The following is a 121952-nucleotide window of genomic DNA, read 5'->3' on the forward strand; positions in this document are numbered from 1 at the left end:
AGTTGCACCCTCTCAATCGCAACATGCAACGTCTACTAACACGCCAATCGAACACGCATTTGAGTCTACAAGAGCAATACGTGCCATATTTAGCGCAACGAGAACCTCTCAAGCCAAAAAAAAACTCACGGGATAAGCCGGACGCAAAAGCCGCTCCCAATGAGTTTTTGGGCAATACTGCCTTGCTAACGATTAGCTTGCACATCGTCACCCTGGCCAGGTGTACAATTTTAAACGCGCTCCGCATGGGTGCAGTGGTGAAATAATCCACAAACTTTACTTTGTAAAGATTGAAAGCCGAGTCCATACTCGCAAGCGCTCCGCATGGGTGCAGTGGTAAAATAATCCACATCCTTACTTTGATAAGGATTTATAAGCCGAGCCGAGACTCGTAAAAAACTAGCAGATAGCAGAGTGAATAAGCCGAAGACCCCGACTCGCAAACTCTTGCAACTCTTGCTGCACCGACAGGGTAAGCCGGTCACAATACCTAACTAGTACAACAAGTCCGTCTTGTCTACTCTCAGCGTTACGGGGAATAACATATCCAGGGTAAGCCAGGAGACGTCCTGCACTGCAAGATATGCCCCGCAACGACAAAATCATTAAAAAAATCAAAAGCAATTTCATCATAGTTAAGATAACAAAAATCAGCAATAATCAACCTTTGCGCGAAAATCCTCAATAAAAGTACGAATAACCAAGTTCATAAAGCAACGGTGTTCGCAATACAAAAAAAAAGGAAAGCAATACGAAGACGCATCACTCTCGAGCAGTCTTGTCGGCACCTCTGGTAGCAAACTCCAGGAAGGGCTCGAGATCATCTTCATACCATGGCTTCGCATCTAGGCGCAACTGCGGAGATCATCTTCACGACATGACTTCACTTCTAGGCGCTATCTTAAAAATCATCTAACCATTTTCGTATGCGCGCTTAGACACCACGACTTCCCGTATGCTCTTAGCCACGTCGAGCCAAATCATCGCGCCGTTTTGTATGCACTCCACGATAACGCACACGCCACAACCGCTCAAAACGTGGACTTCCATGACAAGTGCGAAACCTCCAGCCTCTTACGCGCCACCGTATCAAACAGCTCTACGCCTCGTATCGAGCAGCTCTTCGCCTCATATCAAGCAGTTCTTCGCCTCGTACCAAGTCGCTTCACGCTCCGTATCAAGCTCCACGCCTCGTATCATGTTGCTTCACGCTTTGTATCAAGCCGCTCAACGCCAATACTCGTCACAAGCTCAAAAAATCTAAGGCTCCTACGAGAACAGACAACGAGACGAGGCGCCAAGACCGGCATGCCTTTGGATTCCATCGCGCTGAGACCGGCACGCCTTCGGACTATGTCCACCACCTCTCTATCGCGCCAAAGCCTTGAATGTTTCACAAGTTTCCAATTCAACAAGCCATCGCGCAACGATCATAATCACGGCGAGACCTCTGTATCTTTAACCATCTTCACACCGTGTGACCATGGCGCCACAGGATCCGATCGACGGATACGGCTACGCATAGAACCCTCAAAACTACCGTTCAAAATCCATTACATCTAGGAAAACGTGCATAACGCACTATTCATCCCGGAACCTTCGGGAAGGTCTTCGAGCTCTTAGAATCTTCTGTTCCTTCAACAAGGCAGACCTAGAGACGCAGAATTGTACCCGACGAGCTCAAGCAAGCCATCACTCATCGGACTAGGGGGACCATTGTGGGATATGGGGTTCGCCCCCAATATTCTAGGAGGCCCAAACAGAAGATTCTCAAGAAGTTTAGGGCCTAAAGACATGGATCTGGCCCATCTGGCCGCATGGGCAAAATCGTCATTTCGCAGAGCAGACAGAAGGAACCCTAATTCACTGGCCCACTATAAATACCAGATGTTTTGGTCAGAGCGGATCACGTTTTTTGGGACAATTAGAGAGAGAAGAGCAATAATTTTCGTATTAACTCCGCTTAGCTATTTGATTGTCATTTCCTGTAAACCCTTCACTTCAATTCTATGTTAATAAAAGGACTAGTTCCGATTTATCCCAAATAAGATTCGTATTATTTATATTGTAGATTTCATACATCAACGACATATTGATAATTGAGTTCTTGCACTCAAAAACACATATGTTCTTTCATTAATTATTAATGAGTTGTGACCAACCAAACATCTTGGCCTTGTGATCGAGCATGAGAAAAAGATATATAAATGTGTGTATTCCACATTACCTTTTTAATTTGGTGTATAAATATTCCACAGTTCTCTCCCTTATTAGTTACATTCCCTTTTATTTTCCATTACCATTAACCTGACACCTAAAGATTGATTTAGAATGAGCATGAATGTGATTATAATCCCGAGAGTATAGTTTGTGGATTTTTTTTTTTTTTTTGATTTTTTTGTAAAAGAGAAAGAACTATTTAATTTTGTTGTTTTCTATATTTGAAAATACACAATCTTGGTCACGCTTAAATTGTAAGAACACGAGCTCGTGGTCTAAGAACTCAGAGAACTTGCAGTTTTGCTTTAAGTTATGTCAAGAAAACTGGTACCGCTTATTGACAGCTGCTGGAGAGAAGAGCCGGCTCAAAAACCAACCTTTGCTAAAATAATAGATTTCCTTAAGGAATGGAGCGTAGTACTTTCTCTGTTTCTATTTGAGTAAAAATAAAACATAGATTAAGGAATAAGGGTGCATTGGCGTGATCTAACTTGTGGTGACAGCCTGAAGAAGAGAAGCGTCGTGATGATGAGAGGCGTCGTCAGAATATCTGTCTCGAGGAAGAGCGTCTGAAGATGGAGATTCAGCAGACTGAGGAGCGTGTCGCAGGAGACAGACGTTCGTTGTACACCCTCGACTTTCGCATCAGGCCACGCTGGTTTGGCTGCATGATAGTAACTCCAACGGTGCTACGTCACGCATGTTTATAGAATCATTGAAGTTTCCACAAGTTAAATGGAGTCCAACCGCCCCAGCACGTGGTGCTCTTAACCAATGTAATATTGGTTGAGATTTTATTTTACTCCTTTAAATTATTTCTGCCAATGGTTAATATAATTCGTTTTTGAATCAGGTTCGATAAATATGACCAGTAACACACAGGCTTAGAGGACTCAGAAGCACATGTGGCAGAGCTTCTAAAAGCTGAACTAGAACACGGTAAAATAGTAGTCTATTAATTAATTATTTTACTTTTATTGTGCAACCTAAGTACGGTATAACCTCCATAAATTAATACATTTTAAATTAATAAATTTTTCCAATCTCAAATTGGGTCAATGTAAAAATAATAATATAATTTGATAAAATAATAAAATAATAAATTTTGCAAATTCTATATAAACATATGGTTCCATTAATACCATAAATTAATAATGATATAAATTTTTATATATATACTCTATCTAAGAAAATTTAATAAAATAGAATTTTAGGGGTGTTTGACTATTCTTGATTTGCATTTTTGTTGGAATTCAATTCTAACTATTTTTATTTCATCAAAAACTTATGGTGTTGTCTTCTCAAATCACATATAAAAATTGTAAATAAATTCTATTAATAAAAAGAAATGTTATTGTTGGAACTCATCTCTAATATTTTTTTATCATTTTTTAAAAGAAATTTCTCAAAACCATGAAAAAAAATCTCTTTATAAATTAATATTTTATCTATTTATCGATAACTTAAAACATTTATAAATTAACAGAATTTCATTATCTAAATCTTATTAAATTCTTGAGGTTTTACTGTAGTATTAATTAACATAATAATATTCATGGTTTTTCATACAGTTATAATGGAGTAGGTGGGGTAGGCATCGGTTCAAAATTGGCTCTCTACTTTGCCACGAGAAGGGTGCTCCGATTTTACGACATTAAGCTGGCGATGGCAATATGGATCTATCATATACCTCCTTTTGAGAGTCAGAGGTATGGTAGTCATCTATTTTGAAATGAAAATAGTATTAACTATTAACTGTAGTTGTACTCAAAGTTATAGTTGTACTAAAAGCTTACTTCTAAGGAGGAGTTGTTTGACATCATCAGTACTACTGATGGAGCGTCAGCTCGTGCTGCAACACTGTCCATCTTACTTGCAAAGCCTTTGCATTGTAATTTATAACTGTTTCTTTTCTAAAATGCTTCAAGAATCCATCTCTAATTTCATTTTTGTGTCACAGATTACTCAAAACAGAGAACTGTTGAATATCGGGCCTCCCTTGTCAATGCAGGATATTTGGATACAGTTTTAGAAGACTTGGCATGGTATAAATAGAATGTGTTTGACTTTTCATATAAATAGAATAGTACAGTAGCTTGTGTTTTCGTGATGTGAGATTGTGTTTTCCTGATTTTGTCTTTGCAGGGACTGCTATGTAAGTGAGGATACTGAATCTCTGGTCACAAGATTGTTAAGAAAGAAACTTCCACAGGTTGTATGAATTTCTGGTCACAAGTTGGTTAAAAGAGAAACTTCCACACGTTGTATGACAGTCTATATGCTTTGTTGCTGTTTGAGTTTATTTTTAATACAATTCGGATTTTCTTCTTAGTTATATATTACATGAGACACGTTTTGAAGTCTTGTATAAAAAGAGAATTAAATTGTCAAAATTGTATAAATGATACTGGCAGTTTAACCCTTTAATTTGGATCAAAAACTTCACTCGCAAACATAATTACTCTTAAAAGAAAGAGAGACTCACGGTGGTTGCAGATTTATATGGCTATAAGCACACTCAGAGAGTCACAAAAAGAAAAATTGGGAAAATATACAACCTAAATTTTTTTTGTGAATTAACCTTGCAATTAAAGCATTGTCCATATAGTAAAGAAATAAGGATATTAAAAAGACTTTTTAATATTAATACACATGAATCCTACAACAACAACAACATTGTGTTCTCGACATGATCATGAATCGCAAGTACGGTAACAGCATAACGATTCTTCCTGGTTACTTTCTCCGGCCTAGTACCTTGGATTTCAACTCTTCTAAAGAAGTTTCGATTCATGTCATAGTAGTAAACATACAAGGTTTCATGAAAGAAGTACGTATTCTGAGTCGCGAAGATCTCACCAGCAGGGGTGACACCTGAGAATCCAGTGAAAGCACCTTTTAAACAACCCAATGGGTTATCTGGCAAGTCGAAAGTAACCTTGAACCATTCTTGTTTCCGAGCACTCTCCATAACCCATATACATATCTCGTCTTTGCCGGAATAAATGCATCCTAACTTCCCTTTGTGGTTTAAAAGAGTTCGACAACTTGCAATGGCACACGACAATGCTTTTAACATTGGCTCTGGAGCCAAGACATGATAGAATCTTTCGGACCTGATGTCGAAACTGAGCAATACAGTTTCACCACAGTCCAAAGTCCTCCGAATGTCATCAGTTTAAGCACAGTTGGCCTTTTTTCGTAATCCTAGTTGCTCCGTAATAGATAGTCCCGTGGATGCAAACCCCGTCGACGCTTGGAAGGAGTTTCTCATCATCAATGCCTTTGATTCTCCTCCAAGATTGTTGACTCCGTCCCAATGTGAAAACATGAAAAGTCTGCGTAAACTCTCGGACATCAAAAACTATGGACATAACTTTGTATTGATCCATGACAGCGTCGTATCCAAAGTGACAGACACATCGCCGGAACTCTGTCACCGGGTCTTCGATCACGGGTAGACGAAGGGATTGTCTCGTGGTAGGGTTGTATATCGTAAACAACTGATAAGAAGTCGAATAACAACAGATCAAGCCTCTGACGTACTGATACTCGAAAAAAGTGCAGCCGGGTGATGCAAAGATTGATACCGCGTCTTTGATGCTCTCAGAGAAAGTAGACGAGAGTGTGAAGAAAGGTTCAGGCACACAATGGTGGAAGACGAACAGGGGAGGCTGCTGCTGCTGAGCTAATAAAGATCGAGCCACGATCGCCTCGATAAAGTCTCTACGGCTGCTGATAATGGTTGACCATTCCTTCGAGACGCACCGAAACCTTACAAGTGACTTTGAAGGGAGTTTCTTGAGGATCTCAACAATCAGATCCAGAGATAGTTGGCTAGCTGCCCATCTTTCTTCGTTTCTTTTTTCCATGACCTCTGTTTTTCTCCTTCTTTTGTAACGACTAAACATGTTTATAAAAACAAACACACAAAATACAAAAACCGATCTGTGAAATTATAGATTTTCTTATTAAAAAAAAAAAAAATCAAAAGAAACAGTGAATTGGTGGGGAGAAGATATAGAGATAGTATGTCTGTGTCTGTGTTTTCTCACTGCCTCCCTCCCTCCCTTTTCTAAACAAACAAAGAAAAAGAAGATAGGGGAGGAGGTGTGAGAGAGAGATACCAAACAACGGCCAAAGAAAAATAAACAAAATATTTATTTATATATCATCGTGATAGGGACTTCTGTACTTTAGGTTTTGTATTGCTATTACTATTTTGACGTTGTAATTGTTTACTTTTTCGTCAGCTGTCAGCAAAATGTGAACTTGTTATTTATTAGATCTTCTTCTTCTGAAAGCTATTGCCTATATATATCGTGTGACTTTAAGATTTCATGACTCAAATAGGTTTAACAAAACCTTTATGAAGAAATTAGTGACGTGGTGCACACAAAAAAAAAAAAAAAGAAAAAAAAAAAAGAAGATTAGTGACGTCCAAAGTCCAAACCGAATTTTCAGCAAGTCCCCGAAAAATAATGAAAATGGAATATATTCATATTCGTATATTTCCTTTATATTGGCTCTAGACCTTGGACTGTACCCATTGTATAGTAAATAGACAAAAATATATTTCATCGATCGATTCTTATTTATAGAAAAAAAAAAACAAGACTGCACAACTTGCATTGTCATGGTATTGTTGTCGGAATAATTAGTGGAAGAGGCGAATAAATTCAACACGTGCGGTGGACGAAGAGAAGTAGCGAAGGTGAAATTTTTTGTGCGAGTGTGACTAAACGTTGAACCGTTGTAGTAGCGGTGAGCTGAGACGAAGACAAAACGAGGTGTGGTGGCTAGAAGTTTTCAAAATGGCAGCTATATAACCTAATTCTTATGTTTAAGCGTGGAACATAATGAAAACATTAACTTGAATCGACAGCCGACACGCTAACTTAGAAATTACTGCTTAACAAATGTAATAGTGTTAAATGGACCTTAAATCACATTTTCTTATTTCATTAACTGATCGTAGTTTTAATAAACATCCGTTCAATCTTTTAATTGCTGGACTAAAGATATAACTACACATTAATATATATATATGAAAGAATTAATCAGATAATAAGAGATACTCCGTGCTTTAAGCACGGGTCAACATTTTAAAAAAAAATCTAATATAATAATAATAATTATTGTTATATTTTTTAAAAAAATTATTTTATTTGAGATAATATTTATTTTAATTGTTATGTAAATCTATTTTTCTTTTTGAATACTAATTATTTTAGAATATTATAGTATATTATTTTTTGATGTATATTACAGTTTTATATTGTTTGTTTGTTGTATTTGCATCATTATTTTGTGAAATATGAAGTATTAGTTTTAATATTATAATTGTGAACAAAGAAAAATTATTAATTTATCATCTATATAAATTTAGTTTTACCAACCGGCCAATGTAGAAATTAAAACACACATTTTCTAGATTGATTAATATATATTCGTTTTAAAAAATTCAAATCACAACATATGCAGAAAAAATTCTGCATTTTACTAATCATAAGTATTATATGAAAATTCCAAACAATTTGTAAATAAAAGAAAATAAAGATGATAGGAGAATCATAATTTGAAATCTTAACAAAATTTTCGAAATTTAGTTATTAAAAATAATTATATTGTGTACTTGGATATAAAATCTTAGTTTTTGAAATTATGATTGGTTTCTATTTTTAAAAAATATATTTAGTAATTTTCGTCCATAATTTATGAGAGAGAGAGAGAAAATATATTTTTTTTATTTTTCTAGATTTATTTATATTTGATCTGTCAGCATTTTTTATTTTTAAATTAATTATCTTTATTTAATTAATTAACTTAGCTTAATTAACTTTTTCTAATGGCAATTGAATATAATTTTTATACATTTTAAGATTAGTTTCATCTTTGTACCTCCCATTTAATATAGAAGGATACTCCAAAAGTTGGTTTATTTCTAGTATCTAAAAATTTTTAAAAAATTGCTCAGATATTTAGTGCTCTAGGTGTAATTACAATTTACCCATTGGGTTAATTTTTTATTTTTAATTTCGAAAATATTAAAAAAATACACATCAGAAAACGATTCCACGTTATTATTATTATTAGGGATAATTGGCAAAAACATACATTTTTGAAACTTAATTTGAAAATCCATACATTCACTATTTACAATTAGAAAAACCCATCTAATTAAACCACTGTTCAGCTATTTCTACAGCCTTTTTTTGCCATTCAAAATCCTATTTAATTACATCTCATGCCATTACTTCTCTTTTCTCTCTTGTTCTTGATTTTTTCAAATAATTGTTAATATAATATTTTTTAGAAAACTTCTTAGATACAAAAAAATTTTATATTTTTTCTTTACAATTTGATATGAATTTTGTTTAATATTTTTTTAATATATTATATACATCTTTGTATCTGTACACTTTTTTAAATGTACAGATGTTTATACACTTTATTAAGTGTACAAATGTACTTTTTACAAAACCATTGCAGTACAGACATTTGAAATCCTAAAAATTAAACAAATTACATCTGTACATTTATTATGTGTACAGACATTTGTACATTTAATAATGTGTACAGACATCTGTACATTTAATAATGTGTACGGATACAAAATTTGTAAAAAATATTTAATATTATGAAATAAAATCATCAAACAAAATGCATATCAAATTATAAAGAAAAAAACATAGATTTTTTGTACGGATACAAATATTGTTGGATAGTTTGAATCTATTAATAAGTTGGAAGGTTTAAACCGTACTCAAATATTGTTGGACGTTTTAAATCTATCCAACATGCTGGATGGTTTAAACCGTACTCAAATATTGTTGGACAGTGTGAATCTATCTAACATGTTGGATGGTTTGAACCGTACACAAATATTGTTAGACGAGTTTAATCTATCAAATATGTTGGATGGCTTAAACCGTACACAAATATTATTGGACAGCATGGTGGATGGTTTGAACTGTACACAAATATTGATGGATGGTTTAAATCTATCCAACATGCTGAATGATTTAAACCGTACACAAATACATTATAGATATTTTGAATAAAATTATATTTGAAATCATTATAACAAAATGCATATCAAATTATAAAGAAAAATACATAGTTTTTTTGTATGTAGAAAAATTTTGGAAACAAAAGATATATTAATAAATAATTGAATAATTAGGAAAAGGGGATTGTAATGAAAAGAAAAATAAATAAAAATATTAATATATATAGAAAGAGAAAGAAACATAAAACAAAAAAAAACAAGACATCCAAAAAAATCAAGATCCCACCCATTTTCTTTCTTGCCTCTCTCTTCTTTCTTCTCTCTCCTCTTTCTTCCCCAAATAAATCGATGGAGGGCTTTTAAGTAAAAATGGTCAAATACCCCTCATCCACATAAATTTCTATCTCTTATCACTTCTATCTCTTAACACCCACTTTTTGTTATTGTAAATAGTGACTGTATCAAACCCACAATTAAGTTTCATAAATGTACTAAAACCCCAACAAACCATTATTATTATTATTATTATTATTATTATTATTATTATTATTATTATTATTATTTTTATTTTTTTATTATTATTATTTTTTTTGAATTACTAAGAGGTTCCGGACCTAGATCCGTACATCCACTCAGGCCAGGGACCAGAACATTTTATATGATTCCACGTTATTATTGACAATGAATGTCTGATTTATATTATTTCACGGCTGAGTTGTAATATTTAAGGGAAAACGAAAGGTCTCGTAGATTCATGTGACGGCTGAGTTATAATGCTTGGTGGCTGACTTATAACAATAAATAAGCTGAAAGTGAACGTCTGATTTATATTACTTCACGGCTGAGTTATAATACTTAAGGAAAACCGAAAGGTCTCATAGATTCATATGAAGGCTGAGTTAAAATGTTTTGTGGCTGACTTATAACAACAAAATAAAAGTAAACAGCTGAATTTTATTACTCGATGGCTGAGTTATAAATACTTAAGGGAAACAAAAGGTCTCTTAGATTCATATGATGGCTGACTCAGCCGGGCAGAGTTATAATGCTTCGTGTCTGACTTATTAGCCATTTCATCCTTCCTCGCGTTCAATCCGTAATCATCGAGAACAAGCTTCACAAACTTGTCGTGCGTTGTTTCCGCATCTATATGCACAACTCTACACCCTCTATCATCAGTGTTAAATACATATTTGTGTTTCTTTACCCAATTACCATATACCACAATTACCGGAACTGGATCCATGAAAGAAAATGAAGAAGAATGAGGAAAATTAATAAGAATGAGGAAAATTAAGAAGTGAAGAACAACGTGAAGAAGAAGGTAAAGAAAAAGGTGAAGAAGAAGGTAAAGAACTTCACTTTTGAACCAGGTGAAGAAGATGGAAGTAAAAAAACGACATTTCGTATTTCCGGAGAAGATGATGACATGGAATGCTGATATGGATGATGCGTCCGAAGTGGAAAGTCAGCCACCAAACAAACATGTAAATCAGCCTAATTAAATCAGCCATCAAACAAGATTATAACTCAGCTGCAACATGAATAACATTACAATAATTAAAAGCAAAAAAATGACTGCCAAATTCAGCCGCTTAATCAACTGAAAATATGTAACTCTGCCGTATCGTTTAATAAGTCAGCCGTAACTGTATAATATTCTAGTAACTAATCTTTTGCTACTAAGTCAGCCGTAAAATGGCCGAACTGTACGATAAGTCAGCTTATCACGGCTGAGTTATAGTTTTTAACCATAACTCAACCGTAACTACATCTCATAAGTTAGTCGGTTTTCACAACTCAGCCAGCCAGAAAAAGTTAATTTAGTCGTGTCGTAGTGATAACTCAGCCAAAATTTGGACAACTCAACCATCGGGTGAAAACTCAGCCGTAAGGACGACTGAGTTATATAGCATAACTCAGCCAAATTTCAATAAGTCAGCCGTAACGCTTGCCTGAGTTATGCCCTAAGTCAGCCGTCCAGTCTTACTCAAAACCCGCAACATCCCTATAACTCAGCTGTCATTACCTCTGTAACGCGTTACGGCTGAGTTATTTAATACACGTCAACGATTTTTGACGTGGCAATGACATTTTTCTAATTATGTTTTTTCCTGTAACATAAAACAAAGACACGCTGGGTATTTTGAAAATACCTGAAATATTCTAGTAATAAAAAAAGATTTGTAGATTCTGGTAATATTACCTAAAATGTATAACATCTGAGTAAATCTCCCTATATATATATATATATATATAATGATTATTTTGTAATTTATCACGTTAATCTAATAATATACATAATATATGTATATATTTAGTCTTTATCTCGTTATAATTAGGTGTAACTCATTATTTAATTGTTATTAGTATATGTCTATGTAACATGTTATTATTTATTTTTAGCTTATGACATTAAAAAGAAATTAGTTTTTGACTCTCAAAACAGATTATTAAAATATCCCCTATATATTAAAAGAAAAGCATTCTGGAGAAAAAGCTGAAATGTCGTTGCCAGAAAGCTTCATAGCCAATTTAGTATTCACCTTTAGTATTCCATAAAATTACATAAAACTGTCACTGTTATATATATATATATATATATTTTTTTTTTGTCAACTACCATTGCTATTCAATTTATTTATATACAAAATATTTTGTACCTATAAATTCTAAAATTGGTAAATATTATTCAAAATTTGATAAATATTACCCCTATATATTTTCAAAATTAAATTAATTTCACTATGAATTGTAATATAATAATATAATTATATTATGAGATGTAAAAAATATATATATATATTTAAAATTATATTTTCAGAAATATAAATAATATTACCTTTCTAATAATTTTATAAAGCTCTAATGGTGAAAGAATCCAAGATCATTTGAAACTGGCTCAATGTTTATTCTTTTGCTAAAAAAAATAACTATATTTGTCCAAAAGAATATATGATCACCAATTGAAATGACATGAATATATACTTTAATTTGGATAACTATGTAGTTAAACATTATATATAAATAAATTGTTATAGTGTTTTTACAGAAATCTTAAAATTTAGAAAATCCAGTCCAGTAAAAAAGAAAACAAGTAATAATATTATACCAATAGCTGAGATATATAAGGATCTAATGACCAATTAAAATTTACTAAATCTAGTGATATACAAACTAAAACCAATTATATAAGGGATTTAATGACCAATTATATAGTCTTCCCCTTCACGAAACAATTTTGTAATTTTATTTCTCCATCAATTACGGACACATATATTACTTAAAAAACTGAAAATATCCAAATTTATAGAATTCTCCTTAATAAAATATATTACTTAAAAAACTGAAAATATCCAAATTTATAGAATTCTCCTTAATAAAATACCTTCTTGTATCTCCTATATAAAATACTTTATATCCCATTTTATTATTTTCCCTTCTCTTACTATATTATATACATTAAATTGTCATTAGTATAACTAAGAAATATTTCATTCAATAATTGAAGAAAATGTATATTGCCAAACTAACCTACTTTCCATATTAGGAAGAAAAAAAGATTAAACAACAGATTTATTATATTTTAGGAAATCGTTCGAATTAGTTCCATAATAATCAGGTTATGAGAATTTTGTTTGGGTATATTCATGTATGACAAAATACGGGACGAGAATTTTGAGAACAAACATTCAAGCAGAACATATGAGGACATACTATTTATTCATGTGAATTAAGAGGAATAGTGTTTTTTCCGGTCAAAAAAATTTAAACGTTACAATCAGACATATTAGACGGGTTTGATCGCTTGACAATTATATTTTTTTAAAAATTATGCAAAAATAACTCCGCACGCACGTGCGGATCCAAACCTAGTATAGATATTAAGAAGAACTCAAAATCTTATATAAATTCTTATACTATTTTTTCTAAACACATTTGTAACTTCACAATAATATTCACAATAATATTCACATTATAATTAAAATTTATATTTATACATTAAACTCTACTAGTATAGACTAAATCAAATATACAAAATAATCATAATGTACATATGAAATACCGAATTTACAATTTTCATTATACTACTGTACACCAAATATTTCGATTGGTTAGGCTTAGAACTTTTGAAATAATTGCTTATGGAAAGTTTTAGAATATTTAATTGTGTTTTAATTGTTTAACACGATTAATTGTTTTGATCCCATTAACTTATCAAAACGGGTAAAAAGTAAAAGAGAGAACACAATACATACGACCAAGTTAAAGCATAACACAATATTATCAAGCTTCTTTTTACAGTACATCAACAACATGTTCTTTTCCATTTTATTTTTTCATATTTGCATAAAAATATACAGTTATGAACTTATGACTATTATCTATCGCAAGTTTAAGGCAATAGAGCTTCAACCTCCGTGAGCATAAAAAACTCTCCGAGGAGACTTTCCCAACCAAACTTTCCGACGTAGCTTCGCAGGCTCGCCGGCTTCTGGATCCAATTGTTCCCTCTTTTGTTCAGCTTATTTCTGGCCCCTTTTGTTTGTCTTTTTTCAAGTTGTTTCCCTAATTTTTCCTCATTTTTAACTCTTATCAAACTCTAATAAAAGTTTCTCCCGATTCAAACCAAGACCCTCGCATGCTCCCGCCGATCTTCACTCATCGGAGAGTCTCTCTTCGCAAAACTCGGGAAGCAAATTTAATCATCCCTCTCTATGGCAATCTATCGTGAATCTAGGATTTTCTCCAGTGGACTTAGATTTCATCGTCGAACAAAATCGAAGGAACTGGTTGTTCCCGCCGCTCTGTTACTCACCGGAGATGCTTCCTGCACCGCAAACTTCTCTGTTATTTCTGGGCAACCATTACAATTTCTTCTCATCTTGGCAATCGGTTCTAAAGCTAGGATTTTCCACAGTGGACCTAGTCACTGCTTGGCCCCGCCGATCTCTCACTCATCGGAGAAATCCCCTGCACCGCAGCTATCTCCGCAAAACTCAGGCGGCTAATAGAACCAACTTCCATAGCGTCTCTCTCTTGGGAACCTAGGGCTTTCCCTAGTGGACTTAGGTTTCAAGAAAGGCCCATTAGCCCAAAAACGAATTAAATCCATATGCTCTTCTTGAGATGGGGAAATTAGCAAGCCCAAGTCCTCTTTCTCATTGTCCATGTTTTGCCATTGTCAAGCTTTGTTGCTCTACCCTCTACTCAATGGTCGAAGAACCCATTGGAGAAAGGTAACAACAATGTTGTTATGGCTATTCATTCATCTTGTTCGGATCCTGGCTTTAGTTGATTCTAGGAGATTGAAATTTGTTTTTAAAAGCATACGAGTATATGGTTTTTGCTCCTCGTACGGTTCTAGCAAAAGTGGTATGCGTGATTTTGAACGTCTTATGTTCAATAACGGCTACCAATCAAGCTGGTAATCTGATGATTTCAAGCGTCGTCTCCCAACCACCTCTTTCACATGCATCCAAGCTTCTATTATGACTTCTAAGAATGATCCAAATCTTATGCTTTGGTTGTTAAAGCAATCCTTATCTGACTACAACAACATAGTCACCCGATTCCTTGTTGTGCTGTTACTGTGGGTACCTATCGCCCCGATGGACATCGACACACAGAATCTCTTCTCAACATCACAATGTCTAATGACCATGACCACTAATCTGTCCTTTGAATCTCTCGAGGATGGCCTCTCGATTTTCCATGATCTCACATGTGCCTTTAGGCTTCCAAGCTTTTGGTTCATAGCTCTCTTGGATCCAAAATCGATGACATTTGTTTACTACTTTTGGCATTGGGGATTGTCTTTTATTGTAATGTCTCAAACTTTGGTATTTTGCTTCTTCTCTGTACTGGCACTGGTTTTCTATTTTGAATGAATGAAGGCAAATGTTTGACAAAAAAAAAAAAAAAGAGCTTCAACCTCCAATGGTATTAGTGTAAAGCCCACCCTATACCAAGCCTTTTGCACACTTTAACTCCATGTGCCTATGTACACAAAAAGTTGATAATTAAGACTTTATTAGAGATTTAACTTTGGGCCATTCTAAAAAATGCTCATTTTTCCATGCCCCTTTTTAAAAATAACTTCCATTTTGACCATTTATAAAACTATCCCTCTTTATGTATAAAATGACCAAATTACCTTTTTTGAGTGACAGCAATAATGTACAGTCATCAAAATCGAAAAAACTTCCCGTCAAAAATTATTTTTTTCTGCCAAAATCGAAAAAATTTCCTGCCAAATTTTTTGAAATTTATACATTATAAAAACATTGTAAACGCTTTTAAAAACCTTGTAAAAGCATTTACAAGGTGTTTAAAAACCTTTTAAACGCTTTTAAAAACCTGGTAAAAACGTTTACAAGGTGTTTAAAAAACTTTTTAAAAACGTTTTGAAAACTTTTTAAAAACCTTATAAAAACCATGTAAAAGCGTTTACAAGGGTGTTTAAAAACCTTGTAAAAGTGTTTATAAGATGTTTAAAAAACCTTTTAAAAACCTTTTAAATCGTTTTAAAACTCTTTTAAAAATCTTGTAAAAGCGTTTACAAAATGTTTATAAGGTTTTTATAAGGTAGAATTTTGGCGAGAAAATTTTTGGCGGGAAATTTTTTTTGTCGAATCGAGAAACTTTTTTCGAAATTTTTTTGGCGGGAAAATATGTCGGAAATTTTTTTGGCGGGAAAATTTTGTTTTTCTTTTTATTGATTAAAATATTTTCATTTAAGAGTAAAATGATCATTAAAAATTAAAAGAGGACAAAAATAAAAATGGCCAAAAAATGGGGTATTTTTAAAAAGGAGTATATCAAAAAGTGTATTTTTAACAAATTCTCTTTAACTTTTTCCTTTTAAGTAAAGGAAAAAATAGAAAATTTAATAAGATTAAGCTGTCTTTAGAAGAAGGATAATTCATGAAAAGATTACACATCACGATAGGTAATACAGCTGGATAATATTTATAACATTTTTTATTACAAGGGTCGGCTCAGGGTCCTCCATTTCTATATGGAAAGATCCCTGGGTTCCGGCTCAATTCCCAAGACCAATTTTAAGTAACGGTCCTTTTAAGGACCCAAATCTCTGTTTGACTCATCTCATTGATCGTCAAACGAATTCTTGGCGGAGGGACCTGCTCATTGAGCATTTTGATCCTGTGGATGTTGCTTTGATTGAGGCTATACCTCTTAATAGTCGTTTGAGGGCAGATTATTTGGGTTGGCACTTTACAAAAACTGTGAAATATACGGTTCAATCTGGGTATGAGACGGCACGGTTAGAAGTTCAAGGTACTTTTTTTTTTTTGTAAAAGGTTAAGTTTTCTACCAATTTTCGTTTGTGACAGAAGTTTACAGAGAAATACAGGTAGCAGAAAAAGACCAAAAACCTACAATGCAAAAAGAAAACGGAACAGCAACAAGCAAGCACACACAACAAAGCACAGTAAGATGAGACGAAAGAAACCACCATAGAGAAAGACAAATGCAGAGCGCAACATGAACTTGAAATTGCCGCGACCATACGCAATCAAGGCAGTCTTCAAACCTAGTACCTACAGCTTTCTCGATCACGAAAACGCTCGAAAATTGTAGTTAAAAACCACAGACCTAAACCACCATTGATCAATCAAGTGACAACACTAGCGGCTTGGGAAATGCTCATCAGAATCCAATGTTGTTGCTAGCACGAGAGATGAATAAGTCGGCTCCACCTTACTCACAACATCAGACTCCCCTACACACTTCCCCCAGGGGAGACAAAAGCTAAAACCAAAGTGGCCGAGCAAATCATCTTTCACGGTTTCAAACACCATGTCTCATTAACTCCTCCCCACTTTGCCAAAGTCGCAGCCTGAACAAAAACACAACAAACAACAAACAGCTACACACAAGGCAACATAAACTGAGCCACCAACAGAGCCACATCAAAGCCTCAAATGGATCCGCTATGAAACCTCCACAACACCACCGCCGCAGCCACTCTGAACAGCTACTGAGAGACTCCCCACCATGAAGCTCCGCACCAGAAATTTGCCAACACGAAGAGCCGTAGGAGAGAGATAAAATCGATCCATCCAGACCAAAATCATGCCGGGAAAACCTAAGTCGAAGGCTAAAAGAAGAAGATCTGGTGTCTTCTACAAGCTCCATCACATCCTCTTTTCCTGCCGATGACAACACAAAATCAGATCTAAGATCTCTCCGCCTCGAACTCAGCTCTTTGCCGCGAAAGTAGAAGAACCAAAAGAGAAAAGAGAAACAGGGGAAGAAAGGAGAAGGGAGACCGGCGTCGGTGCTGTGGAAGCCACCGGACGCCGGTCACCGGCGGGTTCAATTTTTTTTTGGGGCGGCTAGGGCGAACAAAATCGTGGAGAAAGAAGAGAGAGTGATTTGGTTTGTTAATTAGCTACTTTTACGTAAGCCAGGGTACTTTTACGTAAGTTCAGGGTACTTTTCAGGCTCTTGGATCTGGTCCAGAGATTACTCCTCTTCTTGCTAAGGTTTGGCAGGTTCAATGTCCACCGAAAATAAAACATTTCATGTGGCAAGTTTTAAGGGGTAGTATCTCGGTTTCGGCAAATTTGAGGCGTCGGGGGGTGAATTGTGATGCCAGTTGTACAAGGTGTGGGGCGGATGAGGAGGATATCAATCATGCAATTTTTTTGTGTCCGCCTGCCCGCCAGGTCTGGGCTTTAGCTCATGTATCGGTGGGTCTGCATCTTTTCCCGACTGCATCAGTATACTTAAATGTGGATCACTTTTTGGGTCCTACTAACCCAGGTTCAAAGGTTGCGACTTTTCCTTGGTTGATGTGGTACATCTGGAAAGCCAGGAATGTGCATGTTTTTGAGAATTAGGTGGAGTGCCCAGATGAGGTTGTCCGAGTGGTGGAAGGAGAGGCGACTACCTTGCATGAGGCTCAGCTGGACGGCGAGACGGAGGATTTGGCTTCACTGCCTATAGGACAAATTTTGGGGAATCGCGGACCTATAGCTCCTTTTCTTCCTCCGGTTTTTACAGGGTTTAGATGTTATGTTGACGGTTCTTAGAAAGAGACGGCTGTTTTTGCAGGTCCAAGATAGTTTTGTACATCGTTACAAGGACTACCACCAGTGCTTGGAGCTACCAATTACGGGAGAAGTTTCAAATTCAATACCGAAATAATTTAGCTAATTATTTTTATTTTTAACATCAAATTAAAAAACAAAAATAATAAATTTAGATAATTAATTACTCCACCAACTGGACCAAGTCATAACGAAGAGATAAAAAAAAAGGTCTTGGAAATAAAAGCGCGCCAAGGGGAGCAAAAGAGAACAAAAACCCTAATTTCGCCGACGAGGAAAAAACCATGCCGGAGCTACCGGAGGTAGAGGCGGCGAGGAGAGCAATAGAGGAAAATTGTCTTGGAAAGAAGATAAAGCGAGTGATCATCGCCGACGACACCAAAGTGATCGATGGAATCTCGCCGTCCGATTTCCAAAACTCAATCCTCGGCAAAACCATCGTCTCTGCTCGCCGAAAGGGCAAAAACCTCTGGCTCGAGTTAGATTCCCCGCCATTCCCTTCTTTCCAATTCGGTAATTACAAATTTAGGGTTTTACCCTCTTCCGTTCTACTATCTTAAAGTTCAGGACTTTTGATGGAATCAACTCACATCAGAATTGAACATTTGACTAAAGGGAGTGAAAGTGTTAAGCTTTATTGTAATTTAGAACTTAGATTGGTTTTGGTTCTGTGAGTGATCTTTAGGTATCTATCTATATTCAGGGTGTTACTTTTCCATTTTATCTAAAATTCAGGACATTTGATGGAGTCAATGTACATCAAAATCGGACATTTGTTAAAATTCAGGACTGTTTAGAGTTCAATGCTAAATCTTTTTGCTTTGATTCTTTAAAAAGAAGTGAAAGTGTTTGGCTTTATTGTTTCTTAAAACGTACATTTGGTTTTGATTTTGTTTGTTTGTGTGTTCTTCCAGGTATGGCTGGTGCTATTTATATCAAAGGCGTTGCAGTTACTAAGTATAAGAGGTGAGGTTTAGGGAGTCTTTGAAGTTCTTATTACATTTTCTTTGTTAATTATAATAAGATTCATTGGATGAGATTGATATGTATTACAATGCTTGTTTAGGTCTGCTGTAAAGGACTCAGAGGAGTGGCCATCTAAGTACTCAAAGTTCTTCGTCGAGGTTGAGAAATTTATAGTTTTCCTTTAACTGATCACGAACCTGAAAAATGTGCTTTAATCACAATGGATTATGATTTTCTGTACAGCTTGATGATGGTCTGGAGCTTTCATTTACTGATAAGAGGAGATTTGCCAAAGTTCGACTTCTAGCAAATGTATAAATGCTTAGATCTTGAGTTATTTTGCTTTAGTATAAGCTTCACTGCAGATACTTAGTGATTGTTTAATTGATGTATGCTTGCAGCCAACTTCTGTGCGTCCGATATCAGAGCTTGGGCCTGATGCATTATTGGAGCCTATGACAGTTGAGGAATTTGCTGAAAGCTTTGCTAAAAAGAAAATAACCATAAAACCTCTACTACTTGATCAGGTTCAGAGTTTAAATGCAGTTTTCCTTTTACTTTTATGTATCTGTGTAGATCTTTCTTGTCCTAAACACTTATCACAACAATTAAAAGTTGGCTATTATGACATTTTAAAGCCTGCGGTTGAAATGATCTTCTTTTATATTGCAAAGTTTATATTAGAGTTGTGTTCCTCTCTTTTATATAAAAGTTCTCATTTACAGGATTATGTATCTCTTCCATTTTGCAGGGTTTTATTTCAGGTATTGGGAATTGGATCGCTGATGAAGTGCTGTACCAAGTAAGTAAGCTTTACACTCTTACACTTGAAATGAAGTAAAGCATCTCTGTAACCACACATTTGATTCACAAAGTATCCACTTTTGATCTCAACTCTGTACATTTGATGACGGAAGAAACTGTTTACATGCTGTGCGAGTAATTCTAATAGTCTTTGTTTTTCTCAGGCCAGAATCCACCCGTTGCAGACTGCTTCTAGCCTCTCCAAAGAGCAATGTGAAGCTTTGCACACATCCATCAAAGAGGTAACTCTTAAAACATTACCTACAAAACATGGGATTGACAAAGGCTCTGTTATTATGCATGATGCATTGCGTATTGGGGGATTTAGAAAGAAAGAAAAAAATCCGCATTTGTAGGTCATTCAACATGCGGTTCAAGTCAGTGCTGATAGCAAAGAGTTTCCTGTTGAATGGTTATTTCATTTTCGGTGGGGGAAAAAACCAGGGAAAGTTAATGGTAAGCTTTTCCGACCCATCTTTCTATAATCTTGATGAAGGGAAAATGGGTTCTTGCAGGTGATAGAAAAAGCTGTGGAAGTTGATGCAGACAGTAGTCAGTTTCCTAGTAACTGGATTTTTCATGATAGGGAAAAGAAGCCAGGAAAGGCCTTCGTTGATGGTTCGAATCCCCGATTTCACACTCAAAACTCTTTATCTACCTGCAACAGTTCATAAAGATTTCTGATCCGTTGGTCTTCAACCTCCAACTGCAGTTGATAATCCCCATGATATGAGAGTGAATTGTCATTTGTTCGATTTATGTAAGTTGGCAATGAAGTCTGTTTTGGTTATTGCAGGGAAGAAGATTGATTTCATCACTGCTGGTGGAAGGGTAAGTATATCTCGGTATTGTTAGTTGTTGTTCTTTGTGTCTGATTGATTTGTTTAGTAAACTGAAGAAATATTTTGTGTTTGGTTCTTATTTTTGTAGACAACAGCTTATGTTCCAGAGCTGCAGAAACTTTCTGGGAAAGACGCAGAGAAAGCAGCCAAGGTTAGACCGGGTAAACGATGTGTGAAATCCAAAGAAGATGAACAAGAATCTGAGAAAGAAGATGAAAGTGCTAAACCGAAGAAAGGACAGAAACCAAGGGGTGTTCGTGGTAAGAAGCCTGCACCGAAGAAAAAAACAGAAGATAGTGACGAGGAGGACGATGATGCTGATGCTGATGGTGGAGATGATAGCGAGGCTGAAGAGAAAATTGTGAAAACGAGAGGTCGTGGTACGAAGCCTGCGTTGAAGAGGAAACCTGAAGAGAAACCTACTAGCCAAGTTGGTAAGAAGCCAAAGGGAAGAAAAAGTTGAGAGAACCGAGTGAATCCAAGATGTTTTTTGGTGTGGGCAGCTAACACTTTTCCCATTTTTTTGTAAGAAAGTATGTTGGTAATGTGGGATGCCTATAAGGCTTTGTGATGCTCCTATTGCTAGTTGTATTTGGCTGTTACGAGGCTTTGTGATTACCTTTTTCCTTGGTTTGCTGGATTTAAAAGTCAGAAAAATGCTCGGAGGGCAGCAACTACTTTCTCTGGCCTGTATACAAAGTTAAAAATTCAGAAAGATTCAGAAAAACCAAAGCAGAGCAGAGCAGTATTGTGTATTCTCATACCAGTCTTCTTGAGGTAAATGCCCAGAACCTTCAATGAGCCGAAGCTTGACATTTTCGGGATTCTGTTTCTCAAATTCCTCTGCTATAGACTGAGGTAGGTATTTATCAGCTATCCCCCAAGCCACAAGAATGGGTTTATTCCAGCTGCAAAGGAACCAAATCTCAGCAAAAGTACCAAGCTTATCTGTAGCAGTGGGAATTTGAAAAAGGTTAAAATGCACATACCTGCCTGATGAAAACCCATTTGCAATTTGACTCAAGGTGTCTCCAAAGTTGATCTTTTTCGCCGTCTCGAGCAAGGCTGCAAAGGAACCATCATAATAAGAAACTAGAGTAACGTGTATCATGCTCCATTCATTAAACTTGGTTTAGAGACGTACCAAACCCAGGTCCTCCGCTTGACAAATATGGTAGACGATAGACATCAGCTTTCTCATTCTTCAGGACGTACCTATCAAAAAAGATATAGGATAATAAGACAATTGTCCGGTTAAAGCCTCTATCAATATCATTTTGAAGCTGAGGTAAGACAATAGCCAGTATCCATATCTTTTTCTCTAGAATCGAAAGAATTAGATAACTATATAAATTCCACATGAGTATAAGTTAATTTGATACATACGGGCTACCTCCTTCAATGAACCGCTCAGCCAAGATAGCGTTTTGGCAAGTGAATTCACCAAAGAGGGGAATCCTGTATCAGAAAACAAAATGACACACAAGTATGTTGTGAGTTGTGGATGCATTGTATGTACCATTAGATAAGCCAAGAGATATGAACAGATAAGCAAGGCTGATGCTTCCACAAAAGGTTTACACGCAATTAGAGTGGTCAAATATGGCAAAAGAGTTGGCACCTCAGCTGCTTAAATAATCCAGGAACTGGGGATGAAACAGTCAGTGGACTATTAAGAATCGCAAGTTTCTCAACCTTGCTAAAGTTTTTCAATGCCCATGTTAAACCATATGAACCTACAAGAAACCCCTTGGGAGGCCACAACAAATGCAGACATAAGATATATGTTCAGTCTTGATGAACTGTTAAAATATGATGCAGAGATGATGGGATCAGTACAAACATCCGAACCTGAACAACAAGAAAGAAAGGAGACTTGACCTCTAGTACTTCCAGCAGTTTATCAAACGCCTCATGGTACTCTTTTTCTGAAAAGATTGAAAACTTATTAGAAACAAAAGAACCAATGCATTATATACTGACTGATTTCGTAATTCACAAATCAACAAACCTGTGTAATTAAAGCCATATCCTGGCTGTGGCTTGTCACTGAATCCAAATCCTATCCAGTCAGGTGCATAGCAATGAAATCCAGCATTTGACATCTATTACAGACAGAAAGATCCTTAAAAGATTCAGATACAAACTCAAAACCACATATAGACACATGATTCAGTTGCAAGTTTAGCACCTCAGACATGACAGTCCGGTAACTAAAAGACTGAGTTGGAGCTCCGTGAAGAAATACAACGGTTCCTCGACGACTCTCCTTTGATCCTACCCGAAACAAAAAGAAGAATGACGACTAATCAGTGATCATTCAACATACTTGATGAAGCGAAGATGGAAAACACAGTAACTAATGTTTTTATTTTACCAGTCTCTCTCACAAACCATCTAAGCTTCCCAGATCTGATAGTTGAACCATACTCCTTTCCTTTATCTTCAGTCCTCTTTAAAACCCACATCAAAACAGCTTAAATGTATCAAAAACAAGAATCATAATTTGAACTTCAAGAACTCAACTACAGTTCAAGATTGAACTGAGAAGGTTCTGTGAAACTTACGTATAGCATTTGACCGACGTTACCATCTTCCGCCGGAGACTCCGGTAGCTGAATTGCGCTCCGGCTAGACGGGTTGTCAGTAACGAAACCAAACGGGTTGAAAGAGGACGGATCCTCGTCATCGCCACCACCGCTGTTTCCATTATCCGGCGTCGCGTTGACGACGGAGAAGCGGAGTTTCGAAGGCGTAGCAACAGTGATTCTAGAGGCGGTTGGTTTTGTGGCGACGGTGGAGGAGAAGGAGAATGTGTGGAGCAGAGGAAGAGGAGAGAGCAGAGACATTTTTTTTTTTTTGCTTTTTCGATTGGTCCAAAGTAAAAAAGCGTTAAGTTTCCTCTATTTATATATCCGCCCAAACAAGGAATAAACATAATATTTACTTGTGAATTGTGATGTAATCTCACAATTGAGGGTAAATTGTTACAGAAATGCCAGTTAGATCGATTATAATATTCAAAGACGAATTATAGGTAAATAAACATATACTGTAATGTTTGCATATACTGTCGACAGATTGAGTCTTTTGGCCATTACTTTGTGATATAATACGGTTTGATTTCGGGTTCTAATATTTAAAAAATTGCAAATTATTAAATAGAAAACATTTGATTTCGGGTTCTAATTAGTTGAGTGCAGTAGATTGTCTAATCAATTTGAATTTTTAGCTTACTTTACAAATTTCATTCTAAAATCGGTCTCAAATTGTACATAATAATGATGCAGCATATAGAAACTTAGTTTTAGCAAATTATATTGAACACCAAAATCCAATTAGCAAAAAACAAAAAAAAAAAAAAAAAAAAAAAAACACTACAGGTTAACAATGATAAGAGTAAAAGACGGTTTACGGCTTTTTGGGGACTTGGTCTTCCGGGTTCGGTGTGGGTTTAGGGTTGCCACTGACCTTATCAGAGCTACAAGGTCTAGAAGCATCAGAGCTAGGGGGTGGACATTTAACTCTCCTATCTCTCGCAGCTTTCTTCGACTTGGCACAATCAGCAGGAGCCAGTGTACCGAATTGTATACTTCGCACACACTTTTCTTCAGGATATGAGTACCTCTCAAGAAAATTCCTTGTTTCATCTTCTGTAAAGGATCCAAACAAAATTATCTGCCATGCATGAAACAAACAAAAAAAAAGGATATCATCAAGTGTCTCGGATATGTACATATTGGCCTATATAAATAAACATGACTACAACAATATCGAAAAACTCGATCAAACACTTATAATAAAAGACAATAACACCATAAAACTAATTAAATCACCTATATGGCTATATATATGTATATATATTCTTTGGTTAGCTCAATGCAATTAACAATATTGTTCGAGACATTGAGAATCAAACCTTAAGGTAGCAAAAAAAAAGAAGCCAACAACATACGAAGTAACTCTCAAGACAGACGAAACAAACAACAAACCTTCTTATCACTCATATTTAGCCCCTTTAGCAAATACTACAACGCAACGGAGAAAAAATTGAAGAGAGAGAGCTTTTGGGAACTGCTGAGAAATAAATAGGGCTTAGGGTTATTCTTTTATGCTTTCGCTCTTTCGTCAACGCGTCTTTACTATTTATAACATCTCGGTTCGATTGGCCGAACTCATGATGGACTTCGTACGTTAAAGCCCAAATGAGCCCTTTAATTATTATTTTTATAAAAGGGGTACATTATTATGTGTCGGTGTCACTCTCCACTGTTGTTGAGTTCGTGAGCCGCCGTTGCCGGTACGTTGTTGAGTTCGTGAGCCGCCGTTGCCGGTACGTTGTTGTTCTCGGATCCGTGAGCTAAGGAGAAAGAGATCACCGAGGGAAGAATGAACCTAAGAAGGTCTTAACAACCGGAGCCACCAGTCGTCACCACCAGAGTCACCGCTCATTGCCTTCGTTCATGGCATTCTTAAGTATGATTATTTAAGAATTAAGACACGATAATGTGATGATATACATGGTTTGAAGATTATTGAGTTGATGCCTAATAACGATACTTGATGACGGGATGAGTGATGATGTTTGATGATAGGTATGAAAGTGATGTTTGGTGATAAAGTTACAAGATAATGTTATGTGTGATAATTTTTTAGTTTTTAAGAGGATCATTATAGGGACTGGCACAAAGAACTTTTATGGTGGATTGATCCTGGAAAAATGTCCAGGGTCAACCAGTTTAGTGGATGTTAGAAAGGATCTTGCACTTTAGTAACTACGTGAAAATATATCACACATCTAGTGAGAGGGTATGGAGCGAAGTACAATATGAAGCATTAGACCAGTTAGAGCATGATTTTCTAGATCACTGTCAGGGAGCGAAGGTTGTTAGGGAGTAAGAGTTTGAGTTCAACTATTTCAACTTTCAAGAGGTTCACAAAGAAAGAGCCCAAGGAAGTCCATGTTTTATATTGATGATTTTCGCAGGTTTCTTAGAGATATGGCAATATGGTTTAGCTTGTGGAGAAGTTCATGCTTTATATTGTTTAAGGAGGAAACCAAGAACCTCAAGAATGCTCTACACCGGGTAGAGAAAGGCATGTATGTATGTGTAGGAAAAAACTCATTATGGAGAGAGGTTATTAATTTGGTTTTGAACAAATATTAGCCGTAGTAATAATCAATCCGGCCGGTTTAATATGATATATGGTTCTTGATTGTGGTGCAAAGACTTACCTAACTATACGATCAAACCACCCAACTTATCACAATTTTATCTGCTTTGGTGTCGACGTTAGAGTGTAATATTTAGGATCAAATATCTCATGATGTTAAATTTCTATACAACTATGAACTATCTTTTGTTAGAAAATGTATTTATGGGGAAATATCTCAATGTTTATCTTTTTTTCCCCGTATTGTATATGATACAAAAGGTATATACCATCCCACGAACGGCAAATATAAACTCCCTATGGATGTTATAAAACGACAATGTTTGATTCGAGCTTAGGGTAGACTGACAATTTAAAAAGTCTGGGTCTTTTTTGATATATAATAAAAAATAGAGGGTTTGATGTGCAAGTACGAAGAAACGACAGCGTTTAGTAGCACGTGCTTTGAATCTGTGAAAACCCTAAGGTGTGTGTATCAATGTTGGTGAAAATGCTAGAGTCACCAGTCGAGCCCTCAAAAGACCTTCACCGTCAGAAGAAGAAGCTAAACTACCTAAACCGACTTATAAAAAGGTCAATACCCGCGCTTAAAAATCACCATCCCGGGTCGGATCTTCCGTGCAGAACCCGATCCGGATCCATCCCGTACCGATCAGTTTCACGACTCTGCTCCGGCAGTTGAATAAAGCCAAGTGCTTTTCAAAAAAAATTGAGGTAGGAAGAGGAACCAAATCACCAATGGAGAGAAGTGAACCCGTCGATGAAGATGTATGTGATTTCGCTCTCAAGCTCAAGCTTTTAGAATTTTTGGGGTTTGTGATGATCTTGCATTTGATTTCACTAGGGTTGAGTATGATTTTTGTTAAATGGGTTCACTAGTTTGATACCATAGTTGGTGATGATAAAGTTTATAGCTTTTTCACATTGGGGTTGCAAAGTTTGTGTGTTTTAATCATCATCATTAGATGATGTATTGTGTTACAGGTGCAGGCATCTGAGTATCTACAGAACGACGAGATTCTTGAAAGAGATGATCCAATGTCAGATGGTGGATGCACTTTACGGATAGGTGATGATGATGAAGCTTTAGTTTGTAGTAGTGATCATGAGATTGATGTTGGATTTTGTCAAAACCAAGAGAGAAAGAGCGTGGATAATGCGACCACCGGAGAGTTTGATGAACAGAGCGGTTTACTTGTTGAGAGAAAAGAATTCGAAGCCCCTTTGGTTGGGATGGAGTTTGAGTCTTATGATGATGCTTATAACTACTATAACTGTTATGCTACTGAAGTTGGATTTAGAGTAAGAGTGAAGAATTCGTGGTTTAAGCGGCGTAGTAAAGAGAAGTATGGTGCGGTGCTTTGCTGTAGTAGTCAAGGTTTCAAGAGGATTAACGATGTGAATCGTGTTAGAAAGGAAACTCGAACTGGTTGCCCTGCAATGATTAGAATGAGGCAGGTGGATTCTACGAGGTGGCGGGTACTTGAAGTTACACTTGATCATAACCATTTGCTCGGTTCCAAGTTGTATAAATCTGTTAAAAGGAATGGGACCAAGAGGAAATGTGTATCTAGCCCTGTCTCAGATGCTAAGACGATTAAGCTTTACCGGGCACGTGTGATGGATACTGTGGACAACGTGAACCCAAGTTTGACTCTTAAGAAACAGTTTCAGAACTCCGCTGGTTCACCCGATTTGCTGAACCTTAAGAAAGGAGACTCTGCAGCAATCTACAACTACTTTTGCCGTATGCAATTGACAAATCCAACTTTTTTTTACCTGATGGATGTGAACGATAAAGGTCAACTAAGGAATGTGTTTTGGGCAGATGCTTTCTCTAAAGTTTCTTGCAGTTACTTTGGCGATGTCATCTTCATCGACAATTCTTATATATCCGGAAAGTTCGAGATTCCACTGGTGACATTTACCGGAGTGAATCACCATGGGAAAACTACATTGCTTAGTTGTGGTCTTCTTGCTGGAGAGACAATGGAATCTTACCATTGGTTGCTCAAAGTATGGCTCAGTGTCATGAAGTGTTCTCCTCAAACCATTGTCACAGACAGATGCAAGCCTTTAGAAGCTGCGATCTCTCAAGTGTTCCCAGGATCTCATCACCGATTCAGTCTGACACATATAATGAGGAAAATTCCCGAGAAGTTAGGAGGGTTGCATAACTATGATGGCGTGAGGAAGGCATTAACGAAAGCAGTTTACGAAACCTTAAAAGTTGTTGAGTTTGAAGCAGCTTGGGGGTTCTTGGTTCACAATTTTGGGATTGTCGACAACGAATGGCTCCGTTCCTTGTATGAAGAGCGAGTTAAATGGGCTCCGGTTTATCTCAAAGACACGTTTTTTGCAGGAATAGCCGCAGCTCATCCTGGAGAAACCCTGAATCCATTTTTCGAGAGGTATGTTCACAAGCAAACACCGTTGAAAGAGTTTCTTGATAAGTACGAGCTAGCTCTTCAGAAGAAGCACAAGGAAGAAACTCTCAGCGACGTAGAGTCTCTCAACTCAAACACAGCCGAGCTTAAAACAAAGTGTTCCTTCGAGACTCAGCTTTCAAGAGTCTACACGAGAAACATGTTCAAGAAATTCCAAGTAGAGGTAGAAGAAATGTACTCATGTTTCAGCACAACACAGCTTCACGTAGATGGACCTTTGGTTATCTTCCTTGTGAAAGAACGTGTCCAAGGCGAATCCAACAGAAGAGAAATCCGAGATTTCGAGGTTCTGTACAACAGATCAGTTGGTGAAGTACGGTGCATTTGTAGCTGCTTCAACTTCTACGGATACTTATGCAGACATGCTCTCTGTGTTCTCAATTTCAATGGCGTTGAAGAAATACCTTTGCGTTATATTCTACCGCGGTGGAGAAAAGACTACAAAAGAATCCACTTCGCCGGTAATGGCTTGACCGGTTTCGTCGACGGTACAGACCGAAATCAATGGTTTGATCAGTTGTATAAAAACGCTCTTCAGGTAGTTGAAGAAGGAGCGGTTTCTTTGGATCATTATAAAGTAGCAATGCAAGCTCTTCAACAGTCTTTGGACAAAGTTCATAGTGTAGAGGAAAGACAATAGTAGCCTTTTGTAAAACTATATATTTGTATATAAAACACAAAAAATCTTATTTTTATTTTTGTTTGCTCTAAATAAGAGCTTTTTTCACTTAAAATGTATATTATTAGATAAAGAGTTATGTTGTGCAGCTCTAAATAAGAGCTGTAGTAACAAAAGATGATCATTTCAGATTGGTAAAAAGTTATGATCATTTCAATTGCTATCTTGGCAACTGCAAATACACTAGTGAAAAAGTAAAATTCTTAGTGTATGTACAAAACAAATTGTGATTTCCCATTTTATCCCTATGAGGCCTTTGAACATGTGTGCTTAATATGACCATAATGGGCTTTTCACACCCAATGGCAAAAGAAAAAATCTGACGATTCCCTCTTTCTCCTTCATCTTTCAGAGTTTGTTTTGGCGCAAAAATCAGAAATTTTTCGTCGCCGGTGAGTTCGTAGTTCCTAAAATTCTCTGAATCTGTCAATATTACAACTGATGTTCATGGATTTGTGATACAGATTTTTTTAATTCTTCACCGCAGCTAACAGTTTCCTTCATTCAGGCGACCGCATCGATACAATACAACCCTCCAGGTTTGGGGAAACTCCGATTACAATTTAGTTTTAACCTAAATTTGGATAATCTCGTATCTGTTTAATTGAATCTGGGCTTGTGTTTTTGAAGAATCGCTTAATTTTCCAGAACCTATTGCGTTTGTGCTAAAATCGCTCCGCATCGTATTGTTGCTTGTAACAGTGAAATGAAGTTTAAGGCGTTTATGACTGAGAATGGTGTGAGTCTCTTAGAGAAGAGGTTTCTTCCAGCATTTGACAAAATGGGGAAGACCTGTCATCTTCTTCTCACTAAAGAACACTTGTTCTTCCTTCATAACCTTCTCAATGGTGATGGAGTCCAATGCATTGCTCAGTTTCGCAAAGATGTTCTCTTTGATGATTACCGTATATCGAGTCAGAACGAGGACCGTATTGCTTTCTCCTTGGATGTTGCTCTTTTGTATAGAGCGGTGAAGAGCAGTGTTAGCATTTGTACTGAGTTCAGTGGTGGGTTAGCTTCTAATAGATTGCAGATCAAATTGGTGAAGAAGCTTCCTCCTAACTGTACACAGCCGATGCCGTTTCTCACTTTTGAGACTAAAGGATACAAGTCTGCTGTTATTCAAGATGTTCCGATTTCGAAACCGCTGTCTCGGTCTCAAGTTATCGAGCTTCAGACTGCGCTTGACTCGGCTCAAGACTTGCCTCCGACTCTTGTTCAGGTACAAGATCCGAATCAGCTTCAGAACTTTGTGGATCATATGAGACATGTTGGGGATGTTCTTAATGTCACGATAAGCAAGCACGGTGATCTGCAAGTGCAAATCTCGACGACTTTGATTAGGCTTGGCACTGAGTTCCAGAGGCTTTCGGTTATTGGCGAGAAAACTCAAGCTCCTGTTGAGGATAGGAACTTAAGTGCTCAGGCTCGTTCAGAGAGAGCTATTGCTAGAGGTGATGCTCAGTCTGTGCAAGTGAGTGTAAAGCACTTCTCGAAGAGTCTTCAGTATCACTTGACCAAACCAGATTCTGCTTTCTATGGGATTGCTCCTCAAGGTGCTTGCTTGACAGTGATCTTCCAGTTCTTGGTTCCGGGAACCCGTCAAACCGATAAATCAATCAGTTTGCATTGCCGTCTTCCTGTGCTGGATCCAGGGTCCAACTGAATCTTCTTCATCAAAGGTTAACTCAGGGCTCATAATATATATGATCATATGTTTTTTATCAGAAATACTTTTTCTCATTAAGACCATATATGTACCACTCTACACTCTCTTACAACCTCTCAAGCATCAATGATCAAACTCAGAATCTTAAAACTGAAAAAACACAATTAAAAAAAAACAACTTAGCTTTTCTAAAAACAAGCACAGCCCACTCTAAAAAAGCAAACACAACCAAAAACAGATTCTCACAAGATATAAATAAAGAATATGTGAAATCGAATGACAGAGATTTTTATCTATTCTTGTTCTTGTTACTGATGATCTCTCTCTTCTGCAGTGATCTCTGAGCTTTCATCTAAAAGTTCCCCTACATTGTTTCCATTGAAGAGTGGATTAGCTTCATGTTGAGACATTTTCTCCTTTGTTTCATTCATCAGCATCTCCACAACTTCAGACATTGTTGGTCTCTTCTCTGGCTCCCTCTGAGCACAAATAAGCCCAATCAAAACTACCCTTTTCAGCTCGTCTTCCTCATACTTCCCATTCAGCCTTTGATCCACAATTTCACCAAACTTTTTTTCGTAAACCAAAGGTAAAACCCATTCGGTAATACCCTGTTTTGTTGTTAAGCTTGCCCTTTCAATAGGTCTCTTACCAGTCACAAGCTCCAGCAAAACAACACCAAAACTATACACATCTCCCATGTCTGATTCTTGTCCTGATTCGATACATTCTGGTGAGAGATACCCAATGTTATTACCCTTGGTGATTTTGTTACCTCCATTTCCTGCATCATCAGGCATCATCTTACCATATCCGAAATCTGTAACCCGAGCTTCAAATTCAGAGTCTAGCAGCACATTGCTTGCTCTCACATCTCCATGGACTATTCGAGGTGTGGCAAAATGGTGCAAGTAGCTGTACAAATACACAAAAAAAAAAAGCAAAAATCATTCAACAGTAGATACTTCCACTCTATATGAACTACAGTAGATACTTCCACTCTATATGAACTATCTTGATCCTGAAGAGGACTTACGCGATAGCCTGAGCAGAGGTTACAGCAATATTCATCCGCCTGGTCCAATCAAGAAGCGAATCAGATGAATGCTGACCATGAAGATGAGAGACCAGGCTCAAATTTGGCATGTAGTCATACACAATGAGTCTTTCTTGTCCTTCAGCACAGTAACCTCTTACACTCAATAGATTCTTGTGGCGGATACGGGCAAGAATCTCGACTTCTACAGCAAAAGTTATCTCTTCTCTACTACTCCATGCCTTCAATCTCTTGACTGCAATCTACAAACAACAACAACAACAAAACACATTACAATATGAAGATCAAAGAGACCAAAATCTACACATTGTGATTCTACTAACTCAAAACAGTTATACACACTAATTCGATACAATGCTGACCCGGAAAAGAACAGATATATCATTACTTGAGAACATAACAGATTTCTATATATCAAGTAAGTCATAGATATATCATTACTTGAGATCCATCCCATAGCTGACCCCAATAGACACTGCCAAATCGACCTTCACCGAGCTTGTTATCGTAATTAAAACTGTTTGTGGCTGCGTGAAGCTCCTTGAGTGAAAAAATCCTCCATGATGGCTCCGTTTTCACCTTCTTCTTCCTGTGTAATTTGTGACATCGAAACAAACACACCTTAGTTTCTTCTCAGGTCTATCAAATCCGAATCTTTAGCTTATCCAACAGTAGATTACAGTTCGAAAAATCCAAACTTTACACCAAATACCAAATTTTGAACATTAAATAGACTCCTCCTAGATTCAAGAGAACTCGAGAGAAATGATATAAATCACATAAACCCTAACCAAAACGGATAAAACCAAGAACAGATTTTTGAAGAACACAACAATTAGATAAAACCCATAAAGCCAAATCAAAGTTGAAATCAAGAGAAAAACTCATACGTACCGATCAAATCCCTTTCCACAGCAAAAGCAACTAAACAATTGCATCTTTGAAACAACCCACAAGCAAAAAAAAAAAAGTGATCTTTTTCGTTTCTACACTCTTCTTCGTTACTGCAAAGAGGACAGAGAAGAGAAGAGTAAAGGTAACGCCTTTTTTCAATCCTGGAGAATGTAACAGCAAAGCAAAAAAAAAAAAAAAACAGAAACCTCTTTGGTGCTTAATGAGAGAGAGAGAGAGAGAGAGAATTCGATTTTACTTCTTGAAGAAGAGAAACATTTTTTTCTTAGAATATTCTTCGCCACTTTTTGAATGTGGGTTGTGTGTTTGTTTAGCTGTTTTAATTTGAAAATTTATACACTTTATAAAGAATCACATTATAATATTAGTGGGAATGATTGTGCATATCCACACATATAGTATTTATATAGTAATAGATTTAAAAGGTATTATTCTATGTATTATATTTTTGAATTTTTAAGCTTTCCTTCATGTCCTGTTGTTGATGACTCATGACAACTAATCAAAATTTCTTAAATTTGAATCTTGGTTCTTGCAAATTTTTTTTGTAGAAACAAAAGTTCATATATTAGATTTTTTCATGGTGTGTGAAGATCTCTTTGGGGATATATTTGTTAAAGATCAGATAAAATCTAATTAAACATAAGGAAAAATCTCTATTTGTTTTTTTTTTTTTTTTATGTTTTGGTCACCATAAATCTCTATTTGGTTAGATTGTTAAATAGTCAGTGTGGTCAGAAATAAAATGTTAGCTTTATATCATAAACTGCCATTTCTAACTTTCTACCAGCCTTTAACCAAAAGAGGTCCAACTAATCATGTGCTGGTTGATTCATTAACCCAGTTTTGAATAAGATTTACCTAAATCCAGTTATTTCTTTTTCATATCATCAATAATCACAACCACTGTTTTAAATATATTATCTATCTATCTACAGAAATTGAATATTTGGGAAATTTTGGATTAGAGAAGCCAATCAAAAAGGGTATGCTGAAGCCCAACCAAGTTTAATGGCCCATTTAATGCCACAAATTCAAACATAAGAACCGCTGCCGTTTTACCCATTTGGCTGAATCACGCACAAACCCAATACACATCTACATCTTCTTCTAGCCATCTACACTGAAACCAGCATTCAGAAAACAATGATCCAAGAGCGTTTTGATCTCAATACAAAGTTACTTTAGTTTCATCACCAGCATGATAGCAAATGTAGAGCAATCTCGATAGCTCCTCCGACCGAGAGATATCGCAAAAGAATTTGTTTCCTTTTCATGTGAAGGAAGAAGAGCAAAATCTAGTTTCTAGTATAAACTGTAATGTTTGTTACAAGAAAGAATCATACTTGGTAGTAGTATATTATATATACACACACATCAATCATCACCACACCAAACTATCTAATACTACTTGAATCTCGAACCCTTCTTTCCTTTACCACTTCCTCTATCTCTTCCTTGTAATGCTGAAGCCCAGAAGAAGAGAGAGATCCAAATTAGTACTGCAGTAAAGATCTTTACACGATCTTGAATCATCGACGCTACTCCCACAAGACCTATACAAAGAAATAAAAGAAAAATTCTTTTTAAAGTCAATGAAACAAGATGTGACACCAAACCACAACTGTGAATCCAACTGATTGTTATAAAGACTTAAAGACCAAACATTCACAAGTTGTAAAAGGAGAAGTTTTCTAAATCTTTGTAATGCTTCCTTAACATAAACGGTCACAACACAAAGATCAAAACTTTAGGCATAAACCCTAATCGATCTTGGGTAATTCGATGTTTTCTGTATCTAAGAATCAATACCAGCAAGAAACTATTCCCAATTCGAATTCTGTAATGCAATTTCATCGAATTCGAATGATTGAAAAAACAAGAATTAGCAGTAAACAAAATCAAGAACTCAGAGTTGAAACATAGTAAGAAGGGAAAGACAAACTTGTGGGCTCAGTCGTGTTTTTAGGCGGAGGTGGGTCGGGACTAGGCGGCGTTGGAGGGCCGAGAGGAGCGACGGCGATGCGTCTTACGCGGACGGGAGTGGCGACGAAGAAAAGGGTCTGGGTCTGAGGATGAAGCCGAGACAACGGAGACGGTGAAAAGCACGACTGAGATGGAAGAGAGAGGCTTTGACGGAAGCGATGAAGGTAAAGGTTGGAGCTTGGACTTGTGTTGGAAAACGCTGTCGCCATTTTTCTTCTTCACAAGATAGTTTTGGACCTTGCAGTCCGTTTTCTTCTTTATTTTATTTTATTCATTTTTTATTGTTTTTTTTAAAATTAATAATAACTGGTAATCAAATGTATTGTTTTTTCCTTCTTTCTTATCATTAACATTACAAAATTTTGTAAAATGTGGTATTTTACACAAAGCAATATTTTCTACTATTTTCCTAAACATATTCAAATATTATAGTTTATTTCAAATAAGATTATTTTTTCTGAAAAAGAAACTGAACAATACACTAAAATACTGTATTTATTAATAACATATAATTTAATGCGTAACAAAATGGAAAATGGAATATGTAGAACATGACTACATGTATAGCATACAAAATGAGCAAAAAAAAAACAAATCACTAATACTGTGCATTACAGATATGGACTTCTTGTGTTTATATTTTTGGCTATATTTTGCGTACAGTAATTACGAAATTAGCATACAAATAGCAAATCAAACACCCAAACAATACAGCATTCCTTGCTTGTTCATTTGGTCTATCATATTGTATCATCACTTTTGGCTTCTTTCTTTTGCACAGATCAATTACTGTAAATAGCAATTTATTCCATTCGCATTACAAACATAAAACGAGTACAACATTCTTGGCTTATTCCACCAAAAGAACCAAACACAACACTCGTACCACTTAGGCTCTTACTCAACAGATATCTCCTGAACATCTTTCTTTGGCTTCTCCGTCCTAGGAATCACAACATTGAGCACACCGTTCTTGAGCTCTGCTTTGATCTCCTCAACCTTAGCATCATCAGGCAACGACAAGCTCGTGTTGTAGTAACCATAACTCTTTGAAGACCAGTACTCGTCTTCTTCAGGTGAGCCTTTTTCCTCTTCCGCCTTGTGTTCTCCTTTAATCACCAAGACTCCATCATCTACCGTGATCTTCACGTCATCTTTGGTTAGCCCTGGAACATCGTATCTGAGTTTGTAACAGTCGTCTTGCTCTTTCACTTGACCCATTAGTTGGGATGTTCTAATGTTGAAGTTGTCGAAAATTCTGTTTATGTTCTCTGTTGCTTGCATCAGAGCGTTTCCTAGACTTGGAGTGAAAAACTCTGTTTTCAAGCAAAATGAGAGAGAAGTTAATTAAGTTGATGTGACTTATGCAACGAAAATGTAAAATAATCCAAAATTTCCTGTTATATATATATATACAAAAAATCTTGGATCGTTTTAACGAATATCTAAATATCCAAAATTTCAAAAGTCAAGATTTGCAACGGTTCCTCTTGAATTTTTCAGAATATAATTGTAATGTGATGAAGAACTCTTATCATTTTATAATTTTGATAATCAATCTAAAAACAGAACAAAAATAAAAGTAGTGATAATTTTGCTAAAAATGTATTTCAATGATAAAAAAAACTAAAATGAAATTATTCGTGCTTCTGATAATTATATAGATCAAAGAAATACAAACGTACCATTTAGGGCAGGAGCGAAGTAGCCATGATCGTCAGTGTTACGCAAGAGACTTTTGCGGCCACGTCTCCGGGGGGTATTGCGTTGAGGAGATTTCTTCTCGGACACACTCACTTGTGTGTTCTTCTTTTCTTCTAGTTGTTCACCAGTAGTCGAAGTAGCCATGTATCTGTTTAGCTTCACTGGATTATGTCGATTACTGGCCATACCCCTTTCACAAGATTGACCAATCAGACTAGGAGACAATTTTTGTTGAAGGTTTCTCAAAGCTAGACGAGCTAGAGCCATTGTTAATTTGCAAATCGATATTTTTCTTGATTCTTTTTTTTGTTTTCTTGTTATCTTTGGGTTTGAAAGAAAAAGCCAAGAATTGATGGATTTATAAGGATGGGATTAGGGTTTATGGTAATTGTTTCTGAGAGGTGCTAGAAGTTTCGAAGAGATTCTGGGTTTATTTCACTATGGAACCTAAACCCGAGTAGGTTCTTGTTTCTTCTAGTTCTACAACATTTTTCTGGATAATCACAAGATTCTTTTCTTTTCAATTTTTTTTTCTTTCTTAAATGGAATTTATAAATAAAGATGATGAATAATCGTGACACAAGACCAAACCACCTTGAGCTAGCAAATTCTTAGAAAGATCAAACATCATTTTCGTTTATTCTTGAAATTCTTCTTTAATTTTTAATTATTTTTTAATCGAATTTACAACATATAAACTAGAGACTTTAATTTTGTCACCGTGTATAAAATTTGAATTTCCAAACAACTGTGGCCACTCTATTGTCAGACATTCAATACATAGTTGTAAACGGTACACTGGAACAAATATTAGATTATCAAAATTCAATTGTTTTTCAGTTTGATTTATAAAAAAAAATGTTCTTTCTAAGGCAACTTTGACGTCAAATCTCTCGTTTTACAATTTGTCTAACCAATTTACCTATTATTAATTTATTACAGTCATAAGTAGATATAACTCGTTTTGATCCTCTAAATTTTCAATACCCTCAGAAACGAGAAATAAAATAACCCGTTTGATAATGGTAAAAGCTTGCTGTCATATTGATAAAAAAGCTATTATATAACAACAGGATGAAATGAAAAATAATAGTGCAAAGGCATGAACCATGCTTAAGGTTTTGCAACTAGAATCTACTTTGTTTTTCTACTTTAAAAAAAAAACCGTTTATAATCTTTTCTAAAAATCAAAAATGGGACCGTTTACGACATAAAAAGCCATGTGTCCAAAGCATTGTCGAATTATTTAGCTTTTGGACCGACCTTATCCATCTTTGGACCGTTGTTGGCTTATTATAGTGGCCTCTCACTCAGTGTTTCTTTGTTTTCTTCTCCTTTATATTAAGCACGGATCAACATTTAAAAAAAATATATAATATAATAATAATTATTATTGTTATATTTTTTATAAAAAAATTATTATTGTTTGAGATAATATTTTCTAATTGTTCTATAAATTTATATATATCTTTTTTAATACTAATTATTTTATAATATTATAGTATTTTATTTTTTGATATATATTACAATTTTATAATATTTATTTGTTGTTTTTGCATCAATATTTTGTGAAATATGAAATAGTAATTTTAATATTATAATTGTGACCAAATATAATTTATTAATTTATCAACTATATAAGTTTAATTTTACCAACCCGCCAATGTGAAAATTAAAACAAACATTTTTCCATAGATTGAGTAATATATTTTTTACCGTAAAAAAAAGAGTAATATATCTTCGTTTTAAAAAATTCAAATCACACAGAAATTTTTTTGCATATTTATTAATCATAAGTATTATATGAAAATTCCAAACAATTTGTAAATAAATAAAAGAAAGATGATAGGAGGATCATAATTTGAAATCTTAATAAAATCTTCGAACTCTAGTTATTAAAAATAATTTTATTGTATACTTGGATATAAAATCTTAATTTTGAAATTCTGATTGGTTCATATTTTTTAAATATTTAGTAATTTTCGTCCATAATTTTATTAGAGAGAGAAAATAATTTTTTTTAACTAATAATTATCTGTATTTTGAAAAAAATCTTAGCTGTTATTTTAATTTTTTTTCAACCACAAATTAGTTTTGATTTTTGAATAGATTTTTTTTTGTTTTCTAGATTTTTTTCATCTCTGAGGGTTTTCTGTTTTTTTTAATTAATTATATTTATTTAATTAATTAATTAATTAATTTTAATTAAAATTTTCAAATGGCAATTAAATGTAATTTTTTATACATTTAAAGTTAGTTTTATATTTGTACTTCCTAATTAATATAATAGGATTAAACAAATATAAGAGTAATGGTAAGTTAGGTTACACTTAGTGGGTAAGCTTCTTGTGAGAAAATAAATAAAATTAGACTACTACTAGTATCTTTCTTTTTCTCCGGTTAATGTTAAACTAGTTTTAAACAGAGACTATGGTCCTGATTGGTTTTAATGGTTTTACATATTTATCAAGGCCTGGGCGTTCGGATATCGGATTGGATTCGGTTCGGATTTTTCGGATTTTGGATTTTTGGGTATTGACTCTAACATCCATTCGGGTATTTATAAATTTCGGATCGGTTTCGGTTCGGAGGTGGATTTTGGATCGGTTCGGATATGATTGTGGATAACCAAAATTAAATCAAAAATCATTGGACCATGTTTTTATTCTAATATTTTTTAATCTTATTGTACCCAAATAACCATACTAATAGAGTATTAAAACAAAAAAAGATATAAATTAAGTAAATGACAAGATTCTCATGGAACCATACAAATACATAAAGGATATGAGGCATATCAATCGGAATATTAAACTATGTCTTATATGTTCGGTTATGTTCGGATATCTATTGGATATCGGTTCGGATCATATAATATCCGATATCCAAAATAATGAAAACTAAGAACCGATCGGTTATTTTCTTAATATTGGTTCGGTTTTAATCCGCATATTTCGGTTTGAATACAGTTCGGATTTTCGGATTCGGATTTTATGCTCATGCCTATATTTATCTATAATACTTGAACATTTTAATCTAAACAAGAACTATTTTTAGACACGAACATTATATTTTTGGTGAAACGTCACGTGGTTTTGGCGGTTAGCAATTTGGACCGCCGGTTTGTTCCAGTTCACCATACACTGACATGTGGAGACAGAGCCGATGCTGACAATTAGTGGGCCGCAAGCCCCAAAAAAATTAGGCAAAAAAGAAGTAAAAATAGGTGATACCGAGCTTCAAACCCATGACCTCATCAGCAATATTTACACCTTTTCCCAACTGAGTTAAAGGAAATTTTAGAAAATTTAGGGCCAAAATATTACTTATCCCAAAAACGGCCGCAAGCACATGCTTGGCTTGGTTGGCATCAACGCCGGCTCTGTGTGGAGACTGATGTTAGAAATCGTTTTTGGTCAAAATTTGGCTAATTTGATCATAGTAAGATAATTCGTATATTAACAACTGATGAATGATGATATATACTTATACATATAGTCGTGTACTTTTTCTTCCTGATATTTTTAAGAAACCGTCAAATTTTGAAAAGAATACGAACCATCGATCATTCACATGTCTCATGTGTGTTATCTTATGAAGACTAAAGTTATATCATTGATCGATATATTACTTATGAGTCGTCGGTCGAATATTCGGAATATACACAATCATGCTTGCAGTTACACTGTTCTTCACTTTATGCAAAAGATTTGAGAGATAAACTAACATACTAATAATGTAAACACTTTATTGAATTAATCTATGTTTTAAAACATTTCACGACAAAAAGAAACAGTTGTTGCTATTTCTGTTTCAGATAAATATTTTGGATTCTAAGCTAAAATTTTAAAATATTTATGATGGTTCCACAAACATAAATCATCTGTCTCCAACACAATAACTCAAATCTGACAGCATCAAACCAACATTTATTTAACCGGTCGAACTACTAACAATTCATTTTTTTTTCTTCTAATAAATACCTCCCTAACTAATCTAAACATTAGTATTTTCACACATGTTAAGAAAATATATTAGAATATATAAGTAAATTAGTGATTAACATTTTTCTGTAATTCGAAATTGATAGTATGGCATTATCTTTCTTAAAGTCTACTGTTCTTTATTACTATTAGTCTATTAACTAATAAAATTCTTTTAAATTTTCTTAACCCTTAAAACCAGTTGATTAATAAAATATTTTTTCTTAATCCTTAAAACCAGTTGATTAATAAATAATAACATATATCCCTTTACTTTTGACTCTTTCAACATATATAAATCTGGATTTTTGTTTGATATTGGTAAATAATCGAATGTTTTTTACCCTCTCCTTTGTCGTTAAAAACTCTATTTCAAATGTAAATCACCTAAATCATTACATGGCTGATTTTTCTACTAGAAAAATTACATACAAGAATCATCCGAAAAGCTAATAATTTAGGTGAAATCACAATAATTATAATTATGGCTAAATCACAATAATTATACTTACATTTTTTTTTTGTTGGGGTAAAAAAGTAAAAGAAAAAAAAGGGGGCTCAATAGGAGCACTGAACACGATGAGCTCTGTCCCTGAGAATCCCATTGTACAAAGCTATCCGATTAGCAGGCATGTCGTTTCTACAAACCGAAACGGGTTTCTCCGGTTTAATCATCTGTTCCGGTACAATTCTCTTAAGATGTTGCTCCATCTTCTTACGATACTCTTCACCGTTACCTTTCGGCTCTCTCACATTCTCTGCAAATTTCACTTTCTTCTTCTTCTTCCTCTGTTTCCTCTGTTTCTTCTTCTCTTCTGCATCAAAGGAAAAGTTAGAAAAATTTGTAGCCCTGAGGAGGATGATCGGAGAAGAAAGATCGGTGAAAAAGGGTACCTGAAGAAAGACAAGAACGGAGGAGGATTTGTTGATCTGATGTCTGAGTACCTGACGAGAATTGGCGGGAAATAGCAAGAAACAGAGCAGTGCTTGAGAAAACCATGGCGGTTGCGATCACTACGCCATGAGAACAACTTAGTATACAAGTCATGGTTGGTGTGTGTGTGTGTTGCTTTCTTGGGAGATTCTTTAGCCAAAGATTCAGAACAGAGAAGAGAGAGAGAGAGAGAGAGAGAGAGAGAGAGAGAGAGAGAGAAGGAGAGCAGAGGGAGTTGGTGATCAATGAATGTGTAAAGAGAGCATGTGTTGTGTTGCAGAGAGATTGTTAGTACCACCAACAACAAAGTCAAGTACTGTTTGAAGTTCAACGGTGAGAGATCTCTCTGCTCTCTTTTGGTTTAAATAAAAGTTTTCTTTGAGAATTTGAGTTTGAAAGAAATTAGTGAAAAAGGTCTTCTGACAATAAATCAAAAGGTGAAGTTATTTGTGTGTGTGTGTGTGCTGTCTTCTCTCTTTATTATCTTCTGTTGGAAAAAGTAGAGAAAGTGTGTGAACGATTGGGGTTTGGTTTAGTCACAGACTCAGAGACTCCAAAAATGAAAAAAAAAAAAATCAAGTTGGAAATGGGAAAAATCTTCTATCATAATTAGTTTCTTCATTGTCTTTAGCCTCACACCATATTTATAACTAGATGCAATGCATTGAGTTATTTTGTTTACATGTAAAGATAAAATTATAAAATTACAACTTTGTCAACAAATATTCTCACCATAATAATTTCACTATGTGGAAATAAATATCTTTACTGTCTTTATATATATGTATAGTATAAGTTAGTGATCAAATTTCTTTACTATTACTATATTTATGATTAGTTTTAAAATATCTATATATATTTTCTTGATTATAAACTACATTTTGGTGCATCTCATTTTTGTTTTATCTTTTAAAAGCATATGGAATAACTTTAACTAGACGTTTATAGATTAAGAACTTTATACGATTGTATTAAATTAAAATTTTATGCACGTGGTTTAATTTTTACTATATTCAATAATTTTTTGTAATAATATATTCAATTATATCTCTCGCCAACTTCTCTTCCTGTATTTTTTTTTCTCATTAAAAATGAACTATACGTGGTGTGTATATTTATTAAATAGAAAAAGAGAAATATGGCAAACGCAGCTGAATAAAACAATATTTGCGAATAATGGCAAATAATATATACTCCCTCTATTTCAAAATATAAGATGTTTTAGCTAAAATAAGCATATTAAGAAGTCTTTACTTTTAACAAGTTCAATCAATCAGAAACAATACTGCATAATATAAAATTCTAAACTAATCTAAAAGTTGCATACAAACTTGAAACATTATATATTATGAAACAAAAAATTTCTCTAAAACATCTTATATTTTGAAATGGAGGGAGTATTATTTTGTTTTTTTAAAAATAAACAATAAAAAGCAGGGAGATGTATAAAAATTGTGATGAAGAGAAATCTTAGAAGGACAAGGCATTGAGTGAGTGAGAGAGATGAGATTCTAAAGAGTTCAATGAATCTCTTCCACTCAGTTTGATCCGATCTCTATCATTTAAACATGAAGAAGACAGAAACTGGTGTTTACGTGAACATAGGCTCTTGCCAAGTGTCCCGTTTCAAAACCTAATTCTTGCCGCGTTTTGTACGTTAAAAACCTAATCAAAATACGGTACAAACATGTTTTGCATGAGATTGTTGATAAAGAGCCGAGGACTAGCCAATTATATAAGCCAACATGTAAACTCTTTGGAAACTTCTTGTATCTTTCCGATTGTGATATAGAAGACTAGACCAACTTCTCTTTCTCTTTCTTTGCCAAAAATAAATAAATTATTCTTCTGTATCTGTTTATAATATTAACATGAATGATTATAAGAAACTTTGTGGACCTAAATTCTAATGTTGGAACTTGGAACTCATTAGACTGAATTAAAATAGTTACATTGTAACTGACTAACTGTAGAGAATAATTGTAACTTCAAACCCAACTAATTATAATGATGGAATGGTTGAAGGATTTATACTAAGATTAGAGGGTTACCCCACTGTAATTTCAATCATGATTAACTTATTGTAAACGGTTTAACTTGTATATATAAACACCGATTTTTACAAGTTTAGAGGATTTATCTTGTTTTGGTTCAAGATTCTCCGGTTAATATAAGTTTGTAATTTCCATATTAATGTTTTTGTTTTGCAGTTCCGGGGTTTATGTATCACAAATCATATACTAATTTACAAGAGATAAGATTCAAGCAGCTATCATGGTACGGCTAGTTGTGTTTAGGATACTAACTACTTAAGAGAGAGACATCACAAGAAGTTAAGGTCTAAAAGTTATGACAGAACGTAAAGAAGAAAGAGATTGTCACATGGTTGCTTGACTTTGATGTCCTAAATAACGTCAACCACACACGTTAACTAAATTTCTTCCTTTTTCATACTTATCCACGATTGTTTCTGTTCTGGTAAGCCCGAATAATTTGTGGACTTCCGTAATCCAGTTTTGTTAAGATGTATTTGAGCTTTTGAGGTTGTAGAAAATTTCATATTCAGGTCCAATCTGATTTATATACAAGATAGGACTAATCTTGCCAAACGGCAAACGGGCCAAGTCGAACCGAACCCACTAAATAAGTTTTTCATTTTTTTTTTTTTTTTTTGCATTTAGTGATCAACCACAGATGAGAGTATAAAGAATACAAGATTTGACAGTCTCTAACTATTGTAAACTAGTTGTAGAACCGATTGTATCAGAATGAGACCGGGCGAACTCCTGATCACAAACATGCATATCTAGGATTAGGAATAAAGCCATGACTGTTTTGAAAGTGAAAGCCAATATTATATTTGCCTTGGCGGTTATATTTTGTTATAATATTCTAATGTTTTAACAAAAATCATAATATGTAACTTGTTTACTTGTTTGTTCAATTTAATTTATATAAAAAAATATTTATTTTTTCTTATTACTATTAGTCTATCTTAGTAATATTCCGGAAGTATATTTATAAAAATAACCAAGAATGTAAACACAATTACATCACAAAATTGTTGGCATATGTATTTGATTCTACGACCGTTAGATTATTACGAAATTGTAATGTCATGGGCAATGTAAGATCTAGTGGAGAGGAAAGAAATAATAACAAATTGTTGGCATATGTATTTGATTCTACGACCAATTCGACAATAACAACTTTATCAAGATAATTCAAAAATTAGTCAAACTGTCATATATATGTATTTCTATATAAAGCAAATTTTGTTCACCTATAGTTTGGTTCCTAAACACCCTTTGCATTGCTTATGTTTCTTGATTTTTGTATGACTAAAAAGCCACGCATTTAGAGTAAGTTCAGAATAAATTCTTATATTATTATGGTAACGATGTGTATGTTTACAACTTATGATGTTAGGTGTATATATAGGCTCGTATGCGCTTAATAAGAACTTTCAATGACAATCCAGTAAAACATTATGACCTTGGGATGTCAACTATTAAATATTAAAAATTTCAATTACCAAATAGTAGAAATATATATATATTTTTAAAAATTATCCTACAATATCAGGACTGTTTTTTTCAATCACTAATTATCGCGGTATAAAGACGGTGAGATAGTGTCACTACCGCCTTGAGATTGGGTTTAAAGAAAGTTGAAAAAAGTTGGAAGACATACGGGTTCGATTGAAGTATCACAATAAGATTTCTCTTAAGTCCTATGTTTACTTTAATTAATCATTTAATGATGCAGAGATAATTTAAGTAAACACAATTATTAAATCGAAAATAGTTAAACATTACATTCATAATATTCATATAATCCCTAGACCTAAACCGATGAACTAAACCAGACTTCCATCTCCATCTCCGGTGGTCGTGCTCATCCTGGTCACAACATCACTCTCAACATGACTCACAACATCATTGACAACATCACTTCTCACTATCTTCCTCCATGTCTTTCCGAGCACTCCCTTAAATATATACCTCCAAGAGCAACGATTAATGTGCTGATTGCCAATCTTCCCCACCAAGTAGCACACTAATCATTCTTTTCTTTGGGAAAAAGAGTAATGTAATTGTTTGTCATCGGCAATGTAAGATCTAGTGAAGAGGAAATAAATAATAACAAATTGTTGGCATATGTATTTGATTCCACGACCAATTGTCAATAACATTTTTATCAAGATAATTCAAAAATTAATCAAACTGTCATGATATATATGTATTTATATATAGATGCAAATTTTGTTCACCTATAGTTTGGTTCCTAAACACCCTTTGCATTGCTTATGTTTCTTGATTTTTGTACTAAAAAGCCATGAATTTAGAATAAACTCATAATAAATCCTTATATTATTAAGGTAACAATGTGGTATGTTTACAACTTATCATGTTAGGTGTATATATAGGCTCATATGCGATTAATAAGAACAAAACGATTCCCAATCTCTCTTCAACTTTCCATTCCGTTCCTAGAATCTTAATACAAAGAAAAAATATAGAAACCTTTTCGACCAAAATTGTTTTAGTAAAGCTCTTTGTAACGTAGTAGTGATGATAGTTTGGGTAGAAATAGAATCAAATATTACTCTTTAAACAGTAAGTGGGAGACAATACACTTGGAACCCAATATTAACTTTTCAGACTGGGCCATCCATGAGCAATTCTACTCCGACGAATGGCTCTGTCAATAACAACATTTTCACCTTTTTCAAACTAAAAAATAATATTTTAAAACTTTTTAAGTTTTTAATAAAAATATAATTTTAATTTTTAATATAATTTTAATTTTAATATAATTTATTATCTAAAATTGACAGATTATTTTGGTTTTGATCCAACCAATTACAACGTGCTTAAAGTAAACAAGAGTAGCTACGAGCAATGCAGAGATACCGAACTCATATCCAACGTGACATGAGGAGGACGAGATGTATTCCAACTCATTCAGCCAAAGCTTTATTACTTCATTTTATAGGGCTAGGTTTATAGTGTTTTAAAGCTAATTGATGTGTATTTTAAGTGATGTTGTTAAAGTTTCGTTTGAATAAAAATATTAGTTTCAAAATGATTTGTTTTTAATCTATATTTATGTTAAAATTACCAAAGATGAGATGATTCAATTTAGATAATACATTGAACAAGTTATGAAGGAAAAAGAGAGAACCCAGGCGTTTTTTTCTCCAGTTTAGCAGCTCAACACTCATAATCAAACAGACCAAAATAAAACCCATTATAGTTTATACATTTTATTTGTTGTAACTAACTTTAATTGTTTTTCCTTTTTCCCAAAGGCAAAACAATAATCTGTAAAGAAAATAATACACTGGTTAACCCACGTACGTGGGTTATATAGACCGGGTCGATTTAGCTAGCTCACATAAAAAAAAAAACCTGACAATTGTTTTTTTCTTTTTTTTTTTCTTTTTAATTTCTTTGGTATCAATGTTAAGTCAAATAAATCTGACAAAATAGTGACATGATTCCTAGTTTCAGTCTAGCCCTAATTATGATAGAGGAGAAGCATAACCCTAATTATGATGATCATGAGCGTCTCAGACACAAAACCTGGTCCGATCTCCCTCCAGATCTTTTGATTTCGGTGTTCGAACGCCTAAGCTTTTCTAGTTTCCAAGGAGCTAAATCCGTGCCCCAAAATCAGACTCCGTGGCTAATTCTCTTCCCCGTAGACGACGATAAAAACAACAACAATAACTTGTCATGCACGTTATTCATCCCCGAGGAAAAGCACAAACTTTACAAAACGCAAGATCTTGGTGTGGAATTTGCAAAGAGTGTTTGTATGGCAACCCATGGAAGTTGGCTATTAATGCGTGCTCCTCGACGAGATCCTCTTTATAATATCTACATTTTGAACCTCTTTACACTCGAGAGGATTGATCTACCTCCTGTAGAGTTATTGTGGAAATATTATGAATTAAGCATTGCAAGTGAGAAAAGAATGAGGTACAGAGGTATTAGTTTACGTTCCCCTGTGTTTTATGTTGACGAGAAAACCAAAGATTATGTAGTTGTTTGGGGGCTTAGAGATTGGTGTGTAGTTTATTTCAAGAAAGGAGATATCTCGTGGAACCAAATCCCACAAACTCCAGATTGTTTCCACATGGTTTACAAGGAACACAAGCTTTACTTCTTAAGCTACTTTTATGGTTGTTTTAAAATCTTCAATTTTGCTGGAGAGGTTGTAGAACAAACATTTCAATCTTGTTTTTGTGTGGAACTCTTTCAGATAGGTAGACAACTTCGTCTACTAAGTAATTCATGGAGCATTTGGGACACACAACTTGTAGTCACCGTAACTGGAGATGTTCTCAAGGTTGAAAAATGGTGGAGAGCTAGGGATAGATCCTGGTCCTTTCGTCTTTTCAAGGTTTATTCATCAGGGTCAGGGTTCATCAAGGAACCAGAACGGATTCATTCCTTGGGCGACGAATTAATGCTTTTCGATCAAGGCATCACTGTGCTCGCCAATAACACTGATGGATTCATTAGTGATTCCATCTATTTCAAGACTACTCATGGAAATAATACTAGTGATGATATCTTTATCTTCCATCTCGAGACACAGAAGACAGAGCGGCCGCCTCTGGACACATTATTTGATAGTTCTCCAATTCAATTCTATAGAGCTCATTGGTTCTTACCAAGTTTCTCTCATACATGATGATGTTGATCTCAAATTCTCAACAAACAATGTTGTTGTTGATTTTTTACTCTTTTTTCTTATAATGATGATCACGTTCCAGTTTAATAATATAACTTATATTCAATAATACCAAAAGTGATAATAGATAAAATTCATAAGTTCAACAGTAATTAGCAACAAAACAAGTATCAAAACAAGTACCAACAAAGCAACTACTATGGTTTTATAGCTCTTATTCAGCAAATGAAACGAGAAGAAAGTGTTATTTATTACCTATAGATACTGCCACTGAGCTTAGGTTGTAAGAATAGGAGGCATGTAATCAGATTTAACACCAAGGATACGTGCTTTTGTGTCCGGAAAGAATTCACATCCAGGAAGCTCAGTGATGTTCCCTTCACTAGCAATACCGATCGGGTAGCGAAGTAGATGACCAGGAAGATCATGTTCAAGTGACTCACTTGCGTAAAGATCCCAATACTTATCAGCAACACGGTTAACTTTCTGGATACATTCTTGGCTCGATGGTTCGAGGAAGGTTTCATCGAGCATTCCTAAATGTTCATACCACAACGACATGCGGAATCCATGGATTTGACCTCGAGCTGGCTGTCTTGTTGAGAGATGATATGGCTGATAGCCTCCCATTGCTATCTCTGAGTCTCTTGCACCATCCATTGACCTCTGGTTGATATTTGCTGATCCGATTATAATGTACTCATCGTCAACTGCAAAACATTAGATGTTGAACAATTTGGTCGATATTAGAAACCATAAATTCTGAACGTGTTAATACTCTTACCTATCATCATTTTAGTGTGAACATAGATCATGAAGCGGCGTGCTTCCTGTGCTCTCATATAGTCAGTGTCTGGTTCAGGTTTCTCTGAAGGCACATACTCTCCATCTTTCTTAACTTCTCGGTTTCCAAGGCAGAAGAATGTTAGATAATCTCGAGGATCCTCACCCTCGAGTCCCTTTTCTCTAAGTGCCTTGATTACATCTTTGTACATCATCTCCATTGTTCTTTTCTGCCAATCTAATATAGCTTGAACTGATCCACTCTCAGGAATCCCTTCAGGCCACATTGGAACAACAACATAAACCTTAAACTTCTCTCCCGCTTTGATCTTGCTAACAATCTTCAAAGATAGCTCCTTTGGAATCAAATGCAGAGCATTGATTTCTTCAGGTTTGATTCCATCGGCGCTCCAAGCAAAAGAGCTTCCAAGGAAGTACTGGTTTTCGATATAGATGAAGTCTTTAGCTCGTCTTATCGCGTGAATGTAAGCATCTTGGATACTCCTGTCAATGATATTATCTTTTCCACTCACAAGACCTGCTTCAGCTGCAGCTTCAGGGGAGTCAGGAAATCCAGCAGCTGCTCCACCATCAATGGATCTAAACAACTGAACATTCCACACATCGTGATCCTCTGCGAACAGAACAGGAGAAGGCGGGATGATAACATCGCCAAGTTCTCTCATTTTGACCAAGATATCTTTACCGCCTTGTCTATTCCATCTCTGCTCAAAATTATACAAGACATCCCAAGCAATAGGTCCTTCAAGGCGACAGTGAATGTCATGCCACGGCTCTCTAGGACCGCCTTTGGTTATCGCAGCGCCAGTGAAGTTCGGTTGATGGAAGTCATCGTGATGTGCAGTGTCCAACGTTCTAAACAAGGAGTGAAACGGAGTGTCGTATCTTCCATCACAAAGATCAAGACCACCAACAAAACTCACAATTCTTCTAGTTCTTGATCCTCCACTTGGCATTTCACTGTCTACAACAACAATCTTTTGGTGATGAGTGAACATAGTTGAGATTTGCAAGTTTTGGACAATGCTTCCACCATCATCAGGGTTACGTGGACACAAAATACAGTTCACGTCAGTTCCTCTGAAAAAATTCTCAGTTTCTTCATCATGAGTGGCCATAAGTCCATCTTTTTTCAGCACATCAACTGATGTTCTGTCATCCCAAACAAGCAAAATAACCTTAACACCTTCACTAGCTTTCTTCTTGAGTAGCTCACCAACAGTCACATCTCCTCCTTGTTTAGGTCTCCTCGAGTCCCTCACCAAAGAAATCTCAGTGTAAACAGACCAACCAGTAATGTAAATCAAGTGTTTCGCATTAGTTATGGCGTCGAAAATATCCTCCCAGCATCGACTTGCCTCGTAGTTCTTCCCTCCCGCTAGAGGGATCTTCGGGACAAAGTTTCCAGGGATATGAGCATCTTGATACAGAGAAACTTTGCAGCCTCTTCTCTGAGAGAAGAATGTGTAAGGAACTCCTGGAAACTTAGCACTTTTGATACCTCGGTTCCAGTTTTTATCCTTTTCAACACCAAAATATTGGAGTTTCACATGGATCTTTGATCCTCCAGCAATGGGGTTTTTCTCATTATCTAAGATCTCAACCCATCTGTCAACTTCTTCACCATGCAAAATATCTTCCACAGGAACATAACCTCTTCCGATCAATGTAGCGCCAATCGGATTAGCGTCTTTAACTGTGAATATAACATGTTTAGCCATGTGACCACAGTAAATATGAAAAGATTCATACCACTTTGGGTTTTTTGGTTCCTTTGATATCTTCCTAGTTCTTCCAACTCTTGCTTTCTCTAGATCGATTGTAGCGTAAAGCTGAGTTTCTCCTTTGCCAACACCAATTGTTTCTTCTACATTTGCTAGAATCTGGAAAGAATATTAAAAACAGAACACTGAAGAGATGAAGGAACGTTTTAGTAGTATCTTAACTTATAAATGAGAGACAAAAAAGACATACCGATCCTAAGAAACCTGATCTACCTCCTTCAGTATTGAGACGATCAACTTCATAGATTGTCGCGTGCAACCTTCCATGTAACAAAAACTCTTCCATTTTTTTTCCACCTGTAACATCATATAACAATATAACATATTACTCATACTCATACATTAGATTAGCAAAGTATGAAACACCAAACACCCCTAAATATTTATCTTAAGCAAATTTATGTGTGCAGAGAGGCATCTACAAGTAAAAGTCATTAACCGTAATCAGAACAGTTGAAATCCTGAATCTCAGGTAAACTGATCTCGATTAAAACAAAAATCATATCAGATTACCAGTTTGAGAGGGTAATCAAAATTCCACATTATGAACGACAACGGTAGAGTGCAATCAAAGCATATATGAGTTTCCTACTTGACTCAAAACAAGAATACCAGAAACCTGTATGTGATATGTGATCCCCAAGATAAACGTAAGACACAAGGTTTGCAAAGGAGAGGAAGATAAAAGAAAAAGAATCTACCTGCAAAATTCTCAGAGATTGAGAGAGATGGGAGAAGCTCGTTTAAAACAATTCAGTATTTGATCCGAGAAGGAAGCTGCTTTGTGTGTGGAGGAGCCCTGCTGAATGTTTCCGTGATATTAATAGAAGATGAAACGAGTTTTGCAAATTAACTAATTTAGTAATACTAAAAACACTGGCTGTGAGTTTAAAACGTTGACGCCTACTACGTGTCCAAATGCAGATTAATTAACGATACTAAACTCGCTCTCAAAAATGCTCTATTGATTATAAATCGGTTACTAAAAACAAGTTAGCCAAAAATAGATTAATGTCAAGACATGAATCTTAATTATTGCAGAATATACACAACAAACACATAAGAAATTACATTTCCAGGTCAATGTATATTTTGATGTATATTGTATGTGGTAGTTTTTTAAAAAGAATAATTCAATTTTAATCAGGTCGTTTTATTTATTTATTTAAATTTCCAATCTGGTTATGATTGGAATCCGTTTAATTTGGACCAAACACGAAACAAATTTACCGAACATAACTGCCTAATGTAATTAAGAAAAAAAAACAGAGAGAGACTAAAAAGTAAAATATTCGTACTTTGGCCACAAGATTGTCCGGATCTCTCTCTCAGCTTCACATTTTCCCACCAATTTAGGGGTTCAATCAAATCCTCAAACCTCAACCAAAAAGCCATCGAGGAAACGCGCGTGATACTCTTTTCCAGAAATGGGGAAGAGACCGCCGATTCCACCAGATATCGAACGCGGACCACCACCACCACCAGCGCGACCACAGTTTCGCCCGCCTATTCCCGTGCCATGGGTTGCGTGGCTCGTGCCTCTCATTTTAGCAGCCAACTTCATCGCATTCGCTACCACTATGTATATGAACGATTGTCCCGCAAGATCAGATGAGTGTATCTTGTTTGATGTCCTTGGAAGGCTTTCGTTTCAACCTATTAAAGAGAATATGCTTCTCGGTCCTTCTATTCCCACGTAAGGAAGGACTTGTTGATTCCACAATGTGTTTTCGTTTCTGTTCATGTTTCTGAAATCTTTCTTCTTGAATTCAGGCTGAGAAAACTCGGAGCTCTTGAAAGGAGACTTGTGGAGGAAGGTGAGAAATGGCGTCTCATCTCTTGCATATGGCTTCACGGTGGTTTCCTTCACTTGTTGGCTAACATGATCAGCTTAATGTGTATCGGAATGCGCCTTGAACAAGAATTCGGATTCTGTAAGACCCTTTAAACCCCTATCTATTTTCCGTCATCAAGATTGCTTTGATCTGATTTAAGGGTTTGGTGAAAATTACAGTGAGAATCGGAGCTTTGTATATGATCTGCGGGCTTGGAGGAAGCCTGATGTCTTGTTTAACAGATTCCCAAGGAGAACGTGTATCAGTCGGAGCATCTGGCGCTTTGTTCGGATTACTCGGTGCAATGCTCTCAGAGCTTATCACAAACTGGACAATCTACGAAAATAAGGTATAAAGATGTTTTCATTATTGAAAGCTGATCTTAATGGTGCAGTACTGAAAGCTGATCTTAATCTTTTGTGCTGTAGTGTACTGCACTTATGACATTAATCCTGATCATTGTACTGAATCTAAGCGTCGGGTTCTTACCGCGTGTGGACAATTCTGCTCATTTTGGAGGATTCCTAGCTGGTTTCTTCCTCGGGTTCGTCCTTCTTCTCCGTCCGCAATACGGATACGTGAACCCCAAATACATTCCCGCTGGTTATGACATGAAACACAAGAAATCAAAACACAAGTGTTACCAACACATCTTGAGGTTTACATCTCTAGCCATCCTTCTTGCAGGGTAAGTTCACAAAAGATTCAATGAACCATACAAAATGTAATCCCTGCAGGTGGATGACAAAGTAGTTGCATTCTCCATCAACACTTAAACATAGTAAATGATTAAAATTTTCCTTGAAATTTCTGCAGATTCATTGCGGCATATAGTAAGCTTCTCAGAGAACATACCATACAGAGCACGCCAATCAGAGATTTCAATTAGCAGCTTGTAGCCAGCAGACCAGTGACATATTCTCAAAAGAAAAAAGGCTAATTCACACGATCCCAAGGCTTTTCCATATATAACAAAAATATCAACATCAGAAAGGTTATACATTTAAAGAGTACATGGTTCGAAAAGTACTACATATGTATCTGTTGTTCAATGGCTGTTGTAAACTATACATCTGTATAAAAGCATATATTAAACTGTAGGAAACATTTTTTTACTATTATGGCAAAGTAGGAACACAATTCGATAATGTATTCTTAGATCTCACATGAATCAGATCGACCAAACATTGCATACCGGTTGTTTGCAACATTTTCATACAAAAAGTCCCTCACAAACCAGCAACATGTCAAAAGAACATTGTTTATTAAGATCATTTCACTCGAGAGGCGTCTACACTTCTGCGCTATTTTAAACTTTAATCGAGAACTTACAGAGGCGCAAATTGAATGAAGAATGCAAGCTGTGGAAATGGTAAGTCAATGTAGTTCATGATCTTCAACACAGCTTCAGACTTTATATACGACCTGAAGAGAAGAGTAAACACATATCACTCACTTGATGGCCTATAAAGTTCTTTTCTTTTTCGTTTCCCGGTTCATATCGAGCCAAAAAGATGTACCTATCTTTCTCCACAAGTACGACACTCGATATATCATCAGGAGCTCTTCCTGATGGCATTAACAGTTTCTTCCCCGTTTCGCTCTGTAACGCTTCAAACCTTATGCTCCTGTAAAATAAAACCATAAGTTTTCTCCTTTCATTTAAGTTCTTGATAACACCCGCCAGTGAAAAGACTGACACTTTGAATTAGAAATTGATGAATCAAAATCAAACACTAACCTGTTTCGATCATGGTCTTTTAACAAATTTCACACCTCCATTACAAAGATTGCAAACACCTATCATAGAAGAACACAAGAGAGTTATAAGATTCAAATAAACACCAAATTTACTACTTTGATACATTACACAGACCCAGAATTCCAGAAAAGTGAAAGATGTTATTAAACTTATATAATTATATCCGTTGTGAGATGTGTATATAAAACTACAACCTAAGTGAAAATTTTGGGAATAAAAAAATCAAAACAAACTAAAACATTATAAATTGAAGTCGATTTCAACTGAATTCAAAGATTTTGGAGAAACGTGAGTACCGTCGAACAACATGATCGGCCTCTTGTCTTCTTCGAAAAAACTGGAAGTTTCCTTAACCCAATCCACTGAATCGCGACGAAAAGTGCGCTGGTTAGCAGAAGCAGAAACTCTCATTCTAACATAAGCACGCGACGGAACGGTGAATCGCCCGAAACTCGCCGGAATAGGGATCGAACTTCTCGCCGGATAACTCAGAAACGGTATACTTCTCCGGTGAGCCACTAAAATTCATTCGGCTTAGCTTTTTTAATTTTGTTTCCTTGAGTAAATGGCACTCTGGTAAATAAGAACTAATCCTAGGGGTAAAATATCACCGCGTCATCGAAACGTAGCCAGCCACGTCGTTAAATGTAACCAACCAAAGGTTTAAACCACGTCATTAAAACGTAGCCACTCAAAGGGATTTTAAACCGGTTCTAAATTTGTAAACCGGTTTCTTAATTTGGTTATACCGATCTTGAGAAAACGCTCTTTGAAGTAATCGTGCCTTAAAGCTTGACCCTGAGGGAAAGAGTCCCTTCTTCTCTCCACTGCAACGTTTTCAGACAACAACGTTTGTCACCTCGATCTGAATTACACTTCGGCGTGAATTGGTAAAAATCACAGATTTCAAGATGGGTTGGATCGGGGAAACTGTAGATTCTATCAAATCAATTCAGATCCGTCAACTTTTCACTCAAGCGATCAGTCTAGGTTCGTTTCTTCCTTCTCTTCTTCTTCTGTGTTTCGTCTCATTGAACTCGATTGGGGTTTATGTGAATTGCTTTTAGGGTTCGTTAATGTATGAACATATCTGGATAAAATTGAAATCTTTATAGAAAATTGGAGACCTTTTTGGTTTATTAGAGTTGGTGAAGTTGATGGTGTTTCATTAGATCGTTTACTTTGAAATTTAGGTATGATTCTTAATAGGGTGTTACATGCGAATTATGAAGTATGTACTGTGTTGAGGGGAAATGTGGTTTAACTGTTATTGTTTAAAGTTTGTGAATTTTTTAACTTTTTGTTGGTTCTGAGCTAACAAGAGTAGTCGCCTGATGGTTGAATTAGTTGTTTTCTATATGAGTTATATGACAAAATTGTGGTATAAGTAAATGATAAATTGTTCTCTGTGTTGGAAACTGGTAGGGATGATTGTTACATCTGCTTTGATCATATGGAAAGCTTTGATGTGTGTCACTGGAAGTGAATCTCCGGTGGTGGTTGTTCTTTCTGGAAGCATGGAACCTGGTTTTAAGAGGGTAATTTGACTTAGTTTTTCGAGATAACCTTTCATCCTGCAGCTGCCTTGTTCTCTGTCTCTATGTGGATGAATAAGTCACTTACAATCTATTTGAGTGTCAAAATTGTAATGAATGTGATATCTTACAGGGGGATATATTGTTCTTGCACATGAGTAAGGACCCGATTAGAGCAGGCGAAATTGTTGTTTTCAATGTTGATGTAAGTGCCCCTATTTTTTTTTGTCTCATTTGCGCTCCCATTGATAAAATTCGTGGGTCTTTCTCCTTATCGGTTTTTTTTTTTGCTTCATGCTTCTCCTCAGGGTCGTGATATTCCCATTGTCCATCGTGTCATTAAGGTAACGCATTTCTAGACTTTCTCATTATCATCTCGCAGTACTTATATTGTAAACGCCTGCTGATTCTTGGGGTTCATCACACTATAGGTTCACGAGAGGGAAAATACAGGAGAAGTTGATGTTCTGACAAAAGGTACTGGTTTTATTTAGATTTAAAATCGAATGTAATTTGTTTTCATAGTGTTATTTATTTCGACACTCAATTTACATTACAATTTATGTTTTCCAGGTGACAATAACTATGGAGATGACAGACTTCTCTATGCTGAAGGACAGCTTTGGCTAAATAGACATCATATAATGGGTCGTGCTGTCGGGTAATATACTTCAATCACTACAACTCTCAATGCCTGTTTTATTTCTAAATGAAAGCTCTTTCGTGACTCATAATTGGTTTACCTTTTTGTCTGATATAGGTTCTTGCCTTATGTTGGATGGGTTACTATTATCATGACAGAAAAGCCTATCATTAAGGTACACACAGTCATTCGATAATCCAATCCAAATTTGTACCTCTCTTTTTTTCTTTTCTCTCTGTTTTCTCACCACGACATTCTCTTTTTGCAGTATATTCTCATAGGTGCATTGGGTTTGCTCGTTATAACATCCAAGGATTAAGTCTTTTGGAAGAGTGAACTTTGCAAAACCCTTGTTTTATCATCATTAAAGTCTTGTTGTTTCAATGGGGAAAAAACAAAAAAAACAAAAATCTAAAGACTCGTTTTGTGGTTTAGACAATTTTAAACAGTAGAAATCAGAAGCTAATTTTTACTCGTGGAGAAATGAGTTTACCCCAAAATCAAGATTTGTTGTCCTATGAACGGTCTTGCTTAGTAAAACTCATATCAAGATTGGCATGTGTACGTGAAAGGACATGACCGTTTTTTTTTTAATTAATAAATAATAATAATATAATAATAATAATAATTAAATTACAACTAGTGGTCTCATACCCATTAGCCGTCTAACCAACACAAATAACAGCGGAATAGCAAATACCAATATCCAATAAAACTCAATAAAAGAATAACTAATATCAATCCATAACAACAATCCATAAATCCAAACATCATGAAACATGAAACCGGCAACCTAGCAATGTTTCTAAAGACCCAACTCTAGCAACCTAGCAACGCCAGACAACGTACAATCGAGTCCCTAGAACATCTTTCTTTTCATTGCCTTGATTCCACGATCACACTTTGCCTTTATCTGTACCACAAACACATATTGAGATGCATGAGTATTTGATAAACACTCAGTGAGGCAATCCTCCCATCAACTGGGCTATACACACAAGCAACAGTGACTCCAATATTCCAAAGAATCAACAAACAAAACACACAAACCAGAAAAACAAACATCGTCTCACTGGAAGGGAGGTGTCGACCGATACTGGCATTGGTGTCGACCAACACTACCCCACAGTGTCGATCGATGCCCATTTTTGCTGGTGTCGACCGATACCAAGTGGTGTCGATCGACACTCCACCTGCAACTGCGATCCGCACGAGACCGAGAGTCGAATCGCTTCCCAATCTCCTCCAAACCATCCAATACTCAAAACCCATGCCGGAAACATCATTAGGAACCTGTATAATCCAATCCCCAACAAGAAAACACACAAAACAACAACAAACAAGCAAGAACAAGGAAATCAAGGGCTTAGATTAGTCATGGTCATGCACTCACCTCTTTGCAGGAAGATTCAGACCAACAGCAATGAATCCAACCCTCCTAGCAAGCTTCTAACTCCTTCCCAGCCTTGGATCTCTCATGAACAGCAAGGAATCTCACCAATCTCTCTCAAAAACTCAAGAACAATGCTTTTCTCTCTTTTCTCTCAAAAACAACAAAGCGGCGACAAAATAAACTTCCCAAAACCCTTCTTGCGTCGAAACCCACTTAAATAAACCAGTTCAATGGTTTCCTAAAACCAACCCGAACCAAATCGATTAAAAACTCAATCTGGTCGAACCAGAAAAATCAGTGGTGTCGACCGACACCCCCTTGGTGTCGATCGACACCCTCACCCAAAACGCTCAAATTGGTTTGCGGGTGTTACAGTATGTATGGAGTATAAACAAGTAATCATCTATACTAATAAAAAGTAGAAGCTATAAGTTCCTTAAGTCGTCCACTTAAGCTTTAAAACCACCAATAATGATTAGACATCTCACTAATTAACATTTATTAAAATTTCCAGAATTTTATATATTAAAAATTATTTTAAACAACCTATCAGGATTTGACATGTCATTCATTAACATTTTTTAAATTTCCAGAATTTTTAGAAAAAGAAAAATTTTAAATTTATGGAAATAAAAGAACTATGTACAATATCCCACATCGACTAGAAAAAAATTTAAACAATGGTTTAGAACCAGTATAAATAAGATTAATATGCTTCCAATAACGAATGAGCAGGAAAGTTTGATTTATCAAGCGTCCAAGTTTAAAAGTTTTATTCGGTTTGATCCGGTTTTTTGTTTGATCAAATTAAAACTTCAAAAAGTTTCAAAAAATATATTATAATATTTAAAATTTTTAAAAGTTTAAATATTATAAATGAAGTTTAAAAGTTTTATTCGGTTTTATCCGGTTTTTATTTGATCAAATTAAAACTTTAAAAAGTTTCAAAAAATATATTATAATATTTAAAAATTTTAAAAGTTTAAATATTATAAATATTGAAACTTTTAAAAGTTCTTACCTTTTAAAAAGTTTTTAAATATTATAATTTTTAAATTTTAAAAGTTTAAAATATTATAAATATTGAAACTTTTTAAAAGGTTCAAATTTTATATTTTGAAACCTTTTAAAGTTTAAAATATTATAAATATTCATGTAATACATAAATTATCTTATTTATCAATGTTTGTGTTTTTTATTTCTTATGAGCTGTAAAATATATTTTGTGTATGATTTTATAGATGAGTTGATATTCTTTCATTAATTTTTTATTTTTTATCTTATTTTTTATTTTTATTAGAAAAGAAATGATTTTGTTCTTGGAGTTTGATGGGTTAACAAGTTGTGTGGTAGTCTAAAAAAGTATTTTTCATTGGAAGAATGTGAAGAAGTTGATGAGGAAGAAGAAGAAAAAGAGTATAACGAAGAACCAAACGATAAAAGTAACGATGACAATTACCACAAAATTTGACAATGAAAATGAAAAAAAAGAATATGAAGGATAAGAAAACATTGAATAAAAAAACACGAAAATATAGGTGATAGCGATCAATTAAATATGAAAACGAGTTAAATTTATGATGATAAAATTCTTTTGTTTTTCTGGTGGTCAAAGAAATTGTTTAGAATATGTGAGGTCATCATTCTGATTCGGTTCGCCTCGACGTCGAGTTAAATTCATGATTTTTTTTATCAGATTTGATTTTATAACACAACTGATTTTTATATTTTAAAAAATTATGTATCTGAAATTTATTTTTTTTCCTTAATACTAATTTAATTTTTTTATAAGATAATATTTTATTACCGTCATCAATCATATATAATTTTTATCAAAATTTGTAAAATAAACCCACGCATAGCGTGGGTTCAAAACCTAGTTACATAAAAGATAAAACACATTAAATACAACAATCTTGCTTTAGCATAAATGAATCTAAAGAACCAGATAACATTGCAAAATCATGTAAACTGAGAGTGGTTCAATCTCGGTATGGTTTGGTTTGGTTTGGTTCTCTCTCTTCTTCCCTACCCTTAAATTGTCTCTGCTTATGAATCAAAACGCCGTTGACGATTATCAAAAACCATTTTCACAGTTCTCTGTAATGTCTAAAACCCTTCTCTCTCGCATCAAACCTCTTACCAATCCTCCTCGATCTCATTTTCCGATAACTCCCCGCATCAAGAAACTGGTAAGCGACACTGTATCCATCCTCAGAACCCAACAAAACTGGTCTCAAATTCTCGACGATTGCTTCGCTGATGAAGAAGAAGTACGCTTCGTCGATATTTCACCTTTCGTATTCGATCGAATCCAGGATGCTGAAATCGGCGTTAAGCTGTTTGATTGGCTATCGAGTGAGAAGAAAGACGAGTTCTTTTCAAATGGGTTTGCTTGTTCTTCGTTTCTGAAGCTCTTAGCGAGGCATAGGATCTTTGCTGAGATTGAAGATGTGTTGCGTAATCTCAGGAAAGAAAATGTGAAGCTTACACATGAAGCATTGAGCCATGTTCTTCACGCGTATGCTGAATCTGGATGTTTGAGTAAAGCAGTGGAGATTTATAATTATGTAGTTGAGTTGTATGAATCTGTGCCTGATGTTATTGCTTGCAACTCATTGTTGAGTTTGTTTGTGAAAAGTCGGAGACTTGGAGATGCACGGAAGATGTATGACGAAATGTGTGAGAGAGGTGGTTGTGTTGATAATTACAGTACTTGTATACTGGTCAAAGGTATGTGCAGTGAAGGGAAAGTAGAAGAAGGTAGAAAGCTGATTGAAGATCGATGGGGTAAAGGTTGTATTCCGAATATTGTATTTTACAACACCATCATTGGTGGATACTGTAAGCTGGGTGATATCGAAAATGCGAACCTAGTTTTCAAGGAGTTGAAATTGAAGGGATTTATGCCGACTTTGGAAACTTTTGGAACGATGATAAATGGGTTCTGCAAGAAAGGGGATTTTGTGGCGACTGATCGACTTTTAAAGGAAGTAAAAGAAAGGGGTTTAAGGGTTAGTGTTTGGTTTCTTAATAACATCATTGATGCTAAGTATAGGCACGGTTCTAAGGTTAATCCAGCTGAGAGTATACGATGGATAGTAGCTAATGATTGCAAGCCTGATATAGCAACATATAACATTTTGGTGAATCGTTTGTGTAAAGAAGGGAAAAAGGAGGATGCTGTTGGGCTTTTGGATGAAGCATGGAAGAAAGGGTTGATTCTGAATAATTTAAGCTATGCCCCTCTAATACAAGCCTATTTCAAAAGCAAAGAGTATGATATTGCTTCTAAGTTGCTTCCACAGATGGCTGAAAGAGGATGCAAACCAGATATTGTTACATATGGAATCATTATCCATGGTCTTGTTGTTTCAGGGCATATGGATGATGCTATTAACATGAAGGTTAAATTGATAGATAGAGGAGTTTCACCGGATGCTGCCATCTACAATATGTTGATGAGTGGATTGTGCAAGACCGGTAGATTTTTACCTGCCAAACTCCTCTTCTCTGAGATGCTAGACCGGAATATTTTACCGGATGCTTATGTATATGCCACGTTGATAGATGGATTCATCAGGAGTGGTGATTTTGATGAGGCAAGGAAGGTTTTCACTCTCTCCATTGAAAAAGGTGTGAAGGTTGATGTCGTGCACCATAATGCTATGATAAAGGGGTTTTGCAGATCCGGAATGTTGAATGAGGCATTAATGTGTATGAATAGGATGACTGAAGAACATCTTGTACCTGATACGTTTACTTATTCCACAATCATCGACGGATATGTAAAGCAACAGGATATGGCTACTGCCTTAAAGATTTTCCGAGGCATGGAGAAGAGTAAATGTAAGCCAAATGTGGTAACGTACACCTCCCTTGTCAACGGTTTTTGTTGCCAAGGGGATTTCAAACTGGCTGAGGAGACTTTCAAAGAGATGCAATCTTGTGGCCTGGTGCCAAACGTTGTCACCTACACAACACTTATAAGAAGTTTTGCAAAAGAGAGTAGCACCCTTGGAAGGGCAGTTTACTACTGGGAGCTTATGTTGACGAACAACTGTGTACCTAATGAAGTTACCTTCAATTGTCTACTTCAGGGATTTGTGAAAAAAAGATCTGAACATGTTCTTGCTGAACCAAATGATCAGGGACAAAGTTCTCTGTTTTTTGAGTTTTTCCATAGAATGAAATTAGATGGGTGGTCGGACCACGCTGCTGCTTACAATTCTGTCCTTGTTTGTCTCTGTGTGCATGGAATGGTGAAGACTGCTTGCTTGTTTCAGGATAGGATGGTGAAAAAAGGCTTCTCTCCTGATCCTGTTTCATTTGCTGCTATTTTGCATGGTTTTTGCGTGGTTGGGAACTCAAAGCAATGGTGGAACATGGACTTTTGTCATCTGGATGAAAAAGGTCTTGAAGTAGCTGTTAGGTACTCGCGAGTTTTAGAGCAACACTTACCTCAAAGAGTGACATCTGAGGCTTCAACAATTTTGCATGCAATGGTTGTAAAGAATGACACCAAAGACTTGAGAACTGTAGAATCTCGGTAACATAAAGACGGTTAGCTGTTGAAAGAAGACAAGAAACTGATTTCAGATTGTATACTACTTTCTTGTATTTGGAGACAGGGGGTCTCATCGGCTCTCAAAGTGAATAGTACATGAACAAATTGTTGTCATTACAAATGTTGGGACAGCTCAAGAATATAAGATAAGAAACATCATTACAGCTCAAATTCACAGAAGCAGTCCGGCAAAGCAAAACCTCTGCCAATGGCGAAATCGTTTTTATGAACTTCCCAGAGAGCTTTCTTCAACGCCACACCTTCAAGACCCTTAGAAGTGAGCTCTGCAAATGCTTTCCTACTCAGGAACAGAGTATTATGCATACGTTTATATGTTCGCATAGCTGCTACTATTTTATCCATGTTTCCAAAGTAAGTTGCCACGTATGCGTCACTGTTGATGGACACATAATAATCCAGTGCAGCTTTTGTGTTTCCATGCATTCTGGTGAAATCCTCTTGGTTAAGTAAAACAGATTTTGTGAACACATTTGTATAAACGGATGTGAATCCTTCCATCTCCATTAGACCGTCTCCAGCTGCTAAGTAAATGTTTGTGCTTGTTGGGATGTTCAGTGACTGAAGCATCAAAACTGTTTCATTAGGAGTCAGAGGGCATTTGCCTCGCTTTCTCCATATCTGAGCTAGCTCTCCAGTCCATGGCTTCCTATCAACACGAGCAGCTTCAATGGCAGCGATAGATGAAGGAGAGAGGTTTGGGTATTCACATTGGCTGTATGCCACCATGTCCGGTTCAAATCTGAGGTGAAGCGACAAGAAGGGTTTGGGAATAGCATCTAAAAGCTCGATGGCCTTCTTCTCTAAGGAACTAGTGAGGCGTATAGCCGAATAACATGCTTGACATAGAGTTGCTCTTGCATATTCGGGATACCTGAAAATGCAGTTGTATCAAAGTAGAATAGTTGAGAAACTTGAAATGTTTAGAAATAGCAAGTACAAAGACAATATAGACTAAAAAAAAGGTACCTGTCCCTGCGCTGGCTCATTGCTGGTGTAAAAGAAATGTAATGATGTTCCAACAAAGATGGAAGAACACTCTCAATGTAATCAAATTGACCCTTCCTTTTGCTACAGTCTACTTTGAATGGTTCTTTTGATGCAATATCTTTTGGCAATTCTTTTACAACTTCAATACAACCACTCATCTTTTGAATAAAGTAGTCTACATCAAATACATCTGCAAATCCACTGCACAAATAATTATCACTGATTACTTATCTTCCTTGATCAAATCAACAATGAACAATCTAAGCCTTGATCTCAAGAAAAACCGGGAGTACCTTGACTCGTTCCAGTATGCAGCTACTTCAAACTTTGGCAGAACAAGTGTAGCATTCAACAAACGGGCAATCCCAACTCCGTCGCACAACTGCAAGCAGCATCACATCATCAGATGATTTATTTCCTAAGGCAGATATAATGCAAGTTGAAGTCTTTGTGGATAAACATGTGCACGGATTCATAAGATGGTCGATCCTTTGTAAAACTTACATCGCGTCTCATCTGATTCAGGCCACCATAGCAATCAACGCGGATATATCCATTAGTTTTAGCAGGTAGAGCTGCAGGATTTGAACAAAAAACCAAAGCAGTTGTCTGCAATGAAAAGACCGATCACAAAGTTCAGAGAAGTAAAACTCACTACAAGCAATCTAGCATTCCACCCAACTACAAAGTCTTTCTCTTTTCAGATCAAAGCCAAGATTTTCTTAGTGAAATTGATTAAAATCAGATTCAAGTGGCTAAACATTTTAGAACTAACTACTGATTTACACCAACTTCACCTCATCCCAAGCAATATAATAACCTCACATCAGATTATAATCCATCACAGAATCTTTCAACAGAGCAAAACAAAAAAGTGAAATCTTTAACTAATAAAACTTAGGAGAAGAGTGCATACGAGTGAGGTGTCCTTGCAACCACCATTTGCAAGGTCTCCATTCCATTATCCTCTTGACACTCCATATATCAGAACCCCTGAAGCAGAGGACACAACTCAATTTTAAACTTTGGAAGTTTCTATTCGATTAAACATCTGACTTCTTCCCAAATACAGTAACCATGTGATACGATTCGAAGCAGTAATATGTGGAAATTGTAAAGATGAATACTTACACTGATGAACCGGAAGGAAACGGAATCTGCAGAATATGTGGCGACGGAGATAGAAGTATAACGACGAGGAGAAGCGAAAAAGTTAAAACGAAGACGAACAGTGGTTTCACCGAAGATCCAATCATTTCATTAGGTTTTTGAAATTGCAACTTCAGATCGAAGCTGTCTCAGATCTATCTATATAAAGCTCCACACTCACAACCGTCGTCGGTGGCAAAATTAACTCTGTTTCATCAGAGAAGAAACCACAGAGGAAGGAGAAAAAAAATAGAAACTTTAAACCTTCTGGTTCGTTTAGAAGCTTTATTAAACCAAACGGGTTTGATTTTAGATTTCGAATTCCAATTCCAATTCCAATACCAATTCCACAGATTTTTCCACAGGCAAAATCTTGAATTCATGTAACTTCAAATCTTGTTCTCATATGTTAAAATGTATCTTCTCTTATAACTCTTGCAATCTCGAAATCGTCATCGTCATCATCTTCACTTCCTTCACTTCTACGTTCCAATCTCCTTCTCCTTCCTCTCATCTCAACAGCCATATCTCTAACCGAACAAGAACTGCTCCTCTCCATCTTCCCTGCCAAAACATCAACAACATCCATTTGTCCCCAACCAACTAATCGATTCCTCAACATCTCAACCGTAGTCGAATAAGGTGGAATCCCTTCATCGATCATCATCTCAAAGTACCTACAAGCTTCCTCTAACTTCCCTTTCTTCCTTACTAACCCATGAATCATCACAGTATATGTAGCAACCGTCGGATAAAACTTTCTCTCACTCATTCCTTCCCATATCTCTGTAGCACGATCAAATCTCCCTATTCTTATCAGCAGCTTGAGAACCATATTGTAAGTGTGTCTGTCCGGTAAACACTTTGTTCTATCCATTCTCGATAACAGCTTTGTTGCTCTATTCACCTCGCAGTGATCGCAGTGGTAAGCCATCATGGAATTGTAAGTCCAAGTATCCGGATTAGCCCCGTTTTGAATCATCTCATCTAAGAGTAAATAAGCATCATCAACTTTCTCGTTCTTGCAAAGTGTTTTGATGATATGGTTATACGTGTACACATTGGGTACAAGCTCGTACCTTTTCATCCGATCAAGAACCTTATAAGCATTGTGAACATCTCCCGCATCACAGTACGCGTGGATGAATATCGCGTAGCTATAAGCATCCGGTTTAAGTCCAAGGCTACCCATTTCTTGAAGCATCTTATACGCTCCATCAACATCACCGGATTTGCACAAAGCGTCTAGAAGAGCATTGTAAGCAAGCAAATCAACAACACAATTGTTCTCAAGCATTTCATCGAACACCTTACGTGCAGCCGATGCATCTCTGATTCTCGCCCAACCTCTGACCAAAATGCTATACGTCTTCGCCGTCGGTACAATCCCCAACACTTTGGCTTTATCGAGAAACTCCTGAGCGTGATTCACATGTTTTCTATCGCAAAGCGAATGCAGAAGCTGATCAAGATCATCAACACAAGGCTTAATCCCAAACTCGATCATTCTACTAAACGCTCTACTAGCTTCACTGGGTAAATTAGCTCTACTGTAAGCTCTAAACACAATCCAAAACACTTTGGGACTAACCTCAAAGTAACTATACTCTCTAGCTTCGATTAAAAAATCCCAAAGCAGAGCGAACTGCTTGCTACTACCCAAAATCTCAACTAAAATGTGATAACTTTCCAAGCTATGTTCGAAATCTGGGATCCTTCTTGCCCATAGAAAGAATCTGTGAGCAGGAAAGCCGAGATTTTTGCAGCGTTTCAATACTTGCTCGACTAGATTAGACGAAACTCGCGGAGAGTAAGCGACGAGAGTGTGTTCGAGGTCGTCTTTAGGGTTCCGGTGATCGCTTAGAACACGGGAGATCTCGTTTATAAGATCTGGTGTTGGTGGATCGTGTAGAAGGGTAGAGAAGAAACGAAATGATTGAGCTTTAGGGGCTCGAATGAGAGAAGAAAATGTTCGAATCGCCGCCATTGATGTGTGCAAAACTTTAAACAGAGCTAATCTGATATATTTGAAAAATAGCCGAAGGGATATTTGTATACTAACTTAGGCCATCTTTAACGGCACAACTTATTAGGTGTTCTTAGCCCAACAAAATATTTAATAAATTGAACAGTGGCCTTAGAACGGATTTTTAGTTCTTGAATTAGAACAGATTTAAGCCCAGTTCTTTGTCTACGTGGCTTTACGGGAATGGTTGAGAATTTTTTGCAATCGAGATAATTTTCATTTCTCTTCCTCTTCCAAAATGCAACTAGGTTTTCTTCGAGAAAGAGAGAAAACGGCGAAAGCTTCGACCCGCTTTGCAGAACCGAGTCAACCCGACCAGACTTTGTTTCGTTCCCTCTCGTTTGATCGATCGGCCGGTGCCTGATTGCGTTTTGACTCCCGCAATCTCCGGCCAAAGTTCAATCTAGGTTTGTCATTTCATATTCCTAGTTACAATTCTGTTATCTCATAAAAAGATCCTCTCTTTTTCATTTCTGGGGTTGTGTGTTGCGATCCGGTTCGATTCTATTGATTGTTGTTGAAATATTTAAGAGTCATAAACAAAATTGTTGCGTTTTGAAGGGTTTCTCGTAAAAAGTTGATTTTTACTATTTGGAAGTCAATTTGCCCGAATCTTGTATGTGTATATGGCAGTTTCTTACGATTTCATTCATCTTTTTGTGGGATTTTATGAAGTATGGTTGATCCGAGCTATGGATACTAGGAGCCCCTCCTCCACCATCGACAGCGTTATTGTCCTACCTTAAATCGAAAGCAACTCCTGTGGCTGCTGCCGATTTTGCCAATCTGCCTCTTGGAACTGACCAGCTCCAGTTATCCCTCGATGGCACTTTTGTCACTGAGATGCTCAACCATGTAGATACCGTTACAGGCGTCATGGAGTCTCTGGCTAGGCGTGCTATAATCGCCGAATCGCAAGCCGCAATCGAGAAAGCTAAGCTTGTATCAAGTCAAGAAGAAATTCAGAGAAAGGTTGGCCAAATCGACAACATGTCCACCAAGTTAGAGGACATGGAAAAGTTTGCTCTTGGGACCAGTAGTCAGGAGAGACTTTGAGTCGCTTAAATCCTATGTTACAAGTCTCATCAGCGTCAGAGAAACACTTGTCTCTTCCGAGAAGCAGTTCCAAACTATCGAGCGACTTTTTGAACGGTTAGCATGTCTTCTTCTACACTACTTAATTTCTTGGCTTTCCATTAATCTGCCTACTCCTAGAATTAGCAACTTGTCTATTATGAGTAGGCTCTAGAACTTGTCTTTGATTGTTGATAACCATTACAGAGCAGATTTTGGTGTTCGATAACGACTAGTCTCAAAAACTCCATACTTGTTCGTGTAGTAAAGAGATATATATTTTCTTTCCTATTGTGATTGTGAGTTCATGTGTCAATGATACGATGAAACAGGCTTGTTGCAAAGACAACGCAGTTGGAAAGCGAGAAAGTACAGAAAGAAGCAGAGGTTCAAAAACTCATGGAAGAGAATGTAAGACTGACGGCTCTTGTGGACAAGAAAGAGGCACAGCTTCTCGCCATGAATGAGCAGTGCAAAATGATGGCCCATTTGATACAACTTCCATGTTTGTTGATATCCAAAAGGCAAAAAAAAATAATGGTCCTGGAGGACTCTATATGTGTAAGTTTACATTCTCTGCATATAAAATTGCACTGTGGTTCAGCTTGCTCCAGGGTTTAGGGTTTTAGGCTTTGATAGAATTGGTTGAGAGACATCATCAGCTTCGGAGAATTGCAAACCGGTTGGGTTTTTTGTATCTATATTTTGTGGTAGATGTAATTTCTTCACTCATCATCCTGAATTTACATGATCTTAATCTATAGAAACATGGGGAACTCACAGTTTAATTTGCAAACTTAAATTTTTTTAAAGTTTTTAAAATTGTAATATGTTTGTTTGGTTTTTTTATTTATATCTTTAATGTTTTTTTGTTTCATAAAAATTTGGTATTGTATTTTGAATTTTAGTAAAAAAATTTTAAGTTTGCAATTTAAATGTTATTTTTAAAGTTTTTAAAATTGTAATATGTTAAAGATTATTATATTATTAAATCTTATGATCTTAAACATGTTTTACCAATAACTAACTTCTTAACAAAAGTTCTTAACTAATGATCTTACATTATTTTCACAATATTTATACTCCAAGAACACCCAAAACTGTTGATTTATATATATAAAATTTAACTTAAACTACAAAACATTGTTGGATCAAATGATGATTTGCATTTTTATACGTGGCTCTCTTTTTATTTTAAGAACCCAAATTCGTATCCATCGTTCCCGACAGAGATATCTTAATCACAACACACGAGTTGACTAATGAACAAAAGATAATAAAAGACAGATCAGACTACGTATGATGAAATTTAGTTATATTTGTTAGATGATATGACATTCGAGGTTTAGAGAGACATGATAACCACAAAGGGTGGCCAACCAACATAATAAATATCTCAAATGAGAAATTTGAAAATATTTGATTAAAAAGTCATACGATATATACGATAATATACTAAAAGTCATTTTCTGCATAGGTATTTTGATTTGCTAATTGGCAAGTAGTGCAGAGTTTCATCATAACATGTATTAACCACTTCCATAAACGGACATTCGTACACCCAATAAATCTGTTTAAACACAACGTGCAAAAACCTTAAATTCTCCAACAACCATCACTAGACATTGGCAAAAACTCACAACGTGCAAGTCAGTCCATATAATTATCAAACACTTCCATATATATAAAGTTATAACCACACACTCACAGAAACAACTTTGAATAATCTACGTTGGGGGAATTAAAGATGGGGAAAGACTTTAAGAGTTTGGTTACTAGATGCATCTACGTTGGGAAAATCAACGATAATGCAAAGAAGCTAAAAATAGCAACCGAAGAACTCAAAGATCTTGGGAACAGCGTGATGAAAAGAGTCAAGATCTGTGAGGAGCAGCAACAGATGAAGCGGTTAGACAAAGTCCAGTCATGGCTTAGACAAGCCGACACGGTTATTAAAGAAGCTGAGGAGTTTTTCTTGATGTCTTCTTCGTCTTCTTCTTCCGGTTTGATATCTTCGAGCCACAAGATGGAGAAGAAGGTTTGCAAGAAGCTGAAAGAGGTTCAAGAGATTAAGAGCAGAGGAATGTTTGAGGTTGTTGCGGAGAGTATTGGAGGCATTGGAGGAGGAGGAGTTGGATCGACGGTTAAGGATAGCGATGAGCAGACGATTGGGTTAGAGGCGGTTTCGGGTTTGGTTTGGAGGTGTTTGACGATGGAGAACACTGGGATTATTGGCTTATACGGTGTGGAAGGTGTTGGTAAGACGACGGTTTTGACTCAGGTTAATAACAGGTTGCTTCAACAGAAAGCAAATGGGTTTGATTTCGTTCTGTGGGTGTTTGTGTCCAAGAATCTGAATCTTGAGAAGATTCAAGACACGATTAGGGAGAAGATTGGGTTTTTGGATAGGACGTGGATGAGTAAAACCGAAGAAGAGAAAGCTGCGAAGATTTTTGAGATCTTGAGTAAGAGACGTTTCGCTTTGTTTCTTGATGATGTTTGGGAAAAGGTTGATCTCGGTAAGGGTTTTGTAAATAGATTACTTACGGTGCAAGCAGTAGTATTTATTACTTGTCGTATAAGTTATCTGTTTTTTCTTGTACAGTGAAAGCTGGAGTTCCGCCACCCGATGCGCTGAACCGGTCAAAGATAGTGTTCACGACGTGTAGCGAAGAAGTTTGTAAGGAGATGAGTGCACAGACGAAGATCAAAGTGGAGAAATTGGCATGGGAACGAGCTTGGGACTTGTTTAAGAAGAATGTTGGAGAAGATACAGTGAAGAGCCACCCGGATATAGCCAAGGTGGCTCAGGAGGTTGCAGCCAGATGTGACGGTCTTCCTCTGGCTTTGGTCACCATTGGCCGAGCCATGGCCTCCAAGAAAACTCCTCAAGAATGGCGTGACGCCTTATACATCTTGAGTAACTCTCCTCCTAATTTCTCAGGTCAAATTCGTAAACTTTCCATCAACTATTTTATCCAGTATAGGTCTCATCATATCCTTTGGTTTCTTACTGATTATCCTTTGAACTTATTTTCTTGTTTTGTAACAGTTCTCAAGTTACTGGACAGGAACTAGGTGAAGCCCAGATGTGGCATTTTAATTGGAAAACATTGATGTATTGTTCTGAATTTATTGGATAGGTTGCTTTTGAAAAATTTGTTTGATTTTTTTTTACTTTGCTTTGTAATTGTTTCATTGATTATATATAAAAATGAATGTTCTTATATCAAATGGTAAAAAAGAGGGTTCCAATTCAATATAGTAATGAAAAAAAAAAGAGGTTCCAACGGGCAAATACTTTTTTTTGAGTGGAGCTTATTTGTCTATGTGGGGAAAAAAAAAACAAAGAAGGATACACAAAACAGAAACACATAATTAAACCAAAATCAGTTCTTACTAAAGCTTCTTGATGCCAGGAAATGAAGGAAGAACGGTGATGAGAGCATCGTTGTATCCTACAGGCTCTGCAGATAAAAAAATACCAAAGTCAGAAGATAAATATCATGCTGGTATGAGGAAAGATTCAACAACATTAAGTAAAAAGGTCTTACCGCCATCTTCCCGGAGTATTTTGACAATCTCACCGGAAACATCAGACTGGAAGAAGAAAAAGGAAAATAAGAAGAGATAGAAAGAGAAAAAAAAACGCAAAGAAACCGAATAGGATTTACTGTTATTACCTCAACTGGGATCTGGCCACCGAGTTGTTCAATGTAGCATAGAACTTGACCTTCTTTTACTGTGTCTTTCTGATGAGTAACCAAAAGCAAATACATAATCAATTGAGACATTCCAAAAACTCCATGAAGATGGAAAATTTTCAAAGACTTGTTTAAAACATAAGAGAAGAGGTACCTCTTTACAGATTGTAGGAGTGCGTTTGCCTTTTATGGTCTTGGATCTCCTGAAATAACCAACCTGCAACAACAAAAATCCATCCAATCGAGGGATCCCAAATTTTAGTGATGCCAATGTCAGTTTCAAGAAAATTATCTAACGTTGAGCCTCAAAGTTAAATCTGGATTCTAACCGTTGGAGATTGGAGAATCACTAAACCCTGATCAGCAGCTTTGTTAGCGAGTGTTTGTGGTCTGTCTGATGGCGATGCTGATTTTGTGATAGCCAATGACGAGGAACTGGCTGAGCCATTAGTATGAACCCCCTCAGGAGCTGAGCTTGCAGCAACCACAGGTGGAATTTGCTGAGGCGGTGGACTACTTTGGTCAGCTAATTTCCTTGCTACATATAGGCGGAAACCTCCCAGCTATTAGATATATGCAAAATGGGAGAGAGCAAAAGTATTAGACACAATCTTATAGGAAACTTAGAAATCTTAGTAATCTAATGAACTGAGCTACAAGTCTATAACAAATAACATAGTTACGAGTTCAGAAATCAGAAGAGGGGCTTACTTACTTTCAGTTCAAACTCTGCAATCGATGAGGAATCTGTGATTTCTTTAATAAGTGCTTCCACCTAGAAAATGGAAAAGAAAAATAATGGCTCAATTCACATAACTGATGGCCACGCTGGCTCAACGAGGACACACATCCTTCCTTCTCTAGGAATATCATAATAAGCACAGCAGTAACAACAATACATTGGAATAAGAGATTTAAAAGGAAGGTAAGACCAACCTCAGAGGACTTGGGAATGAGCTGAGTATTCACAACAGTTGATTCGGTCTCTTCAGAATCCTCTACGTCTGCAACAGCTACAGTATTATTCCAGATTTAAATGTCATTCCATAAGCCAAAAACTTTAAGCATTGTCAGAATGGTTTTGGTGACAAACAGTAAAACAAAATCAAGTGATAAGATAACAACAATATATACCTGCTATTTCTGCAGGTGGGACAGTAGACAATTGGACAGCTCGCAGAGTTGTCCTCAGACTCGGATACTTGATGGGGCTTTGGCCAATTAGTAGTCTTTGATTGTTGGGTATCAGCAAGTTTCCACATCTTAATCTACTGAAATTTGCTGCAGAAATCCGAACTTTTGGAGCTCCTAAACTACCTGAAATAGAATCAAATATCTTATCAATACTCCTCAATACAGCATTGATCTTAAGTAAACTACATGTTTCATTACCTATAAACTCCACCAACAACAACAAAAAAAAAAAAAAAAAAAGGAGAATGTTTTGAAAACTGATGTACTTGTTTTTTGCAAGTTATCATATATATAGTCTTGAAACACGAGTAGAGGAACAATAGCATTATATAAAGGAACAAGATTTAAATGCATTACTCTTGAAACGAAGACGCATCAACAACCCCTAAGATCAAGATGATAGAATCAAGACTCAATTTTTATTTTTCCCCTCTCTAATAAATACACCAATCACATAAAAGTAATTCCGAACTGCAAGTTGACCCAATTAAAATAACGATTTAACGTAAATGGAGAACAACAAAATCATTCAGGATCAATTTTACAAAAGAAAATATAAAAACTGAAACTTGAGGATCGAATGTGAACATCAAAACTTACAGGAATTCATCGGAGGAAAGAGGAGATATAATAATGCAGCAGATGTGATGTGGAAAAAAATATAAAAGCAGAGTAAACGATACGAACGAGGAAGACGGATTTGAAAATCAAATTTGAGGAATCCGAAGAAGGAAGATGACAATGGTGGTGGTGGTTTCGCTTGTTCGATACAAACAGAGTGAAGCGAAGAAAGAAGGAAGGTAAACTGGATTTGGTTTTTGGGTAATTTAGGCCCATTGTGCTAGTCCAAAAAGCCCATTATTACACCTTTTAAAACAAATTGATGTTACTGTCTGAAAAACTGTATATATTATGAATGCTTTGATATATTTTCGGTTTGGTTTTGGGGTTTCGATCGAATTGTATCTTTACCCTTTTTTTTTTCCTTTTTTTTTTTTTTGTGTCTTATTCGGACTCTTTGGATTCTACGCATACATACATTGTATACTTCGGAAAGAAAAAATGAATTTGAAATGCCAAAGTCATTTAACTCAAAGACCGATGACATTTGCAAGATATTCTATTTTTAATATGGTATTAAAGTTTTTTAAACATTATATTAGTTTTCATTAGTTGAAAATCAACTGTTATATATATGTGATTTTTTATTAATCAAGTTTAGTTATATAAAAAACACTATTATTGTATGTTCAAAATATAAAACGATGTTTGGTATAAAACCTTATTATAGTAATTGTTGATACGAAAAACAACAATTAAATCGATTCGGAAGTGAAATAAGATCTGGACGGACTTTCAGTTTAAATCAACAATAACAATAAAAAATGATGAACTGGATTTTATATTGAGTTTCTATCTGTTTTTTCCTCTCCAAAATTACATAGCCTTTTTCCTATCAACCCTCGTATATTTGAACAGAAAGCAACTTCAAGACTATCTCTTTTATTCTCTCCGATGATCTCGGCTTGTTATCCCCCGATCTCCTCCAGAATCTGACTCCACACTCCTTCATCGGTGGGATCTTCTTCCTGGACTCGCGGCGGGCCCGCTTCAACGAACAAATAACTAATTCATATTGGGCTTCTTTCGTGGGTCTTATGGTCGTCGAAACCCAACACCAACAGTAATATAACATATTATTTATGTTCGATTAAAGAAGTAGATCACTACCCCTGGACTAATAATCTACATTGAGATGAGATTTTTTTTCTTCTTATATAATAAATCAATAATATTATTATAGAGTTACTAAGTTATAACGTAAACACCCTCACTCTAGGGGGTGGGGGAGGATAAGACATGTAAACATGTCTCCAACTTACAATAATAACATACCCAAAATTTAGAAATTTGAACAAAACAAGCAATAAAACATTTTTTTTTTCTTGGTGTCGAAAGGATCTGTGATCTGTCCATTTATTCGTAAATATATTTTCCTTTCAAATATTCTTGGAGCCGGGTTTGCCCAGGCGGTTCGAACCAGCCGGGCTGCTAGGGCTGTTTGTGGTCGGACTCATCCCGAGAGTGTTCTTCACAGCGTCGGCTGCTCCCTGTGCCATGTTCTTCACTTGTCCACCAGTCTACGCACCAAAATCAGTAAAAAATATGTTAATGCATATAATAAATGTCTCTTTAATTAATAAAAATGAGAAAAAAGAGAGAGAAAAAAAAAACCTGTTGGATGACACTAGAAGCCTGGGAAATTAGAGAAGGGTTGTTCTGATCATGTTCTGATGATGCGTGTAGCTGTGAGTGAGTTTGGTGATCTGCATTTTGGTTCATTGCATGTGAAACGTTGTTCAAGTACTCTTCCTTCTTCAGCTATAAACACAAAAAAAAATATTATTATTATTGATGTATCCTCACAAGATAAGATATTGAGTCAAAATTTCATAAATAGAATAGCGTATGTTAAAGCATTAGCGTCTGTATTTACAGTAATCTACTGAATGATGTTTATTTGTACCTGAACCTGACCCGTGACTTCTCCGGCTTCGTGGCTCAATTGCTGGCTCGACGACATCTTCTTGGTTGATCGGTGAATTTCTAAATCAGTTACGATTGTAAGTTTGTAGAATACTTGATGGGATTGATATTCGTTATATTGGTATTTATACGACTCGAAAATGTCGTATATTTTAGTAAAATCCTAAATCTAAGCATTATACTAACATGTGGAAAATAAAACTATCGACGATTGAGATGGCTAATTTTTTTGTGGATGTGAAAGTTTTTAGGACGTATTACCCTAACGTTGCTTGGAAGGAGGATGACCGGCAAAAGGGAAATCTCAAACCTTTTTTTCCGGTCGCAACATTTTTTTCTTCTATTGTTGTCAAAAAGGCCTTTTATTCATGTTATCATGTATGCATATATTCCATCGTAACTAAACATCAAGTCATCAAGAAACAAAACTACAAAGCACTTTTTTAATGAATAAAAATATTATTATATGCACTAATTAATCTTGCAGTTATAATAAACACGGATAAACATATGAAATTCAAAGAGTAAATTATATTCTTCTGTATTAGTTTTAGCACTCAGTTTATTTCATTTTATTTTCTACACGAACAACATTTATTCATGTATTCGTTTGACATAATTTTAAAATAAATTATCAGCTCATTTGATAATTAAGAGAAATACCCTAAAATAGCACTAAAACAAGTTTTATGAATAATTATAGCACATATTTCATAAATTTTCAAAAATAGCACTATTTAACAAATTAAAATATTTAAAATTAGTTTTAAGAATTATTTTTTTAGGTTTGGATTCTTAATTTCATATTTAGAGTATAGTTTTGAGGTGTAGGATTTAATATTTTTGAATTTAAAATTTAAAATTTAATTTAAAATTATTAATTGGTGTTATTTTTAGAATTTTAAAAATGTTGTGCTAAATTTAGAAAAAAAATTATTTTAATGTTATTTTTAAGAATTTCTATTTAAACTGTATAGACATGCTGACACCAATTATAGTTTAATAGTTGGAAAGGTCCGATCGATTTAAAGAATGGTTGATGAAAATTGAAAAAATGATTTGAACAAAATTGAGTTGGAAAATATTTAACCCATTCGTCTCCAAAATAGTGGTTGAATAAGTTGAACATTTTTACTATAAAATTAGTTTATTTTTTTTTTTAATTTTTTAGATTAAATAGATTTTTTCAATTTTTTCAACTTCTTTGAATCAAATAGTAAAACTTGATTGAATAATTTTTTTAACTCACTTAACCTTTTGATCTGTACAACCATTTGCATCCATAGAGTTTAATTCTTCGTATCAAGCTAAAAGAAACTTTTTAAAATAACGTTGAGTAATCGAGTGCATGTAAAAATTATTTTATATACTTGATTTCTTTTAAAAAAAGTAATATGTAGTGCGCAATGACGGTTACGTATAGCGTAATTGAGTACATGAATATCCGGTATCCGGTAACGTGCGTCACCACGTGTCTAGTCTAGCATCTTCGGTAACTCAGGTTAGCATGACGTGGCATATCAGCACTGGCCGTCATCAGAACGAGAAACCTAACTCTTAACACTCGCACATAACTCCAAGTTTCGAAACTTCGTCACTTCAACCTAACCAGGACACGTAGCTACACACATGTCGAGAATCTGCAACAATTTCTTGTTCTCACGCCGACCAAGTTTTGCTATAAATACTTCTAACGAACGAGTCGGAGACAATTCACATTTTCCAAACACAAAAGCCACAGGATCTAAAGAAAAGCGCTTAAATATCAAGAAAAGTTTTGGTTTCGAATTTTCGAAAGAGTTAAGATGACGTCGCATCAAGAACAAAGTTACAAAGCTGGTGAAACTAGAGGCAAGGCTCAGGTACTAATGATTTATATGTTCTTTCTTTGTAACAGTACTATTATTTTTATTTTTTTGGCAAAAAATCAAAAAAAAAATTATTTTTAGGTTGAAAAGAAAAACAAAATGATTGTGGAGTTATAATTTTATGATGTATCGTGTTAGTTGGTTGGTTGTTAAAAAAAAAAGTACCTTGATATTTGATTAAAAAGGAAATTAAAGTCATCTGATTGATATTTTTAATGATCAAATCTTGAACTGCAGGAGAAAACAGGGCAAGCTATGGGGGTGATGGTAGAGAAAACACAGGCAGCTAAGGACAAAAGTCAGGAGACAGCCCAAACAGCCCAACAAAAGGCTCATGAAACGGCTCAGTCTGCTAAAGACAAGACGTCTCAAGCTGCACAAACAACTCAACAGAGAGCTCAAGAGTCCAAGGACAAAACGGGAAGCCACATGTCCGAAACCGGAGAAGCAATCAAGAACAAGGCACATGATGCAGCGGAATATACCAAAGAGACTGCAGAAGTTGGTAAGGAGAAGACAAGTGGGATCTTGGGCCAGACTGGTGAGCAGGTGAAGCAGATGGCTATGGGAGCCACTGATGCAGTTAAGCACACTTTAGGGCTTGGCACTGATGAAGGAAACAAGGAGCATGTTTCTTCAGCTCCAAGTACTACTACTACAACCGCTACTCATGAGACACAGAGGAAGTAAAGAAGATGATCAAGATTTGTTTTGCGTTGGAGTTTTCATGTTTGTTTTCTTTGATTACTGTTTGTTGTGTTTGATCAAGATCCTTGTTGTTGTTTATTGGGTTTGAGTTGTACTTTTACATAATGGTATATACTGGAGACTTGCTGTTTTAGGCCGGTGAATAAATTAATTATTTTCGTTTTTTTTAGTACGTAAATAACATTATCAAAAGTTTCAATATATAATTTATATATATAGTGTATCAAATATAGTCACATTATAAAACGGAAATAAATTTATTAAAAATATAGCAAATATAATATTAATGTTTGTATGATAAATTATAATATAAAAAAAACAGTGACGGATCCTGGAAAAAAAATAATATAGAACATACAAATATATATATATATCAAATATATATATATATATATATATATATATTTGTCAAAGTACGTTTTATAACTTAACAAACAACAACACCCAGCAATGGTGAGAACCCTGGAGAGTCAACGTTTTTACACCACACATGAAAAAACAGAGCAATTTTAGATTACAAAGCAGTTATATAATTACAAAGCAGTTATATAATAACTATTGGATAATGGGGGATAAGGTCGACTCCATATCATGCACAATAAGACCAAAATTTCAATAAAAATTATTGGGTCAGGTTTTAAAGCATTTGTCATAAGTTTGGGGGATAAGGTCGACTCCATATCATGCACAATAAGATCAAAATTTCAATAAAGATCATTGGGTCAGGTTTTAAAGCATTTATCATAAGTTTGAGATGTGAAAGTAATCAACTTATCACCCCATCATCATCAAAAAGATTGCAGTTAAAGATCTTCATGAATTTCTTCTATAACATTTTTTTATCATTTGTTCAGCAGACCAAAGCACCAAAAGGTGTATCAAAAGCATCCACTTTCTTGATATGAAAAGTGAAAATTATTACCTAGTTCAAACTAAAAACCTAACACAAAAAGTGAAATCTCAGAGACAAAGAAACTGATCATTCTCTAAGATTAGATGATTCAGTCGTCTTTCAAGGATATTCATGTTCAGTCGGATAAAACCTTAGTCCAGGATCCTTTCAGCGTTGGCGAGTGTTTTTCTCTGGCTCTTAACTGTACTTGCTTTCCTTTTCTTCATTTAGAACACTCCACTTTCCATTTTAGCTTTAGCTTTCCCTCGGTTAGCTTCTTTCGCCTTTGAGGAGACTCCTAAAAAGTCTGAACTTGATTAAGTCTAGTTCGAAGAGGATAGGCAGCTAAAAATTCCTCCAGATTAGGCCCAGGAGCAGAAGGTCTTGGTGGTTGTGAGAGAGGAGAGTAAGAGGAGATCTCAGAACTTGGAGATGTATAATTCCGTCCAGAAAGCTATAAATGTTTGACCCCTCTCCTTCTTCAAAAGCAGGAGCTATTGGGACGCTAAGGATGTCCTCTTGATAACCCGGTGGAACAAGATACAGGCAGTGCGAGGAGTCATGGTTGATGCGAGAACAGTTAGAACAAATCCTCTTGAGCTTTTCGTACTCAAACCCTAACATGGCCCCTTCTCCGGATTCGAATCTAACTCTTCTAAAAAAACGCAGACGGTCTGTGATGCCAATTCCTATCTTTAATCTAATAAAAGAAATCTGCGAAGTAGTCTTCTCATTGAAATGCAGTTCAACAACCTCACCAAGAGTTTTCGCAATAAACTTAACCGATTCTTCTGAGACATAAGGCTAAGGAATACCTCTGATTTGGACCCAAAGATCAATACTAGTGAGAAAGTCAAGCTCAGGAAAGTCTTCCCACCTTTTCAAAGCAACAAACCAGTCGTCAACCACCCAATGTCCCCTTCGAAGAACTGCAGACAGATCCACTTCTGAACGAAACAAAAACTGAACATAGCTGTCATCTAACACACGACCATGAACCCGAGAAGCTATACCCCAGAGGTGAGGTAAGGAGAAGATTACACGTCTAGGGTTTTGTTCTCTAGGGTTAAGAAGTCTCCCAATCAAGCTAACTCGTTTCCTGGCTAAAACCCCAACATAAGTGACATGAGGAATAAACAGTTTAGGGTCATGTCTACCCAGAACCATATATTGCAGGTCATTCCACAACTCGTCAGACATAAGAAAAGGAGGGAAAAGAAAGGTAAAGAAAGGTAATAGAGGTATATGAAGACATAAGAATGTAATATATAGGTGGAAGGAATTTGTAAAATATTTAACTTTTAACTTAAGAAGTAAGAGATAAGGCTCAAAAAGTCAAAGCAGACAAAAAAAGGAGGGTAAACCAAGGTAAGAGATGATTATCAAAATAATTACCGCTTAGCAATGAAGATCTTTTGTTTTTGTTTTTTGTGAAAGGTTAAAACACGCACTGTAGATAAAATTCTTAATAGATATATATATATATATATATATAGATAGATAAAATAAGAAAGGGGGATACTCGTTAATGTACAGTGATGGGCAACAAGTTGGAGTCATGTATCATTCCCCGTTCATGGTAAAAAAAACTGGTTAGCCAAATAGGAGCTCCACGAGCCACATAAGATTAAGAAGATAACCTTAGGTCCAAAGTAACAATTTGAGCAATTAGTAAGGCTCCATTGTTGCAGTCTATTGGTTCAAAAAGCAGAAACCAGTTTGGTTTATCTTTACCAAGCATAATGAGCGGAGAGATATAACTTACTAATTCTGGCCATTGACTAGGATTGTGCATAGCTTTGATAATCTCCATAGTAGATGCACCAAAATTCACATTCTCCAAATGCAATCTTGACATGCTTTCCAACGCCCATTCCCAGCTCTTAATTTTGGCTTCAAAAACTGAAACAACAGATGAAAAGGATCTTCTGCTATGAAGTATAACATTACCATCATGATCTCTTAGCACCCACGAAGCACCAGATAAACATAACCTTTTAGACCAAGAGAACCCAATATTACACTTTACTTCTCCCTGAGCAGGCGGATGCCATCTCTCTTTCAGCAGTATGGTGGTATTCATATGAGAAATATCCTGACTATGCAACTAAAGACCATTCTTTAATGACATCCAAAGCTTTTTGCATTACAACATCCGGTGACATAGCAAAAATTTCAAAGAGAAGGCCGTTCCAATTTTTCCATAAATGCCATAGAATCCAAGCAAAAGCTGACTTAAGATCATTAAGAGAATTTCCCATTTTCTTCAAGCTAAAAAGATGATACATATTTTCAAAAATCGAGTTCCCGAAGCCCATATACGGTGATGGAATGTTCGATAAAGCTCAAACTTGTCTTGCAAAGGGACACATGAAGAGGATGTGATTAACTGATTCAACCTCTGCATCACAGAACATACACCCATAAAAATTTCTTAATGCTCTTGTTTTCAATCTTTCAGTCATAGCTAGGGCTCCATTAAGAGCTTTCGAAAGAAAAATTTTAATTTTTGGAGCAGTTTCCACCTTCCAGCAGGCTTTAAGGATCGGATTCGTAGAGGGTAGAGTTTCTGCAACAACCAGAGCAGCTTTCTTCTTCTTTCTAAACATCATATCATACCCAGATTTTACTAAATAAACACCATTTCTGGTTTCACCCCAGCAAAACGAGTCATCAAATTCTATTCTAGAATTAGAGCTTGAATTCCATTAATCTCCGAGTGATGAAACAATGATCTTAAGAGATGATCATTCCAAACCCCAGTGTTATGGTTGAAAAGATCTGCAACTCTAAGCTTAATGTTCATCAAAGAGTGAAAGCCAAAAGGTCTAGTGGGTCTGCTATTAAACAACCAATTGTCAACCCAGACAAGAGTGTTTTTACCATTTCCAATGACATGTTTCAGCCCTATAGTAAGTAGGTCTTGACCAAACAGAATACTTCTCCAACCATAAGAAGGATTTCTTCTTGTTGTTGCATTTAGAAATTCACCAGTCGCATAATACTTGCTTTTGACAAATCTTGAGAAGAAGCAGTCTTTACCATAAAGGAGCCTCCAAGCTTGTTTAGCAAGCATAGCTTGATTGAAAATTTCCAAATCCTTAAGACCAAAACCACCAGCTGACTTGGGCAGAGTCATCTTCTCATAACTGAGCCAATGAATTTTCTTCTTATCTTGAGTATTACTCCACCAATAGTCCATCATTACAGAAATCAGTTTCTTAATAATTCCCTTAGGAAGTTTATAACAAGACATTGCATAGACTGGAAGAGCCATAACAATAGATTTTAAGAGAACTTCTTTACCTCCTTGTGAGAGATTTTTGGCACACCAACCTGTTAGCTTAGATTGAAGTCGATCCTTTATTAACCCCAACAGTTGTTGTTTCGCTCCACTCAAACATTCAGAAAGGCCTAAATACTTCCCTGTACCACCCTCTAAACTAATCCCCAAATTCTCTTTTATCCAGCTCCCATCAAGTTTTTTTGATTTAGTCCCAAAAGTAATAGCTAATGATTCAACCCCATGGATGTGACATTTTATCTTTATTTTCCCTCCTTTACAATTTGAAATATTCTAGAGACTTCCCTTTTGAATGTTGAGTTTGCTACGTGTGCGGACCATTGCGAGTCGCGTGTCCCTTGTTCCCTTCTAAACCTAGAAATATTTAAAGGCTTAACTCTCCTTTGTAATACCAGACTTGAATGAAATTAAACCCAAAAATTGGATCTTCGTTTCTGATATATCATGGTTTTTACGGTTTTAACCATGATATAAGTGTGCTTTTTGAGTTTTTTGATTTTTTTTTCTAGGTTGTTTTTGTGTCATTACAGGATGGAGCAATTTGGATCATTTTGGAGCATTAATCCGGAGGAAATGAACTTGGAATCGATTTAGAGAGATGGTGTCGATCGACACTGCCTTAGAGCATCTCCAATGCATCTCTATTTTTCTCCTCTATAAATAGAAAAAAATATAACAATCTATTTTAGAGGCAAATTTGCTCCAATCCACCTCTATTCTCATCTCTAAAATAGAGATTGCTATATTTTCCTCTATTTATAGAGGAAAAAAATAGAGTTCCTCTAGATATAGAGGAAAAAATAGCAATCTCTATTTTAGAGATGAGAATAGAGGTGGGTTGGAGCAAAAATGCCTATATTATAGAGATTCTCTATTATAGAGAAAAAAATAGGGAAAACCATTGGAGATTGTCTTAGCATCGATCGACACCCCGTTTAGCCGAGAGAGAAGCCAAGTTTTGGAAGTTTTACAATTTTGCCCAAAGTTTACCACAATTGCAACATAAGCCCCTGGATGTGTTTTAAGTTTTATATATCTTATTTTTGTGTTTTAGAAACCTTTTAAGTTATTTTCTAGCAGTTTTTGAGAGAGAGATTTTGAGAGCTTTTGAGAGAGACGGATCTGAATTCTTTGTGGAGAGAAGATTTCTAAACTCCCTCTTTTACTTTTCAAAATCTATTGCATGTTATTCAGAATTATTATTTGTTCTTCATTAAACACGTCTGAGTAATTTGCTTGTTAGGTTTAGGGTTTTTCACAGGGTTTTTATGACTTATTAGATCTGTGATTTTTAGGATTCTTTATCTTTTATGATCTTCATCCTTGGTTGTTCTTCATAATAATTCTTGATTGATCACCTAGAATTATTATCTTAGGGAAATAAATTGATATGAGAATATTATTGTGTTCCTGAATAAAACCATTGATGAGCAAAATTACTTTTTACAAAGAGATTTGATTTAGTAATTTTGTGAATTTATCTAAACCTGAATTTAAAGCTGATTTTTAACCTTGAATTTTACAAAGAGATTTGGATTTTCTGGTTTTAAATTTAGATAATATTTGCAGTGAAAACTCATTTATTTTACAAATTGTGTTTAGAGTTCTAGATCTGATTTTAATTGTTTGAACCTTAATTAATTTACTGATTTAATATTTCATAGTTTTCTGAGAAATTCCCTAGGCTTAACCTTTTGATTTTCTGATTTCACAACACTTTTATTTGAATATTTGCATTGCTTTTTCAATAATTAAATTAACTTGTTTAGCGTAATAACAAAACTCTATAATCCATTGTGTTTGATCTTGAGTCTCTGTGGATTCAACCCCTAAGTACTACATTGATATCTTGTTTGAGAGAGTAGCTCCAGGGATTAATTTGAGCATATCAAATTTTGGCGCCGTTGCCGGGGACTCTTTGATCTACCATTAGATTTGAGTTTTTAATTTCGTCTAAATTTTTATTTTTATTTTCTACTTACACGTTTTTGTTTGTCTTCTCTTTGGTGTTTCAGGTGTATGCCTCCTAGACCTCACACAAGGAGCAAAAAGACTAATCCTACTGTAAAGCTTTCAGACCAAGAGTTGGGAAAACTTGAGCGTGAGAACAGAAAAGCAGCCAAATCCTTGAAGATGGTTAACACAGTCATTTTTGATTCGTGATGAGGATGGTGATTTGAGGGATCAAGAGGGTCACTTGCGCAATGAGCAGGGCCAAAAGCTTGATGCAGAAGGCAATGTGATTGCTGAAGCTGTTGTTGTCAATGAACAAGCTATTGTTGACGGGCAAAACGATGGTGTCGACCGATATCATCAGGGTGTCGATCGACACCCACCTGTAGCAGACGTACGTGGAGCTGCCAACCACGTCCAGAATCCCGTTCGAAGACAGGATCAAAACCGGGATCTGATCAGGACTATTGCAGACTTCAACAGAGCTGATTTGATGTATGAAAACCGCTCTGCAATTGTTCCACCTCCTTTCCCGCGCAATGACTTTGAGCTGAAGCCTGCTTACTTCCAGCTAGTTGGACAGAGACCCTTCTCTAACCTGCCAAATGAGAAAGCTCTGGATCATATTGAACACTTTGAAGATCTGGTGACCAGCATCAAAGCCAATGGTGTGACTGAAGACTACATTTACTGCAAGCTCTTCCCATATTCACTTGCAGGAGAGACATCTCAATGGTTGAAACAGTTGCCCGCTGGGTCTTTGACATCTTGGCAACAAATCAAGGTGGCTTTCCTAAATTACTTTTATGATGATGCAATGTCAGATGAGCTGAGAGTCAAGCTGTCCTCCTTCAAACAAAGACTAGATGAAGCTTTCAAGGCGGCTTGGGTGAGATTCAAGGCATATCAGAGGGACTGTCCACACCATGGTTTTTCAAGAGTGCAATTGCTGAGTATCTTTTTCAGAGGAATTGACTGGGAATATCAGTTAGCTTTGGATGCTGCAAGCCATGGAAACTTCAAGAAAAGATACCCAAATGAAGCTGAGAACTTGATTGAGAACCTAGCCTCCAGTAACAGTATTAAGAGAGCTGATGCTGAAAGAAAGAGACTACATGGAGGATTTGATGCAAATCAGCTTGCTTTAGTGAGTGCTAAGCTTGATTCATTTCACAACCTTTTGGTTGGCAACAAATCAGTTCACTTTGCTGCTGAAGTTGAAAATTTTGAACCAGAACCTGAGCAAGGGCATGAAGAAGAGGATGTGAACTATGTCTATGGAAATCAAAGTAAGCGGTTTGGTAATCAGCAAGGTAGCAGACCTTATAGTGGAAACAGCCAGCGCAGTAACTTTCAGGGCAACTCTTCTGGTTTCACACCCAAACCTGAATATCAAAAGCAGCAACAAAACAGTGGATACACAAGGAATTATGGAAACAATTCATATCTGTCTCCTCCTCCAAAAACAGCTGAAAGTAGTAAGATGGAAGCTATGCTTGAGCAGCTTTTGCAATGTCAGGAGCAAATGACAGTGACTTTCAATGAAAAGCTTGACAATGTCTACACTGAACTTAATGGGAAGTTTGAAGCTTTGAACATTCATGTCAAGAAGTTGGAAAGTCAGGTTGTACAAACAGCTGGATCCGTCAAAAGGCAAGAGGGATTTCTCCATGGGAGAACTGAATCAAATCCCAAGCATTCATGAAATGCAGTGACTTTGAGAAGTGGCAAATAACTCTATTCTATACCCCAGAAGAATCAAACTGATGATCTACAGGATTTGATTGATATAGAAGATGAAGAGGATGTTTCTGCTGAGCCAGTGTCGACCGACACATAGGAGCATCGGTCGGCACCCTTACCATCCGAAGTTTCAGACAAAATCCCAGAAGACGGTATCGATCGACACCACCTGGGTGCCGGTCGACACCAAACATGGACAGAAACTCCGAATGTCATATCTTCCACTCCAGTTGCTGAAAGAGTTTACAAACCCAAGGTTACTTTCCCCAAGAATCCAAGAAAGTCTAAACAAGAGCTAGATGATGCTAAATGTAAAAACCATGATATATCAGTTTCTTGTCTCACTTCTCTCTTTCGCACAAGTCTAGGACTTAGCTAAGATAAACCTTAGAGGTATCAATCCGGGATTTAACCCTTCTAGCCAAATGCATGAGAATCCATCTGCTTGTGGTTCTGTCGGGTTCCTACCGTCCATCTCTCTATCCGTTCGAACGAACCTCACAAGACGGTTCTTTGTCAAATCGATTCCTCTCTAGGGGATCAAGGTCGAGTGTCTTACTTGATCCTCTAGCCGTTCGGCGTTTCCGTGGGCCGTTTCTGTTCCTCTTCCATTCGCTAAACTTTGGTCCGAGGGATTCCACTAGTTTCCCGCTGTTTTCCAGGACTCATTCCACCGAATTCATCCATCCGAGTCATCAAAACGTTCCGTGCTTCCATCAGGGGCAGTCTACAGTGGGAGGCATCCGTGTGGTAGAGGAGTTCGAGAATGTGTCATTGCAGGGGTTACCACCATCTTGGTCTGATCCCTTCACAATTGAACTGGAACCAGGGACAAAGCCGTTGTCCAAGGCGCCTTACAGGATGACTCTAGTAGATATGGCATAGCTGAAGATGCAGCTGGATGATTTTTTGAGTGAGGGTTTCATTCATCCTTGTTGTTCACCGTGGGTAGCACCGATGTTGTTTGTTAAGAAGAAGGACAAAAGTTTCCGCTTGTGTATCGACTATCGGGGTTTGAACCAGGTTACTATGAAGAACAAATACCCCCCTCCCGAGGATTGATGAGCTGTTGGATCAGTTGAGGGGTGCTACTTGGTTGTTTTAGAGAAGCTGCGGGAGCAGAAGTTGTTTGGTAAGTTAAGTAAGTGCAGTTTCTGTCAGAGGGAAATGAGATTGTTGGGTCACATTTGAAATGACCTGACCCATTTTTATTAATAATAATATAATTAAATACCACATAATATTTAATTACAATCCCACCAATAAACCAATAATAACCCAACATACACAGCGGAAGACATATCAAACTAACTCCAATCAATACAAGAAATATTGACATTACAAGCACACCAAAAACGCTACTATAGGAATTTGGTAGCGCTTTCATAAATGCTAGGACATAAGGAGCTATAATAGCCCCCTCACATATTATAGCATTTTTTAGTACGCTATAAAATATTGATCTATTATAGCGTTACTTGTCTGCTATTTTACACTTTCTTCTAGCACATTTTCGGTGCTATTTTATTTGTTTAAATGGCATACTTTTTGTGCTATTTCATATATTATAATGACACATTTAACGTGCTGTTGGATATTGTCTCGTGACTATGGTTTTTGAATTTAACCCTATAGCAGCACAAAATGTAAGCTATAGAAAAGTATTTGTATAGCAACTTTATTCTGCTATTTTGTATTGTTAGTTGCTATATCATCGTTTATAACAGTGTATGGAAAATGCCGGTGAATGTTGTTTTCTATCTTTGTTTTCATGCTATGATATACGTTGTTATGGATTTTTTTTGTAACATGTTTATATTTATTATGGCACTTAGAAAATGTTGTATAGCTCGCAATGGTATTTAAGTAGATCTATATTGAATACATATTGAATTACATCATATATAGTATATTATTTGAATCATTGTATAAAATATAATTTGCTTTAATTGATGAAAGACAATGAAATCAGAAAATATCAAAAGTTAACAAAGTCTAAACATAAATATTAAAAGTTAACAAAGTTTAAACATAGCAAAGACAATGAACTCTAAGATTACAATCTTCAAGGAGCGTTCTCAGCTCCTGAGGACCCTTCTACTTTTGGGCGTTTGTTTTGGATGTTTCGGAAACATCTCTTGTACAGCGGATCAATGTCTTCTTCGTCTTCCTCGATGCGTATTAAGTAGCCTAGGTGAGGGAGAGATCATCTGTACTCAAGCCTTGTTATCTCTTTCACATCATCATCCGCATCACTTCCTTGATTTTGCTCACCTTGTTGTCTGAGTTTCGGTATAACGTTCTTTGCTAGGAGACCACATATGATTCCTTTAGCTTCCATTGAAATCGTTTCTACACTGATAAATATGATTCCTTTAGTTTCGGTTTTTTATTTATCAAAAGAAAGCAATTAAATTCAATCAATATTTACATACTTTTACAATTGATTGAAAAAAGGAGGTAAAAGAGAAGATTTCGAGATTGCCTCCAAAACTTAGAAACAAATTCTCCCATCTATAACGTCAGCTGTTGTCATTCTTGAAAAACAGAATAAGTTAGCCGTCAGTTGTTGTCAACCTATTTTGCACACATGTAAAATTAAAAGTATATACTAACCATTACTATTTTATCTTCTGGCCAGGCAATAGAAGTTCCAAGTGCATCTTCCATATACTCGATTTCAGAAGCTTGCCTCCAAACTGCAACATCTTTAACAATCACAACATCAAACCATACTCGACAAGTATTAGGCCCCAAAAGAACGTGATGTACAACTTGCTCAGGATTGTTAGATGACCACCGTCCTTCAACAACAACAAGCTTCCTCCCGGATATATCCATCAACTTGCATTTTGAATTTGCTTTGAAGACGAGACGCTTCAAGAACAACCAGCCAAAAATAAAGACATAACTCAACAGGAACAACCACAACCAATTATGTAAATTTTATCCACAGCCCAGTAAACTATATGTAAGTTATTAAAATCAAGTACATGTGATTTTCGACGAGGAGATGCCTATATCAGAGTATGTTTTGATTTGGTTGAAGGTTTCTTCAAAGGAGCTTTTGGAGTTACTGGAGACTTGTCATTCTGAGAAGTTGGACTTGCCGAGTTACCCGAAGATACTTGAATATGAGGAGATTTAGAGCTTACAGGAGACTTCTCATTAGATGGAGATGGTTGACGAACATGGGCTTCATGAGTTGTCTCCAACACAACTCTATTTGCAGGCCATGCTACAAAACAGTTCAAAGAATCCTACAAAGTTCTCATGTCCACTGTAGGCCTCCATAGATATGCCTTTGGGTTAACTACCGCATCGACAGAAACTTTGATTGCATTGGGACCAAGAGGAAGTCCATTTACCAATGCTTTAGGTTCTCGAGACTGCCATCTGCCTTCAACGATCACTTCATCATTCCTATCATAATCCATGAGTTTGCATTTGTTCTTTGAACTTGTGACAGGACTTTGCGGAACAAAGGTGCAAAACAGATAGAAGGTTATTTAACAAAGTATAATCTACATACAACAAACAATCAATAAAACACACTTAACCTTAGGTGCAATGTTTTCTGCAATGGCGCCTTCAGCTGGAACAATACATAAATCGGCATCCCATGCAATCATTTCTCCAACTACATCCTCAATAGTAGACATATCAGGTACATGTCTCCATAGAAATGCGTCTGGTTTTAAAGTTGATTCAATTAAAACCTTCACGACATGAGGTCCTAAAGGAATCCCATGTACTAATTCATCAACATCATAAGAAACAACACGGCCCTCAACAACATTCTCATCAGAAGAAGTCCAATCAACCAAATAACACTTAGGAAGTGATCTGGTATTTACACTCTTATGTATAGAGTTTTCACCGACATCAACCTCTTGTCTCTGCAATTTCGGAAACATATCATTCAATTAATATAAGTTAGTAAGTATTATTATCAGTAATACAATTTGTATTCAGTAGACTAACCTGGTTATGAAATTTTTCAATAATTTGCTCTAACTCATGAATTTTATTCTCCATTTGAATCTGATTTTCTTCCATAGCAGCCATAGAGTTGTTGTTGACTTGGAAACAAGCCAGTTTGGTTAAGCTCATGCCTCTACCCGTTGCGCGTAGTATTCCTGGATTATTAGGTCCCAAAATCTGTGTAAGCATATCTTCCTTTGGATTCGTTGTAGCTGAATCCTGAATACCTTCACTGTTTATCTCTGATGTCTTTCTGTAAACAAATACCAAATTAATATACAACACCCACTTCATTAACTCCAATTTATAAAGTAATATAAAAAGAAGAAACATAACATACAATCTTTACAGCCGCATCGATGTTGTAACATCCGCGAACCGAAATCCCAGTTTAGGGGATGCATTGGTTGATGCGTACTCAGTTTTCGTGGACGAGTTTTTAGTTAAACGCTGCGTTTTGGGTTAGGGAAAAATCTTTAACTCGAGTTTCTGTCTCATTAGTCGAGTTTGGCCACTTTTGAGAGAAAGTAAAGAGAAAAAGTGTTCTTGAGTGTTCTTGAGGATTTTGGGAGATTGGAAGCTGTTCCTGTAGATATTTGTAGCTGCGATTGTCATAGGAGCTTCCTGGAAGTGTTCTTTTCTTGTTTAAGGTTCAGATTCGTCTGTGGCAAAGGTAAGTGCATGACCATGACTTACCTAAGCAGGAGATTTCTCTGATCTGCTTGTTTTTGTGTTGTTTGGCTTGTTAGAATATTATTTGGGACGTTGGGAAGCTTTCTTGTGGCTTGGGATCGAGTTTTGTGATTGTAGGAACGAAGATCCGGTGAGAAGCTTCGGGGAAAACGATACTCGGCATGTGCGTCGGTCGATGCAATGCGAGGACGGCGCGTTTGACCTAGGAACATCGGTCGATGCCATGTGGAGGCATCGGTCGATGCAACTAGGGTTTTCGTTCTATGTCGAGCATGCGTCAGTCGATGCAGTGTACGTGTCGGTCGATGCAAGCTTGTGTCGGTCGATGCAACCCCAGTTGGTGTCGGTCGATGCAACCCCAATTGGTGTCGGTCGATGCAAACCCAATTGGTGTCGGTCGATGCATGGTTGGTGTCGGTCGATGCAGAGTCCTGGTTTGTTATTTTTGGATGTTGATTGTTGGTTGATGGTTAGAGATGTCTCTATTGCTTGTGTGTATAGCCCAATAGATGGGTGGATTGCCTTACTGAGTGTTTATAAAATACTCATGCATCTCAATTTGTATTTGTGGTGCAGGTAAGGGCAAAGTATGATCGTGGAATCAAGGCAATGAAGAGGAGGATGTTCTAGGGACTCGATTGGTTGTTGGCTGGCATTGCTAGGTTTCTAAAGTTGGGTCATTAGAACATTGCTAGGTTGCTGGTTCTATGTTTCATGTTGTTTGAGTATTGGATAATTGTTATGTTTTACATATTGGTTATTTATTGGATATTTATTGGTTATTGTATGGTTTATTTTCCGTGGTTTGGTTTGGTTGTGATTAGGTGGCTAGTGGGTATGGGACCACTAGTTGTAGATTATTATTATTATTATTATTATTATCATTATTATTTATTTATTATTTATTATTTATTATTTATTATTTATTATAAAAAAATGGGTCGGATCGTTTCATTTTGGTATTAGAGCCCTTACGATTATAGGTTTGGGTTCACTAGGCTTTGTGCTGTAGATGTTTGGGATTGGCATACTTTGATTGATTATGTGAGTTAGTCAATTGTGTGTGGCATGGAGTCCTAGAACATCCTCTTCGAGCCTACTGTGTGATTCCACGGTGAGTTTATGTTTCTGTGATCTGTTTAAATTGCTTTCTTAGCCATATGTTCATGGTAGTGCAAATGGTTAGAGATGATTCTGTTGCTGGTCGTGGTCATGGACGTGGTCATGGTGTTGGTAGGGGCGGAGGCCCAACAATTAGTGATACTGTGGACCAGAGTGTGACATCTGAGGGTGTTGGCGAGTCGTAGGGTTTCCAAGAGAATTCCATGAGTGTGGCCGGAGGGAGCGGTGTTGGTGCTCGATCGGCCGGTGATGCTAGGGTTCCGGTGTGAGAGTCCCAACAGGTGGAGTCCCTTTAGTTGATATTGCGGGCTTGTTAGCACATGTTTTGGAGCGGTTGCCAGCAGTGGTACTGGCTCAGGCTCAGATTGTACCACCAGTGGTGGCAGAGGAGCGGCAACCAATGGCTGCGGATGTGGGAGCACATGGTTGCTATGTGTCTATTCTGAGGGAGATACGTGGCATTGATACTGCGCGATTTTCGAGTGGTACGGATCCTACTGCGGCAGATGCGTGGAAGACGAGTGTGGAACGTAACTTCCAGACTCTTAGATGTCCTGAGGATTTTTGGGTGGACATAGGGGTCCACAATTTCATTGGTGATGCTCAGGTGTGGTGGAGATCAGTGGCTGCTAGGAGAGTGCAGAGGGAGATGACTTGGGATGACTTCGTGGAGGAGTTCAACCGCAAGTATTTTCCGAGGGAGGCATTAGACCGGTTGGAGGTGCAGTTCCTTTAGTTATCTCAAGGGACGCGGTCAGTGCGGGATCTGGACTTAGAGTTCAGTCGACTTTTGTCTTATGGGGGTCGGGCTATGGAGTCTGAGGAGGCCTATATCAAGAGGTTTATGAGGGCTCTTCGTGATGACTTGAGGGTCCATTATAGAGAGCGGAGTTATACTACGCATGCAGAGCTGGTTGAGACTGCAACAAATATTGATGAGGATATCCGGGCACAGGCAGTGACAGTTAGTCCAGCGGTGCAGCCTAGGAAGGCTCATCATCATGGTGGTTCTAGCAAGGGCGGTAAGCCTGCGCAGGGAACCAAGAGGAAGTGGGATGCAGAGGCCGAGTGTGTAGGGTGTTTTGAATGTGGAAGCATGGATCACAAGGTAGCTAGCTGTCCCCAGAGGAGTGCTCCGACGACAGCGGTTCGTGTATGATATCATTGTAGGGAGCTTAGGCACATCAAGATCAATTGTCCTAAGTTGAAGCAGATGGCAGTTGCAGCGGTGCAACATGTGGTGTAGCATGGAGTGCAACAGGTAGCACGGATTGAGCAAGCACCACGGGTGTACACGACGGTCGAGACTTGTGGAACCAGTTCCGGGGCGATCATAGGTATAATTTCTGGTACTTAAACTTTGTGAATTTCTGTAGGTTCAGATTTTATGTTTTTGCCTGTGATTAATTGTTAGGTTCTCAACACATGGGGTTTGTGTAGGGACCTTGTTGGTGGGAGGATTTAAGTCCCATGTTATATTTGATTCTGGAGCTACTCATAGCTTCATTACTCTGGAGTGTGCAGAGAGTGCTGATTTTAGAGGAGATTCTGGAGAACGTACAGGAGTTGTCAGAGTTGCGGGAGGCAAGTTTCTGAGGGTCATTGGATGAGCTAGAAGAGTTGATATTCAGATCGCGGGAGAGTCGTGGCCAACAGATTTTCTTATCAGTCCAGTGGAGTTGTATGATGTTATTCTCGGGATGAATTGGTTACATCGGCATATGGTTCATCTGGATTGCCATCAAGGTAGAGTGGAGTTTGAGAGTCCAGGATGGAAGTTGGTTTTTTAGGGGATTAGACCGACTTCGGGGAGTCTCATGATCTCGGCCATGCAGGCTGGGAAGATGATCGAAAAGGACCGTGAGGCTTATTTGGTTACTATATCGATGCCAGGGTCAGTAGGGCAGTCTACGGTTAATGGTATTCAGGTTGTTGAGGAGTTTCAGGACGTGTTCCATTCATTGCAGGGGTTACCACCATCTCGGTCTGATCCTTTTACGATTGAATTGGAACCAGGTACAACACCATTATCCAAGGCTCCTTACAGGATGGCTCCAGCAGAGATGGCAGTGCTGAAAAAATAGTTGGAGGATCTGTTGAGCAAGGGATTCATCCGTCTTAGTGTATCACCGTGGGAAGCGACAGTGTTATTTGTTAAGAAGAAGGATGAGAGTTTCCGTTTGTGTATTGATTACAGGGGTTTGAACCTGGTCACTATGAAGAACAAGTACCCTCTTCCCAGGATCGATGAGTTGTTGGATCAGTTGAGAGGTGCTACTTGGTTTTCCAAGATAGATCTGGCGTCGGGTTATCACCAGATTCCGATAGATGAGGCAGATGTGAGGAAGACTGCTTTCAGGACGAGATATGGGCATTATGAGTTTGCGGTGATGCCGTTTGGTTTGACTAAGGCGCCAGCAGCGTTTATGAGATTGATGAATAACATGTTTCAGAAGTTTCTGGACGTGTTTGTCGTCATTTTCATCAACGACATCCTGGTATTTTCTAAGAGTCCAAAGGAGCATGCAGTGCATTTGAGGGCAGTTCTGGAGAAGCTGCGGGAGCAGAAGTTGTTTGCTAAGTTGAGCAAGTGCAGTTTTTGGCAGCGTGAGATGGGTTTTCTGGGTCATATTGTTTCAGTAGAGAGGGTTTCTGTAGATCCGGAGAAGATTCAGGCTATCAGGGATTGGCCTAGACCGCAAAATACCACTGAGATCAGGGGTTTCCTTGGGTTGGCGGGTTACTACAGAGGTTTGTGCAGGGATTTGCAAGCAAGGCACGTTCTATGACTAAGTTGACGGGGAAGGATGTTCATTTTGTTTGGTCACAGGAGTGTGAGGAGGGCTTTGCAAGCCTGAAGGTAATGTTGACTACTACGCCAGTATTGACTTTGCCTGAGTAGGGAGAACCCTATGTGGTTTATACAGATGCATCCAGAGTTGGTTTGGGGTGTGTGTTAATGCAGCATGGGGACAACTATCCTACTCATGATTTGGAGATGGCTGATGTAGTTTTTGCTCTGAAGATTTGGAGATCTTATATTTATGGTGCAAAGGTACATGTGTTTACAGATCATAAGAGCCTGAAGTACATATTCACTCGGCCCGAGCTGAACTTGACACAGAGGCGATGGATGGAGCTGGTGGCGGATTATGATTTGGAGATAGCCTATCACCCTGGTAAGGCTAATTTGGTTGCTGATGCTCTGAGTCGGAAGAGGGCAGCTTCGGCTCAGGAGCTGGATATGGAGTCTCTGATAGGAGAGATCAGTGCGTTGAGTTTGTGTGCGGTTTCACAAGAACGGTTGGGTTTGGAGGCGGCTGATAGAGCAGATCTTTTGAATAGAGTGCGGTTGGCACATGTGAAAAATTTGGGGCTGGTGAATGCCTCAAAGGATGTTGGTTCTGAGTATCAAGTTTCGGCTAATGATACTATTTTGGTGCATGGACGGATTTGTGTGCCCAAGGACGAGGAGATGAGACAGGAGATCTTGAGGGAGGCTCATACGAGCAAGTTCTCTATTCATCCAGGAGCGACTAATATGTACTGTGATCTCAAGAGGTACTATCATTGGGTCGGGATGAAGAAGGATGTAGCTAGTTGTGTCGCGAGGTGTGATGTTTTCCAGCTAGTGTAGGCTGAACATCAAGTTCCAGGTGGGTTACTGAAGAGTTTTCCCATTCCAGAGTGGAAGTGGGATATGATCACGATGGACTTCGTGGTGGGATTGCCAGTGTCTTGGACCTTTGATGCTATTTGGGTCATTGTGGACCAGTTGACTAAGTCGGCACATTTTCTGGCCATTAAGAAGACAAATGGAACAGCGGTCTTAGCTAAGAAATAAGTGAGGAAGATAGTCAGGTTGCATGGGATGCCAACGAGTATTGTGTCTGATAGGGATTCTAAGTTCACTTCGGTGTTCTGGAGGGCATTTAAGGCAGAGATGGGCACTAAGGTGCATAAGAGTACAACTTATCATCCCCAGACAGATGGACAGTCAGAGAGGACGATCCAGACATTGGAGGATTTGCTGAGGATGTGCGTGTTGGATTGGGGTGGCCAATGGGCAGATCACCTAAATTTGGTAGAGTTTGATATGCTCAAATTAATCCCTAGAGCTACTCTCTCAAACAAGAGATCACTGTAATACTTAAGGATCAATTCCACAGAGACTCTAGATCAAACACAATAAATTATGGAGTTTTATTATTACGCTAAACAGGTTGGTTTAATTATTGAAAAGCAATGCTGAATATTAAATAAAAGTGTTGTTAATTCAGAAGATCAAAAGGTTAGGCCTAGGGAATTTTTCAGATAATTATGAAATATTAAATTAATAAATTAATTAAGGTTCAAGCAATTAAAATCAGATCTAGAACTCTAAACTCTTTTGTAAAATAAATCAGTTCTCACTGCAAATATTATCTAAATTTAAAACCAGAAAATCAAAATCTCTTTGTAAAATTCTAGGTTAAAAATCAGCTTTAAAATCAGGTTTAGAATTGTTCACAAAATTACTAAATCAAATATCTTTGTTAAAAGTAATTTTGCTCATCAATGGTTTAATCAGGAAAACAATTATATTTTCATATTAATTTATTTTCCTATGTTATTAATTCTAGGTGATCAATCAAAAATTAATGTGAAGAATAACCAAAGATGAAGATCATAAAGATAATGAACCCTAAAAATCATAGATTTAATAAATCATAAAAACCCTATGAAAAACCATGAACCTAACAAGCAAACTACTCAGACATATTCAATGAAACACAAATCATCATTCTGAATAAAGCAATTGAAACTAAAAGAGTAAAGAGGGAGTTTATGAATTCTTCTCTACAAAGCAGTTCAGATCTCTCTCTCCCAAAAGCTCTCAAAATCTCACAGGGTTGCAGAAAATAAAACTTGCTAGAATAAAACTTAAGGGTTTTTAAAACCCAAAAACAATATATATATATCCTTAAACACGTGAGGGACTTGTGTTGCAATTGTGGAAAACTTTGGGCAAAGTTTGTAAAACTTCCAATTTTTGAAGACTTTAGTCGGATTGCACTTGTGTCGACCGATGCTCATATAATGTCGGTTGATGCTTCTCGTATGATCAGACTTCAAATTGATTTTCTCCGGTTAAATGCTCCAAAATGAACCAAATTGCTCCATTTCGCTCTATCCGTGCCAAAATCCTAGAAAACCTGTTAAGACTCTAAAACATCCTAGAAAACAAATCAAAAGACTCAAAAAGCACACTTATATCATGGTTAAAAACCGTAAAAGCCATGATATATCAACTCCCCCAGACTTAGCCCTTGCTTGCCCTCAAGCAAAATAGAAACTTAGACCTGTGAAAGAGGTTTGAAAACACAGAAACTCATTTTCTTTCTAAGGTAAAGCTATGATCATTCAAACCATAATCCATATGCTTAGCAGAAAAATCCAAATCGAACCACCATGTACTTCTCCGTTGATATTCGTAGCATCCCAAATTCAATCCAAATTCCACTATTTCCTCCATTAAGCCTTCATCGGTCGGTCTCATCAATTTGATCAATGTCAAGAACCTTCTAGACTCATTCCCATACTATACCATAACAAGCAAGATATAACTTGTACAACATGTGGTACTCTTTCTATCCCCCAGACTTATTCTATTTTTATCTCCCATTTAGCTTTGCTTTTCTGTTTTTTTTTTACTGAATTCTTTTTTTCTGATTCAAAGGTGTAGGTGAATAATGGGATCATCGGTAATTTACCTATCCCTCGCTTCCAAGATTTGTGTGATCATTTGATTCAAGAGTAGAATAATGAGGTCACGGGTAATTTACCTACCTCTCTAAACTTATCAAAATCATCTTATCTTTTATTCTCTCTATTTTTTTTTTAAACAAAGCTCTAAGGGATAATCTTTTAAACTTGAGTAAGGGAGAAGAGTACCATTTTCTTTTGAAATCTTACTTGTCAGGTATGAACAAGGAGTCAAGCTCTATGAGCATTGATCTCCTTGATGAGTTAAAGAGAAAAGTGCAGAAATTACCTCATGCTTTTATGGATTCCGTTGGAAATTTGGATGTTTCTGGTTTACTGGTCAGCCATTGGATTTTTCATTAGTCGGATTTGTGGATTCAATCTGCAGCATTATTCAGCGAAGGCAAAACACTAAAAAGAAAAATCACAGTCCCCAACAGAATTTTGAAAAATTTGACTCAATAAAAACAAAAATACGGTTTTGACACACTAAACACAAAACTATGTTAGCAGTTAGTACTAACCTCCCCCAGACTTAAACAACAATGTCCTCAGTGTTTTCAAGTAAGAGGAAAGCAAAAAGAAACAAAAATTATGAAAAAATGTAAGAAAAATTTGAACAGTTCTCGGGTTACCAATTGGTGTTGACCGACACCATTTCAGTGTCGATCGACACTCATCACTAATGGGTGTTTCTGGCCGTAACTTGCATATCATGATAAGCCTTGGTTCTCTCCTTGTACAGCTTGGAATTCTCAAATGCATGAAATCGCAGTTCATCCAACTCATTCAACTACACTAACCTTCTCTCTGAAGCTGTCTTGGCATCAAAATTCATCAACTTAACTGTCCAGGTTGCCTTGTGTTCTAACTCTACTGGAAGATGACATGCTTTCCCGTAAAGCAGAAGGAAAGGTGTGGTGCCAAGTGGTGTTTTATATGCAGTTCTATAAGCCCATAGTGCATCATTAAGCTTCATAGCCCAATCTTTCCTTGTAACACCAACTGTTTTCTCAAGAATCTCTTTAATCTGTCTACTTGCCCACTAGTCTGATGGTGATATGGAGTGGCCACTCTATGTTGAACCCCATACTTTTTCAGTAACTTGTCAAACACTTTATTAATAAAGTGCTTACCTCCATCACTGATAACAATTTGAGGCACTCCAAACCTAGGGAAGATAATGGTCTTAAACAGCTTAAGAACCATAGCAGAATCATTCTTCGGACATGCAATCGCTTCAACCCAATTTGAGACATAATCAATAGCAACCAGGATGTAGTTGTTCTTGTAAGAAGATGGAAACGGTCCCATAAAGTCAATGCCCCAACAATCAAACACTTCAACCTCAAGAATAAAGTTTTGTGGCATCTCATGCCGTTAACTGATTTGACCTTTCCACTGACAGGCATCACATCTTGAGACAAACTCATGAGCGTCTTTGAACATCGTTGGCCACCAAAAGCCTGCTTGGAGAACTTTTGAAACTGTCTTGAATGTAGCAAAATGGTCGGCATAGTCGGATCCATGACAATGAAACAAAACGTTTGGTACCTCAGTTTCTGCTAAACATCTTCTGTAAACTCCATCACTGCAATGCTTATACAAGTAAGGTTCATTCCAATAGTATCGTCTAAGCTCTCTCAAGAACCTCTTCTTGTTATAACAGGTGAATTTGTCTGGTTCTACCTCTGCAGCAAGATAATTGGCTATATCAGCATACCAGGGTTGATTGGAGCTAGCCACAACAGCTAAATCTCCATCATATGACCAATCTGTCTCGGTGAAACATGGGTGTCGATCGATGCTAGTATGGTGTCGATCGACACCATCTGTATCCGAGAGCAGACACTTTGTTTCATCAGTCAAAAACCCTGTATCCACAAAATAAACATGTTCTTCAGGCAAATAGTCGTGTATTGGGACATCATCATCAATTCTAATCTTGGACAAGTGATCAGCAACACCATTCTCAACTCCTTTCTTATCCCTCACTTCAATATCAAACCCTTGTAGAAGAAGAATCCATCTCAAAAGTCTAGGCTTTGCATCCTTCTTCTGCATCAAATACTTTAAAGCAACATGATCAGTATGAACAATGACTTTTGAACCAACTAGATAAGACCGAAACTTTTCAAAAGCAAACACAACCGCCAACAACTCCTTCTCTGTTGTTGCATAGTTTCTTTGTGCATCATCAAGTGTTCTGCTTGCATAATAGATCGCATGAAGTTTCTTGTCTCTTCTCTGTCCCAGCACCGCTCCCACTGCAAAGTCACTAGCATCACACATAACCTCAAACGGTAGATCCTAATCTGGTGGCTGAACAATAGGAGCACTCACAAGCTCTTGATTAATCCTTTCAAAGGCTATGCGACATTCATTAGTGAATTAAAACTTGACATCCTTACACAGAAGAGCAGAAAGTGGTCTAGCTATCTTGCTGAAATCCTTAATTAATCGCCTATAGAACCCTGCATGCCCAAGAAAAATCCTCACTGCCTTCACATTCTATGGCAATTGAAGTCCTGTCATCACCTCTATCTTTGCGCGGTCAACCTCTATTCCAGCCTCTAAAACCCTATGAGCAAGTACTATGCCATCTCTAACCATAAAGTGACATTTCTCCCAATTAAGCACTAAATGCTTTTCTTCACACCTTGCCAACACCTTGCATAAATTGCATAAACAATTCTTGAATGAAGACCCATAAACTGAAAAATCATCCATGAATACCTCCATATAATCTTCAATCATATCAGTAAAGATAGACATCATGCATCTCTGAAATGTCGCAGGAGCATTATAGAGACCAAAAGGCATCCTTCGGTAAGCAAATGTACCATATGGGCAAGTGAAAGTGGTATTCTCTTGATCATCAAGATGAATCAGAATTTGAAAGAACCCGGAATAGCCATCCAAAAAGCAGTAGTATTGATGATTGGCTAACGGCTCAAGCATTTGGTCAATGAAGGGCAGCGGAAAGTGATCTTTTTGGGTTGCAGCACTCAGCTTCATGTAGTCTATGCACATCCGATGGCCAATAATTGTTCTTGTTGGTATCAGCTCATTCTTATCATTCTTCACTACTGTTACACTGCCCTTCTTAGGAACAACATGCACCAGACTCACCTAGTTGCTATCAGAAATCGGATAGATAATACCGACATTCAGCAATTTCATGATCTCCTTCTTAACAACATCTTGCAAATTTGGATTCAGCCTCCTCTGATGCTCAATAATTGTCTTAGCTCCTTCCTCAAGATGAATCCTATGCATACACAAGTCTGGAGAAATTCCTGCAATATCATCAAGAGAATAGCCAAGAGCTTTGCGAAATTTGCGCAACTTGCTTAGCAGTAAAGTGAGCTCTGCGTTGTTTAGAGTAGCATTAACAATAACAGGATAAGAAGAATTTTCACCCAAAAGTGCATACCTTAAACCATCACGAAGTGGCTTGAGATCAAGCTTTGGAGATTTCTCAAAACTCCAATCTGAAGATTTCTCAGCTTGTGAAGAAGTACTAACCAATTTCTCTTGTGCAACCAACTTCTTCACTTGGTCATTAGCATCAAGCAACTTAACATACCCAGCAGCAATGTCATCTAGATGCTCAACCTCTTCAACAGGAGCAACCAATGCTCTCTCTAGTGGGTCTTCAGGATGCAGCTCCTTGAATACCTCTTCAGCAAGATTACGCAAGGTGTCTACATAGAATGTCTGACCATCAATGGTTGGCCTCTTGACCAATTTGTCCATATCAAAACGCATTAGTAGATCACCAATATTAAGCCCAATTTGCCCCTTCTTGACATCAATTATAGCTCCAGCAGTGGTCAAGAACGATCTTCCAAGGATAAGAGTGTCCTTAGGTTCTTCTTCATACTTGAGTACCACAAAATCAGTTGGTATCAAGCATTCACCAATCTTAATTGGAACATTCTCAAGAACACCATCAGGAATACGAATTGACCGATCCACAAGGATTAGTGTGATCTTAGCATTAAGTTGACACTAGAACCAAGATCACACAAAGATCTAGCGAATCTGTCAGTGAAGATAGTGCAATCAAGAACAAAACTACCTGGATCAGGAAGCTTTTATGGGATCTTATTTTGGATAATAGCACTGACTTGAGTTGATATCATCATGACTCCTTGCTCAACATTCAAATCCGTGGTTACAATTCTCTTGACATATCTCCTTAGCATTGGAGAAGTCCTAACAGCATCAATCAAAGGTAACTCAACAATAAGCTTGTCCATCATTGCTTTGCATTTAGCATCATCCAGCTCTTGTTTGGACTTTTTTGGATTCTTGGGGAAAGGAACCTTGGATTTGTATACTCTCTCAGCAACTGGAGTGGAAGATGTGGCATTCGGAGTCTCTGTTCGTGGTTGGTGTTGACCTCCACCCAGGTGGTGTCGGTCGATGCCATCTTCTGGGGTTTTTTCCGAAGCTTTGGGTGGTAAGGGTGTCGACCGATGCTTAGTATTGTCGGTCGACACTGGCTCAACAGAAACATCCTTGTTGTCTTCTTCATCAATCAACTCCTGTATATTATCATTTTGAATCTTTTGGGGTATAGGATGGAGTTGTTTACCACTTCTCAAAGTCATTGCGTTGCATAAATGCTTGGGATTTGATTCAGTTCTCCCAGGGAGAAATGCCTCTTGCCTCTTGACGGATCCAACGGTTTGTTCAACCTCACTCTCCAACTTCTTGACATGAATGTTCAAAGCTTCAAATTTCCCATTAAGCTCAGTGTAGACATTGTCAAGCTTTCCATTGAAGGTCACTGTCATTTGCTCCTGACCTTGCAAAAGCTGCTCAAGCATAGCTTCCATCTTACTACTTTCTGCTGTCTTTGAAGGAGGAGACTGATATGAGTTATTGCCATAAGTCCTTGTGTACCCACTGCTTTGTTGTTACTTCTGATAGTTAGACTTGGATGTGAAACCAGAAGAATGGCTTTGAAAGTTACTGCGCTGGCTGTTACCAATGTAAGACCTGCTGCCTTGCTGATTTCCAAACTGCTGACCTTGATTTCCATAGACATAGTTGACTCCCTCTTCTTCATTCCCTTGTTCAGGTCCTGATTCAAAAGTTTCAACTTCAGCAGCAAAGTGAACTGATTTCTTACCAACCAGGAGATTGTGAACTGAATCAAGCTTAGCATTGACTGAAGCTAGCTGGTTTGCATCAAATCCTCCATGTAGTCTCTTCCTTTCAGCATCAGCTCTCTTAGTGCTATTGCTTGAGGCCAGATTCTCAATCAAATTCCCAGCTTCTTCTGGATACCTTGTCTTAAAACTTCCATGGCTTGTAGCATCCAAAGCTAACTGATACTCCCAATCACACCCTCTGAAGAAAATACTCAGCAATTGAACTCTTGAGAAACCATGGTGTGGAAAATCCCTCTGATAAGCCTTGAATCTCACCCAAGCTGCCTTGAAAGCTTCATCTGGTCTTTGCTTGAAGGAGCACAACTTGACTCTCAGCTCATTAGACATTGCATCATCATAGAAATAGTTCAGGAAAGCCACCTTGATGTCTTGCCAATTTGTCAATGAACCAGGTGGCAACTGCTTCAACCATTGAGATGCTTCTCCTGCAAGTGAGTATGGAAAAAGTTTGCAGTAGATGTAGTCTTAAGTCACCCCAATGGCCTTGATACTGCTCACAAGATTTCAAAATGCTTAATATGATCCAGAGGTCTCTCATTTGGCAGGTTTGAGAAAGGTCTCTGCCTAACCAGCTGGAAGTATGCGGGTTTAAGCTCAAAATCATTCCTTGGGAATGGAGGTGGAACAATTGCAGAGAGGTTTCCATACATAAGATCAGCTCTGTTGAAGTCTACAATGGTCCGGATCAAATCCCGGTTTTGATCCTATCTTCGAACTAGGTTGTTGTCGTGGTTGGCAGCTCCACGTCCGTCTGCTGGAAGGTGGTGTCGATCGACACCCAGGTGGCATCGATCGACACCATCGGCCTGTTCGTCTCGACAACGATTTCCGCAATCACATTGCCTTCTGCATCAATCTTTTGGCCCTGCTCATTGTGTGATGTTCATATATTTCACCTTGTTTTACCTTAGTTTATTTACACCTTTTGCATGATTTACTAGCTTGTTTAGCCATTATTGAGTAATTTTAGGACCGTTTATGCATTAGAGTAGGTTTGCATTGCATTGCACTATTTCTTGCATAATCAAGTGATTTAGGACCCAAAGGAGCATGGAGAAGTGCTGAAGGAGAGTGGAGCCATCAAGTGAAGCAGACAAAGGAGCTAGAGCATAAGAGAACCAAGGTCCGGAAGTCACTCGACCACCACACTCGACCAGAAACTTGACCGTGTGAGCAGAGGGACTCGACCGATTGGAAGAAGCAGAATAAGAGGTCACTCGACCATGCAATCGACTATGCATATGGTCGAGTTGACCGAGCCGCCTCTATATTTTGTCTTCTAGCCATTTTAGGGGTTTCCTTTCCCTCCTATATAAACCCATTGTACTCTATGGCCGAAAAAGGGGGGGCGGAGAAAATATCTGAGAAACCTAGTTTTTACCCTTTTGGGAATTTCTACTTTTTGCTTAGATCATCAACCACTTTTTATTGTATTTTCTCTAGATTTTTGATAATTGTTGGTTTCATAACTTTCTAAGTATTAAGAATTTGAGTTTGCTTCCTTGTTCAATATTGTAGATCTCTGTCTTATCTTTCTAATCATGCAAGTTTCATTAATTTCTGAGTTTATGATTTTGTTCATAATGTTTAGTGATTATTAATAGTGTGTTAGGATCTTAGGGATGGATAAGGCTGGATAAGAGTTATGGTTGCTTAGACTGATCAAGATTGATTGTTTAAATATCTCTTCTAGATTAGATATGCTCTATGCTGTTCTTATATCTGAGAGGGTAAGGATAGATTTTAAGCTTCTTAGCATCACACCAATGTCTAAGTTGTTAGATAAGCCTAATGCTAGAGATTATCATACTTAACATGAGAGATTGGATGTTTAAGGTGATTTTTGACATTGATGATCTGGATCTTTAATGCCTGTTTATATATGTCTTAGCTAGTGAGAACTAGGTCTATGAGTGTTTAAACCTGATTGTTATTTTCATGGGAATAGATTAACAAGTATTCGAAGATCATTGTCTAGAGATAGCTCTTTGTTGATTGAGGTTTGTTGATCAGTATAGGTAATTATATCTTGAGTTCAGCCCATGAATCCATCCATAGGACCTACTTTGTTTATTGATTTCTCTATTTGATTATTGTTATTCGCTTCCTGTTTGATTTGCTTTCATTTTGTTCTGTTTTGACTGCTGATTTTGTTTCTGTTCTTCGTTTCAACCCACTCGACCTGGTACTCGATCGAGTAAACGATCGAATGCTTGCTCGAGCTCCCTCCAGAGTTCTTGTTCTGCAGCTTTCTAGTTTCATTCCTGTTTCATTGCATTCACCCTTGTTTAATCATGTTGCATTTACTGTCTTGCATTAGTGTAGTTCCTGCTCTTGTTAGTATCATTTCTACTTTATTTACACTGTTTACTTTGCATTTAGTCACTTATCTTAGTAATTTTACATTTTGCATTTCATCATTATCATTAGGTTGCTAGAGTAAAACCATTTTCATACTTGGCTTGACTTAGATAAGTGTTCACATCCTGATTGCTTGCATCTTACTCATTATGGATTGACATCTCTTATATTACAACAACATAAGAGTAATTGAAACCTCTTGCATTCCACCTGATCATTCATCTTCATCACTGCCTATGTCTCTGTCTGCATGTTTGCATACATTCATTGCATAAGTATCATCTTCATCACCACACACACCTAAAAAGATTAGTTTCAATTTGGCGCCGTTGCCATTTGAGTAATTATTTGTGACATTCAGGGTTTACACAAGTTTAAGATTAAGTTCTATTGTTCTACTGATTAGCTTTTTCATCTGCTTGGTTGTTTTGAATCTCAGGTACCAACTCGACCCAACACTCGACTGTCTGCACGATCGAGTGTGTGATCAAGCAACCAACCCAGATTCAGTCAGTCTTCTCGTCTCAGTCCAACTCAGTCTTCAACTCGAGCCTGTGCTCGGCCGAGTGTCAGTTCGAGCTAGTGATCAAGTCAGTTGATGCACACTAGGTCCAATGGAAGCCAGAACCTTCAGAGGTACCTTGATCATATCAACCGCTTACCAAATGACTTGAGGCAACATAAAACCAGAATCCTTCAGGAACAGGAAGAACAGTTGTTGATGGATCAACAAAACAACCAAGATCAAAAGACAAGGCACATTGGTGCAGGAGATGCTCCAAATACACACAACCAGAGAGCTGGCATAGTACCTCCTGTAGTAGCCCACAACAATTTCGAATTTAAAAGTGGGCTAATCACAATGATTCAGGCAAAAAAATTTCATGGTCTATCAATGGAGGATCCTTTAGATCATTTGGATGAATTTGACAGGCTTTGTGGTCTCACCAAGATTAATGGTGTTAGTGAGGATGGCTTCAAACTCAAATTGTTTCCCTTCTCACTTGGAGACAAAGCACACCTATGGGAGAAGACACTACCAACTGGTGCTATTACTACATGGGATGCTTGTAAGAAGGCCTTTCTAGCTAAATTCTTCTCTAATGCTAGAACTGCAACGTTGAGGAATGAGATTTTTGGTTTTGTTCAGAAGAACAATGAGACATTTTGTGAAGCATGGGAGATATTCAAAGGCTACACAACACAATGTCCACATCATGGGTTTAGCAATGAGTCTCTACTCTCCACACTATATAGAGGAGTCTTACCAAAAATCAGAATGCTATTGGATACATCCTCTAATGGAAATTTCCTCAACAATAATGTAGAAGAAAGATGGGAGCTAGTGGAAAACTTGGCACAATCTGATGGGAACTACAATGAGGACTATGACAGAACTGTGAGATTTATCACTTCTGATCATGATGAGAAGTATAAGAAGGATTTGAAGGTTGTTCATGAGAAGTTGGACAAGATTCTACTCAGCCAACAAAAGAATATCCATTTTCTTGGTGAAGAAGAGACTTCAGCTCAAGATGGGGAGAATGAATTTGCTGAGATTTGCTATATGCAGAACCAAGGAGGCTTCAAAGGTTATAATCAGTTCAAAAACAACAACCTCTCCTACAAGAGCACCAATGTAGCAAATCCTTAAGATCAAGTCTACCCTCCTCAACAACCTCAGCAGCATAACACATATGTGCCTAAACAACAAAACTAAGGTTACCAGGGTCAAATGTGTCCCCCACCAGGGTTTCAGACCACCCAAGCCCATGAACATGACTTAAGAACATTAATGCAACAGCTGTTGCTTAACCAAGCCACTGGCCAGATGGAGACCTCAAAGAAGCTTGCTGAAATCAACCAGAGGATAGACTCCACTTATAATGACCTGAACATCAAGTTTGAAAGCCTTAACTCAAAGGTTAAATTCATGGAGAGCAATATGGCTTCTCATTCACCTCCAAAGACTAATCAACTGTCTGGAAAAGCAATTCAAAACCCAAGAGAGTTCACTGCCAAGGCTATCTTTGTTACTGAGGAGAAAGTCACTGGGGACAGTGAAAATCAAGATGGGGAGGATATTCAACAAGTTTCAGCTCATAATGAAGCATAAGATCAAGCAGAGAAGGCACTCGAAAGTGCACTCGACTCAGCACACGATCGAGTGCATGATCGAGTCACTGGTCGAGTAGAACTCACTGAGTTTAATAAACCTACCAAGTACACTCCTCCAGCATACAAACCACCTCTGCCATTCCCAGGACGTTTCAAGGATCAAATGATTAGGAAACTCAAGGAAAAGGTTGAGAAGCAGGAACTGATGGCCATTCAACATGAAATGACTGTTGAGGATAAGAAAGAAGACAGAGGACCAACTTTGGAGCATTATGAACCATATCTACTCTATAAGGGCATGTTACTTAACATATCAAAGCAGAAGGCCAAGAATCAAGCCAAGAAGGATCTAGAGGACATGGGAACAGCTGTTGTTCCAACCAAGCTTGAAGATCCAGGCCCATTCAACCTGCCATGTTCACTGAACTATATGCACTTCAACAAGTGTTTATGTGACCTTGGAGCTTCTGTAAGTGTTATGCCCTTCTCAATAGCACAAAAGCTAGGATATGAGGAGTTCAAGCCAAGCGACCTCTACATTAGTCTTGTTGATGGCTCTAGAAGGGATGTGATGGGTAAACTGGAAAGCTTTCCAGTGAAGATAGGTGAGGCAAGGATACCAACTGACTTCATCATCATTGATATGGAACAGGAGCCTGATGATCCTATTATCCTTGGAAGACCATTCTTAGCCATAGATGGAGCAGTGATAGATGTTAGAAAAGGTATAATGAGCCTGGACATTGATGATGGGTTGACTATGAGGTTTGACATCAAGAATGCAACAAACCAACCCACCATTGAAGGCCAACCTTTTGTTATAGAGGATAAAGCTGATGCTGAATCATTAAAGAAAGACAAGGACTCTAAGATCAAGGTTTCAAACAATGAGGAATCAGTTCAAAACCTCAAGAGTACAGTTCAAGAATTGACTGATCTGGTGAAGGATCGTCAAGTGCAATTCAACATGAGTTCTTTGAAGAAAGCAAGACCAAGGTTCAAGCTTAAGAGGAGACAAAGTTTAAGTTTTCTGGATGAAGTGATCAAGAATCAGCTTCATGGTGATCAAGTTGAACCAGGGAGGATCTCATCACCTCCTTGGTCTCCAAACCAAGCCTGAAAAGGCACCAAAAGTCAAGCTTGGAGACTTTAAACAAGCTCACTAGGGAGGAAGTCCCTAAGGTATCCTTGTACATAATTTAAATTTCCTTGTAGTTTTGATCTTTTTCTTTTATGTTTGTTTGGGGAAGGTTTTCACATGGGTTTACAAGTGGATTTGAGAAGAATTAGACTTGTAGAAATGGATTTTTAAGGCCACTCGACCAGCCCACGGGAGGTACTCGATCGAGTGACATGGAAGCCCAAGCCCACTCAGTTTCAATTTCTCTTGCACGATCGAGTGGAGGGAGAGAAAAATTCGAAATTCAAATTTTAGTCAAGCACTCGACCACGTGGGGTCGAGTGGTGGGATCGAGTGGCAGCAAAAGTGAGTCAACGATTCCCAATTCAAAATTTGAATGGTATGGACGCTCCACCCTTGTATTTTTGTCCCCTTAGTCTCTTTATATAGAGTTAAACTCGATTCTAACCTCCTCACATTCTTTCATTTCCTTAAACACTTAAAATCTAGCTAAAAAATCTCTCTCAAGTTTCATTTTCGTGCTCAAGCTTAGTTCCTTTGGTTTTTGGGTTACTAACCTATTGACTTTGAGCTTTGAGTCTATTATGTCTTCCAAATCCACAAAAACATCAAAATAAGCTGCTATCAGCGAAGCTTCTGCCAAGGAAGCTGCTGATCGTTTCATGGATCGTCGTGATGCACTGTTGGTCTCAAAAAGAGAGATTGGTGAGCGCACTCGACCACGCACTCGAGGGGGCAAACGACCGAGTGCTAGTTTGAGTAGGGGGTCGAGTGGCGTGTCGAAGGAGAAACATCAACCTGCTGAGGAATATCCATAGAGAACTGAGAGTGATGAGGAGATGGAGTTTACTCTTGAAGAGCACATAAGAAGGAACAAGGCAAAAGGGAAGAGGCTATCAGCTGAAGTGCAATAAGAAGAGAATGAGAGTGAAGAAGAAGAAGAAGTAGAAGAAGAATCTGGTGCCCTAACTCCTAGCCAGCTCTATGAAGCCTTCATGAAGATGAGTTTCCAAGGAACAAGATATCCACACAAGGAGACCGTGGAGAAGTTGGGCATTGCTGAGGATGTGGAGTTTCTTTTTGAAAAGTAACCTAAGCAAGTTCATGGGAATGCACATGGAGGGGTATAGAGAAGAGAGCTGTGAGCTCTTAGCCACCATCAAGTTGCACTTCTTCACAGGGATGGATCAAGAGATGGGAGCTGGTTACATTGATTTTACCATCAAGGGCAAGAAGTATGAGTTGTCACTTAAGCAGTTAGCTACACTCTATGGATTTGAAGTTGGAAGTGAAGAGAACATGGTCATACCAAGGGAAGGACTCTTTGCTGTTTGGGAAACAATTGGAGATAACAAGCTCTATTCTTCTTCCAAGACCAAGAGTTCAAAGATTAGGAGCCCAGTCCTAAGGTACTTCCACAAGGCCTTAGCAAACACATTCTTTGCTAGGAAGGAAACTGGAAATCTGAATGAGGGAGAGCTTAATATGATTGATGTAGCACTCTATGGCATCATCACACAAGCAAGAGATGGGACCATCATTCTTGGGAGCAGTGTGGAAACAGATTTGGCTATGGTCCTCATTGACCAATTTACCTATTATAGAAGCTGGGTGAGCAAGCTACATAAGAGGAACTCAACTGGAGTTAAACCATTGGAGGCATCATCACTCCAATCCTAGTAGTTGCCAATGTACCACTTCAAGTAGAGAAGACCAAACCAAGATGGATTGACACCCAATACCTCACCTCCACTCTCATTCAAGCCAAGGAGATGCACCATGGGAAGCACCTTTTCAAATTTGAGCATCCAACACTGGGGAAGACTCAGTTTGTTCTACCTAATCAAGCAATCACCACCATAAGAGAAGGACTAAATATTGACTTTTGGCTAGCTGCTGAATTGTTGTTTGATGGTACACCCAAATGAGAGAAAACCAAGCTGAAGATGTGGAGATGGCTGATGGAGAAGAGCAGTTCTATTTTGAAGATTATGAGCCAAGTCCAAGAGATAGTATAGGAGTTAGAGAAATTAGCAAGAGGGTAACACTTCTCCAAAAGTGGAACAAGTGGCATGGTAAGACTGTGGAAAAGCTGAAGAAGAAGATGGTGAAGATGTCCAAGTCCATCAAAGGTATGAAGAGAGAGATTACTGAGCTTAAGAGTGGAAATTCATCCCCAGCACAATCTGAGCCTTCGAGGAGGAGTAGCTCAACTAGAGCATTGGCTAGGGTTGGAAACCCGGTGGAACCAGCAAGAGCTTCACTACATGAGCCAATTCAGAGGAAAAAAGGTCCAGCTTGCACGGAACATCAGTTTCCGAGGCACTCGACCGGTCCACTCGAGCCAGCACTCGACCGGTCCACTCGAGCCAGCACTCGACCGAGCACCTCCGGAGCACTCGACCGAGTACCTGCCCAGACGTCCTTATGGTTTTCCAGCTCCTACAGGCTATCCAGGCTATCCCTATGGCCAAGTTTACCCAACCTACCCTACCCACCACAGTTCTTCATGGACCCAGCCCTCATGCAACAACTATGGGCAGCAAGGACAACAATTCTTCCCACCACCACCCACTCGACCAGTCCAATCGACCGAGCACTCGACCGAGTCCCAATCGATGGCCATAGTCGAGTACCCTGTTTCTCCATCTCCAAGCCAGAATCAAGCCCCCAACTACACCTATGACAGCATGAGTGATGCTGTAGATAGTTACTTCCACAACCCTTGAGGTACCAACATCACCTTATCCATTATTTATACCATTTAGTAGTATGATATATTTGTTTAAGTTTTTAAATTCTCTTTCAAATTTTTATTACACAAGAGACTGTGTAATTTAAGTTTGGGAGAGAGTTTAAGACAGCATTTAACACCATTTTCTATTTTCTTATTTCAAATTTTTAGCATTATCATGTTTATATTTGCATTGCATCAAAGACATAAAAAAACAAAAAAAAATTGAAAACTTTTCACAAAAATCTTTAAAAAAGAAACAGAGTGTTCGTATAGTTTGCATTGCATATTAGGATCTTGTTAGAATGTTTCATGTAGGACTGTTTTATAATTTGCATTAGGGATCTATGATGAGTTTAGCCTTGTTAACTTGTTTAAATTCACTAAACTAGGATCAATGCCCAAGTTAATAGTACTTTGATGCTAGTTGAGTGGCTAGAAACATAAGATTGAACCAAGTATATAATTCCTATATTGCATTCTGGTCTAAATTGAAGCATGTTGTGATTTGAAGTCATTTCCTATTTATAAGAACCTAATATTGATTATTAATTATCAGTTTGTGCATTGTTTTAAACTCATAGATACTTTATATATATTTGGATCATCTTTCCCCTTTTTACCACTCTTGTTGATCCAAGTAGCTGATTTCATCATTGAATCAGTTTCCTCTACCCTTAACCAACCTTTTTTTCAAGCCATGTTTATTCTTGTGTGTGTGAGACGTATTTTGGGATTGAGCTTGGTAGAAAGTGTTAGATTTGAACTGACAAGAATAAAACATTGCGTAGTTCTAGTTTGCATTTTTCAAACTAGATAGGACTAGGTGGTTTAATTTCTGGATTTGGGACTTGGTGTGTTTGAAAAAGAAAAGAAAAGAGTGAAAAGAGAAAGAAAAGGGAAAAGTCCTTAGGAGGGAAGTGTTTGAAAGTAAATTCAAACTCTAAGTGAAAGAATGGGGTGTAGTAAAAATTTTAAATAAGGTTATGGTCAAAGAAAAGAAGAGTCTAGCAAAAAGCTTATTGAGTTGGGAAACAAGTAAGAAAGAGAACCCCCATTCCACTAGAGAAATCAGTAAAAAACCCTCTCCTAGGACTGAAAAACAAAAGAGAAAAAGGGCAAAAGAGAAAAGATGAAGCTAAAGGGTAGAATTAGGACATTATGGGATTAGAATGTTAGGATAAACACTTTGGGTGCCTTTAGGTAGACAAGGTTCTGTTCTTGTATGTGTCTAAGTGTTCTTACCTTTAGCCTTGTTCTAAAGCTCAATCCACTTTATGAGAGAGAACCCTTATTACCAAGCCAAATGAGTTTAAACATTGCATATTCAGATTCATGTTTTTGTTGAATGAATGTTAAAGGAAGTGACCGATTTGAATGCATGTGGAAGTCTAATGCTTGAATTAGTTAAGGTTGTGAAAGGCTTGTCTAAAATCTTTAAGTATAGCTCATTCACCTTGCATCATAGTACTAGTAACTTGGACATTGATTCTAGCTAGTTTATTATCAAGCTTTAGGTGCTGAGATCCCACTTTCAAACTTCACTTCCCTACTCATGTCTTGTTTATTTGCTTGAGGGCAAGCAAAGACTAAGTTTGGGGGTGTTGATGTTCATATATTTCACCTTATTTTACCTTAGTTTATTTACACCTTTTGCATGATTTACTAGCTTGTTTAGCCATTATTGAGTAATTTTAGGACTGTTTCTGCATTAGAGTAGGTTTGCATTGCATTGCACTATTTCTTGCATAATCAGATGATTTAGGACCCAAAGGAGCATGGAGAAGTGCTGAAGGAGAGTGGAGCCATCAAGTAAAGCAGACAGAGGAGCTAGAGCAGAAGAGAACCAAGGTCCAGAAGTCACTCAACCACCACACTCGACCAGACACTCGACCGTGTGCGGAGAGGGACTCAACCGATTGGAAGAAGCAGAATAAGAGGTCACTCGACCATGCACTCGACCGAGCATATGGTCGAGTTGACTGAGCCGCCTCTCTATTTTGTCTTCTAGCCATTTTAGGGCTTCCCTTCCCTCCTATATAAACCCATTGTACTTTATGGCCGAAAAAGGGGAGGCGACTTTAGAGAGAAAATATCTGAGAAACCTAGTTTTTACCCATTTGGGAATTTCTACTTTTTGCTTAGATCATCAGCCACTTTTTATTGTATTTTCTCAAGATTTTTGATACTTGTTGGTTCCATAACTTTCTAAGTTTTAAGAATTTGAGTTTGCTTTCTTGTTCAATATTGTAGATCTCTGTCTTATCTTTCTAATCATGCAAGTTTCATTAATTTCTGGGTTTATGATTTTGTTCATCATGTTTAGTGATTCTGAGTAGTGTGTTAGGATCTTAGGGATGGATAAGGCTGGATAAGAGTTATGGTTGCTTAGACTGATCAAGATTGATTGTTTAAATATCTCTTCTAGATTAGATATGCTCTATGTTGTTCTTATATCTGAGAGGGTAATGATAGATTTTAAGCTTCTTAGCATCACACCAATGTCTAAGTTGTTAGATAAGGCTAATGCTAGAGATTATCATACTTAACCTGAGAGATTGGATGTTTAAGGTGATTTTTGACATTGAGGATCTGGATCTTTAATGCCTGTTTTTATATGTTTTAGCTAGTGAGAACTAGGTCTAGGAGTGTTTAAACCTGATTTTTATTATCATGAGAATGGATTAACAAGTATTAGAAGATCATTGTCTAGAGATAGCTCTTTGTTGATTGAGGTTTGTTGATCAGTTTAGGTAATTATATCTTGAGTTCAGCCCATGAATCCATCCATAGGACCTACTTTGTTTATTGATTCTCTATCTGATTACTGTTATTCGCTTCCTGTTTGATTTGCTTTCATTTTGTTCTGTTTTGATTGCTGATTTTGTTTATGTTCTTCGTTTCATCCCACTCTACCTGGTATCGAGTATAAGATCGAGTTCGGGCTCCTTCCAGAGTTCTTGTTCTGCAGCTTTCTAGTTTCATTCATGTTTCATTGCATTCACCCTTGTTTAATCATGTTGCATTTACCGTCTTGCATTAGTGTAGTTCCTGCTCTTGTTAGTATCATTTCTACTTTATTTACAATGTTCACTTTGCATTTAGTCTCTTATCTAAGTAATTTTACGTTATGCATTTCATCATTATCATTAGGTTGTTACAATAAAACCATTTTCATACTTGGCTTGACATAGATAAGTGTTCACATCCTGATTGCTTACATCTTACTCATTATGGATTGACATCTCTTATATTACAACAACATAAGAGTAATTGAAACCTCTTGCATTCCACCTGATCATTCATCTTCATCACTGCCTATGTCTATGTCTGCATGTTTGCATACATTCATTGCATAAGTATCATCTTCATCACCACACGCACCTAAAAAGATTAGTTTCATTTCCCAAGTGGCCCTCTTGATCCCTCAAAACACCATCTTCATCAGCTCTCAGAATGATTGGGTAAATCATCTTCAAAGATTTGGCTGTTTTTCGATTCTCACGCTCAAGTTTTCCCAATTCTTGGTTTGAAAGCTTCACAATAGGACCAGTCTTGTTGCTCCATGTGTGAGGTCTAGGAGGCATACACCTGAAACACAGAAGAGAGAAAAAGAAAAACGTGTAAGTAGAAAATAAAAAGAAAAATTTAGACGAAATTAAAAACTCCAATCTAATGGTAGATCAAAGAGTCCCGGAAAACGGCGCCAAAATTTTATATGTTCAAATTAATCCCTAGAGCTACTCTCTCAAACAAGAGATCACTGTAATACTTAGGGGTCGATTCCACAGAGACTCTAGATCAAACACAATAAATTATGGAGTTTTATTATTACGCTAAACAGGTTGGTTTAATTATTGAAAAGCAATGCAGAATATTAAATAAAAGTGTTGTTAATTCAGAAGATCAAAAGGTTAGGCCTAGGGAATTTCTCAGGTAATTATGAAATATTAAATCAATAAATTAATTAAGATTCAAGCAATTAAAATCAGATCTAGAACTCTAAACTCTTTTGTAATATAAATTAGTTCGTAGATCGGTCGGAGGTAGTGCGGTGAGTCTATCGCCTAGAGGTGACCTTCGTAGATCGGTCCGAGGTAGTGCGAGCCGTGGCGACGGTTGCACGGGAGTCCTTGGTTGATGGTTGTTCGAGATTCGAGAACGAATATATGTTGGTGAGGGAGAATTGTAACATCCGCGAACCAAAATCCCGGTTTTCGTGGACGAGTTTTTAGTTAAACGTTGCCTTTTGGATTAGGGAAAAACCCTTAACTCAAGTTTTTGTCTCATTAGTTGAGTATGGCCGCTTTTGAGAGAAAGGAAAGAGAGAAAAAGTGTTATGGAGTGTTCTTGAGTGTTCTTGAAGATTTTGGGAGATTGGAAGTTGTTCCTGTAGAGATCTGTAGTTAGGATGGTTGTAGGAGCTTCCTAAGAGCGTTGACTTGCTTGTTTGAGGTTCAGATTCGTCTTGGCAAAGGTAAGTGCATGACCATGGCTTATCTAAGCTGGAGATTTCTCTGATCTGTTTGTTTATGTGTTGTTTGGCTTGTTAGAATGTTATTTGGGACGTTGAGAAGCTTTCTTGTGGCTTGGGATCGAGTTTTGTGTTTGTAGGAACGAAGATCCGGCGAAAAGCTTCGGGGGAAAACGATGCTCGGCATGTGCATCTATAATGACCCGTATCATGAAGTACGTACCGGACGCGAGGAACGTGTACGAAGGACGTGGAGATGTCTTAGAAAGACAAAGAAAAGGAAATTTCCGAGAACGGCCTAAGTAACTTTTGTTAAAATTACCAAGTCGTGGAAGGATCCTGGGCTGAAGATCGGACGTGAACCATTGGGACATCCATTTCATTGGAATATGGATGACCAAGGAAGTTGGTGAAAGGACCAAAGGAAGGAAAAGGAAAGTAATGGCCATGGAAAATGGTACAAAGGATGTAAAACGGACCATGAGAACAGGATGGCCACGTACTTCCCGAACGGTCAATGTACCGCGGGAAATAGAGGGACCGGACGTATGGGACGGGAGGTCCGAAGATGGACGAGAAAATCGAGTGTCACGGACGAGAGGTCCGGAGAAAGACGAGGAAGTTTGACGTCACGGTCAGATGGACCGGGGACTGCCGAGGGAAAAGGTTGCAGACGAATGAATTGTCTCTGCGGACAAGTGCGGGAGCTTGTGATGCAAGAGAGAGATGGAGGGACGTGGGCAGTGGAAGAGTCTCTGCATGAGAGAGAGACGCCACGTGTCACCAGATTAAGCATCCTTTGCCAACGAGTGAGATGCACACACGAGTGGGGGAGAGTACATGCAAAAAATGTGACATTTGTCACTTTATTTTTGCCACTTGCTAGCTCAGAGAATCGAGTGGAGGGCTTATAAATAGCACCTCTAACCTCTCATAATCGACCAAAAGTCTCTCTAAACACTAAAGCTCTGCCCAAATTTTCTCTCAACTCTTTTGGAGAGAAAATCTCTTGATTTCGAGTGAAGAGGAAGAAGAAGAGGAGATCTCGGCGGTGAGAGGAGCTAAAGGTCAAGGGGAGGTGCTGTCAGATCGGCGTGGTGTGGTGGAGTTCTAATCGGCCAAGAGTCTCCAAAGCTAAGGTTAGTTGTGGATTTTTGGGGATTGGGAGGTGTGTGAGCTCTCTAGCTCTTGCATCGGCCCTTGTGTGTTGCATTAGTTCCTTGTTGCATGTAGATCTGTAGATTGCATGTAGACAAGAGGGATTTTAAGGGGTTTTAAAGCATTCTTGGGGGAGAATGGCTTTTCCTTAGACTAGATGCAAGTGTGAAATTCCTTGCATGCTAGATCTAAAGGTTTAAAATAATTTGGGATGAAAGAATAATTTTGTAAATCTCATGCAAGTGTGAAATGCTTTGCATGATAGATTTTGAGGGTTTTGAGTATTTTTCAAGGGTGGAAAATAATTTTAAAAATCACTTGCAAGTGTGAAATGCCTTGCATGTTGATTTGGGATTTTTTCTCGGTCATGGGGATTGATGGAAAAATTAGTAAGATTTTTCTTACTTAAAATTGAGTAATTTGGGGGTTGAATCATGCATATCAAATTTTATTTTTATTTTTCATGAATTTTGGGGAGAGGTTAAACTCCTAGACTTGATGGAAGATCGGTCTAGTGGAGGGGATGTTATTTTTGGTGAGTCCATACGAGAATCTCCTGTGTGGAAAGAGCCGTATGAGGACCCAAAAATATAAGAAAATAAAGTTTAACCTCTAGAGTGGGAAAGGTGGTTGTTGGTGAGGCCATGCGAGAATCTCCGGGGAGGAAAGAGCCGCATGTGTACCCAAAACCAAAGAAAAGTAACTTCATGGTGTTGATGGGAGATCAGACCATTGGAGTGTTGTTTTCTCAAGCCATGAGAGAATCTCTGGAAGGGAAAGAGCCGCATGCATGTGAAAAAATATGGGAGTTAAGATGCATGCAAAATTTTATTAATTTGAGTTTAAAACTTTTGGGTTGGGAGCATATAGGATGCATGCATGTTTATTGTTTCTTAAGTTGCTTGATTGTTTTTCTTGCGGCTTAAGCCTTGTGTGTTGATTGGTTGTTGCTTGCGTGTGACGCTTGCATGTTTGTGTGTGGTATGGTTGTGCTTAATTCTTGGAGTCTTGAGTCCTAGAGTTAAGCGTTGTCCTAGCTAGATCGCGGGTTAAATTTCTCGGCTCTTCGCTAGATGATTGATCTCTGTTCCTGATGTGTGTGGAAGTCCAGTGAGCTAATCTAGAGGGATTTCATGGCAGGACGGATTCGGGTCTAGCTAGCTACTAGCATGAACCGCATGATGATGCGGCACTGTGTACCCGGTTGTTCACCTTGGATGGGTGACAACGCGGAGGATTTGGGGTGTGTACGGTTGGTTGCCTTTGTGGTATCAACGCGGAAGAGTGTTGGGACAGAACAGAGGATAGATGGGCCCTAGGTTGTGATGGTGTTTCCCTAGGTTGTGATGGTGTTTTCCTTAGGTTGTGGAGTTGTTTTTCCTAGGACGTGTGTTCCCTAGGATGTGAAGTTGCCTTCCTCAGGTTGATTGTGATATCCCTGGGAGAAGTCTGGTGGTGTTAGTCATGGTGTGGATACCTGACTTGGGTGTCAAGTGTGGTCAAGTGATCTTGATGCACTGATAGCCTCTTTCCACCTTGGCAGCGATTGCAAGGTGAAGTGGCATAGAGGCCAAGATAGAGTCAAGGTCTAGATGAGTCGGGTCTTGTTTGTTCCTTGATTGATTGCTTGTGTGTTGTTTGCTGCTAAGCTTCCGCATTGTGTGCTTTGATTGTGGGGTAGTTGTGGGGGTAGTTGTGGGGTAGTTGGATGTGTTGAGATAGCATGTTATAGGGGGATAGCATGTTAGAGGGTTGCCCAACTCACTGAGTGATCTTAGATTGCTCACCCCTCTCCACAATTGTTTTTCTTGCAGGGAAAGTGTTTCTTTTAAGGGGTAGTACCGAGTTTAATGGATCGGATAAGATGTTTTTGTGCTGTGTTGCAAAGTCCTTGCTTCTTCTTGTCATTTTTAATTCTCGTATTCTTTGTTAAGTTGGATCCAACGCTTTTATTTTGTGTTGTTATTGATTTTGTAAACTTTACTCTATATATAATAAATCGTTAATTTCATACATAATTCGGACAAGTGGAGATGGTACGGATTAGTCCGGGCCAGCATAACGCCGCGTATGTACCGAGGGTTGCAAAGCCTAAGGAACGTACATAGCGGATAGATAGCTAATTCGTTGGTGGAACTTTGGTCGGATTGCTAGCAGTTGTCTTGTTGTGACGACCTCCAGAATGGCCAGCGGTTAGTCCGGCCATGTGGACGGTTATGGGGCGTTACAGCATCGGTCGATGCACTTTGTGCGTCAGTCGATGCAAATGTGAGGACGGCGCGTTTGACCTAGGATTATTGGTCGATGCCGTGTGGAGGCGTCGGTCGATGCAACTAGGGTTTTCGTGCTATATCGAGCATGCGTCGGTCGATGCAGTGTGTGTGTCGGTCGATGCAAGTGTATCTTGCATCGGTCGATACAAGCTTATGTTGGTCGATGCAACCCCAGTTGGTGCCGATCGATGTATGTTTGGTGTCAGTCGATGGAGAGTCCTGGTTTGTTATTGTTGGTTATTGATTGTTAGTTAATGGTTAGAGATGTCTCTATTGCTTGTGTGTATAGCCGAGTAGATGGGAGGATTTCCTTACTGAGTGTTTATAAAATACTCATGCCTCTGAATTTGTGTTTGTGGTGCAGGTAAAGACAAAGTGTGATCGTGGAATCAAGGCAATGAAGAGAAGGATGTTCTAGGGACTCGAGTGATTGTTGTCTGGCATTGCTAGGTTGCTAGAGTTGGGTCATTAGAACATTGTTAGGATGCTGGTTCTATGTTTCATGTTGTTTGAGTATTAGATAATTGTTATGTTTTACATATTTATTATTTATTGGATATTTATTTGTTATTGTATGGTTTATTTTCCGCTGATTGGTTTGGTTGTGGTTAGGTGGCTAGTGGGTATGGGACCACTAGTTGTAGATAATTTATTACTTATTATTTATTATTTACTATAAAAAAATGGACCAATGCATAGTCGGTTTTCGTGGACGAGTCTTTAGTTAAACGCTGCGTTTTAGGTTAGGGAAAAACCCTTAACTCGAGTTTCTATATCATTAGTCGAGTTTGGCCGCTTTTGGGAGAATGGAAAGAGAGAAAAAGTGTTCTTGAGTGTTTTTGAAGATTTTGGGAGATCGGAAGTTGTTCCTGTAGAGATCTGTAGTTGGCATCATTGTAGGAGCTTCCTAGGAGCGTTGTCTTGCTTGTTTGAGGTTCAGATTAGTCTTGGCAAAGGTAAGTGCATGACCATGGCTTATCTAAGCTGGAGATTTCTCTGATCTGCTTGTTTATGTGTTGTTTGGCTTGTTAGAATGTTATTTGGGACGTTGGGAAGCTTTCTTGTGGCTTGGGATCGAGTTTTGTGTTTGTAGGAACGAAGAAAAGGCGAGAAGCTTCGGGGAAAAACGATGCTCGGCATGTGCATCCCTCGATGAACATTTGTGCGTCGGTTGATGCAAATGCGAGGTCGGCGCGTTTGACCTAGGAACATTGGTCGATGCCATGTGGAGACGTCGGTCGATGCAACTAGTGTTTTCGTGCTATGTCGAGCATGTGTCGGTCGATGCAGTGTGTGTGTCGGTCGATGCAAGCTTGTGTCGGTCATGCAACCCCAGTTGGCGCCGGTCGATGCATGTTTGGTGTCGGTCGATGCATAGTCCTGGTTTGTTATTGTTGGTTGTTGATTGTTAGTTGATGGTTAGAGATGTCTCTATTGCTTGTGTGTAAAGCCCAATAGATGGGAGAATAGTCATATTGAGTGTTTATAAAATACTCATGCATCTCAATTTGTGTTTGTGGTGCAGGTAAAGGCAAAGTGTGATCGTGGAATCAAGGCAATGAAGAGAAGAATGATCTAGGGACTTGATTGATTGTTGTCTGGCATTGCTAGGTTGCTAGAGTTGGGTCATTAGAACATTGTTAGGATGGTTGTTCTATGTTTCAGGTTGTTTGAGTATTTAATAATTGTTATGTTTTACATATTGATTATTTATTGGATATTTATTGGTTATTGTATGGTTTATTTTCTGTTGATTGGTTTGGTTGTGGTTAGGTGGCTAGTGGATATGGGACCACTTGTTGTAGATTATTTATTATTAACAAAAAAAAAGGATCTGTTCGTTTCTGTTTGGTATTAGAGCCGAACCCAGATGAGTGTGGAGTCAAGTGGGCTCACACCATCGAGGGTGACGATCTTGGTGCGCAATGGGGCCGTTGCGATCTGTTAGTGGGGGTGAATTGTGATACCCCGGTTTCAGAGACTTGCTGTGAGGTTTAAAAGAATTGATTTGGCCACCTATGTCACCAAAGTGCACTATTCTTTTCGGTCAAGGGTCTTGAGAGAACTCCAGAGTTAAGCGTGCTTGAGCTGGAGTAGTCTCAAGATGGGTGACCTTCCGGGAAGTGACTGTCGGAACTGTGCAAGTGAGGACAAAACATAGGAAAAGATCATGTGGTGATTTGTAGGGACGGTAACAAATCTTTAAAGCCTCCCCGACGTACAAATCAGCTGTCGAATATGGATGGGCTCACGGACCTAGTGAGAGGATGTGAGGCCATGGACTGAGATTGGACATGGGACCCACTAAGAGGTGGTGGTCGGGGCGTTACATTATGGGACATAAAATTTCTAATGGGATGGATCGGGACGGGACAGGATGAGAAGGGACTGAACGAGATTTAACACCCCATAACAAAATTACTTTAACATTTTAAAAAACACGGACTGTCATTGATTATTATGGATGGATTGCAAAAAATGGTATATTTTCTAGCTGATGAAGATGATGATCATGTTTATTTTTGGTATATGTTGCGGTATCCTACATATACACCAAAATATTGACAAAACATCGTAAAAGAGTTGCCAACTAATTTTTATGAAAAAATACTATTATTATACATTTAAAATTTTCCAACCGAAAAGAGTTTATTATTTAACTGAATATATGTTTTACTAGTGTTTTTTAAGTAATTTAATTTACTAATTTATTATATATACTTTAAAAATCAATAATTAAATTTTGAGAAAATTCTAGTATATGTAAACTGGAACGTGTAAATTCGCATAATGAAAAACAATATATTGAATATTTTTTTAAAAAAGGGGACATAAATTTTAGATTAAAGTATAAAATAAAAAAATATAGGTAAATAAATTTATGTATCGAGCTTTTCCATATTTGGATAAGGATTAACTATGCGACAGGTAATTAACCACTTTAGAACGGACATTTTGAGATATTTGGTGTTTTTGATAACAATTATATAATTTATAGGATGATTTCAACTAACTAAATAAAAAAAAATATTCAACATAGAACTCTGGTAACCCGTCTAAATTTCTTACCCAATCTCTTTTTGTAAAGATTGTCTAACAAGTAATTATTTAAAAGGAAACAAACATAAGATAAAAAAAATTCTGATGGATATGGGACGAGACGGGACGAGACAATACTAGATAAAACGATACAAGATGAGACGGGATGAGATATGACAAGAGGAGATGGGTTAGAACGTGGGGGGATAGGATGGGAGTGTGACGTGTTTCCCGTTCTAAAGTAAACACTTATAGA

The 121952-nt window shown here is 37.2% G+C and overlaps 19 protein-coding genes, 1 non-coding gene and 5 pseudogenes across 43 annotated transcripts; 10 read left to right on the top strand and 15 right to left on the bottom strand.

The window, feature by feature from the left end:
- Positions 1-4842: 4842 nt before the first annotated feature.
- LOC104744096 (F-box protein At1g52495-like) lies at positions 4843-6092 on the bottom strand. The gene is made up of 2 exons (XM_087486304.1): positions 5418-6092; positions 4843-5365 (listed from the first exon to the last, which is right to left on the bottom strand). The coding sequence occupies exons 1-2, from the start codon at positions 6090-6092 to the stop codon at positions 4880-4882; spliced, it is 1161 nt and encodes a 386-aa protein (XP_087342430.1). The 3' UTR covers positions 4843-4879.
- Positions 6093-18485: 12393 nt separating this feature from the next.
- On the top strand, positions 18486-21601 carry LOC104742751 (formamidopyrimidine-DNA glycosylase-like). 5 transcript variants are annotated; one of them, XR_015580469.1, is made up of 10 exons: positions 18486-18825; positions 19227-19278; positions 19379-19436; positions 19522-19590; positions 19680-19805; positions 20030-20080; positions 20247-20324; positions 20439-20700; positions 20879-20913; positions 21013-21601. XR_015580469.1 is itself a non-coding variant. In XM_019236368.2 (10 exons), the coding sequence occupies exons 1-10, from the start codon at positions 18597-18599 to the stop codon at positions 21385-21387; spliced, it is 1173 nt and encodes a 390-aa protein (XP_019091913.1). In that variant the 5' UTR covers positions 18486-18596; the 3' UTR covers positions 21388-21601. The 5 variants fall into 5 exon arrangements, 4 of the variants coding, with proteins under 4 accessions (XP_019091913.1, XP_087341614.1, XP_010462089.1 ...); XM_019236368.2 differs by having other exon boundaries at positions 20439-20538; XM_087485488.1 differs by having other exon boundaries at positions 20598-20700; positions 20795-20913.
- LOC104778168 (uncharacterized) lies at positions 20082-23845 on the bottom strand. 3 transcript variants are annotated; one of them, XM_087485489.1, is made up of 12 exons: positions 23492-23845; positions 23302-23377; positions 23116-23201; positions 22936-23029; positions 22776-22852; positions 22546-22673; positions 22311-22382; positions 22069-22139; positions 21914-21989; positions 21689-21832; positions 21544-21612; positions 20082-21331 (listed from the first exon to the last, which is right to left on the bottom strand). In XM_087485489.1, exons 1-11 carry the CDS (start codon positions 23771-23773, stop codon positions 21573-21575), a joined length of 1146 nt encoding a protein of 381 aa, XP_087341615.1. In that variant the 5' UTR covers positions 23774-23845; the 3' UTR covers positions 20082-21331; positions 21544-21572. The 3 variants fall into 3 exon arrangements, with proteins under 3 accessions (XP_087341615.1, XP_010462087.2, XP_087341616.1); XM_010463785.3 differs by having other exon boundaries at positions 20082-20343; positions 23492-23821; XM_087485490.1 differs by having other exon boundaries at positions 20082-21343; positions 23492-23807.
- A 2717-nt stretch (positions 23846-26562) lies between these two features.
- LOC104744098 (protein FAR1-RELATED SEQUENCE 6) lies at positions 26563-29280 on the top strand. 2 transcript variants are annotated; one of them, XM_087485491.1, is made up of 2 exons: positions 26563-26867; positions 27084-29280. In XM_087485491.1, exons 1-2 carry the CDS (start codon positions 26838-26840, stop codon positions 29184-29186), a joined length of 2133 nt encoding a protein of 710 aa, XP_087341617.1. In that variant the 5' UTR covers positions 26563-26837; the 3' UTR covers positions 29187-29280. The 2 variants fall into 2 exon arrangements, with proteins under 2 accessions (XP_087341617.1, XP_087341618.1); XM_087485492.1 differs by having other exon boundaries at positions 26586-26867; positions 27065-29280.
- LOC104742754 (uncharacterized) lies at positions 28676-31029 on the top strand. 3 transcript variants are annotated; one of them, XM_087485494.1, is made up of 3 exons: positions 28676-29617; positions 29713-29764; positions 29928-31029. In XM_087485494.1, exon 3 carries the CDS (start codon positions 29932-29934, stop codon positions 30889-30891), a length of 960 nt encoding a protein of 319 aa, XP_087341620.1. In that variant the 5' UTR covers positions 28676-29617; positions 29713-29764; positions 29928-29931; the 3' UTR covers positions 30892-31029. The 3 variants fall into 3 exon arrangements, with proteins under 3 accessions (XP_087341620.1, XP_087341621.1, XP_087341622.1); XM_087485495.1 differs by having other exon boundaries at positions 29527-29617; positions 29690-29764; XM_087485496.1 differs by having other exon boundaries at positions 29575-29617; positions 29734-29764.
- On the bottom strand, positions 31022-33241 carry LOC147928877 (PTI1-like tyrosine-protein kinase At3g15890). The gene is made up of 5 exons (XM_087485493.1): positions 33052-33241; positions 32846-32955; positions 32393-32540; positions 31931-32193; positions 31022-31809 (listed from the first exon to the last, which is right to left on the bottom strand). Exons 2-5 carry the CDS (start codon positions 32887-32889, stop codon positions 31203-31205), a joined length of 1062 nt encoding a protein of 353 aa, XP_087341619.1. The 5' UTR covers positions 32890-32955; positions 33052-33241; the 3' UTR covers positions 31022-31202.
- A 911-nt stretch (positions 33242-34152) lies between these two features.
- On the bottom strand, positions 34153-35114 carry LOC104742756 (uncharacterized). The gene is made up of 2 exons (XM_087485498.1): positions 34809-35114; positions 34153-34419 (listed from the first exon to the last, which is right to left on the bottom strand). Exons 1-2 carry the CDS (start codon positions 35056-35058, stop codon positions 34271-34273), a joined length of 399 nt encoding a protein of 132 aa, XP_087341624.1. The 5' UTR covers positions 35059-35114; the 3' UTR covers positions 34153-34270.
- Positions 35115-35635: 521 nt separating this feature from the next.
- Positions 35636-37134, bottom strand: LOC104742757 (26.5 kDa heat shock protein, mitochondrial). The gene is made up of 2 exons (XM_010463796.2): positions 36535-37134; positions 35636-36165 (listed from the first exon to the last, which is right to left on the bottom strand). The coding sequence occupies exons 1-2, from the start codon at positions 36818-36820 to the stop codon at positions 35747-35749; spliced, it is 705 nt and encodes a 234-aa protein (XP_010462098.2). The 5' UTR covers positions 36821-37134; the 3' UTR covers positions 35636-35746.
- A 3753-nt stretch (positions 37135-40887) lies between these two features.
- On the bottom strand, positions 40888-43174 carry LOC104742758 (uncharacterized). Of its 2 annotated transcripts, none has more exons than XM_010463797.2 (2): positions 41431-43174; positions 40888-41351 (listed from the first exon to the last, which is right to left on the bottom strand). In XM_010463797.2, exons 1-2 carry the CDS (start codon positions 41582-41584, stop codon positions 41095-41097), a joined length of 411 nt encoding a protein of 136 aa, XP_010462099.2. In that variant the 5' UTR covers positions 41585-43174; the 3' UTR covers positions 40888-41094. The 2 variants fall into 2 exon arrangements, with proteins under 2 accessions (XP_010462099.2, XP_010462100.2); XM_010463798.3 differs by having other exon boundaries at positions 40888-41348; positions 41431-42090.
- Positions 43175-46969: 3795 nt separating this feature from the next.
- On the top strand, positions 46970-48276 carry LOC147928878 (putative F-box protein At4g22170 pseudogene; annotated as a pseudogene). The gene has a single exon (XR_015580833.1). The product of XR_015580833.1 is annotated as a putative F-box protein At4g22170 pseudogene (transcript).
- On the bottom strand, positions 48258-52216 carry LOC104742761 (phospholipase D alpha 2). 2 transcript variants are annotated; one of them, XM_010463801.3, is made up of 5 exons: positions 52062-52216; positions 51465-51565; positions 50954-51060; positions 48960-50862; positions 48258-48885 (listed from the first exon to the last, which is right to left on the bottom strand). In XM_010463801.3, the coding sequence occupies exons 3-5, from the start codon at positions 51047-51049 to the stop codon at positions 48452-48454; spliced, it is 2433 nt and encodes an 810-aa protein (XP_010462103.1). In that variant the 5' UTR covers positions 51050-51060; positions 51465-51565; positions 52062-52216; the 3' UTR covers positions 48258-48451. The 2 variants fall into 2 exon arrangements, with proteins under 2 accessions (XP_010462103.1, XP_010462102.1); XM_010463800.3 differs by having other exon boundaries at positions 51465-51562; positions 52062-52201.
- On the top strand, positions 52071-53792 carry LOC104742760 (RHOMBOID-like protein 5). The gene is made up of 5 exons (XM_010463799.3): positions 52071-52459; positions 52537-52697; positions 52778-52947; positions 53027-53286; positions 53415-53792. The coding sequence occupies exons 1-5, from the start codon at positions 52191-52193 to the stop codon at positions 53485-53487; spliced, it is 933 nt and encodes a 310-aa protein (XP_010462101.1). The 5' UTR covers positions 52071-52190; the 3' UTR covers positions 53488-53792.
- On the bottom strand, positions 53160-54824 carry LOC104742759 (DCC family protein At1g52590, chloroplastic-like; annotated as a pseudogene). The gene is made up of 6 exons (XR_015580342.1): positions 54657-54824; positions 54340-54398; positions 54119-54226; positions 53931-54023; positions 53454-53555; positions 53160-53198 (listed from the first exon to the last, which is right to left on the bottom strand). The product of XR_015580342.1 is annotated as a DCC family protein At1g52590, chloroplastic-like (transcript).
- A 229-nt stretch (positions 54825-55053) lies between these two features.
- Positions 55054-57022, top strand: LOC104742763 (uncharacterized). Its single transcript, XM_010463803.3, has 8 exons — positions 55054-55350; positions 55786-55898; positions 56029-56100; positions 56204-56239; positions 56327-56372; positions 56469-56556; positions 56656-56713; positions 56807-57022. Exons 1-8 carry the CDS (start codon positions 55272-55274, stop codon positions 56855-56857), a joined length of 543 nt encoding a protein of 180 aa, XP_010462105.1. The 5' UTR covers positions 55054-55271; the 3' UTR covers positions 56858-57022.
- Positions 57023-59982: 2960 nt separating this feature from the next.
- LOC104742764 (pentatricopeptide repeat-containing protein At1g52620) lies at positions 59983-62669 on the top strand. The gene is given in 2 exon segments (XM_010463804.3): positions 59983-62458; positions 62461-62669. Coding segments are annotated over 2 exon segments (2505 nt in total). The 3' UTR covers positions 62490-62669.
- LOC104778181 (O-fucosyltransferase 13) lies at positions 62525-66799 on the bottom strand. 4 transcript variants are annotated; one of them, XM_010502569.3, is made up of 6 exons: positions 64638-66799; positions 64423-64499; positions 64011-64115; positions 63800-63888; positions 63486-63707; positions 62525-63390 (listed from the first exon to the last, which is right to left on the bottom strand). In XM_010502569.3, the coding sequence occupies exons 3-6, from the start codon at positions 64020-64022 to the stop codon at positions 62658-62660; spliced, it is 1056 nt and encodes a 351-aa protein (XP_010500871.2). In that variant the 5' UTR covers positions 64023-64115; positions 64423-64499; positions 64638-66799; the 3' UTR covers positions 62525-62657. The 4 variants fall into 4 exon arrangements, with proteins under 4 accessions (XP_010500871.2, XP_087341516.1, XP_087341515.1 ...); XM_087485390.1 differs by having other exon boundaries at positions 63800-63924; positions 64011-64081; positions 64638-64915; XM_087485389.1 differs by having other exon boundaries at positions 63800-63924; positions 64638-64886.
- LOC104742765 (pentatricopeptide repeat-containing protein At1g52640, mitochondrial pseudogene) lies at positions 65010-66642 on the bottom strand (annotated as a pseudogene). Its single transcript, XR_015580442.1, has one exon. The product of XR_015580442.1 is annotated as a pentatricopeptide repeat-containing protein At1g52640, mitochondrial pseudogene (transcript).
- A 508-nt stretch (positions 66800-67307) lies between the features above and the next one.
- On the top strand, positions 67308-68577 carry LOC147928879 (uncharacterized; annotated as a pseudogene). The gene is made up of 3 exons (XR_015580834.1): positions 67308-67313; positions 67372-67833; positions 68088-68577. The product of XR_015580834.1 is annotated as an uncharacterized LOC147928879 (transcript).
- An 887-nt stretch (positions 68578-69464) lies between these two features.
- Positions 69465-70982, top strand: LOC104742767 (putative disease resistance protein At1g52660). The gene is made up of 3 exons (XM_010463809.2): positions 69465-70274; positions 70361-70699; positions 70808-70982. Exons 1-3 carry the CDS (start codon positions 69503-69505, stop codon positions 70831-70833), a joined length of 1137 nt encoding a protein of 378 aa, XP_010462111.1. The 5' UTR covers positions 69465-69502; the 3' UTR covers positions 70834-70982.
- On the bottom strand, positions 70963-73449 carry LOC104742768 (uncharacterized). Of its 6 annotated transcripts, none has more exons than XM_010463811.3 (9): positions 73254-73449; positions 72594-72776; positions 72396-72463; positions 72175-72234; positions 71789-72022; positions 71614-71676; positions 71439-71507; positions 71310-71355; positions 70963-71222 (listed from the first exon to the last, which is right to left on the bottom strand). In XM_010463811.3, exons 1-9 carry the CDS (start codon positions 73261-73263, stop codon positions 71155-71157), a joined length of 801 nt encoding a protein of 266 aa, XP_010462113.2. In that variant the 5' UTR covers positions 73264-73449; the 3' UTR covers positions 70963-71154. The 6 variants fall into 6 exon arrangements, with proteins under 6 accessions (XP_010462113.2, XP_010462112.2, XP_087341479.1 ...); XM_010463810.3 differs by having other exon boundaries at positions 72396-72472; positions 73254-73433; XM_087485353.1 differs by having other exon boundaries at positions 72396-72472; positions 72594-72772; positions 73250-73405.
- A 472-nt stretch (positions 73450-73921) lies between these two features.
- LOC104742769 (uncharacterized) lies at positions 73922-75375 on the bottom strand. The gene is made up of 3 exons (XM_010463812.3): positions 75181-75375; positions 74889-75035; positions 73922-74794 (listed from the first exon to the last, which is right to left on the bottom strand). The coding sequence occupies exons 1-3, from the start codon at positions 75235-75237 to the stop codon at positions 74654-74656; spliced, it is 345 nt and encodes a 114-aa protein (XP_010462114.1). The 5' UTR covers positions 75238-75375; the 3' UTR covers positions 73922-74653.
- Positions 75376-76892: 1517 nt separating this feature from the next.
- On the top strand, positions 76893-77940 carry LOC104742770 (late embryogenesis abundant protein 7-like). The gene is made up of 2 exons (XM_010463813.2): positions 76893-77062; positions 77306-77940. Exons 1-2 carry the CDS (start codon positions 77006-77008, stop codon positions 77756-77758), a joined length of 510 nt encoding a protein of 169 aa, XP_010462115.1. The 5' UTR covers positions 76893-77005; the 3' UTR covers positions 77759-77940.
- Positions 77941-80295: 2355 nt separating this feature from the next.
- On the bottom strand, positions 80296-80751 carry LOC147928880 (uncharacterized). Its single transcript, XM_087486305.1, has one exon. It carries the CDS (start codon positions 80749-80751, stop codon positions 80296-80298), a length of 456 nt encoding a protein of 151 aa, XP_087342431.1.
- Positions 80752-87874: 7123 nt separating this feature from the next.
- LOC147928881 (uncharacterized) lies at positions 87875-89784 on the bottom strand (annotated as a pseudogene).
- Positions 89785-105876: 16092 nt separating this feature from the next.
- On the bottom strand, positions 105877-105983 carry LOC147928882 (small nucleolar RNA R71). Its single transcript, XR_015581080.1, has one exon. It is a non-coding gene; the product is annotated as a small nucleolar RNA R71 (small nucleolar RNA).
- Positions 105984-121952: the final 15969 nt, after the last annotated feature.

Source organism: Camelina sativa, chromosome 14 (genome assembly GCF_030686135.1).
Source record: "Camelina sativa cultivar CO46 ecotype springtype chromosome 14, ASM3068613v1".
Taxonomy (NCBI): Eukaryota; Viridiplantae; Streptophyta; class Magnoliopsida; order Brassicales; family Brassicaceae; genus Camelina; species Camelina sativa.

Excerpts from the sequence above, each read along its gene's own strand:
- LOC104742754 (XM_087485494.1), top strand. The coding sequence starts at position 29,932 with ATGAAGTTTAAGGCGTTTATGACTGAGAATGGTGTGAGTCTCTTAGAG.
- LOC104742763 (XM_010463803.3), top strand. The coding sequence starts at position 55,272 with ATGGGTTGGATCGGGGAAACTGTAGATTCTATCAAATCAATTCAGATC. Across the intron at positions 56,240-56,326 it reads TTGTCCATCGTGTCATTAAG|GTTCACGAGAGGGAAAATAC; the intron begins GTAACGCATTTC and ends ATCACACTATAG. Across the intron at positions 56,557-56,655 it reads ATAATGGGTCGTGCTGTCGG|GTTCTTGCCTTATGTTGGAT; the intron begins GTAATATACTTC and ends TGTCTGATATAG.
- LOC104742757 (XM_010463796.2), bottom strand. The coding sequence starts at position 36,820 with ATGGCTCTAGCTCGTCTAGCTTTGAGAAACCTTCAACAAAAATTGTCT. Across the intron at positions 36,166-36,534 it reads CTTCGCTCCTGCCCTAAATG|AGTTTTTCACTCCAAGTCTA; the intron begins GTACGTTTGTAT and ends GCTTGAAAACAG.
- LOC104744098 (XM_087485491.1), top strand. The coding sequence starts at position 26,838 with ATGGAGAGAAGTGAACCCGTCGATGAAGAT. Across the intron at positions 26,868-27,083 it reads GTGAACCCGTCGATGAAGAT|GTGCAGGCATCTGAGTATCT; the intron begins GTATGTGATTTC and ends ATTGTGTTACAG.
- LOC104742751 (XM_087485488.1), top strand. The coding sequence starts at position 18,597 with ATGCCGGAGCTACCGGAGGTAGAGGCGGCGAGGAGAGCAATAGAGGAA. Across the intron at positions 20,701-20,794 it reads AGGAAAGGCCTTCGTTGATG|TTGATAATCCCCATGATATG; the intron begins GTTCGAATCCCC and ends CTCCAACTGCAG. Across the intron at positions 20,914-21,012 it reads TCATCACTGCTGGTGGAAGG|ACAACAGCTTATGTTCCAGA; the intron begins GTAAGTATATCT and ends TTATTTTTGTAG.
- LOC104742761 (XM_010463801.3), bottom strand. The coding sequence starts at position 51,049 with ATGGAAGAGTTTTTGTTACATGGAAGGTTGCACGCGACAATCTATGAA. Across the intron at positions 50,863-50,953 it reads GATCAGGTTTCTTAGGATCG|ATTCTAGCAAATGTAGAAGA; the intron begins GTATGTCTTTTT and ends TATTCTTTCCAG. Across the intron at positions 48,886-48,959 it reads TCACACTAAAATGATGATAG|TTGACGATGAGTACATTATA; the intron begins GTAAGAGTATTA and ends AATGTTTTGCAG.
- LOC104742770 (XM_010463813.2), top strand. The coding sequence starts at position 77,006 with ATGACGTCGCATCAAGAACAAAGTTACAAAGCTGGTGAAACTAGAGGC. Across the intron at positions 77,063-77,305 it reads AAACTAGAGGCAAGGCTCAG|GAGAAAACAGGGCAAGCTAT; the intron begins GTACTAATGATT and ends CTTGAACTGCAG.
- LOC104742756 (XM_087485498.1), bottom strand. The coding sequence starts at position 35,058 with ATGGCGACAGCGTTTTCCAACACAAGTCCAAGCTCCAACCTTTACCTT. Across the intron at positions 34,420-34,808 it reads AAACACGACTGAGCCCACAA|GTCTTGTGGGAGTAGCGTCG; the intron begins GTTTGTCTTTCC and ends TTCTTTGTATAG.
- LOC104742760 (XM_010463799.3), top strand. The coding sequence starts at position 52,191 with ATGGGGAAGAGACCGCCGATTCCACCAGATATCGAACGCGGACCACCA. Across the intron at positions 52,948-53,026 it reads GGACAATCTACGAAAATAAG|TGTACTGCACTTATGACATT; the intron begins GTATAAAGATGT and ends TTTGTGCTGTAG. Across the intron at positions 53,287-53,414 it reads CTAGCCATCCTTCTTGCAGG|ATTCATTGCGGCATATAGTA; the intron begins GTAAGTTCACAA and ends AAATTTCTGCAG.
- LOC104778181 (XM_010502568.2), bottom strand. The coding sequence starts at position 64,762 with ATGATTGGATCTTCGGTGAAACCACTGTTCGTCTTCGTTTTAACTTTT. Across the intron at positions 63,889-64,010 it reads TGAATCAGATGAGACGCGAT|TTGTGCGACGGAGTTGGGAT; the intron begins GTAAGTTTTACA and ends TGCTGCTTGCAG. Across the intron at positions 63,391-63,485 it reads ATGAGCCAGCGCAGGGACAG|GTATCCCGAATATGCAAGAG; the intron begins GTACCTTTTTTT and ends CTGCATTTTCAG.
- LOC104742767 (XM_010463809.2), top strand. The coding sequence starts at position 69,503 with ATGGGGAAAGACTTTAAGAGTTTGGTTACTAGATGCATCTACGTTGGG. Across the intron at positions 70,275-70,360 it reads TTGGGAAAAGGTTGATCTCG|TGAAAGCTGGAGTTCCGCCA; the intron begins GTAAGGGTTTTG and ends TTTCTTGTACAG. Across the intron at positions 70,700-70,807 it reads CTCTCCTCCTAATTTCTCAG|TTCTCAAGTTACTGGACAGG; the intron begins GTCAAATTCGTA and ends GTTTTGTAACAG.
- LOC104744096 (XM_087486304.1), bottom strand. The coding sequence starts at position 6,092 with ATGGAAAAAAGAAACGAAGAAAGATGGGCAGCTAGCCAACTATCTCTG. Across the intron at positions 5,366-5,417 it reads GAGCAACTAGGATTACGAAA|GAAACTGTATTGCTCAGTTT; the intron begins AAAGGCCAACTG and ends TTGGACTGTGGT.
- LOC104778168 (XM_087485489.1), bottom strand. The coding sequence starts at position 23,773 with ATGTCTCTGCTCTCTCCTCTTCCTCTGCTCCACACATTCTCCTTCTCC. Across the intron at positions 23,202-23,301 it reads ATGGTTTGTGAGAGAGACTG|GATCAAAGGAGAGTCGTCGA; the intron begins GTAAAATAAAAA and ends TGTTTCGGGTAG. Across the intron at positions 21,613-21,688 it reads CATTTACCTCAAGAAGACTG|GCCAGAGAAAGTAGTTGCTG; the intron begins GTATGAGAATAC and ends CTTTGTATACAG.
- LOC104742768 (XM_087485352.1), bottom strand. Across the intron at positions 72,023-72,174 it reads TTGCAGAGTTTGAACTGAAA|CTGGGAGGTTTCCGCCTATA; the intron begins GTAAGTAAGCCC and ends TATATCTAATAG. Across the intron at positions 71,356-71,438 it reads GTGGCCAGATCCCAGTTGAG|TCTGATGTTTCCGGTGAGAT; the intron begins GTAATAACAGTA and ends TTCTTCTTCCAG.
- LOC104742758 (XM_010463797.2), bottom strand. The coding sequence starts at position 41,584 with ATGACTTGTATACTAAGTTGTTCTCATGGCGTAGTGATCGCAACCGCC. Across the intron at positions 41,352-41,430 it reads CCGTTCTTGTCTTTCTTCAG|AAGAGAAGAAGAAACAGAGG; the intron begins GTACCCTTTTTC and ends CCTTTGATGCAG.
- LOC104742769 (XM_010463812.3), bottom strand. The coding sequence starts at position 75,237 with ATGTCGTCGAGCCAGCAATTGAGCCACGAAGCCGGAGAAGTCACGGGT. Across the intron at positions 75,036-75,180 it reads AAGTCACGGGTCAGGTTCAG|CTGAAGAAGGAAGAGTACTT; the intron begins GTACAAATAAAC and ends TTGTGTTTATAG. Across the intron at positions 74,795-74,888 it reads CTTCTAGTGTCATCCAACAG|ACTGGTGGACAAGTGAAGAA; the intron begins GTTTTTTTTTTC and ends TTTGGTGCGTAG.
- LOC147928880 (XM_087486305.1), bottom strand. The coding sequence starts at position 80,751 with ATGAATACCACCATACTGCTGAAAGAGAGATGGCATCCGCCTGCTCAG.
- LOC147928877 (XM_087485493.1), bottom strand. The coding sequence starts at position 32,889 with ATGCAATTGTTTAGTTGCTTTTGCTGTGGAAAGGGATTTGATCG. Across the intron at positions 32,541-32,845 it reads TGTGGAAAGGGATTTGATCG|GAAGAAGAAGGTGAAAACGG; the intron begins GTACGTATGAGT and ends CAAATTACACAG. Across the intron at positions 31,810-31,930 it reads ACCTCTGCTCAGGCTATCGC|CTACTTGCACCATTTTGCCA; the intron begins GTAAGTCCTCTT and ends GTATTTGTACAG.